The sequence below is a fragment of the Dendropsophus ebraccatus genome, chromosome 5 (assembly GCF_027789765.1).
Source record: "Dendropsophus ebraccatus isolate aDenEbr1 chromosome 5, aDenEbr1.pat, whole genome shotgun sequence".
Classification (NCBI taxonomy): domain Eukaryota; kingdom Metazoa; phylum Chordata; class Amphibia; order Anura; family Hylidae; genus Dendropsophus; species Dendropsophus ebraccatus.
Window position 1 is genome coordinate 156881811 of NC_091458.1, and position 144179 is coordinate 157025989.

Genomic DNA, 144179 nt, shown 5'->3' on the forward strand with positions numbered 1-144179 from the left:
GCATCATATCTGGGCTGATTTTGTTGAATAAATTCTTTTAATTTAATCTAAGTTTTTGACACCTCTCTCTATGTGGACAGCACTGACCTAGAGTACCATATAGGAGCGACCTTTCTACACAGTGGAGGGACCACACAATTTATTAACTGACTTTACTGTTTGAAACACCAAGAAGGGGGGGCATTACTATTACTAAATTACTATTTGGGGCACTACATGTTGAGAAAGGTAAGGAGGGAGTTAGAAGAATGTGAAGCCTAAGATGTTTGTCTGCCGAGATAAATTATTGCTGCAAGAAATTGTCTGGGCTGGATGGAGTAAATAACATTAATCAGGGAGCACGCCCCCTGTGAGTCACTAGATGTAACTGCACTGAAAAATCTTAAAGGGGCCTGTGTGGTCTGTAATGGCAATGATGGTAATAGCATTTGTGGTGTTGTGCTTAGATATTGGAGGTTTTTCCTATTGGGACATAGATGAAAATTCTCGCTGCTGCTGAAAAAAGTAATGTATGTGCATTTTAATGGATTTCAGGGAAAATTGTGTGTATGAGAATACATTTCAGGGGACACAATGTGTACTGTAAATGAATTTTGAGGGTATGCTGTACACTATAATAAATTTCAGGTGGTCAAATGTGTATTATAACAGATTTCAGGACTTCTGGGAGCTGTAGTTTTACCTTTAATAGTGTGTTAATGTGATGTAATTGATTATAGGACGAAACAAAACTGGCACTCACCAAAGCAGGATCTATGGAGTTTATTCAAAGTTCAACATTGCAGGGAGAGAAAAGATAAACAGGTGGACTCACTTCTGACTCAGGAATGAGTCCACCAGTTTATCCTTCCTCTCCCTGCAACACTGAACTTTAAATAAACTCCATTAATCCTGCTTTGGTGAGTGCCAGTTTTGCTTCTTCTCACGATTATATTGACTGCTTGTCTCCATACTGTGCACTCCATATGGATTATTATGATATAATCTCCGTATATATGTGTGATTCATGCTAAGCTGGTGCTGATACATTCATACTTGTTCACACTATGCAATTTGCACACTGTTACTGTTAGCCATGGCTGTGTGCAAATTGCATAGTGTGAACAAGTATGAATGTGCAGGCTTTAATTGTTTTGTTATGTTTCACATGTGGGGGGGGGGGGGGGTTGTTCCCTCTTTATAGCCGTATACTTCTTCCAGCTCCTGCTGGTGTTTTCCACAGAGTTATGTTACCCCTATATGCCCAGATATGTAGACTTAGGGTATGAACCCACTTTCCGGATCCGCAGCAAGCAACTTGCAGCAAGACTCGCTGTGGATCCTGGCCCTATACTTTCAATGGCAGACAAACACGCAGCCCGCCCCGTTAACCCCCCGACCACCGGAGCTGATACTTTACCTGATCCCGGCCCCGGCTTCCTCCGGCTTGCTTCGGCGGCTCCCGGTGTCTTCTTGTCCCGCTCAGCCAATTAGTACGCTACAACGGGGCAGCACACTGATTGGCCGAGCGGGACGTGCCGGGATCCGCCGAAGCAACCCGGAGGAAGCCGGGCCGGGATCAGGTGAAGTATCAGCTCCGGCGACTGGGGGGGTTAACGGGGCGGGCTGCGGAAAACTCACAGCAAGGATGTACATCCCTGCTGCGTGTTTGTCTGCCATTGAAAGTATAGGGCCGGGATCCACAGCGAGCCTCGCTGCAAATACGCAGCGATCCAGCAAGTGAGTTTGTACTTTATAGTCCGAGAGAGGCCATTGTTAGTGTAGGTCCAACTCTCTGAGGGCACCTTAACGTGGTGAGTTGGTACATTCAGTTTGATCAAACTGTCTACTAAGAACCTCATTTTTTTCAAAAGATTTTTCAAAAAGATTTTTCTAAAGACTTTTCAAATTTTTTTTTCTAAAAAACCTAAAATGTTATATGGCACTTGCTCTTTGCTGCAGCATTTTCTGTTTTGTAAGCTGGTGCTGATAGGCTGTCTTCTCCTACCTGTGTATATTGATGTGATTACTATAGCATAAATATTTGATCTACATTGATGTAGTTACCATATTTTCCGACGTATAAGACGATTTTTTAACCCCGAAAAATCGTCATCTTATACGCCGGGTGGCCAGGAGGCGCAATTAAGGATGGGAACGGGAATGGGAACTGTTTGTTTTTTATATAGGGGTCGCCCCATACAGTGGGGATGCAGCCATTTTTTAGCTCCCCCACCGCATGGGGCGACCCCTATATAAAAAACAAACAGTTAACTCACCTGGGGCCTGTTCCCAGCCTTAATTGCGCCTCCTGGCATGTTCTCGGCACAGGAAGTGTGACGTACACTGACTGCGCCAGGGATCCCCGAAGCTCTCATCAGAGAAGCTCGGAGACGCTCGGCTGCCGGGAGAGCTTCGGCGATCTCCGGCGCAATAAGTGTAAATCACACTGCCTGCTACGGGAATGGGCCAGGAGGCGCATGGAGGCCGGAAATGGGCCCCAGGTGAGTTAACTGTTTTTTTTTTTTTTAATTTAGCTGCAGTTAACCCCTGCCTGACCACAGGAGGGCTGCGGTCAGGCAGGTGTTAACATTTTCCGGCGTATAAGGCGAACCCCTGAAAATCTTCTTGAAAGTCAGGGGTTGTCTTTTACGCCCAGTCGCCTTATATGCCAGAAAATACTGTACATAACATTATTATTATTATTATTATTACTATCCTAAATATGTGAACAAATGTCACAAATAGAAAAAGTTTTGCGACTTTCAATGGCAGTAACGTATATTGTAAGATATTTAACCAATATAGTAGGCTTAGATCTTAATATTGGCTTGAATAACCCCATTTTTAGGAGGATATGAACACTATTATTTTCCCCCAATTTGTGAGTAGCTAGCCATTAGGGTCCATTGGACGAATTTATTTACCCCACAAATTGGTGAATCAGCCAAAACAATAAACTCATTTCTACTCCCAAGTTCAACCATTTGATTCTTAACGGCCTAATAGTTATTATGTCCAAAAGTGCATGATAACAATGTTATAATTTATGGGCACAAACAGATGGGTCTATTAGGAAAGGAAAAGGCCTGCAGCCATTGCTTTCACCTAGTCCTCCTTAAGAGAAGAATGCATTAAATGCGATCTGAATGCTAAACTAACTCAAGGATTGTATTTGCTACTTGATGACACTGAATGGCATGAGGTATTTGTGACCTCAAAGGTAAAGCACCTGCTAAGTGCAGTACAAGGTCAGGTGCCTGTGTAGTACCCTATAAAATGCTGAACAATATTTCTATGCTGTAAGTACCCTTACAATTTTGAGTTTTCATAGAGCAGGCGAGCCAGGAGGGCAAGCTCCTGAATTTAATAAACAATGAGATATAGACAGCATTGACCTTGCAAACAAAACAAAGGACAATACAAGGTGAGAGCAGAAACAGTTAGGAACATCCTGAAGAATTTTTTATTTTTTTTTCATATCCTGGTGGGAATTTCAAACAATAAAGATAAATCCTAACTTCTTATTTCCTGATTGTGCATACTGTATGTGCAGCAGGTCGTAATCCTTTCTATCCCTTTTCTTTGAATAGTGTAATCGCATTGCATTCAAATATGATTATTTATATTTCTTTATAACATTTTTCTTGAATTTAGAAAACACAATACAGTAACAGTAACAATTGTCTGGGACACAATCCAGAAAGTGCACAGAGTTCTATTTCCAAGTACAGTGGCACCTTGGTTTAAGAGTAACTTGGTTTAAGAGCGTTTTGGTTTAAGAGCTCAGAGTTTTTCAAAATTGTGACTTGGTTTAAGAGCATTGCTTTGGTTTAAGAGCTCCCTGTACTAGGTGGGAGGGGCAGTGGGGGAGGGGTATGGTCTGCATAGTGGGGTCTACAGCCCTGTATTCTGACCCAGGAAGTCTCCCTCACCTTCCAAATCATAGCAGATCCACTTCAGGCTGGGTCTTACATCAGGGGACAGGACTGTGGAGCTAATCTCTCCATAGCTGTAACCCCTCTCTCCCCGGACAGAGAGCGCTGCATGTATGTGCCCACATCTGTCCTGCTCATTCCTCCCTGCTCCCTGCAGTCTCTGTCCGCCCTTGTGTTTCCCATCCTCTCCATTACTGTACAGTACCTTATAATATCACAGATTCTGCTGTTTCTGAATGTTTTTTTCATCTGTTTTACATGTTATTCAGAATAATAAATCAATATTTATTTGGGGAGTGGAACCAATTGTCTGCATTTCTATGATTTCTTATGGGAAAATTTGCTTTGCGGATTTGGATTACAAGCACGGTCCAGGAACGAATTATGCTCGTAATCCAAGGCACCACTGTAATCAGAATTTATAGTGTAATGGATGTTATATTGTGAGCCAGACGAAACACAAGACAATTGTAGTAAGTGATATAGTACGGCAGAGATAGCGCTTTTGGCCATGATTCCGTGTGCATGTTTCCTAGCAGTCTGTCTGATTCCAGCACTTGCTCTGTGGTGATTGACAGGTTCCATCACACCCATCTGACTTCATCTGCTAGTCTTAGTGATGTTCAGTTGCCTTCTAAACCTATCTCCCTTCCCTGCCAGTCTGTGTTCTGTGGGGTCTAGATGTCAGAGGACCAGTCCAATCATTCTCTGGACCAGGACTTTGGCATCTCATAAGAAGTCCACTTGTTTTCTTGTACACTGCTTGTAATAGCAGGAATGGAGAGGATGGGAAACACAAGGGCGGACAGAGACTGCAGGGGGCATGAAGGAATGAGCAGGACAGATGTGGGCACAGTATAGCAGCACTCTCTGTCCGGGGAGAGAGGGGTTACAGCTATGGAGAGATTACCTCCACAGTCCTGTCCCCTGATGTGAGCCCCAGCCTGAAGTGGACCTGCTATTTGGAAGGTAAGGGAGACTTCCTGGGTCAGAGTACAGGGCTGTAGACCCCGCTATGCAGACCATACCCCTCCCCCACTCCCCTCCCACCCAGTACAGGGAGCTCTTACACCAAAGCAATGCTCTTAAACCAAGTCACAATTTTGAAAAACTGTGAGCTCTTAAACCAAAACGCTCTTAAACCAAGTTACTCTTAAACCAAGGTACCACTGTATATGGATATGTTATATATGGAATAGATAGGGAATATATGGATATGTTATATATGGAAAAGATAAAAATAAATGATCCTTGAGAGCTGATGAGCAATAAAAGGTGTTATCTTCTGAGGAGGAATCTCTGTTTTTAACTTCAATATCTTCTGGTTATCTAGTATAACTATATTAGTTCCTTTTGCATATATGGTATCCTGCACAGTTGTTGTATTATTTACACAGTTGTTCATTGGGGATAAAAAGGCGACGTCCGCGCAGTCCATCACTGGCGGCAGTAGTGACTAGTTGAGCGGTGATTGGCCTAAGGGGTCACTCCTCTTCACCAGAGCCCACTGCAAGGTGGGTTGGCCTAGCTGTGGCAGGTGACCCGCAGGTCGCTACCCCAGGCTTAGCTTGCTAGCGGCGGCAGGTGAGGTGCAGCTGGAGACACATAGATGGCTGCCAAGGCCACAGCAGGACTAGAACTGGGACAGTAGTCACGGACAGCAGTAAGGGGAACCATGGGCAGGAAAGCTGGGACCAACTCTAAGGCTAAATGTGCAGAGGCTCCAGCAGGAGAGCCAGGGAGGGGGTGATGGCCGTGCATCAGCCAGTTAGGGGCACTCTGGCACTTTTAATGTAAGTGATCCGGCACACACGGGCCTCAGGAGATGGGGATGCATGCACCAGCCAAAAGATGGAATGGAGTCGGCACCGACAATGGAAGGGAGCTGGGGACCGGTGACACGTCTGACGATGGCCGGAGATGACAGCGGACAGCTGTAACATATGTAGTCTTGCAGATCAGTTCCATTGAAGTGAATGGAGTTGAACTGCAATACCACACACAACCTGAGGACAGGGTGGTGCTGTTTTTGCAAGAAAGTAGTTGTGCTTTTTGTGAATCCTTTAGGACACTTTACAGTTTGATGGCCTATACTACGGTATTATACTCGTGTGATTTTACCTAAAATGTCAGCGTACCAACATTTGCCATTGAGTCACTCTCTTTCTTCCTCCTCCTCCGTGTTGTCGGATTCCTACACGTTCTTTCAGCCTTCTCGTGTGGACGTTACAGTTTCTATGTTTATAATATGACTGGTTTCTAAAAGACGTTGTTTGCTTAAACAGATGGAGGTTATTCCCTTTACAAAGCGAGCTCGCTGGCTGACATATTTCATGCACTAAGCTCAAACATGATACAAACAGTATTTGCATCACTGCTACATAATATAGAAATAGGGAGAAAAAAAGATATATTTTGGATAAAAACATTGCTATTTTTTGGGTGGGAACTAGAGACGAGTGAATCTACAGTAGAAACAAAGCAAATTGCTTTGTTCTTATCGCCATTACGCTCAACCGGCTGCTCCGTGCTGCTGCTACCTGGGTGCTGGGAAAAAATGATGCTGAAAGGGTTAATCTAAAGTCAAGTTGCTGACGAGCTCACTGAGATTAATCCTCCCAGCATTTTAAAGTTGCAGATAGGGACTTGTTTACATCAGCCGTCTCAGAAGGAAGGCGGAGACGGAGAGAAAAGCTCACACACAGTTTTTTGTGTCTTCAGCAGAAAGCAGCAGCTGAGAACTGGAGGAAGGAGACTGAATAGATCATAACAAGTAGGGAAGGAATTGTTAGTCTCACCATTGGCAGCAACATATGAAAACTTGTTTAATCTCCAGGTAGAGGCAGTGCCTCCTTTGTCTTTTGAGGAGGTTTTACCTGAAACATCTTTTCACTATGATTTTTGTACAGGCCATTTATATACTTAAAGTTACTCTCTACCCACAATCTGCTTTTAATCCAAGATCTGTCCTGGGGTCCGTTCAGCAGGTGATGCCGTTATTGTCCTAAAAAACAACTTTTAAACTGGCAGCCCTGTGTCAAACTGCCGTGGCCTAGATTGTGTATGCAATAGGCTGGCACACCCTCTCTGTCCCTCCTGCCCGCCCTCCTCATTAGGAATGCTCCTGGCAGAATTTCTACTATTCATCACCTGTGTCAGCACGGCACATGGGCTGGATTGTTAAGGCACCTGTGCAATGTTCAGACAGGAGAAAATGTTTTAGGGGCCTAATGATGAGAAGGGCAGGGAGGAGGGACGGAGAGGTGGTGCAAAGTTGGGCACAGATATTCTAGGCCACCGCCGTAGGGCACGGGGCTGCCAGTTAAAAAGTTGTTTTTTAGGACAATAACTGCATCACCTGCCGAACGGACCCCAGGACAGATCTTGGATTAAAAGCAGCTATCTGACGGTACAAGCGGTTTTGAGGGGGACAGATTGTGGGTACAGAGTCACTTCAAATAAGTTGATCACGTCTCCCTTTAAATGTCTCTTCTCAAGACGAAACAAATTTAAAGTAAGAATTGACAGCATGTATATGCACATATCAGAGCTGCCAGTTTCCAGATGTCCTTAGCAATGCTGTGCGATCCGTCATCTTTGGGATAATCACTCTGTGACACTGTCAGTCCAAAAAAAAAAAAAATGAATGTTTTCACCAAAGATGCCAGATCACACAGCATTGCTTAAGGCAGGGGTAGGGAACCTTTGGCTCTGCAGAGGTTGCAAAACTACAACTCCCATCATGCCGTGGCAGCCAAAGCTAAAGTTTTACCTCTTCAGGTATGATGGGGGTTGTAGTTTTGCAACCGCAGGAGAGCCAAAGGTTCCCTACCCCTGGCTTAAGGTATGTATGTGATGCTTGTGTGATCTGGAAGCTGTTTCTGGGGAGCATCATACAACGTGTATACTATTCTTGCCCTGTGTAATGATGTTTTGTTCACCTGACTTTAGTATGGAGGAGTCAAGAATAATAATAATAATAATAATAATAATAATAATAATAATAATAATAATCATCATCATCATCATCATCATCATCATCATCATCATCAGTGAATGTAGCATTATCTATCGGAAGTCCATGGTAGGGTAGAAGTCCTTACCTGGTTTATTATGAAATTTACTGTCTATCTCCTGACATTCTCAGACATCCGCTCTGTTCCTCCCCTATGCTTTACACTGCAGTTCTGGATCAAATTCATGCAAGCTAATATACATTAAAGGGGTACTTGGGCAAAAATCTCCCCCTCCCCCTCTTTCAAATCAACTGGTTTCAGACAGTCATATTGTAATTTATTTCTATTTAAAAATCTCCAGCCTTCTAGTACTTATCAGCTGCTGTATGCCTTGCAGGAAGTGGTGTATTCTTTCCAATCTGACACAGTGCTCTCTGCTGCCACCTTTGTCCATGTTCGGAACGGTCAAAAACAGGAGAGGTTTTCTATGGGGATTTGCTGCTGCTCTGGACAGTTCCTGATCTGGACAGAGGTGGCAGCAGAGAGCACTGTGTCAGACCGGAGAGAATACACCACTTCCTGCAGGGCATACAGCAGCTGATAAGTACTGGAAGGCTGGAGATTTTTACACAGAAGTAAATTATAACTTTCAAATGATCTTGTGCTTAAAATGTTCAGGTTTTTCCTAATTTGTCTTCATACAAAAATTTTCCAGCCACAATATTCCCGGCCAGTAGGCTGTGACCCTTGTATTACTCCCCAGTCTTCAGACTAAAGCCCACTTGTTTCTTATATCAGTTTTATTATATTATTACGGTACAGTAAACGACTGGAGTGGAATAACGCTCGGCATTATTTTGTTTGTGGTCTAATCTGGCTCCCACCCCCTCCTCATAATATCCTGATCCAGACTGTGCTAAACCCTTCCAACCCCCCCTCCCCCCTCACTGCCTCCTGCTGTTTTTTTCTTTGCCCCCCAGTATTCCCGTTCAGATTTGCAGACATTCCAACTCTCAAATGGCAGCTGGGAGCTGGGCTATTTTCCCATGAGATGTGCAGGTGAAGGGTGGGAGAGGGTCAGACCCTCGGAAGGATGCCATCTGTCCCCCTCTCACTTGGTGTCTGCTAGGGAGGGGGAATTTCACAGCATCACCCTCCATAGTGCCAGTCCAAGCGTGGCAAATCAACAAGAACTGTCATCCGAAAGCAAATTCATTTGTCAGCATTGCACACCCCCAGTGTGGACCCTTTCAGTGCCGGACAGCTTTTTGCAGAACACAACGCCCATTAGTTTCATTGATCCTTCTCAAAGTCCTGATGCTCCTTGAGTCTTGATATCCTGGATAACACTTGTGTCCATGGAATATTCTTTTTTTACAGAGCATTATTTATTTTATTACCTACCTATATAGATTTGATTATAATAGTCTGTCTCCCCTCCCCCCTTTCCAAAGCATAGCCATGATAGACCTATTGGGCAAGGGGCACCATAGTGTTAGGGGGATCTGGGAACAGGTTACAGGGATCTGGGAACTATTATCGGACGTATTCGGCCGATATTGGCCGTTACGGTCGATAATTGTCCCGTGGAATTGGAGGCAAGGATCAGCCAACATCGTTCATGTCAGCTGATCGTTAAAGTCGTTTGTCTTTCAACATGTTGAAAGACAAATGACTTATATAGCAATGAGTAGGAGAGTGGAGTAGGAGTGGCGGCAGCAGACCACCACTATTTGCTATGGGCTGTCTGGACGATCAGCGATCACGCGGGCAGCCCCCCCGCAGCTCCCACCGGCCCTCCCCGGACTCACCCACTCACTGCAGGGAAAGAGGAGCAAACAAGCTCTCACAGCTCCTCATTGTCGGCCCGTGGAATAAGTAGTGGGCCTTAAGTAGTAGAAGTTGGAGCCTTTCCGAGACATCTAAAACTCTGTGTTTTATCAGAAAAACCATTAAAAACCATTAAAAATTGTAGGGGATATTTATCAAACATGGAGTAAAGTTACACTGGCTGAGTTGCCCCTAGCAACCAATCAGATTCCACCTCTCATTTTCCAAAGAGTCTGTGAGGAATGAAAGGTGAATCTGATTGGTTGCCGGGGGCAACTGAGCCAGTCTCACTTTACACCATGTTGGATAAATCTCCCCCTGTAAGTTCTGAAGATCATTTATGTGCTTGCATCCACTTCAAGGCTGGTGGGCCAGCACTGATGTCCTCTGAGAATACTTTAAAGGAGAACTCCGTCGAAAATTTTTATTAAAATATTGTATTGCCCCCCCCCCTCCAAAAAAAAAAAAAGTTATACAAATGACCAATATAAACTTATTACAGGAAATGCTTATGAAGCATGTTTTCCAGGAAGTGGCATCACCTTGTTATCCAGGAAGTGACATCACCATGTTATCCAGGAAGTGACATCACCATGTTATCCAGGAAGTGACATCACCATGTTATCCAGGAAGTGACATCCCCATGTTATCCAGGAAGTGACATCACCATGTTATCCAGGAAGTGACATCACCATGTTATCCAGGAAGTGACATCACCATGCTATCCAGGAAGTGACATCACCATGTTATCCAGGAAGTGACGTTATCCAGGAAGTGACATCACCATGCTATCCAGGAAGTGACATTACCATGTTATCCAGGAAGTGAAGCATGATGCAGTAGTAAGTGCAGGGAAAAAACACTTTATAAGCATTTCCCGTAATAAGTGTATATTGGTGATTTGTATAACCTTTCGGGGGCAATACAATACTTTAATAAAAATTTTCGTCTGACTTCTTTAAGTGGAGAGTCCCTTTAACAAGTATTCGGAGAAGATACAATGACCCAGAATTATTAATATGTCTGATTTTAATCTCAAATCAATCCCAGCTCGTTTTGAGAGATGAAAGCTAAGCTGTGATTGGATGCTATCTGTCTGAGATAAACAGACAGGTGTGATATACATGGGACCATAGGTTTAGTTTAACTTTCTTTCTCTTTCTTCCTTGTTTAAATTTTACATCTTATTGGAAAAAAAAGAAACTTTTTTTGCACTGTTTACTGGAACAAAAAAGAGAAGAAAGAAAATGTGTAATACCGCAGAGGGAAATAAAATATATGTAAATGGGAATGTAAAATCTAATGCTACAAATTGGTACCGCCCACCTTTGGCGGGTGTGCTATGAGCACGGCACCGCTAACAACACAGGAGAATTTTAGGAGCTTCCTTCTGCCTTTCATCCGAGTCAGGAAAACTGGAGAGACAGTAGAAGACAGATGTCATGGGTGGAGATCCACTCATACAGGGCGACCGGGAAGTACACCGGCTCTGATCGGCAGGGAATGACACCACCGTTCTAAGGATGACGTGAGTCGTAGTGATAGTTAAGACCGGTCCGATTGATTCGAATAAGGCTCGTCTTAAACTGTCAATAAATCTTGCATCATCCTTAGAACGGTGGTGCCATTCCTTGCCGATCAGAGCCGGTGTACTTCCCGGTCATTCTGTTTGAGTGGACCTCCACCCATGAAATCTGTCTTCTATTTTTTTGCACTGTGCTACATACATCTTTGCTGCTGTTTATCTCACACAAAGTCTAATTTCCGCAGATCTCTAAAAATGGGGAACACAATAAGAAATGGAAGAAAAGATTAAGGGTCTGGATTTCGGACATTGCTCTGGAGTGTTTGGGGTAATGGAGTAAGGCTACATTTACAGTCTGCAACGGACTTTGAAGTTTCGGGCATTATCATTCATAATGATGCCAGGTGCTCTGAATCTATTTAAAGCTTTGTGGTCAGGGCAGCACGGTGAAGATCTAAACTGATTTGAAGCTTCCGGCATCATTATGAATGATGATGCCGGGAACTTCAAAGTCCGTACCATTGCACGTTGTCGGTAGTTACGGAGTTGGCATGGAACATGTAAATGTAGCCTAAGGCAGCGGAAAGAATCGGAGCTCCTTACTGCCCTCTTACTGGTAATGTTGGTGGAATACAGGAGCCATTTATAGCGGCCTGTGTTCTGTGAATGGTTGGCTTTATGGTTTGTGTACGCTGCCGCTATGGACATATAACCGGTGGTATAACAATACACAAAATGATATATTTCTACCATGTATAGAAAACAAGGAAAACCATTCTCAGAACTCGTGCTCCGTTAGGGGTTTCGAAGCTTTGTCTTGGAGCTTAGTGCACGTTACTTTACTCTTTGTATATTCACATCGTGTTTAGGTTAAGAAGTGTTTAGGATCAGAAGTCAAGAGTCATGTAGATTTGAAGACATATAGGAGAGCTAGAAATAGCAATGCTATGTGTGTTACTATACAATTCACAAAGAATTCCCGAGAGCAGTATCCTTGCTTTCCCGGAATCCTTAGGGTTGCATCCAACTTCTTCAAACGATGAACGATAGGACTCAAGTGCTCATCTCTAGAAGCTGAAAAAATGAACCAAATAAAAAGATGTACATTGCCCCCCCCCCACACACACACACGTAAATTAACCAGTATACATCTTTCAGATGTATGTAGCCACCCTAACCCATACACAAAAAATATTGTGTTTTTTTTGTTTTGTTTTTACTGACCTTTGCTGGCTCTGTCCGTTCTTGCTATGCTTGTTCTGGGGCACTATAGAGTTTGGTAGATTTAAACAATTTGCACATAATTGCCATAGTTGGAGAATTCACCAGTCATTGGAGTGTTCAGAGCAGAACATATAGAAAGCTAATTTAATATAGAAAAATAATTTCTGCAAATGGCGACCACTGGTCATGAGAGGGTTAAGTGTAAGCCAACACAAGTCCCTGGAGAGCCCAATTCTAAACATTAGTGGAAGCAGGGAGCGGCGGTTCCAGGGTAGTGAAGCTGATCTGAATGCAGCAGCCCTCCTCTAACAATATTCCTGATTAGCTGCGATATACTCATTTATCGTTTAGAGTTTCAGGCAGTCCCATTGATCTCCATGTTCTGACCAAATCAAGAATTGATCTGCTGAGCAGGTAAATCTTTTTAATGATATGGAGGGAAAAGTTTTACGGCCGTTCAGTAAGAAACACTATAGGGCTGAACAAATAGATATTTGATAAAGGGCGTGATAACAATAGGGGACGGCGGCCGGGATTACAGAGTGTGATAAAATGGTTGTGCTTCAGATTTGCACTTAGAATGTTCCTTCCACTGTCGGCCACATTCCGCATCACATTCTGAGAGGATATTGAGGATGCAGGCTTGGCCCCATGCGGGTATTCATTTAAAGCGACTCTGTACCCACAATCTGACCCCCCCCCCCCCCCCCAAACCACTTGTACCTTCGGATAGCTGCTTTTAATCCAAGATCTGTCCTGGGGTCCGTTCAGCAGGTGATGCAGTTATTGTCCTAAAAAACAACTTTTAAACTTGCAGCCCCCTGTCCAACGGCCGGGGCTTAGAGTGTCTGTGCCCTAACTTTGCACCAGCCCTCCATTCCTCCTCCTCACCCTCTTCACCATTAGGAATGCCACTGGAACATTTTCTCCTTTCTGAACACTGCACAGGTGCTTAACGATCCAGCCCATGTTCAGTATTCACACAGCTGATGAATTGGAGACAATCTGCCTGGAGCATTCCTAATGATGAGGAGAGTGAGGAGGAGGGACAGAGAGGGTGTGCCAGCCTAATGCATACACAATCTAGGCCACGGACGTTGGGCACGGAGCTGGCAGTTTAAAAGTTGTTTTTATGACAATAACTGCATCACCTGCCAAACGGACCCCAGGACAGATCTTGGATTAAAAGCAGCTATCCGAAGGTACAAGTGGTTTGGGGGGGGGGGGGGTCAGATTGTGGGTACAGAGTCACTTTAATAGTGTTATCACTGTAGGAATGGGATGTTTTTTCTGCAGGGTTAGGTTTTTTTTTGTTTTTTTTTAGAGGGGGTGATAGGCGTAAAAAAAAAAGAGAGAGAAAGGCGTTTTTTTTTTTTTCTTGTTGTTAAATAACGTCCAATATTGTTGATTTTTATTCTTGAAGTCAATGGAATTGCGGTCAACCAATGAACAGAGTGTATAAGATAATGGACGTTGTTTGCACGGGAGTCAAAATAATGATCATGTTAATTATTCACGGACGGTATTTTTTAGTTGTTCACACACATTTTTTTACTTTTTTCACCATCTTTACTAAAAAATTCTATGGACTTTTCAATTAAAGAAACAGCCAAAGGGCAATCAGTCCACCTTATGGTCCGTTTAACGGAGATTTTAAAATACAAGTACTTTATGATTTACTTCTATTATAAAAAAAAAATATAAGTTTTCGCCGGAGTACCCCTTTAAAGGGACAAAGGCCTTTTCGCAAGTGCCAAAGCTCCTTCGATCAGCTGATCGTCAAGGGTGCAAGAAGTGGATTAATATATTAATATTAAAGAGCTTGAAAACTCCTTTAAGCCTGCATTGTTTAATATATATGGTATTTATGATGCTGAAAGAGTTATTAGTATACATAGTATATACCACCAAGCTTGGCATGCAGAGTAGCTCTGTGATATCAATATGAATAAATAAATACGTAAACTAGTAGTCACCAAGACCAAATGTGGCTGAGAACACAAACTAACATCTACTAACCATTTCCATATTTATTTAGATACGGGATCCAGTATGAACATTTGAATTTCTCCCTGGTAAGTATTGGCGGCAGTCCAGTATTCCATCTTGGAAACAGACCCATAAGGGAGCATGGCATCCGATAAGTAGATGTGTAATTGCTCTGTTTGATCCCAATAGCAAATCTGCTGCTTATAGTCACAGGATTTCCCGCTGCATTGTACTTTAAGGAGGATTACAGGGTATTTGGGTTTTCTCCCTGTCACCTCAGCAGGCAGGTAGGTAAGAACATTTTCATGGCTAGGCGCATATTTATATTCTTTTCCAATGTGCAAGACTTTGATGAATGAGCTCTCCCTATACATTGCCTGTGAATACATAGTCACATTGTCATCGAGGCTGAAAAACGATACAAGTTCAACCATTTACGTACTGATCACCCCCATTGTGTTGAATCAAAAGAAGGTGAATAGGAAGTACATTTCATTTGACTCCAAAATTACAATTTAAATTTTTACTAAACCAGCACACAATATCCTGGTATATTACAATTTGTAAAAAAAAAAATGATGTCAGATATTCAGCGGGTCTTCAATTCATCCCCCCGTCTAGGGTGGCCCTTAAATATTATGCTCATCCAAACCACTTTTTATTGTCTAGATCAGGGCTTCCTTAAACGTCCTCCTCATCCGACATAACAAAGTGATGTCTGTGCTTCACGGGGCAGACCAAGAGGATGCCGGGGCCTCGCCATCTGCGGTGGAAGACCATGCAAAAGTAAAAACTCTACCTTTCATATTATTACTAGAGATGTGTGAACAGAGAAATATTCAAAAATTCGAAATTTGATTTGAATAGCCCCGGATATTCATATATTCAATCAAATATCGAATCCCATTATAGTAAGGGAGAAAAATACTCTGGACTTTGAAATCAATATTCGACCACTTGGAAGTCACCAAGTGCCCAATGACACCTCAGGAAATGATGCCAACACCTCTGGATGCATCTGGGACACCAGGGGAAGCATGCCTGGGTGCATCTAACTTTTGGGGGTCTCTTCCTACCCAAGGGCCCTAGTTTGCTAATAGTTTGCTAACTATTGTTAATTGTTATTGTTTATTAGTTAATCGTTCGCTGTAATTCCACATTCGTTCGCTCAATTTCCACATTTGTTCATTACTCGTTCAGTGTAATTGCACATTGTTCATTGTTTTGCTGGGATCAGATGGAGTAAACGATCGTAGCAATGTTCGCAATTACGGAACTAACGACTATAGTTCTGTGTAATATGATGAATGATTTCAGGTTAACAATAAACAATCTTGTTTACAATCGTTTATGATTTGTCGGTAAACGTTAAAAATCGCTTATTCTAGTACGACCCTGGACACACTGTCTCACAACAACTTCTAATTCTCTGCTTTCTATACTTTTAGCCCTAACAAGGGCTTTTGGGGGTCCTTTCCTACCTAACTTTACCTAAAAGCTTTCTATCCCTGGTATACAGTCTCTCCCTCTCTAGCTCCAACCAGCAAGTGAAACAAATCTGAAATCCCCTATTCTTATATTCAGGAGGTGACGTAGTTTAGCCAGCCAATCACAGTTAGTCCTGCCTATTCCTAGTTCCTGTCCCTTCCCCCCTGCATGTTTGATGGCTGGAAAAAGCGCCGGGGGGGTGGCAGGGCGAATAAAATAAAAGCTTGTTGGTTGCAGTTGTGTTAGGTCAACACTATCATAGGAATACTGGTGTCATAGACAGGGCACACAGACCTCTATGTCTTGTTGGCAATGCATAACTCAGAAGTTCTTTTACCTTTAGTATTAAAACACAAGTAAATCATCCATATGTAAGTGTTGATGAAACTACTACTATAGGATAAACCGATGCTGTGTAGGGCAATACACATTTTAAATAAAACTTATCTGAATTGCCAACATTTTTTTTTCAATGGCTTAACCCATTACCAGCTAAACTGCGCACTGGTGCATGAGCGCCCCCTCAATCGTTTAGGCAGAATAAGGCTATGGTCACACGTAGTATGAGACCGGCCGTTCTGTGACCTGGCCGGGTTTTGGAATGGCCGGTCTCAGAAAAGATCATCCCTGCAGTACCGGACGGATGATCTTTAGCGCCGCTGATTTCTGATGCAGATGCATCAGTGCGCTCCTGCATCAGAACTCCCCACAGCACACAATGGAGCGTGCGGCCGGAGCAGCTTGCTCCATTGTGTGAACTGACTGGGTTTTCTGCGGCTACTATTCACTGAATAGCGGCCGCAGAAAACTGACACGTCAGTTTTCTACGGCGCCGCTAGGGATCCCGAACGGAGTGTATACTATGTGTATGTATATATGTTCTATGTGTATACACTTCGTCCGGGATTCGTAAGTACCGCAGAAATCACAACAGTTGTAACAACGGCCATGATTTCTGCAGAACTTAGGTAGTGTGAACATAGCCTAAGAGTGCTACCAGAATTCTGGATGAAGAAGGGTTAAATCATTTCCTAACTATGGAACAAACAACAGGGACCACTGGGACGTTGTGGAGATGCTGATTTGAGGGGATTTGACAGATAATGGGGGTGATCTCTACATGTTTAATGTTGTCACTGCTGGAGGTAGACCCTGAGTGTCTGATGACCGAAGCACAGCTCGTTCCATTGCATTCAAGTCAGAGAGATCTCGTAGTAAATCTATATAAAATGCCTTGTATTTCCGAGAACTGAGAAGATATAAAACATTTCAAACTGTCTCTAAAAAAGTGAGCGCCTTTGCGTGGCAAAATAAACGATTTAAAGACGAGAAAAACTGCAAGAAGCTTCCAGCCATCTCGGCTGTTGTGTCATCTGTAAACGGAAACAACGCTTAGCGGCAAATACAGACGCCGGAGATTCTTTACAACTTCTTCACAGTGTCAGGTAAAATGTTCCGTGAGATTCCAGAAAGCTTTTTGCCAACAACAGGGTTTCCCTTCTAATATACAGATCAGTTCGGAGCCAAGTTAGAAGATTTGATGCATTCTCTTTGTTCACTATCAGAATGCCACAGGCTCATATATTTGTTTTTCCGAAAGATTTGTTCTCGCACAAGAAACTGAAGCCTCGTCTAGCTGTACCTGCTGTACGACTGTAGATGGAGAATAATCCGGCATTGGAGTCGGGCAAAAATGGTGGATGTGGTTTGTGACGGCTAGTCTGAAGGTCAGATTGGGGATGGAGAACTATTGAGGGATTTTCGGGAACTTTAAGGGGGAATCCCAAGATTAAAATTTACATCCTGTATAGAGTTGACGAACCTCAGGAAATCCTAGGTTCGATCGAACTCGAACATTCACGAACCTGCCGCATTTGATTGCTGAAGCCTTCCCGGTCCGTGGATTTCCCAAGGTTCGATCAACTCTAATCCTGTACACAGAAAAGGGGATGACTAGCTGATCAGTGGGGATATATGAGAAAGGAGGCCATTTCCCCCCCAGGTTAAAGAGATATCTGAGATTAAATTTTAACTAGCCCATTGGAGGGGGTCTGACTGCTGAGACCTGCACTGATCACATTGGGGCAAATTGGCAATGTTTGCGAGTCCCACCGAGAATAAAGTGGCAGTCACTGATGTGTGTCCATTAAAGAGGTAGTCTGGTGTTGGCAAATATTTTCGTCATATAGGAAATAATTGCTAACGCCAGACTACCCCTTTAATGGACACACATGAGTGACTGCCACTTCATCCTACCATGCCTCCCCGATATCCTGCTAGCGGTGTCTCTGGTGTTCCCCACTGACTGCAGAAACTTCACTTCCGAGAAGGTCTCATCTCGGGAAAGGCAGCCCCGCTCAGCTGATCTCTGAGATAGGACAGCATTGCATCCTTTGATTGGCTGAGCGGGCTGTCACTGGGAGCCACCACCAGCAAGACACCGGGGGAGCACGGACAGGTGAGTATAAGATGTTTGTTATTTTCTATATGACCGCAGCTATATAGGGAACATTTGCAAACATTGAACAACCCCTTTAATGGAGTGGCAGCACACACACCAGCGACTACCGCTTTATTCTTGGTGGAACTGGCAAACATTGCCACAATGTGATCAATGGGGGTCTCAGCAGCCAGACCCTCTACGATAAGCTAGATAGTTATCCTCTAACTGCTACTATTGTGGAACAAATAGATTGTTTGTAGCATGACTGCAGTCAGGCAGCTGGGGGAAGTCTACCACCAAAAAGTTCAGGCATGGAAAAAGCTGACTGCAGGGTTACTCACGGGAGGTCCAGATCTCTGCCAATATGATCACTGTATCCTCTTTGGCATTTACTTGTCCTTAAGAAAAATGGAGAAAGAAGCTATGAAGGCCCTAGCCATGAGGCCATGGGGCTAATGAGGGAGGCTGGAGGAGGCAGAGGACAGAGAATGAAGGAGGAGTCATGGTGGCCACCAGGAAAGTCACAGGTAAACTTGACAACTATAGAAATGCTTTTTTTTTTTTTTTAACATAATAATTACATATATTTTGGGGTTTCCCATAACTGGAAACACAAGGCAGACTTGTTTATGGACTTTCCACTAGTGCTTCTATGGCTTGCCCAGCGGAAAGTGCATAAACATGTCTGCCTTATGTTCTTTTTCTCTAACCTGCTAATAAATACCAATAGGGGACATTACAAAGAGGTGAATGGTACCTTTACTATGGCACTCTGATGCACTGTTAGTCCATTTGGTACATTGGTAGGGTAGTATCGTAACCCTCAGAGCACTAACAGGCCAACCTGTCTGCTCCTTGAGCAATGCCCCCTAATAAATATTGCCCCCCCCCCTTGCAGTGGCAATTACTGAGCTCAGCATTCATTCGGGTTAGAAAAGGCAAGAGGGCGGCCATTCTAGCACACTGAGAGATAAACTACCGTCCTTGGGCCAAAAACAGGCTAAAATAAAAATAAAACTGTTATTACACAGAATGCACGGGAGCCGTAGAAAATGATAAGAATAAGACGTCAATCGGTCGTTCACAGTATTGACAAACGCAATAGCGGCGACAAGATGACCGCAAGAACGATCACAAGTAACAATCATCGTTCCGTTTAAGTGGGCAAACGATTTCAGGTCATTCGCCATAGCCGTCGTTTGAGATTGTTTATGGTAATAGTGTAATAGTACCCTTAGAATGAAGCCTTCTTATGCTCTGACTTGTTATACCTCTGTGGTCTCCAAATACCCTAATAAGACCTACAGAAAGGGTCGTCTAGGGGAGACTGCCCATTTAAAATAACTATTAGCTTTAGTATAGGTGTGTCGGGGTCTGGTGGAAGTCATTACCACTATGGGAAAGTCATCACGCACCTTCAGAATTGGGGCCGATCACCGACCACCTCCCGGTATACACGTCTATGCCTACGGTTACAATAGCAGCTTCTTCTGCATCTCTACCTGCCCTAATAAACTTAATAACTTACATTTCTTGCTGTTACGGGAACATAATACTATCAGTCCTAGCAGGAGTTAAAAAAAAAAAAAAAAGAGGAGAGAGAGGTTTGAGAGTGGAAGTGGTGGTATTCCTTCTTCTCCATAACTGTGGCCCTCTTCTCTGCGTGGTTAGTATGTAAAATTGTGCTGCTTTCTGCTTGTTCAGAGGGCTCGGAATATGCATGTCTGTGCGATAGATGCAGGGTACAGTCTGTATCTTGATTGCGCTCAGCAGGGATCCCTCCTCGGTGATGAGAGAAGAAGGGAGGGGGGGGGGGGAGCACAAACACACAGATACAAGCTGTCTATTCCTCTCATTGTTTTTTGCTTGGCCATATGCAGGCAGTGGGAGGGAGATATGAAGAATCCCAGAATGCTCCCAAATTTGTAAAAGCTTCGTACAGAGCAATACACAGAACAGCGGGAAAGTTACTGCGATGAGATGAGAAAGCCTTGATTATAAAAGTGTGATTTCTTCTTCTCTTCTACCGCAGTATGTATGGAAACGTATACTGTACATATACACTATAGAGAGGGTAACAAAGAAATGACACATGATATTGAGGTCTATACTGTATTTAAAAAAAAATAAAAAAAAAAACAAATATTTTTGATGGAAAAGTGACCAAGAAACCCATTACTGCGCAGGGAGAAGCCAGCAGAATGTCCGGATTATAAGGTGACATTCCCAAAGTACGGAGGGATAGCCGGATGTAGCCTTCACATTCTGTGGTCATCGCAACGTTTAACAGAAAATCATTCGCATTATTTAAAGCTTCCGCTTCTCCGTCCTCAGAATAGATGTTGGTTTTCCCGGCAGCAATAAGCTACAGAAATGCGATAACTTTAGGCTGCGGGATCCCAATGTCCGACAACCGACGGGGCTCATATCCTTAGTTTTATATATGTCTGTGCAAACGTTCCGTGCGTGCAATTATTTTTGTATATCCAGACAAGACTGTAATAGGTTAAGCATGTCTAGCCTTAGTACACACATAGTAGTAGTAGTTCATGCAAATACTTGACCTTTTTCAGGGTTTTTTTTGCATGCACTTGTCCCTTTTGGCCGGTATCTAACCAATTTACCGTCTCTTCAAATTGACACCTGACCTTCATGTGACATTTTAGCCTTAGCTTCTTCTGTTCTAGATTATCTGACACTTTATCCAATGATTATTGGAGGTTGTGTAAACATAAGTAGTATTGGGTGGGAAGGGGGGGGCTTATATATAGTCAGTGCAATGGTGGACAACTGGCCTCCTTAGATAAGGGATCATATGATTGGTCACTGACTAATCATACAGACTTTAAGATAAGAGGGGGGGGGAGGGTTATGGTAGCTTTAAAAATCTAGTAGAGGTTGCACCCCCCCCCCCCAAAAAAAAAAAAAAAAAAAAAAGAAATACTCACCTCAAAATGGTGTCCTTAGCCCGAAATGCTGTGTTGACATCCTGTGGCCTTAGTGCTTATTTCCTATATGTTCAGTACAGGATGACTGAGGCCGGTGACTGGCTGTCGTATCACGTGAACAATGTACATGTGTCAAATTCTGGTTCAGGACATTGGAGCAGCTGCGCATGTAGGAGTCATTTTTATTTTTATTTTTTTTACATATATGACTACTAGAATACCCTTTAAGGAAGGAGCCTCACTGATATAATTTCTTGTATTGCTTCTAAGTTTGATTGAATCCTAATTATTCCCTATGATAGGTAAGCTGACAGCACATCCTACACAACAGACATGCAGTAAACTGCTTACTTGGATTTGCAACACTGAGTATCCCAGATGATTTCATCAGAGATCTTTTCTTAATATTCTAATGGCAATGATGAAGACTGATCTTAGTAGGGATGTCCACTTCTTTCAAGAGATATATATATATATATATATATATATATATATATATATATATATATATAAATATATATATATAGAGAGAGAGAGAGCAGAAAAGGGGTAATATATATATATATGTATATATATATATATATATATATATATATATTACCCCTTTTCTGCTCTCTCTCTATCTCTCTCATATATGTGTGTGTGTGTGTATATATATATATATATATATATATATATATACATATATATATTTATATATATACAATTTTTTTGCTATATATATATATATATATATATATATATATATATATATATATATATATATATAAACTTCCACAACGGAGTGCACTCTGTAGATGTTAAGTTCGGGTGCCAGCGGCTGGAGACGGAATCCACGTCTCCCCACTAGATAAACCAAGAAATGGTTGTGCTGTGGATTTCTTGGTATATATATATATATATATATATATATATATATATATATACATAATTTATATTTTTTACAAATTTATATACTAATTAATTATATATGTATTTATATATACTATATATATATATATATATATATATATATATATGTACTAAACAATATAAAACAAAAAAAATATCATTTTATTAGCCTATTCCTTTTTATTTAGTACTAGCTACATTTTGCATTGGCTTGATACAATACAGACTATCCTCGGAGGCAGCTGAGTTGCAGCAGACACATCTCTGCATAAGTGACATAATCACCAGTCAGTATTGCAGCTTATACAATCCATGTGTCTGATCTCAATAGCAGAACAGGCAAAGAATGATATCCCGGCCACCTCCATTCAGCCCGGCCACTACTCCTGTGTGACGGCTAATAGGTCATTAGCGGCTGAGAACCTCAGCCTGTGCCCACTTGGCTTAAGACGATGAAGGTTTTCTCCAGGAATATAGAAGTAGAGATCGTCTGTCATTAATCTGATTAACATAAGCTCCAAGTAGGCGAGCAGCCATGATGAACTCTGCTCTCCAGAGGGCAGTCAAGGTCACGCTGACCACTTAATCCCCACCAAGTCCAGCCCGGCTCTCCAATAAAACAATTGATTCGACAACGGTCTGAAGGCGACCTTTTTAACCCCATCACAGCTATGGTCTCCCAAGGAAAGGTCTCCGGCAATGGAAAGGTTAAAGGAATGATTGCTTGGTCGTATCGCTTACGATTTTGTGATGGATTATTTTTTTTCCTTGTATAATGTATAATATTGTAATTGTGTTTCTACGTTCCCCAGGGTCATTTATCATACACTCCTTAATCTGGGACCATCGCTGTTTGATCGGTATTATACAACCAGGCTTTTCTGGGGCTTCTGAGTTTGGAAAAAAAAAAAAAAAAAAAAAAACCACAAGATCTACTATATAACAGGCTGGTTTTTAAACGCTCAGCGGTTTTTGAAATGCAATCAAGCCTCGGTTCTCCATATTTTATGTATGAAAGACTGATGCAACGCTTGGAATTGTTTATTTAAATGGTCTTCAAATAAAACACATTACATCATAGGGAAAGAAAGGTCTGAGGTCCAGGTAACGCCGCACGATTCTAGAAACTTCTATATATTAACCAAATGTATAAGCCATCCAATAATAAGCAATTGATCGTCGATGTAACCGGGCTATGGAAGCTCATTAGCTATACAATGGGGGTGATCTATGTGTTAGGATATACCCCGTTCTGTAAATTATAACCAGCGCAGTCACTAAAAGCTGCATTAATGCCGCTCACACAACTCCAAGGTGACTTCTTACACTTTTATAATTTATTGGATGATATAATGTTCCTTATAGTGCACTTGCCAGCTGCGACATAACTTCTTATATATATATATATATATATATATAGGACTCTGAAATGAAAATACAGAAGGAGTGTTTTCTTGAATAGCATTTAGGAAACCTGTAATTAAGCAGATGAAATGGCGCTACTGCTCACCTTATTCTTCTCTGTTAAAGGGAAAGTCTAGAAATAAAATTTAAAAAAAATTGTTCATAAATCAAATAGTGTTAGAAAATTATATAGATTTGTAATTCACTTCTATTTAAAAATCTCAAGTCTTTCAGTACTTATCAGCTACTGTATGTCCTGCAGGAAGTGGTGTATTCTCCCCAGTCTGACACAGTGCTCTCTGCTGCCACCTCTGTCCATGTCAGGAACTGTCCAGAGCAGCAGCAAATCCCCATAGAAAACCTCTTCTGCTCTGGACAGTTTCTGACATGGACAGAGGTGGCAGCAGAGAGCACTGTGTCAGACCACTTCCTGCAGGACATACAGCAGCTGATAAGTACTGGAAGATTTTTAAATACCAGTACTTTGCAAATTCATATAACTTTTTGACACCAGTTGATTTGAAAGGAAGAAAAAAAAAATCTGTGAAGTGCCCTTGTAAAGATTTCAGAGCTCCCCAGGTGAACGCTCCCAGTGCTAGGCCTGTGGGAGCTGCAGCCAAGAAGTCTTGGTGAGACCAGTGGAGCTGGTAATGTTGATTATGAGGCTATGTTCCTCACTTCGCAAAAGTACGGCCGTTGTTGCCATCGCCAACAACGGCCACACTTTATGCAAAGTGGAACATTGCCTTATCTGCTATGGGATCCCGGCCTATACTATGACTATGTGTATACGCTCCGGTCGGGATCCCATGCAGACCCGCAAATAACTGACACGTCAGTTTTCTGCGACCGCAATTCAGTAAATTGCAGCCCCAGAAAGACCTGTCAGTTCACACAGGCCGCTTGCTTCATTGTGTGCTGTATGAAGTTCTGATGCGGGCGCACGCTGATGGGCCCGCATCAGAACACTACCGCCGGAAAGATCCTACTTCAGTACCGGATGATCTGGGCAGAGAGCGGCCGTTCCATGACCCGGCCGGGTCACGGAATGGCTGGTCTCTTTACGTAGTGTGAACATAGCCTTAAGCTTAGAAACAACAGCTAGGGAATCTATATGGGGTAGTCAGTGGCCAGCCGTCCTAGGATTTATTTTGTATATGTGCAAGGGGTTGGCTATACGGTATATAGGTTTTGCCGTGGCCAATATACCTGAGCATGCAACTTTTGATTACGAACGGCTGAAGAAGTTGGATGCAGCCCTAAGGCTTCCTGGAAAATGTGGATATAGTCATAGACCATAGGCTGTATCCATGTTTTCTAGGACTACCTAGGGCCGCATGCAACTTCTTCATCAGCCACCGCTAATCAAAAGTCTCACGCTCGGGTTAGGACGGACCCATGAGGGGTATCTCATCTGTAATAACAAGACAACAATAGGTTTGTAGTGATCGGCATCCAAGTAATGTGGTACGGTAACATATATGCAAAAGGGGAACCCTCTTATTCCAGCATAGGATTAGTAAAGAGACTGTCTATACTAAAGGTGACTGTCTATACTGAAGGTGACTGTCTATACTAAAGGTGACTGTCTATGCTGAAGGTGACTGTCTATACTGAAGGTGACTGTCTATACTGAGGGTGACTGTCTATACTGAGGGTGACTGTCTGTACTGAAGGTGCCATGAGGCATCCCATTGCCATGGTGGTGGTAGAGATGCACATTGTGGCGGTGGCTGTGTGATCGGAGGACTTACTAACTGCACCGCACCATTCTATCTCATGGTAACATACTTGCACATTCTAACCATGTATAATATCATTGCTGATTGCCATCTTGTTGCTATGGTGGTGCTGATGTAATGGCACATGGGCATAGGCACCAGGGAAGTGAACTGTGACAGACGTCTCCTGCAAGAAGAGATATGTAGCACCAGAATAGCTCCATTTATCTCTATAAGGCTCCGACATCAGATTGCAGTGTATATACACATATTATTACCACAGTGTTTCCTCAGCTTCTCCCGAGATGTTGGAAGCCTTACAGTCTATGGGAAACTAATGGCACCAGGGATAGAGTAACAGTACTGGAACATGGCACCAGGGATATAGTAACAGTACTGGGACATGGCACCAGGGATATAGTAACAGTACTGGGACATGGCACCAGGGATGCAGAAACAGTACTGGAGCATGGCACCAGGGATATAGTAACAGTACTGGGACATGGCACCAGGGATATAGTAACAGTACTGGGACATGGCACCAGGGATATAGTAACAGTACTGGAACATGGCACCAGGGATATAGTAACAGTACTGGAGCATGGCACCAGGGATATAGTAATAGTACTGGAGCATGGCACCAGGGATATAGTAACAGTACTGGAGCATGGCACCAGGGATATAGTAACAGTACTGGAACATGGCACCAGGGATATAGTAACATTACTGGAGCATGGCACCAGGGATATAGTAACAGTACTGGAACATGGCACCAGGGATATAGTAACAGTACATGAACATGGCACCAGGGATATAGTAACAGTACTGGAGCATGGCACCAGGGATATAGTAACAGTACTGGAGCATGGCACCAGGGATATAGTAACAGTACTGGAGCATGGCACCAGGGATATAGTAACAGTACTGGAACATGGCACCAGGGATGTAGTAACAGTACTGGAACATGGCACCAGGGATATACAGGTAGTAACAGTACTGGAACATGGCACCAGGGATATAGTAACAGTACTGGAGCATGGCACCAGGGATATAGTAACAGTACTGGAACATGGCACCAGGGTAGAATAACAGTACTGGAACATGGCACCAGGGATATAGTAACAGTACTGGGACATGGCATCAGGGATATAGTAACAGTACTGGAGCATGGCACCAGGGATATAGTAACAGTACTGGAACATGGCACCAGGGTAGAATAACAGTACTGGAACATGGCACCAGGGATATAGTAACAGTACTGGGACATGGCACCAGGGATATAGTAACAGTACTGGGACATGGCACCAGGGATATAGTAACAGTACTGGGACATGGCATCAGGGATATAGTAACAGTACTGGAGCATGGCACCAGGGATATAGTAACAGTACTGGGACATGGCACCAGGGTAGAATAACAGTACTGGAACATGGCACCAGGGATATAGTAACAGTACTGGGACATGGCACCAGGGATATAGTAACAGTACTGGGACATGGCACCAGGGATATAGTAACAGTACTGGAACATGGCACCAGAATCAAAACTACATCACTTAATGTTTAAGGGACAGTGTAATCAGACAGTGACTTATTGTATAAATTATGATTTTAAAACAGATTTTTCCAAAATTTTTGGCGATTTTTTTTTCTTTTCAAATTTTCCATATTTTTTTTTTTTAAATCTATATTATAAAATAATCCTGAGATCTTGCAGTTTTCATTCTCGCCACTGGGGCTAAAACTAAGCTGAGACTTCCTGTTGTGTCTGGGGTGATAAGAGGAGGCTGCAGTAAAGTGATCTGTACATTGCAGCGTCATATGACACCAGTAGATAGAGGAGACAATAGCAGCTCCCTGTGGAATGACCTCTTCACGGGTCACAGAGCGCGCTTAGTAATGTCTCACATTCATCTCAGGGGGACAGACTCTGTCTATTGTTGTCTATGTCCATGAGTCTTGCTGTAAAACAGGTCACTAAATGCCATTACAGCTTAGGCAATATGGCCGCCCCCATAACAATGTACAAATAGTGAAATTACAGTCGGAGAATAGAAACAGATTAGAAGAAAAGAACAAGTTTTAGTGACGTTAATCAGTAAAATAAAATTTAGGTGACACATTCCCTTTAAGACATTTATACCAACCAATCACAACTTTTATAGACATTTTCCCTTTTAATATTCAATGTGGCTCAACACCAACTATTTGCGATAGGCTTTTTTTTTTGGTCGCTTTTTGTAAAGCCGCTACATGGTTTCTTCCACAACTTTATCCATAATGAATTGTGCAAAGCAGAATAGAGAATCCTCTCCCACACGTTCGCACTCCGAAAGACAAATGTTTTTCCTAGTCGCTCTGTCAAACTCCGGCATGTGGAGGAGCGCACATCAAACTCCTGGCATTGTGATCCTGCAGACTACCCGCCATGCTGCAAAGTGTCCAACAGCCTGAGCATTGTGAGGAGTAAGTGATAGTCTCCGAGCAGCGGATGTAAAGCTGAGACGGAAAAGATTTTATCTTCCGAATAGGAACATCTCACATATGTGATACACCAAGGGGCTGAGGAATACCCCCAGTGCACCAAAGATACTAATTTGCATATTTATTTAGGAACAAATAAATGAGGAGCCAGAACGAGGAGATCAGAAGGTTGGTATGGACAAACCTGCTGATTGTTTCCCTTTAAGTTACCTTGAAATATAGGTTAGGCTTATATAATAAGATGTCATAAAAACATGTCAGAGTCATGTCTAGGCTTTCGTTTACTTGGCATAAAGATTCGGGCTGTGGTGATCTTTGGTAGGGTGCCGGGGAGGGGGAGGATGAAACATGCTCTCTTCTTCTTTGCTCCAGCACTGGTGTCGGTACAACGCAGCTCTGGTCCCAGCCGCTTCTGGGTAGGGACCTGGGATGTGATGTGTGAGGCCGAGGCAGAACCCCACTACGGCCATTGACTGTCTGAGTGGGCCTGGCACATCACGTCCCAAGTCCCCAGACCCAGAAGCATCCAGGACTGGGGGATCGGAGCTCTGAGATGCTGTCATCAGCGCTGGAGTGGGGAACGTGAGTCCATGGTACTTCTTTCATCCTCCTCCTCCCCGGCACTTTCCAAAAAATCACCCCAGCTCGGTGTTTTCCTTTAATACTCTGGTTAGGGCCCAGTGGCTCATTAGGAAAGATGGTGGGCAACCCGGCTAGTACTGCAGTAACAACGACAGTGATTTCTGTGGTACTTACGTAGTGTGAACATAGCTTAAAGCTTTTAATTAGGGATGGTCCGAAACTGACGAGGTTCAGGTTCGTATGAACCCGAACGCTCGACATCAGATTCCTGCTGTCTGCCCGCTCCGTGCAGCGGGTGGATACAGCGGGAGGACTGCCTGGAAAACTGGGATACAGCCTATGGCTATGGCTGTATCCCAGTTTTCCAGGCAGTCCTCCCGCTGTATCCACCCTCTCCACGGAGCAGGCAGACAGCGGGAATCATTGCAGAGAGTTCGGGTTCGTACGAACCCGAACCGAACTCGGTTCGGACCATCCCTACTTTTAATAACCTAATAGATCAATATCCTGTTCTTGATCCCATTCCTAGGCCAGCTGTTATATTAGGCCAAAGAAGTTGACTCAAGTTCAAAGTAAACAAAGCAAACAATAGATACAATGTAACACTTACCGACTATAGCTGCAATAATTACTGATACAAATTGCAGAATACAAAGATATAGTGTCCCATGCTGTTTATTAGAAATCATTTTATTTAGTCAATTAAGTGTCATTCATTTTTTTTTTTTGCAGAAATCTATAGTACAGGCAATTTTAAGAAACTTTGTAATTGGGTTTATTAGCCGAAAAATGCATTTTTATAATGAGAAAGCAGTTAGAAGCTCTCCCCCCTGTCTTCATGGTTTTCTATGGAGAGGGGAGGGGTGGAGGGAGATGAGGCACCAAAACAGGACAACAAAGAGTTAATTTATAGCTACATCACCGGGCTATCTCCTCTGAAGTCAGCACTGACCTCTCTGACTTTCACACAGGTCCCTCTCTGTAGTGCCTTCTAATCTCTGCTCTCTGCTGGCGACTAATCTCCCTCCTCCTCCTCCCCTCTCCATAAAACAGACAGGGCTCGACTGATGTAAAATAATGGAGATTTTTCTGATAATGAGCAGTGAATGAGAGAGAAGAGGAAGAGGAGGGGACCTGGGGAAAGTCTTTTTGAATGCAGATAATGGCAGATTTGCCTAATAAACCCAATTACAAAGTTTCTTAAAATCGCCTGGACTATTGATTTCTGCAACAAAAGAAAAATGACAATGACACTTTAACTTGTAATTTCTCTGACAAACCAGTGAGACCTGCCAGTCACTACCTGGAAGATGAGCACGTCTGCTCCTTGCTATGTGTGCACTGTAATAAAATCATTCTGACCCCAGGAACAGTCATTGATCAGGTGCCATATCAGCGTTCCTGCTCGCACATTCATCATGTCTTGTTCATCACAGCGCACCACTGAGTTTCTGCTACTGTTTGCAATGAGCTGCAGCCAGTGATCATTGTGTTATTCACTCATCTCTTCTGCAAAAAATTAGAGCTCAGGACGTAGATGAAACATCTGGAGTGATCCCACCCATCCTAATGGAACGAGCTGCTAATCGGTAATACCTGACAGCTGTCTTTAAAAAAAGAAAAAAAACTGGAAATAAGCTCCAAAAACCCAGGGGTTTTCTTCCTAGATGTAATAGCCCAGTTATGTATATCCCACTGTTTGTCTGTGCTCACTTCTATTAGCCTCCAGCTGCTTTATTTAAATCCACAAGGCTTTACCTACCGAGGGCTAAGCTTCCTAGCAGCCTCAATGAGGTGGCAATGCAGGCAAGCACTGATATTTTAATAGCTGGTCTTTTTCATCCAGGGGAACACCCCCTAAGCTTTTGGAGCTTATTTTTATTTCCAGCCATTTCCAGTGCCAAAGCACTGTTTATATTGTGGCGAATTTCTGTGGTCCATGTTAAGTTATTATTTCCATATTACATGTATTTCACTTGATTCAATATATACACAGAAATTTTAGCAATTTCATCTGAATAGTCATGGTAATATTAAAACTCCATAGAGGGTTGTCTTACCTGAAACAACACCTGTGTCTGAGAATATCACACCCTCTATGTTCCTGAAGCAAGTAAAGTAGGTCAAGGTAGCATGTTAATTGCACAGCAAAAACAGATTGATGTCTTGGGTTAGAAAATAAATTGCAAACAATTACTTCATGATGGAGTTGATGGTTGACTACTATGTTTCTTTTCACATGGAGTACAATATATTTAATGGTTACCCTTATTTTCTGTGATGCCATCTCGTACATATGTAGTACCACCCTGTATATAGCCAATTAGTGCAGTTATTGCGGGTATCTGTATGCTTTCGGCAGCTAGGCACATATGCAAAACACAACCCTGAACTTGATGTGATGATAAAAAAGATTACACCCCCCAAAGGCTAAATGTATTAAGTGTGAAAAATTAATTCTGAAACTATCTTAATTTATCAAGAGTGAGAAAAAGTACCCAAATGCTATTTAAGGTCCAACCCCTCCAGCCAAGTTGATCTATTAAGCTTCATTTGGGGTTGAAGAGCAATTTTTTTTTTGCATTAGTTTGTGTCATTTCACACAAATACTTGAAACGTGTTGATGGATATATGTAGTATTATATTTCAATAAATAGAATAAATTCTGTAAATTTCAGTTGTTTTCCTTCGCATTTTGTTTATCTATGTATTAGCTTAAAGGGGTTTTCCTAGATTTTATATGAATGGTCTACCTAGATCCTATGTAGTTACACAAAGTTTATTTCAAAAATATAAATCTTTATTGTTTAAGAATCTGTGATGACTGGTCTAGCTCTAGGATAGACCATCATTGTATGATTAGTAAAGGTCTTCAGTACTTCCTCTCATTAATAATGCCCCTTGTGTCCTCACGTAATAGTGTCTTCTGTGCTCCAATGTAATAATGCCCCCCCAATGCCTCCACAAACTAATAATGCCTTTTGTACCCCCATGTAGTAAAAACACCCTCTTTGACGCCATACAAAAATAATACCCCCTGTGCTCCATTGTACTCATAATGCCCCCTGTGCCTCCATACATAAACAATGCCTTATACAAAAATAATGCCTCATTGTGGTTAAAGGGAATCTGTCACTAGGTTTATTCCAGCTTAAATGAGGGCGGCATAACATCATTCTGTTCAGCCGTTCTCCTAATATGCAGGAGAATAGGATTCTTGCCCCACCCCTCCCACCAGCTTCAGATAAAGCTGACAGGTGACTGCCTATACACAGCATAGATAGATAACTGCCAATCAGACGCTGGTGGGCGGAGTTTTCTGCTTCTTATGAATATCCAGGATTACTGGGCTCATGCACATAATGGAGAGAACTACTTATTGTCCATGTTATTCAGGAGGAGATCTCTGAATTGGCAGCACAGATCAATGTAAGTGATACATCATTTTGCTCAGCTCCTCTGTCACTAGTTTATGCTTAGATAGGACAGAATAAACCTGCTGACAGAGTCTCTTTAACTCTCTGTGATGCCATCACTGTCTAGGCCCCGCCCTCTCAGCGTCCATTGGAATGGGTTGACCTAGAAGGGTGGGGCCTATACAGTAATGCCATGATGGGGCGGGGCCTATAGAGCCTATGTGGGCAGGGACAAGTGGCATTTCCCCATTGAAGCCCCGTCCAGGTGGCACGATCCACCAACAATAAAAAGCATTTTTCACTGGACCAAGCACCAAGAAATCTATAATAAAGTAAGGTATGAAATTTAGGCTTTACAGCTGTGTAGAGAAGTCCTCACACAGAAAGGGGGGGACAGTGTCACTTTAAGGGTCTATTAAATTGAGTGATAATTTGCCAAGTCAGGTTAATAGGGTAGAATGTCGCTATCGCTTCATGCAATAAAGACAACGATCAGCCGAAGAGCTAATCATCAGCTGATCGTTCTCTATCAACATGTTCAGAATCTCCAGGCGCCAACCACATATCACTGACGGTGCCTTTTCCCCCATGCTCCCTGCAGCCGCCTCTCACACTTCTGGCCCTGTACCTGTGCTGACAGGCCACTCAGCCAATCACTGGCTGCAGGGCTTTCCTGTCTCAGACAGTGATTGGCAGAGCGTCCGGTCACTGAAGACACTGGGCAAGAAGTGTCAGAGCCGGCTGCGGGGAGCTGATCGGCGCTCACTTACACTGCTCATTGGGTCGTGTAATGCCCTTAGACTGTTTCTCAGCCACCTGAAACTTTCCTCCATTGCCCCCTCCCTCTTCCTCACAGACTATACTTCTTTTATAATAATGACATGTCAGATGTTTTTTTTTTTCTATTACAGGTACACTTTAATATTTACTCAGCTGTACGGGATCCCTGGAGGGAACACAAAGACAGACAAGCAATGTCCAAGAGGACAAGAGATTCATGAGAGTCCTGGTCCAGGGCGTGATTGGACCAGCCCTCCGACTGACATCCAGACCACACAGGACAGACTGACAGAGAAGGGAGACAAGTGGAAAATCAACTCTCCATCACTACTGAGTCCTCACTAAGGCGAGCAAAAACCCCAATGGGTGTGATGGAACCTGCCAATAACCACACAGCAAGTGCTGGAATAAGACTGGTCAGAAACGTGCACATTGAATCATGGCCAAAAGCGCAGGCTCAGCTGTACTTTCTAGGCAGAGGACAGCACTGAGGTCTGAACAGGTGCAGAGGTAACATCAACCATGGAAACCAATGGTCCTTAATTTGATGACGTTCGGTTTGTCCGTTCAGAGGCATCTTTTTCCATAGGATCTTTTCCTCATTTTAGTTCCACCTTTGAAAATAAGTCCTTTCTCCTCCTTTCCCAATCCATGCCTGACACTGACGCACCCAATTAGACTTAATGTTCCGCCGCCTTGTTCTACATCAAAACATCTCTGCCACCATCCTCCTCTCCATGTTACATCCCGTCACCTCCTTTTCTCTTTATATTAAAATAGTGGTCCACATATAACTGTATCCTTTATCTTTAGGGGTCCACCTTTGAGCAGTTTAGCTACCCCGACTTCATCTCATTCCCTTATTTCTTAAGAATTTTTATTTTTTTTTTAAAATCCACTAAAAATAAAAAAAAGGTTAATAATAGATACAAAGTAACGTTCAATACTGGAAATGTTAAAAATTATTAACCGTATTGATTCCCATTGACATAAGAGGAATTGTTGAATGACATCACATATATATGTATTCCTGCGCTGTTTCTCAAGTCTGTCTGATAGTGGCAAGTTCTAGTCATTAATCTGTGCTCCCCGGCTATTTACCTCTGTGGCAGGAACATTTCCTTTGGGATCCATGAGAAAATGTGCCATCTGAATATACTGCTCCCCTCTCCGAGCTCAGCCGCAGCCCTCTCTGTCCTCAGAGGTTGTAGTCAGTGTAATTAGTAATTGTGCAAACGTTGAGTCCTATACGCGGGGCACGCCGAAATAATCTCATTGTACAGAATGCTGACAAGCTCTCCGTACAATTATTTTTATTTAGTCTACCTAAGAGTATTTCCGTATTCTTCAGCATCACACACAGGGCAAGTCACTTTTACATTGTAAACATGGAGGACAGGAACACGTGGAGACCACCGATATATTTTATGCACAATAAAAAGATCTGCACACTTTTACATAAACCCACATTATACTATGTTTTATTATTATTATTATTATTATTATTATTATTATTCCTTATAATTCATAGTTATACAGTGATAACTCGGTATTTCGATGTCATGGTATAATGTTCGAATAATGTTCTATATGTATGTGTACTGGCAGCTCTCTAGGATGCAGAAGCAGACTTCATATATAGCAGCCACCTTCGGGCTCAGGTTCTATTTATGAATCCCTGTACTGAGATGCATGTAAGTTTTAAATTGTGGTTATCACTTTCAAAATTTAAATCAGCAGGGGATGTCATATAAAGCATGTTTGCAATTTACATTATTATTATTTTCTTTTTAATAATGCATTAAACCAAAGCTATACTTACTTGTTTCCAGGTCCAGTCTCCTGAAGGCAGCTATATAACAGCTATAATTACTGTATCCAGGTCCAGTCTCCTGGAGGCTGCTATATAACAGCTATACTTACTGTATCCACGTCCAGTCTCCTGAAGGCTGCTATATAACAGCTATACTTACTGTATCCTGGTCTAGTCTCCTGAATGCAGCTATATATCTCCTATACTTACTGTATCCAGGTCCAGTCTCCTGAAAGCAGCTATATAACAGATATACTTACTTGTATCCAGGTCATGGTATCCGCCATGACTTTGTGGTGGGACTAAAGAGGTAAAATTTCTGAATGTGTCATCCAGGAGCGGACACAGACTGCATATGGACCCTGTGCAGAAAATTTGCCTTGCCCCCCCCCCCCCCCCATAAACAAGCCATGCCAGCACATTCCTGATTTCCCGCATCCCCACACACTACCTATTCTGGCTGACCCCCATCCCCACACACAATACCCCACCTGACCCCCCCCCCCCCCCCCCAGTGGTCCTCCAGGTCATCAGGTTGCCCAATGCTGCGATTGCCAATGTACAACCACTAGGTGACATCACTGGGGTCCGCTAGGCTGAGTCTCAGAGTCCTAACCTGGGCCCCTGTGCAGCTGAACAGGCTGCAAAAGTGATATGTCCGCCACTGGTGTCATCAGAAAATGACTTATTGTTTAAATAAAATTTTTATGTTAAACAGATTTTTTAAGGCTTTTTGGTGGCATTTTTTTTTCTAATTTTCCATTTTTCTATCTAAATCATAAAATAATCCTGAGATCTTGCAGTTTTCAATCTCACCCAGTAGCGGTCTTGGGCACCACGCATCCCACGCAATTGCGTGGGGCCCCCGACATCCCGGGGGGCCCCGCTCTGGTGCCCAAGACCGCTGCGGCTAACTATGTGCGCTCGTAACGAGCGCACATAGTTACAGGCAGCAGCGGCACTGACAGGGCAGGAGCCATTGGCTCCCTCCCTGTCAGTCACTCTTGTGGCCGCAGGAAGTGTTTTCCCTGCGGTCACAAGAGGCTGCTCTGTGTCTCTGGTGACGGCGCTCGAGGCGTCACTGGAGCGCCGGTGCCAACGGGAGAGCGGCCTTTTGTGACCGCAGGGGAAACACTTCCCGCGGCCACAAGAGGGAAGAGAAGAGACGAGAAGAGAAGAGAAGAGAAGAGAAGAGGAGATGCCGGTCCCAGGTGAGTAAAAATGTTTTTTTTTTTTTGTGTTGTATACTATATAGGAAGTAGAGCACACAGTGGGGGCCTATATAAAACGGGAGGAGCGCACAGGGGGGCTATATAAACGGGGGAGCACACAGGGGGCTATATAAACGGGGGGGGAGCGCACAGGGGGCTATATAAACGGGGGGAGCGCACTGGGGGCTATGTAAACGGGGGGAGCGCACAGGGCGGCTATATAAATGGGGGAGCGCACAGGGGGCTATATAAACGGGGGGAGCGCACAGGGGGGCCTATATAAAATGGGGGGAGCGCACAGGGGGGCTATATAAACGGGGGGAGCGCACAGGGGGGCTTTATAAAACGGGAGGAGCGCACAGGGGGGCTATATAAACGGGGGAAGCGCACAGGGGGGCTATATAAACGGGGGGAGCACACAGGGGGCTATATAAACGGGGGGAGCGCACAGGGGGGCTATATAAACGGGGGGAGCGCACAGGGGGGCTATATAAACGGGGGGAGCGCACAGGGGGCTATATAAACGGGGGAGCGCACAGGGGGGCTATATAAACGGGGGAGCGCACAGGGGGCTATATAAACGGGGGAGAGCACAGGGGGCTATATAAACGGGGGGAGCGCACAGGGGGGCTATATAAACGGGAGCACACAGGGGGCTATATACAAGTGGGGGAGCTCACAGGGGGCTATATACAAGTGGGGGAGCTTACAGGGGGCTATATACAAGTGGGGGAGCTCACAGGGGGGCTATATAAACGGGGGGAGCTCACAGGGGGGCTATATAAACGGGGGGAGCGCACAGGGGGGCTATATAAACGGGGGGAGCGCACAGGGGGCTATATAAACGGGGGAGCGCACAGGGGGGCTATATAAACGGGGGGAGCGCACAGGGGGGCTATATAAACGGGGGAGAACACAGGGGGCTATATAAACGGGGGGAGCGCACAGGGGGGCTATATAAACGGGAGCACACAGGGGGCTATATACAAGTGGGGGAGCTCACAGGGGGCTATATACAAGTGGGGGAGCTTACAGTGGGCTATATACAAGTGGGGGAGCTCACAGGGGGGCTATATAAGGGGGGAGCACACAGGTGGGCTACATACAAGTGGGGGAGCTCACAGGGAGGCTATATACAAGTGGGGGAGCACACAGGGGGTATATAAAACTGGGGGCAGCACACGGGGGGTATATACAACTGGGGGGAGCACACGGGGTATATACGACTGGGAGCAGCACACAGGGGGTCTATATAGTATACTGGGGGAGCACACAGGGGGGCTATGTATAACTGGGTGATAACACAGGTCTATATATAACTGAAGGAGGGCTACTTTTTATATGACCTACGTGTGGACACAGAACACAGAACGCAGCCCTCAGAAACCAAACTGAACCTACAATGTCTGGGCGACCAGATTAACCTTGACGTAAATGAACCTGGGCGACCAGATTAACCTTGACGCACATGAGGCCGCGCCCAAAGCTAGTGGTCTTCTGCACCAGGGGAGTGTTATCTGAGCCATAGGTCAGCAGAAATCTAAATCACAGTTCTGGGTTCTTTGCAGGAATCCACCTCCGGCAGGGCACCACATTACCTTAAAGTGTCACTGTAGTCAAATTCTTTTTTGCAGAAATCAGTAGTCCAGGCGATTTTAAAAAGCTTTGTAATTGGGTTTATTAGGCAAATCTGCCATTATCTGCATTCAAAAAGCCTTCCCACTATCCCCCCCCCCCCCTCTCTCTCATCAACTGCTCATTATCAGGAAATCTCAACTGTTTTACATCAGTCGGATCCTATCTTTTCTATGGAGAGGGGAGGGGGGAGGAGGGAGATTAGTGCCAGCAGGGAGCAGATAACAAAGGATTACACAGCGGGAGCTGCATAAAAGCCGGTATTCAGAGGTCAGAGAGGTCAGTGCTGACGTCAGAGGTGATGTAGCTGTAAATTAACTCTTTGTTGTCCTGTATTGGTGCCTCATCTCCCTCCAGCCCCCCTCTCCATAGAGAACCATAAAGACAGGGGGGAGAGCTTCAAACTGCTTTTTCATGATAAAAATGAATTTTTGAGCTAATAAAGACAATTTACAAAGTTTCTTAAGATCGTATGTACTATTGATTTTTGCAAAAAAAAAAAAAAAATTTTTTTTTTTACAACAGTGACACTTTAAGGTAGGGGTAGGGAACCATGGCTCTCCAGCTGATGCAAAACTACAACTCCCATCATGCCTGGACAGACAACCCTTTAGCTGGAGAGCCAAGGTTCCCTACCCCTGCCTCAATGCATATTAGGCTGAACGCTGACTCTCCATAGCAATGGAAAGTGTAGATACAATTTGGGATGTGGGAGTATGTACAGCAGATGGGACACCTGTGGATCTTGTTTCAAATACATTTTTAGTTTCTTTTTCTTTTTTCTAGTTTTTAAGTTACAAATTGCTTGTCCGTGAATAAACAAGAAGACGTTGTGCTGCATTTTAAAACAGAACTATAAGGGGATACTCTGCATCAATCCAGAACCTTTGACTTGCATGGGTCTTATAACCAGTGTCTAATGCTAAGTTTACACGAGGCGATTATTGGCCCGATCGCACGATTAACGATTTCGAAGTAACGATTTTTTTTAATAACGATCAGCGTTTCGACGGTACGATATATCGTACGGAAAAATCGTTTTGCTATCGTTTTGCGATCGCGCGCTTGCAGCCCGGCCCGCCCGCAGCCCGCCCCCCCCGCTCAACCGCAGGCCCCCTGCGCCGCCCCGATCGCCACCCCGCCGCCGCTGCTCTGATCGTCACCCCTGCCACCGCTCCGAGCGCCCCCCCCCCGCCACTCCGATCGCCTCCCCGCCGCCGCTACGATTGGTCCCCCCCCCTGCTCCGATCGCCACCGCCAATGCACGGCAGCACTGATTGGCTGAAGAGGGGAGCCGGGAAATTGAAACGGCTCCTCTTCAGCCAATCAGTGCTGCCTTGCGGCGGCGACGGCGGGGATGGCGATCGGAGCGGCGGCGGGGGTGGCGATTGGAGCGACGGGGGTGGCGATCGGAGCGGCTGCGGCGGGGGTGGCGATCAGAGTGGCGGCGGGGGCGATCGGAGCGCGGCGGGGCGTGCGGGGGGTGGCGATCGTAGCGGCGGCGATGGCGGGGGTGGCGATCGGAGCGGCGGCAGGGGTGGCGATCGGAGCGGCGGGGGTGGCGATCGGAGCGGCGGGGGTGGCGATCGGAGCAGCTGCGGTGGGGGTGGCGATCAGAGCGGCGGGGGTGGCGATCGGGGCGGCGGAGGTGGCGATCGAGCTGGCGCAGGGGGCTGCGGATGAGCGGGGGGCTGGGCTGCGGATGAGCGGGGGGCCGGGCTGCGAGCGGGGGGCCGGACTGTGGGCGGCGGGACTTTCGCGCGACAACTGTTTACACGGAACGATCGGCGAATTTTTTGCGAACGACGAACGACGATTTAAGAACCTGTTAAAAGATCAAAATGAACGATTTCTCATTCGATCGTTCGCTGCGTTTACACGTACGATTATCGTTCGAATTCGATCGTTATCGTGCAAATTCGCACGATAATCGTTCCGTGTAAACCCAGCATAAGGGTCCTTTTACACAGAAAGATTATGTGACAGATTATCTGCCAAAGATTTGAAGCCAAAGCCAGGAATGGATTTGAAAAGAGGAGAAATCTCAGGCTTTCCTTTATGACCTGATCTCTGTTTATAGTCTGTTCCTGGTTTGGGCTTCAAATCTTTGGCAGATAATCTGTCTGTGTAAAAGGACCCTTAGTTCTATTTGTATTTTCAAGATGGGCACGCTCCGGACTCTAAGAAGTTTCTGTGACTCCTATGAATTGATGTGAATACAGACTGTGCACATCCAAATGGATATAGGGAACCATTACCCTCTAGGTTGTGGGCGTCTCAGGTGCTAGATCTCTACTATTATGATTATCTGACAGATTATCTGCCAAAGATTTGAAGCCAAAGCCAGAAACAGACTATAAACAGAGATCAGGTCATAAAGGAAAGCCTGAGATTTCTCCTCTTGTCAAATCCATTCCTGGCTTTGGCTTCAAATCTTTGGTAGATAATCTTTCTGTGTAAATGAACCCTTATGCTGCATTTACACAGAACGGTTATCGTTCAAATTTTCGCAACAACGATCGCATTTGAGCGATAATCGTTCCATGTAAACACAGCGAACGATCAAGCGACGATTGAGAAATCGTTCATGTTCTCAAATAGTCGTTCGTCGTTCGCTAAAAATTCGCAGATTGCTTCGTGTAAACAGTCTTTCAAAGATTCACCCTATGTAAAAGATGGGCTTAAGTGATCTTAAAAACGATCGCAATACCAATATTTCTCGCAAATGTTTGAACGATTTTCCTAACGATTTATTCGTCTAAACGCTGATCGTTATAAAAACCAAATTGTTGCTTCAAAATCGTTAACAATCGATTGGGCGAATTATCGCTTCATGTAAACGCAGCATTGTGATATTTGATTGGCACCTTAAAGGGAACCCTTGAGGGAAAAATCAAATCAACTGATGACAGAAAGTTATACAGATGTGTAAATTAGGTCTATTAAAATAACTCGCCTTCCAGTACTCATCAGCTGCTGTATGTCCTGCAGGAAGTGGTGTATTCTCTCCAGTCTGACACAGTGCTCTCTGCTGCCACCTCTGTCCATGTCAGGATCTGTCCAGAACAGCAGCAAATCACCATAGAAAACCTCTCTTACTTTGGACAGTTCTTGTCACAGACAGAGGAGGCAGCAGAGAACACCATTTTAACGCTCTGGAGTACCCCTTTAAGTGTCAATTCTTTGAAAGCACTTCATCTGATAAACTCTTTTACCATTATAAATACAGAATATAAAATAGAAAACCAAGAGAATAGGATTAAAGTGGTACTCTGGTGAGTTATTTTCAGTCTTTTTTCCCCCAGAAAGTTACAGATTTGTAAATTATCTCTGTTTAATCTCAAGTTTTCCAGTATTTATTAGCTACTGCATGTCCTGTAGGAAGTGGTGTATTCTTTCCAGTCTGGCACAGTGCTCTCTGCTGCCACCTCTGTCCATGTCAGGAACTGTCCAGAGCAGGAGAGGTTTTCTATGGGGATTTGCTGCTGCTCTGGACAGTTCCTGACATGGACAGAGGTGGCAGCAGAGAGCACTGTGTCAGACTGGAAGGAATACACCAATTCCTGCAGGACATACAGCAGCTGATAAGTACTAAAAATCTTGAAATTTTGAAATAGAAGTAAATTACAAATCTATTTAACTTTCTGACACCGGTTGCAGGGGTAGGAAGCTTTGGCTCTCCAGCTGTTGCAAAACTACATCTCCCATCATGCCTGGACAGCTACAGCTAAAGCTTTACCTATCCAGGCATGATGGGAGTTGTAGTTTTCCAATAGCTGGAGAATTTTGACGGAGTTCCCCTTTAACATTTGCTGCGAAAATTACAGCATTTAAAGTAGCAGCAAAGTGGGTCCCATCCGCATGGTTATGTGAACCCTAATACTCCGATTGGACTAAATACCGGCAACAATTTACAGCAAATATACAGTTGTATTTTTCTCCTCTCTGTACTTCATAGAGCGCAGAAAATATAAAGACTTTACATAAAATCTAATTATTCATGTTGCTAGCTGGATTATTTTCCCAGAAATCAATGGGAGCTGCAGTGTTTAATGATATTTGTTATTGCACTTTTACAACTACTATAAAATCAAGCACTTGAACGAGCCCAACTGTACATGGATCGGCAGCCGAAAGTGCCCGTCGTATCGGAAAACCCGCTGCTTCCACAAGCTGCAATCCCCTCTGCGGAGAAGCCGCTCAGATAATGTTACAAATCAGGTGCATTTACTTCTCCGATCAATAATAATCCTATTTGAATAAATCTCACTGTGGCGGCGATGCGCCTTTTCGCTTCTCAGCGTTAGTGTACGCAGCCGTAATAACCGAGCCTTTTCTTTCATTGTCGGCCTTGCATCATTTACATGTAATTATGTTTTTAATTAGAAGCTGGTAACCCAGACACAAGGACCTGAAATTACCTGCCGTGACGAAAGGGACGTTGTTGAAAAAACATTTAATTGATTTTTATTTTTGGAAGAAAAGCGCTTTAATTGGCAATCAATCTCACAGTAGATTGGAATGAACAGTCAAAACAATTCTGTGTCCTCTGAAGAGGAGGGTATTACTCTGCAAAGGTGGTGCCGTCCCAGTGAATTAATGCTCGATACTGGTTACATTAAAAACTATTTTAATAACAAACAAAAAAAAAATTGTGACTAGAGATGAGCAAATCACAGTAAGTTTGGGTTCCTGTGAATCCAAACGGTCAGTTCTTGAATCCTGGTGTGTTCATGTTTTTCAGGCAGCCCTAGGGCGGCATCAAAGCTCTGCAGCCACTGGAATTCAAATACCGTCTCTCTCCTGCCCCGCCCAGCCAGTCCCCCACTGAACCTTCAGGTATATACACCTGGGTCGTGACATCACATTTAAATTAAAACCTACCTGATCTACTAAATTGAGGGAAATAGCACTATATGTGCATTCCCTATAATTAGTGTATATTAAGAATTTGTCTAACTTTGCCCAATGTAATTAAAAAATAGATTTTGGCTGGAGTTCTCCTTTAATTTCTAAATTTACTTCAACACCAGTACTCTATCCATGTTGCATGGTATAATAATTCTATTACAGTGGTCCCTCAACTTCCAATGGCCTCAGGATACAATATTTTAACATACAATGGTCCTTTCTTGAGACTAGACTCCGCATACAAGGTTATGGACAGTCAGGATCTGCAGGACACATGAATAACTAGATGATCAACCAATGAAACTGGCCATTTTACTGGTAAAACCCCCAGTATTAGTAAAGTGCAGGCAGTGATTGGCTGTCTAGTAGTGTCTCTATAGTACAGTGTGAGGCTATGTTGTATGAGATTGGCCGTTCTGTGACCAGGCCGGGTCACGGAACGGCCAGTCTCTGAAAAGATCATCCCGGTCGGTACTGCAGTCAGAACTCCCCACAGCACATTATGGAGTGTATGGCCGGATCCGCTTGCTCCATAGTGTGCACTGACATGGTTAGTTGTTTGCGGCGCCGCTAGGGATCCCGGCTGGAGCGTATACTATGTGCCGGGATCCTATAGAAGAGCATGCGGCATTCCTAGGCATACAAAGTACTGACGTTCTTGCCGATTGCAACAACGTCCGTACTTTTACACTGTGTGAACATAGCCTGATACTACATGTCCTGTGCGGCTGTGTGTGTTTAGTTTCTCCTCTCTACAGTATAGTGTGATACTACATGTCCTGTACTGCTGTGTGTGTCTAGTATCTCCTCTCTACAGTATAGTGTGATACTACATGTCCTGTACTGCTGTGTGTCTAGTATCAACTCTCTATAGTATAGTGTGATACTACATGTCCTGTACTGCTGTGTGTGTCTGGTATCTCCTCTACAGTATAGTGTGATACTACATGTCATGTACTGCTGTGTGTCTAGTATCTCCTCTCTACAGTATAGTGTGATACTACATGTCCTGTACTGCTGTGTGTGTCTAGTATCTCCACTCTACAGTATAGTGTGATACTACATGTCCTGTACTGCTGTGTGTCTAGTATCTCCTCTCTACAGCATAGTGTCATACTACATGTCCTGTACTGCTGTGTGTTTCTGGTATCTCCTCTATAGTATAGTGTCATACTACATGTCCTGTAGGGAGGGGGAAGGTGTTACAGGTGCAGGGGCGTCCCAACACACCAGTGCCACCCTAGTATGACCAACCCAGACATGGTGCTCTAAGTTGTAGAAATAGCTTGGGAAATACACCTGTGATATGGCTGGTCCTTGTGGTGCGGCAAGGCCCCCGCTGTGAAACTAAAAAAAAAGGTGAACATTTTTGTTAAAGTTTATAGAGGTACTCCAGGCTGGGGTCATTTTTATTGTACAACCGGGAGGGGGTGGATATAGAAGCCGCCGGTCACTTACCTCCCCGGTTTCAGCACCGGATCCCATCCGGCTGCAGCTTCCTGGTCTGAGCTGCGGCTTGAGACGTGACATCTCAAGGCAGCTCAGCCATTTAGCGGCAAAGGTGGGACTCCGCCACAACTGCTAAATGGCTGATCTGCCTCGAGACTTTAAAAAAATAACCTTACCCCACTTGCTCCGGACCCGGTGCCAACATTTTGGACGCTTCCCGGTATTGCGACGAAATTTGGGACGTCACATTGGAACGCACCAGAGGTGCCACAGTATTCCGGGAAACAAGATGGCACCCTAGGAAGCCTGTACTTTAGCACCACCACCGGAGTCCTTGTGTGTCCCCAGCTTTGATCTCTTCTAGGCCGTAAAGTGATGAAGGTGACTTTTTTTTTTTATCTTGGTGATGGAGTACTACCTACAAGGGGAAAACTACTTAGAGATGGTCCATATAGACATATAGAGGAAAACTACCTTGCGGTGGGGGGATCCTACCTACAGGGGGCAAGCTAAATTAAGTGGGATCTTACCTACATGGGGCAAACAAGGGTCTTACCTACAGGAGGAAAACTATCTAAAGGAGTTACTACTTACAGGGGGCCCAACTACATATAGGGGAGTTCTACCTACACAGGGCAAACTACTTACATGGTCTTATCTACAGGAAAGACTACCTTAGGGTCCTAACTACAAGGGACAAACCACCTATGGGGGGAGGGGTTCTACCTATGGAGGCATTCCACCTTCGGGAGGGGCAGACTACTCAGAAGGGGTGCTATCTACGGGGGACAAATTATCTACAAATTACCTATATGTACGCCAGAGCTAGGTAAAATAATTACCACATTTAGGAATTATCATCCTTCCTAGAGTCCTAACCAATGTGTTTTATAGGGCAATGATACCTATAGAGCCTACGTATCTACCACTGATTTAATATGAAGCTTTTTTTTTTTTAGGTTTTCTTTACAGTTTTCCCATGCATTTGTATTGCTGTTATTTATTTATTTATTATGACATTTTGTATCAGCATTTTTTTTTTAGGCCAGATGGATGCCACACCTACAGCAATGTTGCAAAAAAAGGACAAATTGTGTCAAAAAGATGTGTATCCTAGCCTATTAAGGTTACATAAAAGTGGCTTCTTGGTGCCCTCCTGGCTCCTAACACCCAGGACACATGCCCTGCAAGTCGCCCCTAGCTATGCCTTAGCATACGGAGTATCTACTGTCACCGGATGCATAAGGGCTTAGAAAGATATGAACAAATATACAGTTTATTATATATATATATATATATATATATATATATATATATATATATATAATGACTTAGTAAAACCTTATGATAAAAAGTAAGAAAAAAAAAAAATAAAAAAAATAAAAAAATATATATATATATATATATATATATATATAATTCTTACATAATTAATATAATAGACATGTTAAAAAGAAAAGCAAAATCTTTCTGCTACAAAAAAGAAACGTTACAGAGCAGGATAAAACATTGTAATGTCCTTTCAACATAATAAGTTGGGTAGGTTCAATATTTCTCTCCTCTAGCAGACTCCGATCTTCCTCTGTTTCCATGTATTGATTGCTTTCTGTAATCGAGCCGAACAAATATAAAATTCCCCAATTGAATCCTCCGACGCCGCTGATATAAACCTAAACCTTGTTAAATTTATTGACAGAACAGTGAAATAAATTATGATAGGTCCAGAGGGAATGTTTCAGGTCATTGATTTCTTTAAGGAAATAATAAAATGGTGGACGAGCAGTACAAGCCCTTCTCCTCCACCCGCCTCCCCATACTCCGGGAATAATAGGAAAATATGCTCACTGTCTGCTGTGTGCACCATGGAAATGTGTCATTTCTTTCCCCAGAGGAAGAGCAAGCTGGAGCATTAATAAGTAGTGTCGGTTACAGCGCAGCCTTCCAGTGGAGGTGGTAGACTTGGTTTACGAATGTTGAAGATGCTCTGTGCTTTATAGGATATTCTAAAGAATTGCTAAGTTGATTAATTAATATGTGATAATTTGATATATAATCTGTAAAATTTGAAGAATTTAAGTGTTAACAGGAATACAGAGAAATAATAGAAAAAAAAATTAGGCTGGGTTCACACTTTTGTTTTTATAGTCCGTTTAACATATTTAAAAAAAAAAATGTGGTCAACCACATTTTTGTGTACTCAAAAAAAAAATAAAAAAGAATGAAAGAGAAAGCATCTGTTTTGATCCTTTTTATTTTAAATTTTTTAGGCTATGTTTACTCAATGTATAAACAATGGCTGTTATTTGGCACTCAATAGATTTTGACCTTAAATGAGAAGTCCGGCCCTGGCTGAAATCTGAAAGGTGGCAGGGGCAAACATAACAACCAATCCTTACTTACCTCTCCCTGTTACCGCTCCCGGACCCCGCTGGAAGGCATTTTCCCCGAGTTGTGATGAAAACCTGGATGATGGATTGCCAACTCAGCCAATGGGCAACCAACGCTGGAGAGGCAAAGGCAGAGGTAAATTGTGATAGTTTTTTTATGTTCCCCCACGGGTCTGCATTTTAAAAAAAATTCATTACATGACCGGACTTCTCTTTTAAGGACCAGGCCAATTTTCATTGTTGTGTTTTATTTTATTTTTTTTTTTTTCATCTACAGGGCCATGCAAGGTGTACTTTCTAATCATGTCTTTCAATCTACCACAATCTGCTATAAATGTAAACGAAAATACATACCATAAAAATAAATTTATGATGAAACCAAATTATTATTTATGGGTTGAAATGGAAAAAAATGCAATTTCCCAAATTTTGCGTTATTCAGTGTTTACCCATCGATACCCATGGTTATATCGTTTTTCTAATGTTTTTTTATTTATTAATAGTAAAACTCATAATAACAGTAAAACAGTTTTCTTTTTTCACTTACAAGGCTGTTTAGAGTGTCAGTTTTTAATGTTTTTATTAGTATCATATTTGTGTAGATGGGAGATTTTGATTGCTTTTTATTAATATTTTTCTTATTTTTCTAATAGATAATGTGACAAATTTATTATTATTTTTTAAACAGTAATCCTGGCGCTTTTTTCTTTGTTTATGTCGTTCACCATTTGGTAATAATATTATTATATCCTAATCGATCGGACAATTTATTTTAACATGTTTTATTTGTAAACCGGTAATGGGAGGTGATTTCAACTTGTATTGGGGGAGTAATAGGGAGTGATTGTAATAGTCCCCCTAGGGCACTATTACATGCAATCACTTGATTGCTTACACTGGTCAATGCTACGCCGTTGCATAGCATTGATCAGTGTTATCGGCAATCTTCCTTTAGAGTCTTCCTGAGAAATACTCTATGAGAAGATCGCCGATTGGACTGCACAGAGATAAGTATTTTACCTCCAGAAGTCAGGGAAAATGTTTAGAACCCTCATAGTCCCAATAAGACAGTGACGGGAGCTGCTACTGTAACTGACAGTAAAACGCAGGAATCAGCCTGGCCGTTAAACTCTGGACGTTTTGAAAAGCTGACAGCCAGCAGGGGCGGAGGGGATTTGATTACAAGTATGAACTTACCTGTTCCCTGTGCCCACCTCAGGCCCCCCACCGGGCTTCAGGATCTCAGGCGCAGACACATCACAACCCAGCTAATGGACTGACCAATCAGCCAGTCAGTGACGGGGGCGGGACACCACTCAAGTCACGGATTGGCTGGGCAGACAGTCTGTCAGTCAGGATGTCATTAGAACTTTAGAAAAAAATGCCTTCCCGAGGCCGGTTCTGTCACAGGCTCCTATGTGGTACTGGTACATCATGGGTCCCTGAGGGGTTAAGATCATGATAAGTCAGACCTTATAGTGTTCTATTGGGGAATAATTATTGATATATGAGCCTGGCAGAGACGTCAGTGAGCAAAGTTGCTGCGTTGATGGGTGTGTTAAAGGGGTTATCTAGAGAAAATCTTTTCTTTCAAATCAACTGGTTTTTAAAAGTTATAAAGATTTGTAATTTACTTCTATTTAAAAATCTCAAGTTTTCCCATATTTATCAGCTGCTGTATGTCCTGCAGGAAGTGTTCTTTTCTTTTCAGTCTGACACAGTGCTCTCTGCTGCCATCTCTGTGACATAGGAGACTGTGGGATTATTGGATATTTGCTGAAGATCTTTTCAGTGAAGTTTTTAGTTTCACAGAATCCTAGTGTCAGAAATCAATCACCTGCACTTTGCATCACTGAGACAACTTGTTGAATTTAGATCGCAGCATAAGATACGTAATACTATATCCTCCACGTGACATATACAATGCATTGCTGCGCCCAGCTAGCCCTGCACAACATAACACCAGGTACTTCCCTAACCAGTTCATTACACTACCTGAATATTCAGCATTCTGTAAATTTGGGTCCTTTAATCAGCCCTTCTATAGGTCTATTGCTGGCTACCTTTACCCACCCACACCCCTTTCTCTTGTTAAAGGGGTTGTCTGGCGGTCTGCCTTTTTTTTAATATATCGCTGCTGGTATATATAAAACAACAAACATGTTATACTTACCCATCTACGTTGTGCTGAAGGCTGAGGGAATCCCGGCCGGAGGGTATACACATAGTATATACTTCAGCCGGGATCACTAGCGGCACTGTGAGAAACTGTCATGTCAGTCAATGAATTCATTGAATAGCGGCTGCAGAAAACCCTGTCAGTTCACACAATGGAGCGTGCGGGTCCGGCCGCTCACTCCATTGTGTGCAGTGGGGAGTTCTGATACTGGCACACACTAATGCACCCGCATCAGAACTCAGCGGCGCTACCTGCAGTACTGGCCGGGATGATCTTTTCTGAGACCGGCCGTTCTGTGACTGGGCCGGGTCACGAAACGGCCAGTGTCATACAATGTGTGAACATAGCCTTATACTTATAGTGGTAGTATACGGATAATCTTTATACCTACAGATAGACATCAAGGACGTAGAGAAGGAAAGACTTTTTAGCTGCACGCTCTTCCCCCGTTCTTCCGTTAGGACGTTCTACTTCTGCAGTTTATTAAGTAGAGTAAATCACACTTAATGTTCACATAGTTGCTTGGGTATTAAAGTAGTAATCAAATCACACAGTTCTGAAACCAGAATGAAAATGTTATATTTATTGAACATATGCTTTTAGTATAGTTTCCATTTCTCGAGTTTATACATTGCAGGCGACACTTGTTTTAAGGAGCCCAGATTAAATCTGTTTTGGCTGGTGATCTGATTTCTTGCTGAGACCTATTTCACCCGAGATGCCTCTTTTTCTCTCCAGAGCAATGCACAGCAATTTCACGACGAACCCTCGCCTGGAAATAATTAAGAGTGTCGAATTTGGAAAAGTCGTGCTCAATTTCCATTATGGGATGAGCCTCAGAGAGCAGGAAAGCTCATGCAGGGAGTATCACAGCTTTAAGGTTTGCAAGATGCTGCGTTGTTGGATGGAAACGTACACAACAAGTTGTAAAGTCGCGCAAAGACGAGAAATGATGGGGACTGCTTGAAACTTTGAAACAGCTGGAATGGCAAAGTGTGGAGCTCAGCAATGCAATTACTTCACTAATAATACTATAAAGCAACAGGCTTAGTGCGTTATATGTGCAGCCAGTCTGGAAACTGTAATGTGTGGCACTTCAAGGAAGCTTTTAGAGAATGTTTTCATCTCTACTGGCATCTGATGTCTCCAGCTAATGGACCTCCTGCAAAGTGCACCGACTTAAAACCCCCCTGTTCTCTGGTGTTCTGTTCTTAAAAGATAACACAGGCGAGTGGGTAATGCAAAGAGCGGGATTCTCAGTGTCCGTGTATGCCGCACTGTACGTCCGTCGCTGCTCGTGATCTCATTCTTTTCTATTAATTTGGGAGCATGCACACGTCAGATGAAATAAAACAGTATGGTCGGTTCTTTCTGGTGAAATTTCCCGTAAACATTCTTTGAGCTTTTAATTTTTGATCATTTTATTAAGTTGTGATAATACCGGAGCGCATCAGGAGTCTGGACATGTGAGCAGTATAAAGGGGGGAACTAATGGGCTGTGTACAACAACCTGGGGCTCTCCAGGTCTAAAGGGGAACTGTCAGCAGCTTGGACGAAGCTAACCTGCTGATAGTCTACTATTGCACATGGGGAGCAGAGGAGGACGCTATGTTTCTTACCTTCATCCTCGGCAGTGTTCCCATGCTGTTAGCAGTTTACTCCTCGGTCCGGATCACCGAGTACTCCCCCACCCCCAGAGTGTGAGCCGGCCCGCTATTACTACTGATAATCAATGGAACTGACATGCCAGGTTGGCACTCTGGTAGTGCGGCTTCTAACGGTGCTCCGGACTGAGGATTACACTGCTAACAGCATGGGAGCGTTGCTGAGTGTGAAAGTAGGACACATACCTTCCTCCTCGGCGCCCCATGCGCAATAGGGAACTATCAAAAGGTCCCTCTCAAAAATCTTTTAACATGTTATAGAGACATATACAAATGTCTTGATCGCCCGGGTCTGAACACTGAGTACCAATCAGAACAACGAGCAGGGAGAGGACTGTGCTGCAGGGCGTCCACTCTCCGCTCTGAGTTGGACTTATAATGGAGTTCTATAGAGCCCGACTCTTTTTTCTTACTAAGAGCGGGAAGAGGCTGATCTGCAGTGTGGTCCTTCCCCCGCTCATTCACCCAATCAATAAAGGTCTGAACACTCAGACCCAGACTGATCAAAACTTTTGACATGTCTCTATGGCATGTCAAACGTTTTTTGTAATGACAGTGACATTTTAAGAACTACAATCAACATTACATATAGCTGAAAGTTAAGCTAAGCCTTAAGCAGGGGCAAATACCAGAACCGGAGATTACACCTGCCTACGTCTAGAAGGACTGAACAAGTATCTATACAGGAAATCCTAAAGTTCAAAGGAAAGTCCCCAGTGGATGGAAATACAGCAAGTAGCCGAGTTGCCCCACTGAAGTTCGCTCTACCCGGCTGAACAACCCCCGAGCCCATGTTCCTGGATCTGGCACTCTGTGATCTCTTCCAGCAAGAGGCGGTATTGAAAAGCCATGAGTTATGGTGTCTTCTCAAGTCTTCACTGTCCCCTGAGAGAGTTCTGTACTTTATAGACAGGTCCCCATGGTAGCCCCCTCATCCTCTATACAAGTTAAGCCAACTTTATCTAAAAGACTGTTCTATTCAAGTCACCAGATTACAGTTTCTTCGAGTATCCTATTATCGCTGGCAATCACAAAACAATTATCGTCCGGAACTGTCGGTAAATCGTCCAAGTATGGCCGATAATTGCTTTGTATAAAATTCTAATAAATTGAATTCTTCTCGGAAACAAAGTTGATACATGGGACGTGGGTTATACTATATATTTTTCACCCTGTTGTGAACCTTATGGAACCACCGTACCTCATATTAATAACTGAAATTGATGCAAGAGAATATAATTCACTGACTTTACCGCATAATAAGAGGATGCTGTCTTAGTACATAACTATATATATAACAATGGAGGAGATGGTCATATTTATGAAATATTTACAGACATAAGAGGGCACTTGAAGGAAAGCAATTTGCCCATCTTAGTGATATCTAACCTTCAAGTAGCCAGTGGCACTGCTACAAACAATCGGGAGTATAAATATTACACATACTATAGAGTTTATTAGTAAACACTTCAGATATAAGTAGCATTGTCGGCTCTTAGCATAAGGATGACATTGCTTACACTGGTGTTTAAATAAATAGCTCAACAATGCAGATGCATGGACTTAGGTCATCGAGATTTATAATGAGATGAATTATTATAGGAAGTCGCACAACTGATGATCACTATATCCAGACAAAGGTGAAGACAATGGACCATATTTATTCAAGTCATACAATATGTGTGTAACCCCCTAATTCTAAGACTGTATATTTGTACCTACACTACATGACCACCGATGAATTATAGGACGTGGCTTCCAGTAGGGTACAAAAGGGAGCTCAGAGATGTACAATAAATATAGCAGTAATGCCGTATAAAATGCTCAAAATAATCAATATCCACATATCTTATTGTGCTGCTGTAAGTTTTGTGTAATTGCATGTACAATTTTTTTTTAATTATTATTATTATTTGTTTTTAAAGCGCCCTTTATTCTGTAGCGCTGTAAAAATGATAAAGGTTGACACTTAAACCATCTCTTTCACTTTGTTTGTAGGTGCTGACTTTATAATCAGTTTTGTGTAGCCACTATTCAACGAATAGTGGCCGCACAAAACTGACATGTCAGTTTTCGGTGTCGCCGCATGAAATCGCGGCCACAGTGCATACAGAGTGTATAAACTGCTGCCGGGATTCCATAGTAAGTAAACTGATCACCCACGGTTATTAAATAACTGACGTTGTTGCAAACCTACAACAGCGGCCATTGTTTAATCAAATTTTACATTGTGTGAATGTGGCCTTAAAATCATTGCCTAGGTTCACACATAGCATTTCTGCCAGTTTTTGCTCATTCTTATTTCAAACAAAAACAATAGTGGATTGAAAACACAGAATCTGTGCAAATATTTTCATTATAATTTAGGTTCCACTCCTTGTTTTGGTTGAAAAAGACTGATGGAAATACTGTGTGTGAACATAGCCAGAGAAGAAAAATTCCCTCCTCCAGGCTGTGCTGTCCTGCTCTATTTTGTTTCTATCCATTAAGTGGCTGACATGGAGAAGCATGTGACATATACAGGCTCAGTGATGGACACTGGGGGGCGGGGGCATGGTCACATGCTTCTCCATGTCGGCCATCTTATGGACAGGAACACCACAGAGCAGGGCAACACAGTCTGGAGGAAGGGAGTACTGGGATACAGCCTATGGCTATAACTGTATCATAGTTTTCCAGGCGGTCCTCCCGCTGTATCCACCCTCTCCCCGGAGCAGGCAGACAGCGGCAGTCAGAAGCCGAGAGTTCAGGTTCATTACGAACCCGGACCTCGGCAGGTTCGCTCATCTCTGCTGTCAGTATATTCAGTAAGTACACAGGGAGCTGTTGTCAGTATATACAGTGAGTACACAGGAAGCTGCTGTCAGTATATACAGTGAGTATACAGGGAGCTGCTGTCAGTATATACAGTGAGTATACAGGGAGCTGCTGTTAGTATATACAGTGAGTACACAGGGAGCTGCTGTCAGTATATACAGTGAGTACACAGGGAGCTGCTGTCAGTATATACAGTGAGTAAAGGGGCTGCTGTTAGTATAAACAGTGAGTACAGGGATCTGCTGTCAGTATATACAGTGAGTACACAGGGAGCTACTGTCAGTATATACAGTGAGTACAGGGAGCTGCTGTCAGTATATACAGTGAGTACACAGGGAGCTGCTGTCAGTATATACAGTGAATACACAGGGAGCTGCTGTCAGTATATATAGTGAGTACAGGGATCTGCTGTCAGTATATACAGTGAGTACACAGGGAGCTACTGTCAGTATATACAGTGAGTACACAGGGAGCTGCTGTCAGTATATACAGTGAGTACACAGGGAGCTGCTGTCAGTATATACAATGAGTAAAGGGGCTGCTGTCAGTATATACAGTGAGTACACAGGGAGCTGCTGTCAGTATATACAGTCAGTACAGGGAGCTGCTGTCAGTATATACAGTGAGTACACAGGGAGCTGCTGTCAGTATATACAGTGAGTACACAGGGAGCTGCTGTCAGTATATACAATGAGTAAAGGGGCTGCTGTCAGTATATACAGTGAGTACACAGGGAGCTGCTGTCAGTATATACAATGAGTAAAGGGGCTGCTGTCAGTATATACAGTGAGTACACAGGGAGCTGCTGTCAGTATATACAGTAAGTAAAGGGGCTGCTGTCAGTATAAACAGTGAGTACAGGGATCTGCTGTCAGTATATACAGTGAGTACAGGAAGCTGCTGTCAGTATATATAGTGAGTACACAGGGAGCTGCTGTCAGTATATACAGTGAGTACTGGGAGCTGCTGTCAGTATATACCGGGAGTACACAGGGAGCTGCTGTCAGTATATACAGTGAGTACACAGGAAGCTGCTGTCAGTATATACAGTGAGTACACAGGGAGCTGCTGTCAGTATATACAGTGAGAACACAGGGAGCTGCTGTCAGTATATACAAAGAGTACAGGGAGCTGCTGTCAGTATATACAGTGAGTACACAGGGAGCTGCTGTCAGTATATACAGTGAGTACAGGGAGCTGCTGTCAGTATATACAGTGAGTATACAGGGAGCTGCTGTCAGTATATACAGTGAGTACACAGGGAGCTGCTGTCAGTATATATAGTGAGTACAGGGAGCTGCTGTCAGTATATACAGTGAGTACACAGGGAGCTGCTGTCAGTATATACAGTGAGTACAGGGAGCTGCTGTCAGTATATACAGTGAGTACACAGGGAGCTGCTGTCAGTATATACAGTGAGTACACAGGGAGCTGCTGTCAGTATATACAATGAGTAAAGGGAGCTGCTGTCAGTATATATAGTGAGTACACAGGGGGCTGCTGTCAGTATATACAGTGAGTAAAGGGGTTGCTGTCAGTATAAACAGTGAGTACAGGGATATGCTGTCAGTATATACAGTGAGTACAGGGAGCTGCTGTCAGTATACACAGTGAGTACACAGGGAGCTACTGTCAGTATATACAGTGAGTACTGGGAGCTGCTGTCAGTATATACAGTGAGTACACAGGGAGCTGCTGTCAGTATATACAGAGAGTACACAGGGAGCTACTGTCAGTATATATAGTACAGTGAGTATAGGGAGCTGCTGTCAGTATATACAGTGAGTACAGGGAGCTGCTGTCAGTATATAGAGGGAGTATACAGGGAGCTGCTGTCAGTATATACAGTGAGTACACAGGGAGCTGCTGTCAGTATATATAGTGAGTACAGGGAGCTGCTGTCAGTATATACAGTGAGTACACAGGGAGCTGCTGTCAGTATATACAGTGAGTACAGGGAGCTGCTGTCAGTATATACAGTGAGTACCAGGGCCGGATTAAGGTCGGTGGAGGCCCTGGGCGACAACCCCCCAATAAATAAATTAACTATGCCACGATCTATACAGATGGCAGCTTACTGTAGGCGACTTAGCACAGGCCCTCCTTGCTCCTGGCTGTATTGCTTAGCATCCTCCTCTGTTGCGCACATGATGGTCACTAGAGGCTGCAGTGCAGAGGAAGATGCCAGATCCTAGAGACAGGAGCGGGGAGGGCTAAGTATCAGAGTTTATTCCCACATTGTGTTTGTGTTAATAACGCAATGTGAGAACACAGAACTTTCTGTGCGCTGTTGCACACCGATCTACTAGGGTTCCTGCTGGTGGGGGCCCCTAAGTGGTGGAGGCCATGAGGCACGTGCCCCTGGTGCCCTCCCTTTAATCCGGCCCTGGTGAGTACACAGGGAGCTGCTGTCAGTATATACAATGAGTAAAGGGTCTGCTGTCAGTATGTACAGTGAGTACACAGGGGGCTGCTGTCAGTATATACAGTGAGTAAAGGGGCTGCTGTCAGTATAAACAGTGAGTACAGGGATCTGCTGTCAGTATATACAGTGGGTACAGGGAGCTGCTGTCAGTGTACACAGTGAGTACACAGGGAGCTACTGTCAGTATATACAGTGAGTACTGGGAGCTGCTGTCAGTATATACAGTGAGTACACAGGGAGCTGCTGTCAGTATATACAGTGAGAACACAGGGAGCTGCTGTCAGTATATACAGTACAGTGAGTATAGGGAGCTGCTGTCAGTATATTCAGTGAGTACAGGGAGCTGCTGTCAGTATATACAGTGAGTACAGGGAGCTGCTGTCAGTATATACATTGAGTACAGGGAGCTGCTGTCAGTATATACATTGAGTACACAGGGAGCTGCTGTCAGTATATACAGTGAGTACACAGGGAGCTGCTGTCAGTATATACAGTGAGTACACAGGGAGCTGCTGTCAGTATATACAGTGAGTACACAGGGAGCTGCTGTCAGTATATACAGTGAGTACACAGGAAGCTGCTGTCAGTATATACAGTGAGTACACAGGGAGCTGCTGTCAGTATATGCAGTGAGTACACAGGGAGCTGCTGTCAGTATATACAGTGAGTACAGAAAGCTGCTGTCAGTATATACAGTGAGTACACAGGGAGCTGCTGTCAGTATATACAGTGAGTACAGGGAGCTGCTGTCAGTATATACAGTGAGTATACAGGGAGCTGCTGTCAGTATATACAGTGAGTACACAGGGTGCTGCTGTCAGTATATACAGTGAGTAAAGGGAGCTGCTGTCAGTATATACAGTGAGTACACAGGGAGCTGCTGTCAGTATATACAGTGAGTACACAGGGAGCTGCTGTCAGTATATACAATGAGTAAAGGGGCTGCTGTCAGTATATACAGTGAGTACACAGGGAGCTGCTGTCAGTATATACAGTGAGTAAAGGGGCTGCTGTCAGTATAAACAGTGAGTACAGGGATCTGCTGTCAGTATATACAGTGAGTACAGGGAGCTGCTGTCAGTGTACACAGTGAGTACACAGGGAGCTACTGTCAGTATATACAGTGAGTACTGGGAGCTGCTGTCAGTATATACAGTGAGTACACAGGGAGCTGCTGTCAGTACATACAGTGAGTACACAGGGAGCTGCTGTCAGTATATACAGTGAGTACACAGGGAGCTGCTGTCAGTATATACAGTGAGTACACAGGGAGCTGCTGTCAGTATATACAGTGTGTACAGGGATCTGCTGTCAGTATATACAGTGAGTACACAGGGAGCTGCTGTCAGTATATACAGTGAGTACAGGGAGCTGCTGTCAGTATATACAGTGAGTACACAGGGAGCTGCTGTCAGTAAGTGCAGGGAGTACACAGGGAGCTGCTGTCAGTATATACAGTGAGTCCAGGGAGCTGCTGTCAGTATATAGAGTGAGTACACAGGGAGCTGCTGTCAGTATATACAGTGAGTACACAGGGAGCTGCTGTCAGTATATACAGTGAGTACACAGGGAGCTGCTGTCAGTTTAAACAGTGAGAACACAGGGAGCTGCTGTCAGTATATACAGTGAGTACAGGGAGCTGCTGTCAGTATATACAGTGAGTACACAGGGAGCTGCTGTCAGTATATACAGTGAGTACACAGGGAGCTGCTGTCAGTATATACAGTGAGTACACAGGGAGCTGCTGTCAGTATATACAGTGTGTACAGGGATCTGCTGTCAGTATATACAGTGAGTACACAGGGAGCTGCTGTCAGTATATACAGTGAGTACAGGGAGCTGCTGTCAGTATATACAGTGAGTACACAGGGAGCTGCTGTCAGTAAGTGCAGGGAGTACACAGCGAGCTGCTGTCAGTATATACAGTGAGTCCAGGGAGCTGCTGTCAGTATATAGAGTGAGTACACAGGGAGCTGCTGTCAGTATATACAGTGAGTACACAGGGAGCTGCTGTCAGTATATACAGTAAGTACACAGGGAGCTGCTGTCAGTATATACAGTGAGTACAGGGAGCTGCTGTCAGTATATACAGTGAGTATACAGGGAGCTGCTGTCAGTATATACAGTGAGAACACAGGGAGCTGCTGTCAGTATATACAGTGAGAACACAGGGAGCTGCTGTCAGTATATACAGTGAGTACACAGGGAGCTGTATATACAGTGAGTACACAGGGAGCTGCTGTCAGTATATACAGTAAGTACACAGGGAGCTGCTGTCAGTATATACAGTGAGTACAGGGAGCTGGTGTCAGTATATACAGAGAGTATACAGGGAGCTGCTGTCAGTATATACAGTGAGTACACAGGGACCTGCTGTCAGTATATACAGTGAGTACAGGGAGCTGCTGTCAGTATATACAGTGAGTACACAGGGAGCTGCTGTCAGTATATACAGTGAGTACAGGGAGCTGCTGTCAGTATATACAGTGAGTACACAGGGAGCTGCTGTCAGTATATACAGTGAGTACACAGGGAGCTGCTGTCAGTATATACAATGAGTAAAGGGGCTGCTGTCAGTATATACAGTGAGTACACAGGGAGCTGCTGTCAGTATATACAGTCAGTACAGGGAGCTGCTGTCAGTATATACAGTGAGTACACAGGGAGCTGCTGTCAGTATATACAGTGAGTACACAGGGAGCTGCTGTCAGTATATACAATGAGTAAAGGGGCTGCTGTCAGTATATACAGTGAGTACACAGGGAGCTGCTGTCAGTATATACAATGAGTAAAGGGGCTGCTGTCAGTATATACAGTGAGTACACAGGGAGCTGCTGTCAGTATATACAGTAAGTAAAGGGGCTGCTGTCAGTATAAACAGTGAGTACAGGGATCTGCTGTCAGTATATACAGTGAGTACAGGAAGCTGCTGTCAGTATATATAGTGAGTACACAGGGAGCTACTGTCAGTATATACAGTGAGTACTGGGAGCTGCTGTCAGTATATACCGGGAGTACACAGGGAGCTGCTGTCAGTATATACAGTGAGTACACAGGAAGCTGCTGTCAGTATATACAGTGAGTACACAGGGAGCTGCTGTCAGTATATACAGTGAGAACACAGGGAGCTGCTGTCAGTATATACAAAGAGTACAGGGAGCTGCTGTCAGTATATACAGTGAGTACACAGGGAGCTGCTGTCAGTATATACAGTGAGTACAGGGAGCTGCTGTCAGTATATACAGTGAGTATACAGGGAGCTGCTGTCAGTATATACAGTGAGTACACAGGGAGCTGCTGTCAGTATATATAGTGAGTACAGGGAGCTGCTGTCAGTATATACAGTGAGTACACAGGGAGCTGCTGTCAGTATATACAGTGAGTACAGGGAGCTGCTGTCAGTATATACAGTGAGTACACAGGGAGCTGCTGTCAGTATATACAGTGAGTACACAGGGAGCTGCTGTCAGTATATACAATGAGTAAAGGGAGCTGCTGTCAGTATATATAGTGAGTACACAGGGGGCTGCTGTCAGTATATACAGTGAGTAAAGGGGTTGCTGTCAGTATAAACAGTGAGTACAGGGATATGCTGTCAGTATATACAGTGAGTACAGGGAGCTGCTGTCAGTATACACAGTGAGTACACAGGGAGCTACTGTCAGTATATACAGTGAGTACTGGGAGCTGCTGTCAGTATATACAGTGAGTACACAGGGAGCTGCTGTCAGTATATACAGAGAGTACACAGGGAGCTACTGTCAGTATATATAGTACAGTGAGTATAGGGAGCTGCTGTCAGTATATACAGTGAGTACAGGGAGCTGCTGTCAGTATATAGAGGGAGTATACAGGGAGCTGCTGTCAGTATATACAGTGAGTACACAGGGAGCTGCTGTCAGTATATATAGTGAGTACAGGGAGCTGCTGTCAGTATATACAGTGAGTACACAGGGAGCTGCTGTCAGTATATACAGTGAGTACAGGGAGCTGCTGTCAGTATATACAGTGAGTACCAGGGCCGGATTAAGGTCGGTGGAGGCCCTGGGCGACAACCCCCCAATAAATAAATTAACTATGCCACGATCTATACAGATGGCAGCTTACTGTAGGCGACTTAGCACAGGCCCTCCTTGCTCCTGGCTGTATTGCTTAGCATCCTCCTCTGTTGCGCACATGATGGTCACTAGAGGCTGCAGTGCAGAGGAAGATGCCAGATCCTAGAGACAGGAGCGGGGAGGGCTAAGTATCAGAGTTTATTCCCACATTGTGTTTGTGTTAATAACGCAATGTGAGAACACAGAACTTTCTGTGCGCTGTTGCACACCGATCTACTAGGGTTCCTGCTGGTGGGGGCCCCTAAGTGGTGGAGGCCATGAGGCACGTGCCCCTGGTGCCCTCCCTTTAATCCGGCCCTGGTGAGTACACAGGGAGCTGCTGTCAGTATATACAATGAGTAAAGGGTCTGCTGTCAGTATGTACAGTGAGTACACAGGGGGCTGCTGTCAGTATATACAGTGAGTAAAGGGGCTGCTGTCAGTATAAACAGTGAGTACAGGGATCTGCTGTCAGTATATACAGTGGGTACAGGGAGCTGCTGTCAGTGTACACAGTGAGTACACAGGGAGCTACTGTCAGTATATACAGTGAGTACTGGGAGCTGCTGTCAGTATATACAGTGAGTACACAGGGAGCTGCTGTCAGTATATACAGTGAGAACACAGGGAGCTGCTGTCAGTATATACAGTACAGTGAGTATAGGGAGCTGCTGTCAGTATATTCAGTGAGTACAGGGAGCTGCTGTCAGTATATACAGTGAGTACAGGGAGCTGCTGTCAGTATATACATTGAGTACAGGGAGCTGCTGTCAGTATATACATTGAGTACACAGGGAGCTGCTGTCAGTATATACAGTGAGTACACAGGGAGCTGCTGTCAGTATATACAGTGAGTACACAGGGAGCTGCTGTCAGTATATACAGTGAGTACACAGGGAGCTGCTGTCAGTATATACAGTGAGTACACAGGAAGCTGCTGTCAGTATATACAGTGAGTACACAGGGAGCTGCTGTCAGTATATGCAGTGAGTACACAGGGAGCTGCTGTCAGTATATACAGTGAGTACAGAAAGCTGCTGTCAGTATATACAGTGAGTACACAGGGAGCTGCTGTCAGTATATACAGTGAGTACAGGGAGCTGCTGTCAGTATATACAGTGAGTATACAGGGAGCTGCTGTCAGTATATACAGTGAGTACACAGGGTGCTGCTGTCAGTATATACAGTGAGTAAAGGGAGCTGCTGTCAGTATATACAGTGAGTACACAGGGAGCTGCTGTCAGTATATACAGTGAGTACACAGGGAGCTGCTGTCAGTATATACAATGAGTAAAGGGGCTGCTGTCAGTATATACAGTGAGTACACAGGGAGCTGCTGTCAGTATATACAGTGAGTAAAGGGGCTGCTGTCAGTATAAACAGTGAGTACAGGGATCTGCTGTCAGTATATACAGTGAGTACAGGGAGCTGCTGTCAGTGTACACAGTGAGTACACAGGGAGCTACTGTCAGTATATACAGTGAGTACTGGGAGCTGCTGTCAGTATATACAGTGAGTACACAGGGAGCTGCTGTCAGTACATACAGTGAGTACACAGGGAGCTGCTGTCAGTATATACAGTGAGTACACAGGGAGCTGCTGTCAGTATATACAGTGAGTACACAGGGAGCTGCTGTCAGTATATACAGTGTGTACAGGGATCTGCTGTCAGTATATACAGTGAGTACACAGGGAGCTGCTGTCAGTATATACAGTGAGTACAGGGAGCTGCTGTCAGTATATACAGTGAGTACACAGGGAGCTGCTGTCAGTAAGTGCAGGGAGTACACAGGGAGCTGCTGTCAGTATATACAGTGAGTCCAGGGAGCTGCTGTCAGTATATAGAGTGAGTACACAGGGAGCTGCTGTCAGTATATACAGTGAGTACACAGGGAGCTGCTGTCAGTATATACAGTGAGTACACAGGGAGCTGCTGTCAGTTTAAACAGTGAGAACACAGGGAGCTGCTGTCAGTATATACAGTGAGTACAGGGAGCTGCTGTCAGTATATACAGTGAGTACACAGGGAGCTGCTGTCAGTATATACAGTGAGTACACAGGGAGCTGCTGTCAGTATATACAGTGAGTACACAGGGAGCTGCTGTCAGTATATACAGTGTGTACAGGGATCTGCTGTCAGTATATACAGTGAGTACACAGGGAGCTGCTGTCAGTATATACAGTGAGTACAGGGAGCTGCTGTCAGTATATACAGTGAGTACACAGGGAGCTGCTGTCAGTAAGTGCAGGGAGTACACAGCGAGCTGCTGTCAGTATATACAGTGAGTCCAGGGAGCTGCTGTCAGTATATAGAGTGAGTACACAGGGAGCTGCTGTCAGTATATACAGTGAGTACACAGGGAGCTGCTGTCAGTATATACAGTGAGTACACAGGGAGCTGCTGTCAGTATATACAGTGAGTACAGGGAGCTGCTGTCAGTATATACAGTGAGTATACAGGGAGCTGCTGTCAGTATATACAGTGAGAACACAGGGAGCTGCTGTCAGTATATACAGTGAGTACAGGGAGCTGCTGTCAGTATATACAGTGAGTATACAGGGAGCTGCTGTCAGTATATACAGTGAGTACACAGGGAGCTGCTGTTAGTATATACAGTGAGTACACAGGGAGCTGCTGTCAGTATATACAGTGAGTACACAGGAAGCTGCTGTCAGTATATACAGTGAGTACAGGGAGCTGCTGTCAGTATATACAGTGAGTATACAGGGAGCTGCTGTCAGTATATACAGTGAGTACACAGGGAGCTGCTGTCAGTATATACAGTGAGTATACAGGGAGCTGCTGTCAGTATATACAGTGAGTACAGGGAGCTGCTGTCAGTATATACAGTGAGTACACAGGGAGCTGCTGTCAGTTTATACAGTGAGTACACAGGGAGCTGCTGTCAGTATATACAGTGAGTACACAGGGAGCTGCTGTCAGTGTATACAGTGAGTACACAGGGAGCTGCTGTCAGTATATACAGTGAGTATACAGGGAGCTGCTGTCAGTATATACAGTGAGTACACAGGGAGCTGCTGTCAGTATATACAGTGAGTACAGGGAGCTGCTGTCAGTATATACAGTGAGTACACAGGGAGCTGCGGTCAGTATATACAGTGAGTACAGAGGGAGCTGCTGTCAGTATATACAGTGAGTACACAGGGAGCTGCTGTCAGTATACACAGTGAGTACACAGGGAGCTGCTGTCAGTATGTACAGTGAGTACAGGGAGCTGCTGTCAGTATATACAGTGAGTACACAGGGAGCTGCTGTCAGTATATACAGTGAGTACAGGGAGCTGCTGTCAGTATATACAGTGAGTACACAGGGAGCTGCTGTCAGTATATACAGTGAGTACACAGGGAGCTGCTGTCAGTATATACAGTGAGTACACAGGGAGCTGCTGTCAGTATATACAGTGAGTGCACCCTCTAATACTATCACTGAAATATTTTACTTTAAAGCACTACTTTGTTATTTCCCGTTTTTTCATTCGGATACTATTGTTATATACTATATATATTTAGTGTACTTTATCCCCTCAGACGTGGCGCTATTTTGCTTTGACGTCTTTGATTGTATAAACTGAAACCTTTGACAATAAAAAAAACAAAACATAAGTCATAAAAAAATAAAAAAAAACTGCCCGTGCGATTCCAGCCTTGCCGACATTTCTCTAGATGGTCAGGCTTCAGAGTTCTTTTCGTGTTGTAAAAGCGATAACTCGGGACTGAAGCCTTTAGTAAAAATCGTCTTTAATTTCACAAAGAAATCGGGGAGAAGTGAATGACTGAAAAGCGTCCGTCCTGATTTGTATTTGATAGTACCTGACACTTAGTTTCAATCCTTCTCTCCCAATGCTGAATGGATAGAAATAAAATAAAAAAAAAAGAGGAGAGAAAGGAATACATTTTTAAACATGACCCACAGGCAAATATAATATTTATACTTATTTATTATCCCAGCTCAGTCATCAGACCCAAAACATGTCTAATGAGCTCAAATTGCCAAACGCCTCTCTGGGTTGTGTTGTGTTCTATACTGGTTTCACTACAGACCTGTTTGCCTCTGGTGTTCTACACTGGGACTGCTGCAGGCAAGAATGGTAAGGAGAGGACTCGGGGAACTGTGTACAGAACAGTCCCTGCAGGATTGCACTGCAAAACTGCCAAGCAATGGAAAACATGCCACATGCGAGCGCCTGCTGATGGAAAGTCGGGAAAGACACTGTAATCTTTTCTAGGAAATGGGAAAACTTTTATCGAGTCGCTATATAACATGCACCAAAGACGGATGGTAATCTGATATCATGTAACCAGCCCTAGTGATGAGCGAGTACTAAAATGCTCGGCTGCTCGATACTCGAGACAACTATTTCCCGATGCTCGGGTGCTTATTTAGAGTAACAAACCCCATTGAAGTCAATGGGAAACTCAGGCATTTTTGCAGGGGACCAAAGCTCTGCACGGGGAAGGTTGCCTGAAAAACCTGGAAACCTTAGAAAATGATGGAAACAACACGGAAATGGACAGGAAACAGCAGGGGTGGTATGTATGGATGCTAGGGATGGTACGAACCCGAACCCTCGGTAATGATTCCCGCTGTCTGCCTGCTCCGTGCAGCGGGTGGATCCAGCGGGAGGACCACCTGGAAAACTGTGATACAGCCATAGCCATAGGCTGTATCCCAGTTTTCCAGGCGGTCCTCCCACTGTATCCACCCAATGCACGGAGCTGGCAGACAGCGGAAATCCGATGCCGAGCGTTCGGGTTCATCCGAACCCGAACCTCGGCGGGTTTGGACCATCCCTAATGGATGCCTCTGGGGCTGACACAGCACAGTGAGGATAGGTATAGCTGAACTACAGATCCCAGCCAGCCAAGGTAATGTCAGCAACAGGACAAACTGACTACTGACAGCTGCACTACAAGTCCAAGTCAGCAGCCAAGAGTAGCAAAAAAATCTATAAAAATGTACCGCGGGACCTGATTCTTATATGCCCAGGTCATCTGATCTGGCCAAACGTGCAGGAAGAGGAAGATGCCATTGTCTCGAGTATCACAAGATGCTCTTCTGAGTAACAAGCACCATCGAGATCCCTAATACTCGAACGAGTACCAAGCTGGGGCGAGCATGCTCGCTCATCACTAACCAGCACTTATTGCTAATACAATGAGAATACCTGCAGATTGTTGAGCATGAAATCTGCAGCAAGAACTTTATGCATGGACATACTCTAATGGTGGAGGCTGCGGATTTTTATGCTGTTTTCATTCATTTATTTACATCCCTCAGCCTCAGACAGTATACATGGTAAGTGTGACTGTATCCTAATCCTTGTACGTAATAGAAACACGCACACACAGCGAAATGCAACAGCCTGCTGCAAGTGCAAAAACTTATGAAAGAATATAAGAAGAGGGAGGTGATGGTTAAATAATTGGGACCGTTTTTTTTTTTTTTAGTACTTTTTCTAACTTGCAGATGTTATGAAAGTTTCTTCTGTAAAATTACAGATTTGCAACGATTATGAAGGCTCCCGCAGACTTCAATCCATACAGTAATTTTTTGCGGCATCAATTTTTACGGATTAAGGATCTGTAAAACTACAGACAGTATGAACAAGCCAATTAGAATCAATGCGCCCTAAAGGAACATATGGAGTACCTCCCGGAATGCTGAGATTCAGCCGATACCGGACGTGACGCATTAAAGCCTCTGCTTCTATGCACTGGGTGATATTTTGTTGCTTTTTATAAATGTATGGTGGAATGTGCCATGTAAAGTTTGAAAAAGTACAAAAAAAAACGCTAAATTTGAGACACTTTCGTGTCTCCTTGATTATCCATGATTGATGTACAGGCGTGGAGCAGCCTATGGTTTGACACACCCTACAAACCCAGTAGCATATGTTTGCAAAACAGTCTACACTATTTGTGTCTAGTCCCTAAGTTTGTCCGCCATTCAGGATCCACAATTAGGGACAAAACTATGGTGTGAATAGAGCCTAGCACCATTACTTATGACTGCCATTAGAGATGAGTGAATTTACAGCACAAACAAAGTGAATTGCTTCATTAGCTCGGCAATCTGCTTATCAGCCTGCTGCCTTTGAAGTCCGTCCTGCTCGCCCCGGATGGCTGGGAAAGCTGGTGAATGGATCCAGCTTTTCCAGCCACCCGAGCTGTAGTGGCACGGAGCAGCACAGACTTGAAAAGCAGCAGGCCGATAAGCAGATTGCCGAGCTAACGAGGCAATTCCCTTCATTTAACTGTAAATTTGCTCATCTCTAAAGCCCCTATTACACGGGGCGATCAGCTGGAGCAAGTGTGGTGGTGGAGGGGGAGGGGGAGGGGGAAGATCGCCTAGGACAGCAGATCATTGCTATCCTAATCATTGTCTTTCAACATGTTGAAAGACAACAAAAGACAACGATCATGTCGGCTGATCATTGTCTTTTATTACACTAAGTGATTATTGGTCGAATTGGCTAGATACGTCCAGTAATCGCCATGTGTAATAGGGCCTTAAAGTAACTCTGTACCCACAATCTGACTCCCCCCCCCCCCCAAACCACTTGTACCTTCAGATAGCTGCTTTTATTCCAAGATCTGTCCTGGGGTCCGTTCAGCAGGTGATGCAGTTATTGCCCTAAAAAGCAACTTTTAAACTGGCAGCCCCGCGCCCAAAGCCGGAGCTTAGATTGTGTATGCATTAGGCTGGCACACCCTCTCTGTCCCTCCTCCCCGCCCTCCTCATCATTAGGAATGCCCCTAGAACATTTTCTCCTGCCTGAACATTGCACAGGTGCCTTAACGATCCAGCCCATGTGCCGGGCTAACACAGCTGAGGAATAGTAGAAAATCTGCCTGGGGCATTCCTAATGATGAGGAGGGCGGGGAGGAGGGACAGAGAGGGTGTCCCAGCCTAATACATACACAATCTAAGCCCCGGCTGTTAGACACAGCGCTGCCAGTTTAAAAGTTGTTTTTTAGGACAATAACTGCATTTCCTGCCGAACGGATCCCCAGGACAGATCTTGGATTAAAAGCAGCTATCCGAAGGTACAAGTGGTTTGGGGGGGTCAGATTGTGGATACAGAGTTGCTTTAACTGTCATCCTTTGCTACCTAGTGAATCACCGTTACTATCAGAACAAGCAGTGCAAGTGACCCAATACTCCCAGCATACACGGGCGTTGTAGTCCTACTTCCAACTCATCAATGCTTTATTCACAGAATTCATTTTTTTTTGCATCCACCCAGTTTGCATGTGCAGCGTCTACTAATGTCGGAGTATTGGGTAAATGTTTTTTTATTATTGCACACATCATTTCTCAGTATTATTGTCCTGCAGTGATGTGTTAAAACACAATGTGAATAGCCCAGGATTCATTTCAAATGACACGAGCATATTATTTATTTCATTTAATATTTACCACGGTCTAGACTTTTAATGTTATTGCATCTAAGAATTTCACTGTCAAAATAAAATAGCTGGCACTTCTGGCTTCACAGAGGTTAATTCATATGTCTGACACAGATGCAAGGAATTAAAAAAGAAAAAAAAAAGTATATCTATAAATTCACATACAATAGCGCATAATAATAAAAAATCTGAATGTTAAATAATTAAGTGCAATTTAAATATTCATATGTTTTCAGGGGGCAAGGCCTTTTCATCTCCTGTCTGCAGATACATTACTTTAACATTGAGAATCGTTCCTGGTTCATTTGGTAGAAGACAGAAAGATGGAGAGACAGGTGGTTAATATATATCTACAATATCCTGTCTTGATAAAGTACAATATTCTAAAGATCGGATGTATATGAGCCAGCTTAAGGCAATATTAGAAACATTAATTCCATTTGACTAATCTTAATATATATTTCATACGCCTCTGTCCCTCAGAGTAACCATATGGGATCCTGTCCTCATTTTAGGTGTCCTTTTTTTTTTTTTTTTTGCTGGTGCCGGAAAATAAGACTTAAACTTTACAGAGAGAACTTAAAATTGCGTATTATGGATATGACCTAAGCTGAGTTTGATGTAGGGACAAAAAATAATCTTAGATTATAAAAATTGGTATATAATTAAAGGGCCTTTTTGTGGGACCAAAGCAGTTTAAGCCGGATGACTTTCCAGGTCAGAACAGCATTAAACAAAAATCTGTAGAGTGCAGTGGTAGCAATTATCCTGTCTCCCCCGTACCTTGAGGCATACAATATACAATGCATATTTTATGGACTACTGAACCTGGTTTGGTCGTAGCCACTGAAAGTCGAGAAGTTGCGCAGAACTCCACTCTCCAGGGGAATTACATTGTTAGCAAACAGTAGGGTGGTAAGCTGACCTTGGGGTCATGAACAGGGCGAAAACGTAAAAACAAACACTATACCATTCTGTTGTGGGTAGAAAATCTATTACATGGAGCAATTATCTGACAAACTGGGCCGATTCAGGCAGATATTGCTCAGTATAATAAGACAACGATCAACTGAGGAGCAGATAATTGGCTGATCATTGTCTTTCAGCAAGCTGATAAATCATTGGCCAACGGCTGTTCACAGTGTAGAGAGAAAAAAATGTATACTTACCTGTCCAGGCTCTTTCAGTGCCCTGCAGCCTTTTCTATGCATACCCAAGCTCACAACAGCCACCACTGAGGCTTCTGAGGCTGCCTCTGAAGTGACAGGCTGCTCAGTTTATCACTGGCCTTTCAATGCACAGACAAGTTCAGAGGAGTCAACAGGAAGCGGGAAGAAGGCAGGAGGGAGCGGGGAGAGGTAAGTATATATTTTATTATTTTCTATATACAACAAGGGCTGCACAAACATCAAGCCGTTTAATAGGCTCTGTAAATGAGTGCTGATCTAGCAGATCGGACGGGCTAATATGGCCCTTAATTGGGATGCTGGGGGGCTCACATCTATGGTGAATGTTTATGGGAAAAACTAAAACTTTTGCTTAGTCTACCCTTCATTTGTTTCCTAGATGCTGTAGAACATTAAAACAAGTACAAAATAAGTCAGCAATGTTCCTAAACCAGCGATTGTTGCAGTCAGGGAAAAGACTGTGCAGCTTATAGTCACGTTTGTGAAGATCCTCTCCTCAGCGCTCCTCAACCCGGCCTAACAGTTTGAGAAGCACTGATATAGAGAATGCAGTGTGGGTGCTATTCTTCTGCATAAGACCATGATGAGTGGTGTAAATGTTGAGCATGGGGTTCACTGGTGGTTGTTGTTCTACTCGTACCAGAGTGGATAAAGTAATGGTTAGAGTCAACGTTGTCAAAAGTAGCTAGAGTTGTAATGAACCCAATGTGGTCGGAGACTCTCCAATGAAAACTGTACCTGTGGTCGATGGTGACAGATGATAAATAGCAATGTAGAGGTGTTGAGTTTCTGAATTCCTTAAAAAAGTCAAAAATTTGCCAGAGGGTCCTTACTCAGCCAGGTTCTCTCCTCAGACATGTTAAAAAAGTTTAAAAAGTGAAGAAGTAAGAATGTGCACTGGAGCTGACGGGGACCGTAGGACGGGCGGGAAATTCAAACAGCGATCGAGTCAGGAGGGATTTTTTCAGTGCGGGAGTTCTCCTTTAAAACTGTGGACCTCTCGGCGGGTAGAGAGAGAGAGAGAGATAGCACATAGGAAATAATATATTTTGGTTTTCCCCTTTTCAGAATCTCCTTGCAGTTCTCGCTCAAAAAATCCCAAATATTCTTCCCACTTCCCTCAAGCAGTTAAGCCCGGCAGCCATTTCTTTCCTTTACACTTATGAATATACCCAACCTCAACCTCTCCTCCGACATGGTGATGAAGTCATGTCACTTCCCGCCACATTGCCTAATAAGCACAGAAATGGTCTTAACTATTCATTTAGGGAGTTTCTATTGTGTATTCACACTGGGAAGTTCCATTGTTTTTGCTTTACCTGAGGTTTTTAGGTGAACGGTGTGTGAGCGTGATTGACAGCCGGAGATGGCGCAGTGAGAAATGTATCTACTGTACTACTAAGCTACTGTCAGTTACGTTCCTGAGTGATGGAATGATTAAATACGCAGTGATTTGTTACTGTCACATTGTAGGCATTGGGAAGGCAGGATCACAAAACATTTCTTAACAAGCATTACTCATTGCAGTTCTGGAAAGAAAAGGTTAAATTAAATTCATATATAATAGGGGAAAAAAATATATCAACAGAAAATGTAGGGTGTGACCTACCATGGTGCTTTTAATGTTCTAGAGGTGATATTATTACTGGTACTTCATGCTTCAGTAGAAAGTAGGTGGTCTATTTAGGTAAAAAAAAAAAACTTACTAGAGGATCCATTGTGCTAGGGGAATGTCCTTCTTGTGCCACTCTGACCCCAGCACATTTCTAGTTACGACCAGTAGAAGCCTCTGCAGGGAGCCCAATGCTACTGGGGTGATAACAGGCTATGTGTCCAATGGATGTGGGTACTGTTTAAGGTGGCAAAGTACAGAGGAGGGTGTTGAGCGAGCATGCTTGGGGTGTATGATCAAGCTCGATGTTCAACCAATCAAAATATGGTGCTCAGGCAGAGGTGGTCATACACCTTCAATAAATGATGGCCGAACGATTCAGCGATTGCCTCCATATTGCTGGAGTTCTTATGTGTTTTGCACTAACCGATTCCTTTTTTTTTGTTTTAATCTTTGTATATTCTGTTTGAACATCCTTACAGGGACAAAATATAGAAGAATTAAATTGAAACAAAGTAAAAGGTTAACCAGGCACTCTTCCCTCTGCCGAGCAGGAGGCCCCTGGTTAAATGCTCAAGTCTCCCATTGATTTCAATGAGGTATATCTGAGGTTTTCACCAAGTAGATACACTGCAGCCTATTCCTCACAGTGAATACACTCCAGCTGCCTATCTGATACGCTGATGTGCTGCTAGCTAATAATTTTTGCCCTTACAAGGGCTTTTGGGGGTCCCTCCTGCTTAAATCACCTAACATCTGACTGTCCCCGCTACACACTGTCTCCCTGTCTAACACCTTATTGTCCCTGCTATCCACTGTCTCCCTGTCTAACACCTGACTGTCCCTGCTACACATTGTCTCCCTGTCTAACATCTGACTGTCCCTGCTACACACTGTCTCCCTGTCTAACACTTAACTGTCCCTGATACACATTGTCTCTCTGTCTAACACCTGACTGTCCCTGCTATACACTGTCACCCTGTCTAACACCTGACTGTCCCTGCTACACATTGTCTCCCTGTCTAACATCTGACTGTTCCTGCTACACACTATCTCCCTGTCTAACACCTGACTGTCCCTGCTACACACTGCCTCCCTAACACCTGACTGTTCCTGCTACACACTGTCTCCCTGTCTAACACCTGACTATCCCTGCTACACACTGTCTCCCTCTCTAGCTCTAAGTAGCATCTCATAATGAATCTCAAATCCACTATTGTATTACTGTAAAGGTCACATGGTTTAGCCGGCAAATAAATGCAGATGCTTTTTTTTTTTTACTTCCCGTGTGCTCCTAGTGCTACACCCCCCTCCTTGCATAGTTATTGGTAAAAAAAAAAAAACACCAGGAGGGTGGGAGGGGGTTCAAATTTTAACTGCATTTTGGGTCGAATGCTCAAAATCGAAAAGGGTACTACTTGATCGAAAACCTACTCCATCTAGCAGTACTCGCTCATCTCTAACAAGCACTAAAGCATTTAAGTGCTTGCTGAACACTACCTGACACCATTAAACTCCTGACCCCCTTAGGTGTAGTGTAACAAATGACAGAATTCTCACTATAATGGTCTCCATACTGTGATTCTGAGAATGGATCCATACACATTAGTTGCCTGGACCCCTGGACATACTTTGCCAAGGGTAAACTTTGAAGTGTCCTATTTTTTTTTATTTTGAGTAAATTTTTTATATTTTTAATATTTCATCCCTTTCAGTTATGTGTCAATGAAATATACAAAATTAGAATGAAAAAAATGCCATATGTTACTGCAAGACACATTTGAACTCCGGTGGTATGCCATAAATTGACAGCATACCGACAGAATTCTAATGTGTCTTGCAATAACCTATTGCATTTTTTGTTTGAATTTGCTCACTCAACACTAGTGTTTAGCTCTTCCCCTAATATCCTTGCCAGGGTAGAGTATCCTATTATGCTTGACTCCCTACCCCCAATAGCCCCTTCCCCAGCTGGCAAATTGGGGAGGGGGGTATTCCTACATAGTCTGACAGTCCAATCAGTGTTAACAGTGCCAGGCAAACACTCTCAGGTGGTATAATAGAGGAATGGTTCAATGAAGAGTGCTATAATAGAGGCTTTAGAAGTATTTCTATTTTTGCCACCATTTTAGTTATTGTAGTAAATCTATTAGTATCTATCGATGGTGTTAATCTATTATTATCTAGTGTAAGTGGTATCTAGTGTGGGTGGGGAATTTTTTACGTCTTTGTGAAATTATGTTTAGATGATGTAAGGCAAAGAACAAACAACCTGTAGCGAAAATGCAGAATAATATAATTATACAGGAAAATTGTTTTTGTGTTTTTTTTTTTTTTATCTGTATTCTAAAAAGATTAAAAGATTTCCAGATCAGATCTTTTCAAAATTCTAGTTTTCTTTCTTCTATCTTGTGGTGTTCTTGTGATATCCAATGACCATCAGATGAGCTCTTGGGATCTAGCTGCAAGAGCTGCAATGCATAATAATGGCACCCTCTTATTGATTCTAAAAACATACCGGCCGTGTGGTCTGCACCTCTGACCTCCTCTAGAACTTGCTGGATTAAAGCTGTACAGGGATTTGCTGACCCTGGAAGACTGTCAGGTCACCAAAATTCTCACAGTCCAATTAAAACTCACTTATTTCCAATGTCTTTAAATCTTTGAATCTAAGAATCATGTTTTTTCAGCTACATACTTTGTATGGGGGGTCTCGGAAGGCCAAGAGATGACTCCATTCCATACAAGCTTATGAATCCATTTAAATTTCATGTGCACAAGACTAATATTTTAAAAAATCCCCTAAGTTGGCAATGTATGTAGCTGCCCTCTTTTGTCATGATATATTCTCTTTGTCATTGTGTTGGTTGTGGATAGTAATGTTTTATGAACAATCTCTCTATGTGCACTGCTGACCCCTGACCACTTGGGGTCTCATCATGGAGTAGGAGAGTATGACAATGGATTCTTGGGATTATCATAGAAGTGGTGGTGCTATCTCTCACACAACAATGCATTGTATTGCTTAGTTTCCACAATGTATAGATTGCTTCTTTCGTGTCTATCCACTTTTAGTATTTGGAAGTTGTTTAAAGGAGAAGTCCAGCCAAGTACTTATTTTCTTAAAGGCAGGAATGGGGCGGAGTGGAGGGGGGCACATAATAATCAGCCTTAACTTATTTCTCCCCATGCCTGCCATTTGCTGTGTGACCGGACCCAGGATCCCCATCGGAAGGCATTTTCCCTCCATTTGTGATGACAATGCCCTCCTGGCTGATGGACTGGCGCTCTGTCTCAGTCACTGATTGGCTGAGCGGGCTGTCAATCAACTGGGTTGTAACGTTGGCTTTGGTTAAGATGCCTGAGCCTGACAGGGGTCCCACAGACCATCGCCGAAGAGGCACGGGAAGAGGTGAGTTGTAGAGATGAGCGAACCTGCCGAGCTTCGGGTTCGTATGAACCTGAACTCTCGGCTTCTTATTCCCGCTGTCTGCCGACATCCGTGGAGAGGGTGGATACAGCCGGAGGACCGCCTGGAAAACTGGGATACAGCCTATGGTTATGGCTGTATCCTAGTTTTCCAGGCGGTCCTACGGCTGTATCCACCCTCTCCACGGAGCCGGCAGACAGCGGCAGTCAGAAGCAGAGAGTTCAGGTTCATACGAACCCGAACTTTGGCAGGTTCGCTCATCTCTAGTGAGTTGGGATTGTTCTCCACGAGAGAACAATCAGGTTCCGACATAGCAGTGGTAAATATCTCTAACCATACCTTGTCTCCTGATGAACTGTCTATATTGAATAGAGGTCTCTCTTTTTGTCCTGTTGAACCATTTAATTGGTTCCAGGTCGAACTTGATTTGCAGGAATTGTTTAGAAGTGTAAAACTTAAAATTTGGTTTGACGAACACGAGAATGTCAGAGAGTCTTATGTGCCTAGTGAGCTATCTTTGAAGGAAACAGGTCTTTATAAAAAAAGTGGTTTCTCACCTCCTGTACATAATTCTGTCATAGATGCTTTTGAGTTTACTGTGAAGCGCCAAATGATGACATTAAAAAATGACACCACTTACACTAAACCTCCTAACATATCTCATTCTGAGGTGGAGGCCCTCAACAGGTTAACTAAAAACACTGCACTCACCATCAAACCCGCCGACAAAGGCGGTGCGGTGGTAGTCATGAATACTACTGACTACATTGCCGAACTACAGAGACAGGTGAATGACAGGGATGTATATGAGAAGCTCGATGGGGATCCAAAATTCAGGATCAAATCCATGATTGACACACTAGTAGACGAAGCACACTCCATCAACATCATAGACAAATCTCTCAAGGACTTTCTACATACCAAATTTCCTGTCACTCCAGTTATATATGGCTTACCCAAGATACACAAAACCTTAATAGATCCACCTGCAAGGCCCATCATTTCAGGTACAGACTCTATTTTCAGCCCAGTTGCACAGTTTTTAGACAAAATCCTCAGGACACATGCCACATCTGCAAGGTCATACATTCAAGACACCACTGACTTTCTTAATAAACTATCTGAAGTTACGGTTCCCACCAATTGTATTCTAGTCTCCTTTGATGTGAAAGATCTTTACACCTCAATCAACCATGAGAGGGGTCTCAGGGTCATACAGGAAATACTTAACAACACTAACTATTCCACACATGTCAATTCATTCTTGTTGAGATTACTTGAGATTGTCCTCACTGAGAATTATTTTTTGTTTCAGGATAGCTATTATGCTCAGAGAAGGGGTACCGCTATGGGCTCCAATGTGGCGCCGACATATGCTAACATCTTTATGTCGGCGCTCGAGGAGTCATGTATACATACCTCCTTCCACTTCCGCCAAGTGCTGAGGTGGTGGAGGTATATTGATGACGTGTTTGCCATCTGGACAGGGACCGAACAAGACTTGGATGAATTTTTCAACTTCCTCAATCAGATGGATGAGGACATAAAATTCACCCGTGAAGTCTCTACAGAATCCATACATTTTTTAGATACCCTGGTGTACAGAGAGGGTGACAGATTGATGACTGACTTATACCGTAAGCCTACGGATCGCAATACTCTATTACGATACAAGAGTTTCCATCCTCGACCTATGGTAGAATCCCTACCATATAGTCAATTACTACGAGTGAAGCGCATAGTGCAGGACTCCTCTCGGTGTGATAGGCAGTTGGACATTATGTGCAATAATTTTTTGGCAAGGGGGTTTCCTGGTCGCATTATTGATGAGAAACGAGCTAGGGTGACGAATTTGAGTAGACAGGACCTTTTGTCACCTAAGACATCTAGTAGCAAATCTCCCAGAATTGCATTTGTTTCTACTTATGGCACTGCCAGTCCAGGTATAGCTAGGACCATACGCAGAGAGTGGAACACATTATCTCGGGCCTTCCCACACATTCCTGAGTTTAGATCCCCTCCAATCATGGCATACCGACGACCTAGAAATCTTAAAGACCGACTGGTCAAGGCAGATCTAGGAGCCTCGACATTACCCAGACCTACTTTCTTTGGCAGTCCACGTACCGGCAGTTTCCCCTGTCTGAGCTGCGGAAATTGCAACCAGATGGTTAAAGGTGAGGAGTTTGTACATCCAGGGACAGGGCGGAGCTACAGAATCAGAGAACATTTAACATGTCGATCTGATTTTGTGGTCTATGTTCTACAATGTCCTTGCAAGCTTCTCTATGTTGGAGAGACTACTGGACAATGTCGACTACGTATTAATCAGCACAAGTCGACTATAAGGACAGGTAAATGTGAGCTCCCTGTGCCAAAACACTTTTCTGACAAACATCATTCTGTCAATGATCTTAGGTTCACGGTAATTGATACAGTATCTAGACACAGGAGAGGGGGTGACCGTATTGCCAAACTCAAACGTTGTGAACTGGAATGGATTTACAGACTTAACACGTTGACTCCACATGGCTTGAATATTGACTTTAAAATTGGTCCAGCTAGGGGCACCTGACCAGTTGCTTTTTCCTTCTTTCTTTTTTCTTTTTTTCTCTCTCTTTCTTTTTCTTTCCCCTTTTCCTTTTTCCTTTTCTTCATGTTGTCTTGTCTTTTTTATTTCTTATCTTTTCCTTCCCCCCCCCCCCCTCCCCCCCTCCTTCTCCCTCTCCCCTCTTCTTCCTTCTCTTCTTTTTTCCTCTCCTTTCTATCCCGCCCCTTTGGAATTCTGTAAGAGGATGATACAATACCTAGTGCACAATTTATTACATTTTTATGGTATTGAATATAACAGTATCTGTTATCTGCTATGTAAAAAATATATTTTTTCCTATAATCTAAACGTCTGTTTTTGCCTTTTTCAGATTCAGCAGTCTTTTTTTGGAGGATGAAAACATCACATACCGGGATTATTTGACGGGAAACCTTTTTTTATTCCTTTTGCCATTTATTCTACCAATGTGATTTATTCTGATTTTTCATAATACTAGTCTGGGATTTGACACTACATGAACTGATCAATAAAATTTCTTCCTTTATGTATTATGTTATTCTTTGATTACTAGGGATTATGGCTACTCTTAAGGGGGAGCGGGTTAGTGTTGACAAACCACGTGGACTGAGGGGTGGATCCTTGAGACCATTTTACCCCCCCTGATAGCACTTTATTGGGCTTTTGGGGTTGGGTACCCCAGTTAGGGGCGACCATATTGTCTATGACGGAGTGGTCTGTCCCAGTACTGGGTGTTGGACTCGGCTCCATATACCCCCTTGATATAGCCCACGGTCATCACATAGTTGACCCATGCACAATCTCCTCCAGCCCATCCCAAGCCCTTATTTATTTGTATAAGCCCTTATTTATTTGTAGAACACTCTGACTATCCCCATTCTTTTTATATCATTAGTTCATTTATTTATTTTGTCATCGGACCACTTCATTAATTTCATTTGCTATTTGGTAGCTCCAGTACAGTCTTCGTATATTTTTGATCAGTTTTTGTATATTTTCCCCTTTTGGGCATTTTTTGCCCATTTCCAATATGGCTACTTTGAGCTTGGGTGATGCTTGATGTGTATCCAGCTCCGGCGGGTTCTCGCATATGCGCACTCGCGGGTCTGGCTGTCGCGATCACGTGATGTGGGCGTGTGTCACGTGACGCGTTCGCCGACCTGTCACTCGGGTCACGTGAGGCAGGTTGGGTCACGTGATTCGGTTTGAGTCGCGCTGTTGTGATGCCATGTCGGCGCTGCTTCCGCATTCGGCGCACTGACCCGGGATCCCGCCACCTGGTATGTTGATGGGCTTTTGCTCCTCCTTTTTGTTTATTCATTATGTGGGCTATTCCGCACACCTGTAGTTATCACGCTGAACAATATTGTTACACTAGTTGATCCTTATTTTTTTCATGATCAACTTCATGTGCTATATGTATGGATATTCACTTAACACTGTTGAGTGTGTATTTATGAATTTTTTATTCACGATTGTATTGAATTTGCACATTTTACCATGATTGTATGACACTAATTACCTGATTGATATTCACTTCACTTGTGTATAAATACTACCTGACTTACATTGTATTGTATCACTGCTTGAGAAAGGCTGATTCAGCCGAAACGTCGCGCACTGGTGTGTCATTAAACACGTTTTTTCAACTTTATCTACGGACGTGCTGTCTCCTACTTCATTGCTGGACTTTCAACCACCCTGGGCCAGGGTGGAGAGACGGGCACCCACCTTTACTACAGTAGGTTTGTGCTGCTGTGCAACAATTTGTTTCTTAGTGAGTTGGGATGTTACCTCAAAGGTGAGTTTGATCTGTTGATTAGGTAATTAGAGCTTGGCTCTAGTACAGCAACCATGTATCCTATAGATCTACAGCAATCATAGATATAATAGGAAAATTCAAAATTTTTTTACTATATACAAAGGGGGAATTTATCAAGGCTTACAAACCGTAGCAGTTTCTACGATTTTTTTTGTGTGCCATTTTGTCTGGCTTGTGTGGAGCTTATTCCAACCCAGTGTGAACAGATACCAATGAATGGAAAACAGCTGATTTTGAAGATAAAAGACTTTTACAGCTTTATTTCAAATCTTCATAAAAACAATATAGTAAAATGAAGACACGCTATATCGTCTAAGAGATTAGGTGCAGCATTCATTGGGTGCATGAGGACATTAGCAAATTGAGATTTAAACATGCTTCAGTTAGGCTGGGTTCACACTGGGTTTTTGCAATCCATTTTTCCCCCACATCCGTTTTATGGATGAAAAACAATGAAAAAAACGAATGCATTTGTGTGCCTCAGTTTTTATTTATTAACTTCCGTTACATAAAAAAAGGATAAAAAAAAGAGTGAAAACACATCGTTTTGTTTTGTTTTTTAGCGCACACAAAAATGTGGTCAACCAAGTTTTTTGTATGCTAAAAAAAGGATGTGTTTTGATGCGTTTTTGATCTTGAAGTCAATGGAAAAATGGATAATAATGGATGCCTCTGTTTTTTCCCTTTTTTGGCATAAAACGGATTGCAAAAACACAGTGTGAACCCAGCCTAAGTGTGTGGTAACACACCAGAAACGCTTAGGTCTATGCACTAAGAAGATTGTCCATAATTTGTCACTATATTTTAGGTTTAGGTTTTATGAAGATCTGAAAAGTTGGCAAAGACATTTATTTGCTAAATCTGATGTCAAAGAGGCATGGTCTAAGTGCAGCAAGTTTTTTTTCTTTTTTTTTTTTTAAATCTATTATATTCTTATCTTCTTCTTAAAAGGTCACAGCAATTTTGTGCAACTGCACTCCATGTATGTGGCAGGAAAAAGAGCATTTCGCGGAATTATGCCCCCTCTTCATAGGAGTCACAATTCTTCGAAAGGCATCACAATAAAGCTTTTTCCTGCTACATATGTGGCGTTTGTGTCAGGTGATCCTTAAGTGAAAAAATAGGTTTGTTCCTCAGTAATATTAAAGGTTAAGGGCAAAAAAGCACTCATCTACTGTATCCAAATCTTAGCTCTGCAAGAGACGTCGGGAAGTGGAAGGCTTGTAACTTCCAATACACGTGCCCATCAATACGACCCAACCAGGTGAGCGTGCATTGCTGGATATAATCCCACACTGCTCTCCAGGTATAATCCTTCTGCACATGTTTATTTCCACATACATACTGATACAATTTAATCAATTGAAAGTATAAGATAGAAAAGTGGAGTTAAAAACACCACAAATGATAAATTGCTCCCACTGTCTATTAAAGAATATTAAAACACATCCCTGACACAACTATAGGCTCTTAAAGCCAATATACCACCAGGTACATGACTTTGTGTTTTTTACATGAAGAGACCGGCCCCAGCATGAGGATGCCGAAACCGCGGTCCATTTTTGAGCCATCGCCATTGAGCAGTGGCCTGGCGTGAAGCACTGGAGACCCACCAGCCTCCAGTGTGAGCCGCGTCACAGAGGGGATGGGGTTTCGTCACACTGGGGGCTGGTGGTTCATGGTTGCCGCTAGGGAATAGACCAGCACTGTGCATGGGAACCAGGTGGCGGTTAAAAAAAAGACTGCGGTTCCGGCATCCCCATGCTGGCACCAGTCTGTTCATGTAAAAAAACATAAAGCAATGTATCTAGTGGTATATTCGCTGTAACTAGTAACCAAAACTAACAAACACGTTGCGGTATGTTTGGGTTAAGCTATGATACAGCGTAACAATTTAGTCATTTTTATTTCCCTAATATAATACACCTAAATAATACTGATGGCATTGTTACAGGACGGGAGCCCAGATGCAGCAATTATCCTCCCGGCCGTGCTCTTCGTGACCTTAATTATTGATTTCCTCGCCTTGTCTTAACGGTCGCAGAAAATTTTGTGTTGGAAACAATGGTGAAGCTTTAAATTAAAACAAGTCTTTATAGATTCACCTGGTCAATGTATTAGACCCTTTTTGGGGGGATAAGATGACGGCGGCATTGTTATATACAGATGGTATAGTTAGTTGATTTGCAGGTATAGATGGTGAGCGTGAATTTGTGAAGATAAAAAAGGAATTTCCTTAATTGGAGCCTATAAATAGAAGTTATACTTAGACGTACTATACGGAATAGAGCGTATGGCCGGTGTCACACAGCAGTGTTTGGTTCGATATTTTCCATCAGTATCTGTACGCCTATAGGGCTGTAGTGTTTGACCAGTCCTTTTCTCGTGCACCTTATAGGAATATGGAGGTTAAACTAAGAAACTATCCAAAGAGAGACACCCAAAGAGCTTAGCTCAACCAAACCATGGATCTGCATTCACACCATCTGAATGTTCACCATGTAATAAATCTTTTCCCAGCAAGGGACACTATGGTGTTTCCTCTGTAGTGTATGTAATAGACTATTACCTTGGCTGTATCCCTGTTTTCCAGGTGGTACTCAGGCTGTCTCCACCTTGGAACGAGAAGGCATCGGGAATCAAATGACGAAGGTTCGAGAAGGTTCGAGTTCAAACTAACCTGAAAATTCCCGATGTTTGATCATCTCTACTGCTTATGTCTTTGTATCCATGGCCTTCTGGATTAGCAGAATATCTTGCTGCTGATCCAGAAGGGCCGATCATCACAGGTACATTTTAAGGCTATGTTCACACTACGTAAATCTACGGCCGTAGTTCTCGCCGCAGATTACAGCCGTAGATTTGCGGGGTGGAACATAGCATTATTTGCTATGGGATCCCGGCCGGAGCGTACACACGTCGTGTGCACTCCAGCCGGTTCCCATACGGCGCTGCAAACAACTGACAGGTCCATTATTTGCTGACAGAATTCAATGAATTCCGCCCGCAGAAGGACCTGTCAGTTCACACAGTGAAGCGAGCGGCTCCGGCCGCTTGCTTCACTCTGTGCTATGGGAAGCTCTGATGCGGGCGCGCGCTGATGCGCCCGCATCAGAGCTCCACGGGGGAAAGATCATCCGGCCGGTACTTAAGTACTTAATGTTCTGGGCTGACACCGGCCGTTCCGTGACCCGGCCGGAGACACGGAACGCCCGGTCAAATACGTAGTGTGAACATAGCCTAAGGCTCTAAAAATGCATTATGATCAACAACCTTTTAACAGTAGCCAGCATCCAGCTCTCCTGTCCTCCGGTCACTGCTGTAACATCAGGCCGCTGCCTCCTCCAGAATGATTGACAATCGGGGAACTGGGGAGCCAGATGCCAGATCACAAGCAGAGTGGCTGGTAAGTATACACTTCTGCATGTGATCTGGAAACTGACAGCAGGAACATACACATTTCCTATCTGTACCGTCGGTTTCCATGGCTGCTGTAAAGGCACTGCAAACAAGCTCTGATCTTGCGGATCAACGCTCATTTGCGCCCGCAGAAGACGACAAATCTTCAATCGTAAATGGACCCTTACTTAGACTCCCCCACCACTACCAGTTTCTCTGCTGCAGTTCTTTTCTTCACTAATTTGGACAGTAAATGCCTGCTCAGCATTTGATTTCTATAATGTCTATGCTGACTTAACATGGCACATCAGCAGATGTCTGTCAATGCTCGATGCTCATGCAGTTCTCCTGAAATTGAAACTAAATAGAAAATAGAAGTTACTAACCAATTAGAAAGTGGGATATGCATAAAACAAAAATTTTAGTATAAAATATTAAAATACACCAAAATTGTCATTCCTGCACCCAACAAAAAAAAAACAACAGCATTAAATAAGATTCTCAACAAAACATAGTACATATGAATATGCACACTATATGTATGTATATACACCCACCGAACTCTCAATGACTCCTGGAAACTGTTATATTTCCTACACATTGATTAGCATTCAACCAGCACCATCTAACAGAGTGCACGGACATAATACCCGACTCCTGGAAACGTGATATGAATGTTCAACTCAACCATGTTAACCTCAGAAGTATCTGTATATTATTAAGCAGTAGGTCTCCCTACGTGTTTTTGTCACTGGTATGGTGACATCATCAGGGGAGTATATACAGTGCTCAATACAACCAAAGACCCCAAAACAAGCAGAATGGAGCTGGAGAGAAAAGTGCATATATTCGTGTAGAGAGGTACGTGCAGTCCGCCATGGCCTATGTTGCCTTGATATGGCTACTCACTGCTCCTGGAGAGATGCTGCTTACTAAATCCAGTATTGGTGCGCCTGTTTATGTGGACGTGTCTATCTACTCAGTAGCATTGGAGACAGCAGCAATCTCTCCTATTGGGCATTGAGTGTAACAATGGAGACTGCGCCCTTGGGAAAACAGCAGCAACAGGGGAGCAGGCCAGGTAAGTATACAACATATTAAAACAATGCTCTTGACTACACAACCTCTATAAATGTCTATATCCATACACAGAAGTAGTCAAGATGAATTTGTCAGTGTACTCAGGAGGTGTACTTGCACCTGTACAGCAGGTAACACATTGTGATGCCTTGGCAATCTCCACTCCACTACCTCTGTACTCACCAGTAACTTGCACGTTGGGGATGTTTTGCACCGCATACTCTGTTTACATCCGCCAGGAAGAGAACACCAAGTGCAGAAATTAAATATGCTTCTGCTTGATGACTGACTGTCCTGTGGACACATGGGAATAAATTATGTTTTGCAGCCTTGTCTCCCATATGACTTATTTTCCCTGTGTGATCCGAATAGCTTTTACATATTTCATTTATGAAGAAAGTAGTTTCACCACTGGTTTGCAGTACACTCACAAAGGCAAATGTTACTAAAGCTAACCCAGGAGCGCAGTGTATATTCGGAACCACAACCTGAAAGTATTCATTAAAATAACTTACAATTAACTTAAAAAATAAATTAAAGCGACTGTACCACTAGTACATTGCTTATTTCTTTTTTTCATGAATAGATCGTCGTAGGGATGCCGGTTCTGCAGTCTATTTTTTGAACCGCCACCCGGTACCACAGCACCGGTCTATTCCCGAGCACTGGTTGAGCATGAAGCACTGGAGACGGGCCCGCTGGTGACCATTCTAATGGAGCTGTGTCACAGAGGGGAGGCGAGATCATCACACTGGGGGCCCGCCTTCAGTGCTTCATGCCCAGCCAGTGCTTGGTAATAGACCAGCACTGATCTTTTCCCGAGCACTGGCTGAACATGAAGGACTGGATGCGGCCTGCTGGTGACCATTCTAATGGAGCTGTGTCACAGAGGGGAGGAGAGATCATCACGCTGGGGGGTGGCGGGCCCGCCCCCAGTGCTTCATGCCCAGCCAGTGCTTGGTAATAGACCAGCACTGGTCTATTCCCAAGCACCGGCCGTGCATGAAGCACTGGGTGTGGGCCTGCCGGACCCCAGTGTGACGATCTACCCTCCCCTCTCCGTTGATTGTAATGGAGCCATGTCCAAAGGGGCCGGTGAGCCCAACAGCCGGTGCTAAGAAATAGACCGACGCCATGCGCAGGACTCGGGCAGCGGTTCAAAAAATAGGACTGCAGCACCTCCATCCACGCTCCGGCACTGGTCTATTCATGTAAAAAACAACAAAAAGCGATATACTAGCTGTACATTCACTTTTCATTTTACCAGCCAAACTAATGGCAGGCTACAATGCCCATGGGATAATTATTTTGGTCTTTGTTTGCCTAATCTTTGGGAGATATCCCCAGCGTTTGCATTTTTTAGTGCATGTCGATAGTAACCAGTACCACCGCCACCGGCCCGATAAGCAATATAACCCTTCTATATAATTATCTCTATCAGTAATAGCTTGGAAAAATAACCGCTTGAATGTCATAAACAGCGAGAAGTGATTTTTTCGTTCCTGTGTCCCCCCCACCACACTCCGAGCTTTCCCCCTCCTCTTAGATTGACGTATTACACCCTGTATATATATGTAAACCGATACTTTACACAAAGTGTAATTGTGGACACTCAAAATGTTTCCAATGTTCTGAGAAGCAAATATTACAAAGATGACTTTGCCTCTTTCTTGTGTATCAAGCCGTCTCTTCTCTGCTTAGATAGAGTAAGTGTATGTCCTATGGTAATTACTAGGAAGAAACCAGCTAGGTATAAATCTAACAGGCTTTTTGGCCTTGTCAGATTAAAACTTACCTATCAACCCGCTCCAGTCCTTTACATCTTCCTAAATCCGCGGTGGTGGCAGAATTTACGACCAGGAATTGCATTTTGCAAAATGATTAAACTTCCCAAACATCCATAAAAAAGTTGCAAGCGGTTGTTCTATGGGTTTTATTTATTTTATTTTTTCCCCTCACAGGCTGCTTAATTTATAAGGTTGGGGGGAGGGGGATGCATCAGGGGAGGATGGCATTAATGGTTCACAGAGAAGCAGAAATTCTGCATTTCCCTCTCTCGATTTCTCAGTATTGTATATGGTTGTGTTGTCATGTGCAATAATGGATTGGCTATGATAAAATACTTCTGGAGACATGGCACGCAGGGAATTAACCCTTTCCATGTACCAAGAGATGTAAATATCCCAGATAAGACGGCTTTTGCTCTATGGTGAATTTGCACTATATTCCGATGGCAGTCTGGAGACAAGAGGAGAAAAATGTGTTGGAGGGGGAAAATGATGGTAAAACAGCGGGAAACAAGAGTAATATTATTTAGGCTGGCTGCAGATTTGTTCTAATCTATCATTTTCACACCTATCTAGTTCTTTTTTGGCCAGGGCTCAGGAATAGTTAGCTAATTAGAGATGGGAGAAGAAAGAAGCGCTGCTCGTGGACAGTGTCATTGGCATCTTGCTGCCGGTACTGTATGCGCTCTTTGTATAATTTTAGATGTTATGCATGCAGAATCCATCCTCCTACTGCTCCCTTTGCAAATCAATTATAAATAGTTTGGGCAGAGTGCCAGATGTCTCGCTGTAGCACCTTCCTGGTTTCGACACATGGATTAAAGAACAAACCATCTACTCGTTTGCTTTAGCAGATGGTAATTGAAAAACCTTGCCCCAGCTCGCATGTTCTGGGATCTGCACGGGAACAGGAGCCAAAAAGGATGCTACAATGGCCCGAGCAAACCTGTGATATGGGGCCACATTAACTGCTAAACATTTTCTAAGTGACACTTCAATATTCAACACCCAGCTGATGGAGGTTCATATCGCCAATGCTCTAGTGAAGCCCCCTTTCCTATGAGGTCCCTGAACAAATAAGTACCCTTGAAAAATTTGCTAATAATTTTTTCGTGACAGATATAGGCCTAAACCGGAGATATTTCACCTCGGTTGTGTTCAGAGTTGACCACCCAGGATACCAAAGGGTTCTCATTAGAGATGAGCGAAACCAAGTTCGGGTTCGAGTCGATCCGAACCTGATCGTTCGGCATTTGATTAGCGGGGGCTGCTGAACTTGGATAAAGCTCTAAGGTTGTCTGGAAAACATGAATACAGCCAATGACTATATCCATGATTTCCACATAGCCTTAGGGCTTTATCCAACTTCAGCAGCCACCGCTAATCAAATGCCGAAAGTTCGGGTTCAGATCGACTCAAGCATGCTCCAGGTTCGCTCATGTCTAGTTCTCATATAAGCTCATGCTCTGACACGATAATCTGACCTAAATAGAAGACAACCTTATTTGAAGCTGACTTTTTGGCACTGGTGTCTATTTCTTATGGGATGTTTTACATGCAAGCTATGAGACCTGAGGGTATATGCACACTGAGCAATTCTCACAAAATTTGGAGCGGATTCCATGTCAAAATGCATGGTGAATCCGCTCAAAATTCCACCCGTAAAAAATGAGCAGTCTTGGCTCCCATAGGTTTCTATTGGATTTCCGAAAATTAGTGCACACAGTGGAATTTCGTTTCGCACAAAGAATTGACATGTTAATTCTTTGGGCGGATTCCGCTTGAGGAATACTATAGAAGTCTATGGGGCTTAAATTCTGCTAGTATTCTGCTCAAATGCCACTCGAGTTCTGCTCCTATTCGGCTCTTATTCTGCCAGAGCTGAAAAGGAGAGGGATCTCAAGCAGAAATCTTTCCTCTTCAATTCATTACGGAATCCTCTAGAATTGCTCAGTGTGCATCTACCTTGCTGGTGATAAACCCTGTGTGTACAATGATACAACGTTTATAATGCAGTTTAACATGAGCATGCATGTTCTTTAAACAAAGGAAAACTCGGGTGAAAAAAATGCAATCTGGAAAGGCTGTGGGGGAACATGATAAAGAATGTATACTTACCCATCGCCATGCCTCCGCACGTCTCAGCTCCTGGAGCCCAGTTGGAGTCCTCCTGCTCCCCCTCCTGAAGCTGTGACCAGGATGAGACACTGCTTCCGTCACTGATTGGCTAAGAGGATACTTTCCCCAGGTCGGGATATATCAGGAAGCTGGAAGAAAATTATGTCCAGAGAGGGATCCTACTGACCTGGCACTGCTGGGGATCGAGGACTGGTAAGTATACATCACTTACTATGTTCTCCCACCCCCTGCACTGTATTTTAATTTATTTATTTATTTATTTATTTTGCTGAAGTTCTCCTATTAATGAAGTATTCGACCTTCCCATTAATTTTCAAGTGGACCAATGAAAACCCAGTGTGCCACTTTTTGTGCCCAATATAATAGATGGCCATCTCCCTATACCTCCAGATGAAATTGGTTCAGAACAGTGCTGTATTATGTCCATATACACAAACTCTAAAAGAATTAAAATGGAGAAAGTCAGTGGTATCCCAGTTTGCCCACACTTTATCGCATTTGCTGATGTCTGTTAAATTGCCCTAGAAAAAAAGAGCAAAATTGTAATGAAAGGTAGGTTGACTTCTCTAGTGATAAAGAAAATTAGTATTTTACTGTGCTAATAATCTGGAATTCTTCATCCTCAATCTTTAAAGGGAAAGCTATAGGGGAGCTATGTGTTTGAGCATAAAGAAATCTATGCAAACCCGCTAAGACATATCAACCCATAATGGAAAGAGGCTTGAAGCTTCACTAGTTTAAGGCTGATTTGGTGAAATGAAATACCCCTAAAGAAAAGGCAAACCAATTTGTTGAGTTCCTCAAAAATAGTACTGAGGCAGCCAGATAGTAGGATTTCTAAATAGATGTCTACATGTTTTCAAGAATGTAATTGTTATGAGATTAACCTTGTGCTTCTGAGATAAGGGAACTTTTGACCAGAAGGCAAGTTTATCTGCAATGGACTGGAGGATGGCTTGAGGATTAATGGAACTATATTTGTACAATGTACGGTAATAAACCTTTCCACACTTCGTCGAGAACTGGTTGGATTGTAACAAATTGGCAGAATAATCTTTAGAGCAGAGCCGTAGTCCAAGATTGTTTGTATTTGAGCATTTCGACACTGGTCACAAAGAACAGTTCACGTCACTCCAATAACTTTAATTCATTTCATATTTAGATCTTTTGTAATATTGTGGTATTTTTTCTATAAACCCTCTTCCTTTGGATTGCCATGAGGTTCAACTATATCTTTCTAGCTGATTTTTCCTTTTACCGCTAAAGGCCCTATTCCGCGGAACGATTATCGTCCATATTCGGCCGATATCAGCCGTTACGGCCGATAATCATCCCGTGGGATAGGAGGAAATGATTAGCCAACATCGTTCATGTCGGCTGATCTTTGAAGTCGTTTGTCTTTCAACATGTTGAAAGACAAACAACTTATATAGCAGCGATCTGCTGCCACCACTCCGTGACCGCCGCTATATCCTAAGGGCTGCCCGAACGATCAGCGATCACCCGGGCAGCCCCCCTGTAGCTCCCACAGCCCTCTCTGGACTCACCCGCTTACTGCTGTCGTGTGGAATAGCGGCAGCAGCGAGCGGGGAATGAGGAGAAAACGAGTGCTCACAGCACTCGTTTGCTCCTCACTGTTGGCCCGTGGAATAGGGCCTTAATGGATGATACTCACTGCTGGCTGCCCAGTCCAGGTTCTTCACCTGATCACCACCTCTGTTGTACTTAATTTTCATTCTGGGGCTGTTTGTATCTTCTGGCATCTTCTTCCTCTTTCTGGATTTATAGGGGCAGCCTGTCTCCAACTACTACTGTTGTATACCAATCTAGAGCCATCTGTACCTATTTAAACTAGCTCCACCTACTCCACCTTGCCTGAGCATTATAGCATTGCTGCATTCCAAGTGAAGGTGAGTTTCTGCTATTCTGCTGACTCACCATGTATCTTGACCTGTTCCTGTTCTTTGGATTAAGCCTCCTGGCTGAGTCCTGTCTGTACCATGTGCTTCTCCTGTTGCTAACTCAGATTGTCTATCTAGGCAGCTTCTATGGTGCCACAGGGGGGCCCGGGGATGTACAGGGAAGGTAAGAACAGTCCTGTATTCTTCTGCTTAACCCCTTATGTACTGCAGTGTATAAGTGAACCAAAGTTCACTTACATGCTGCGACACAAAAAAGGGTTAAAAAACAGAAGGCAAGGAGATCTCTGCTTCACTGCTCTGATAACCCCTGACCTCTGTTCTCCAATTGCAAGCTTGGAGGTCAGGGGTTATAAGTGCATGGGCAGTGGAGCAGAAAGTTTCTTGTCTTATGCAATTTAACCCTTTTTTGTATTGCAGCATGTAAGTGAACTTTGTGTCACTTACACACTGGAGTACATAAGGGGTAAAGCAGAAAATAGTCTGCTCCTGCACCTATGTATATAACTATAAGGTCTCCTAATAGGCTTTTATCATTAATTACAGTGGACTGACAAAGCAGGCAACCATTGGCCCTCTGCTCTGCCAGTCACTCTTGTGGCTGCAGGCAGGATTCTGCCTCTGGCCACAAGAGATTTTATTTTTTTGCCACATCACCAAGCCTATGTATATATATATAGGGGAGGGGGGCCCTGTACAGTTTTTTTTTGGCATGGGGCCCCATGAATCCAAGCTACGCCCCTAACCCTTCACCTGTTTGACTACAATACCTGTCTAATGCTCATCCCCTGCTTACTACGATTATCCAACCAGTTCCCCAATGCCAAGCACGTGACCTGGTATCCACTAGCTGCAGAGGTCAAGATTCCACATCCGGGAGCAATATAAAAGGTGAAGATCTACACGTTTATGGCCTATACTTAGACCCCCAAAATGGAATGTGACATTGCAGCTGGAGGCATTAAAGGGATTATGCAGGATTAGAAAAAAAACGCAGTTACTTTCTTGCAAAACCAGCACCACTGATCCTCAGGTTGTGAAATGTGGTTGTTGTATTGAACTGAACTGCAAACCTTTCTGGAAGAAAGCAGTCATATTTTTCTAAGCCTGGGTAAGCCTAAGGGGCAGTTAGGCACAAGGAGGCCGGCCCTTTGAGTTGATTTCCAGTAACTTCTTCTGTACTGCACCAAGGGGGCCCGGGTGGTCAAAGGTGGACAGATCCCCTTTAAGGCTTGATACTGGAGTGATATCTCACATCTCAGAGGCCGAATTTTGAGGTGGTGTTAGGGCCACAGGTTGGTAGGTTCCTTGTAGGACAAAGGTCTGTATTACGTTTCAGGGCAATGGGCAATGTCAGAAACATCTCACTTTTAAGGACACAGTATGGGTGGTCATATCCAGGTGTAGTGGACAGTTACATTAGAAGGTGCGAGAACATCATAAACTGACCAAAAATGAACACACTGAAATGCTCGCCCAGCCAAAAGACATGATAATGACCACTGTCACTCTGATAATGACCACTGTCACTCTGATAATAACCACTGTCACTCTGATAATGACCACTGTCACTCTGATAATGACCACTGTCACTCTGATAATAACCACTGTCACTCTGATAATGACCACTGTCACTCTGACTTGGAGACCAGAAAATGCATAAAAGATTCTGTGAGAAGGGCTAATTTGTTAATCACACTTTGAACACTGTTGACCGGCATTATTTATTCCTTGGATATCAGAACAAAGTGATGGTTCTGGAGTGGCCATCTCAGTCTCCTGACCTCAACATCATTGAGCAACTCTGGGGAGATCTCAAGTGCCCAGTTCATGCAAGAAAGCCTCGGAATTTACAGGAACTTGAAGAAGTGCCAAGAAGAATGGGCGGCTTTACCATCTGAGAAAGTAGCCTCATCCACAACTACCACAAAATACTTCAAGCTGTCATTGATGTTAGAGGGGGCAATACATGGTATTAAGAACTGGGGTATGTAAATTTTTGATGAGGGTCATTGGATGTTTTTGGTTGTCATTATGATTCAAAAAGAGAAAACACAGGAGTTTGACAATAAATGGTGTCACCCGAACACTAACCATGAGGGGGAAAAAAGTTGTTGTGTTATCATTCCTATTCTTAGGAAAAAGGACAAAAAATAAAAAAATTCTGCTGGGGTATGTAAACTTTTGAGCACAACTGTATTTTTGGTATTTTTAAGCATTGCCAAATGGATTGGATAAAAGTCCCCTTTCCTCTACTTGTCAATCACTTTTTTTTTTAAGTGATTGTACTTTTGGGCTATGTTCACACTGCGTATGAGTCCGGCCGCATTTCGTACGCCGCCGTACATGTGCGGCTGAAACTACGGGCCTTGGGAAAAATCGATATGTGGCCGGATGCGTACGAACCGCGAACATACGCCCATAGTAGAGTTATCCATCCCTAGCTTGTTTCGAAGCGATCTGAAACAGGTCATTTACTTGGAAATCTTCGCCCAGCCCAATAAAACTCACAGAACCTTTTGGATCGAAAAATCAAGTTCAATTTGGCTGAAATAAGTTCTCCGTACGGGACCGCATGGAAATCCACGGCCGTGAGTTGGAACATTTCCATCCTCAAACAATGGTCTTGTTCATTTTTCACGGCGCCGCATACGATCCGGCCGTAAGCTCATACCTAGTGTGCATTGTATACTTTCAAGCGAACGCATCAACCTCAAAACTAAATGCGTATATTCGCAGTTCGCACTACGTCTCGTAGTGTGAACATAGCCTTAGGACGCAAAGTCAAAGCATATATATTACACACAGCATATTCTGGTATTATTATTATTATTTGCAATCCCTTTATAATTTTATCATAATTTCCAGGCATCATAAGCATGGCAGAACCCACTCTCTGCACTGCATTGCCTTATAGCGCTGTATTATAGTAATATTCTTATGCTTATAGACACAAACAACGCTTTACTATTATATCCTATGGAACATGGTGCGATTTACTATGATTTACTAAAAACTTCTATATTATGGCTCCCTAAATCTTGGATGTTGTACTGTGTGGAAGCTTTAAACCTCTTTTACCACAACAAAACCATAAAATGTAAGTAAAAATGCTTGTGGAGACAAAGTACAATGAGGGAACACAATGGATTGTATCCAGTACAGATATGGTCCCGGCAGATACGGATTATTTTTTATCAGTTAGCATCCCATCTCTCCTTTATATTTTTTCGATCTTTTCTGGGGGAACAAAAAATGTTCAACTCAGCACCCAAGTGAAAACTGCCTCATTTCTGGCTGCACCGATATGAAACAAAGTATGATGCTGAGCCATAGGCCCTATGTATCTGTATTCTGGATATAACACCCAGACCCATTATCAGTGGCGTAGCTACCATAGAGGCAGGGTAGCCAGTTGCTATGGGGCCCGTGCAGGAGGGGGGCCCGGGGGAGACGGTAAGAGCATGTGTCCTTCTGCTTAACCCCTTAATTACTGCAGTATGTAAGTGACCCAATTTTTACTTACATGCTGCAACAAAAAAAAAAAGGGTTAACAAGCAGAAGACAGAGATCTCCGCTTCAATGCACTGATAACCTCTGACTTCTGTTCTCCAGCTGGCAATCAAGTAGGAAAGGAAAATGTGCAGTGCTCCGTGCAGAGGTCAGGGTTATCAGTGCAGCAGCAGTAAAGCAAAATATATACAGTATACAGTATATATATATATATATATATATATATATATATATATACGTATATATAGTGCAGTGCTTTGCTATGGAGCCTGGTGAATCCTAGCTACGCCCCTGCCCATTATGCTAAATCAAACTTACAACCCAATAGTGCTGTATGTGTGGTTTGTGCATGATTACCTTCCCCTGCGGCTAGTCTGTCTTACCTCCATAAATATATTTTTATGAATTATGTAGTTTCTCGTTTTCATTGTAATATGTTTTTATGCAATTAAATACAGATCGGTATCTTATCATTAATATATGTTATGGGCCATCTGTTTTGGATTTTGGCCTGCATATGTATGGTTCTGAACTATGAGGGTAACAAATCTAGAATACAGTTAAAAATAAGGACAATATTTAATTCATGCAAATCGACAATGAAGTCGGCACTCACCAGTTACGTTGCAGTAGTTAAGTCCAATTATTCAAAGCAATTCACAAACATTGGGTTGGGAGGTGAATGCAGATGCACCCAGGCAATAGCTGTTTTTACTTAGCATACTTCTTTCGGACAAAGGACCCTTCTTCCGGCCAGGGATGTTGCAACGTTACTGTGCCGACTTCTTTGTCTATATGCATGAACTTTCCTTGGATTATGTCTGAGCACCCCAGAGTTGCTGTCTGATGGCCTTTTTGTCTGATATAGACTGTCTATCCATTCGTTAAAGGATAAGTCCAGCGAAAATTTTTATTAAAGTATTGCCCCCCAAAAGTTATACAAATTACCAATATACACTTATTTCAGGAAATGGTTATAAAGTGCTTTTTTTCCCCCTGCACTTACTACTGCATCAAGGCTTCACTTCCTGGATAACATGGTGATGTCACTTCCTGGATAACATGGTGATGTCACTTCCTGGATAAACATGATGATGTCACTTCCTGGATAACATGGTGATATCACTTCCTTGGTAAACATGGTGATGTCACTCCCTCGATAACATGGTGATGTCACTTCCTGGATAAACATGGTGATGTCACTTCCTGGATAACATGGTTATGTCACTTCCTGGATAACATGGTGATGTCACTTCCTGGATAACATGGTGTTACGACCTGACTCCCAGAGCTGTGTGGGCTGTGGCTGCTGGAGAGGATGATGGCAGAGGAAACTCAGGGACACAGGGCACTGGAGGGACACTGAGCATCCCCCTGCCATCATCCTCTCCAGCAGCCACAGCTCGCACAGCTCTGGGAGTCATGACATCACCATGTTATCCAGGAAGTGACATCACCATGTTATCCAGGAAGTGAAATCACCATGTTATCCAGGAAGTGGCATCACCATGTTATCCAGGAAGTGACATCGCCATGTTATCCAGGAAGTGACATCACCATGTTATCCAGGAAGTGACATCACCATGTTATCCAGGAAATGACATCACCATTTTATCCAGGAAATGACATCACCATGTTATTCAGGAAGTGACATCCCCATGTTATCTAGGAAGTGACATCACCATGTTATCCTGGAAGTGACATCACCATGTTATCCAGGAAGTGACATCACCATTTTTATCCAGGAAGAGAAGCCTTGATGCAGTAGTAAGTGCAGGGATAAAACACTTTATAAGCATTTCCTGTAATAAGTGTGTATTGTGATTTGTATAACTTTTGGAGGGAAATACAATACTTTAATAAAAATTGTCGCCGGACTTCTCCTTTAAGCATCTACAGTGTTATTCCTTTGCTGCAATCTCTCTCCAGTACATGTATATGTACAACACTCACCTCTGATTTAGATATTATAGTGTCATCTGTTTATATTTTTCTAATCCCCAGTTCCCTGATCATCCACTATTCCGCCTGAACCAGTAACAGAAGCCTTCCCTTGAAGCTAGGGCATGCCCCTTTAAATTTGACTCTAATATTCTAAAACGATTATGTAACAATCATGTGTGAATCTCAACAAGATTCCAAATCCCAATCCTCAGTAAATTGTTGTCATTAACCTAATAACCACAGTGTTTCATTCTTCTCTCTTTTTTTTCTTCTCTCTTTCGTTTTTAAGACACAAAGCTGACGTTCTTTTTTTTTTTTTTTCACTCCTGGACTAATTAAAGCCATGCTGATTTATCCTTGAATGAAATCCAACATTTTCTCCCTGGAGCATAATATTTTTGCTTCTAGTTAATTGAATTCAATGTGCTGTTTATGATGTATTTTTAAGAACCTCTTAAATACAAACTTGGATTGCTCTGTTCATTAATTTTGAATTTCATCTAGTTGGAAACACAGTTTTATCTGTGGGGAAGGATGGTGGATATCAATTGGTAATTTTAATAAAAATCCAACTGCTTTTTAATAACTGAAGTTAAAAGACAGCAGTTATTATCGCCGGCTAATTAAAACAATACATAGTTAAATTAGCGGTTGCCAAAATGCAACATATTTCTGCTCCATTATTTCCCTTTTATTTCTAGAACCAATAAACTGTATCTGTTAAAAAGTTCCTATTATTATATGGTGACTGCTGTGTTATCAAAGGATCATTTGGTTAGTGTGGGGAGAGTATAACGTCATGATAGGGGGACATTATTATTATTATTATTATTATTATTATTATTATTATTTAGTTAATTTTTATACATTTTAAATGTATACATATAATTACTATACATTTTGAAATGAAAATGAAAAAGAGAGAATTGTGTTCACTACCCTACCAGAACATTGTAAATGGGGGCAATATCACTCACTAAAGGCGTGTCATTTGCTTGGGTTGTTTTACCCCAACACCAACACTTTTTCCTTAGTTATTATTAACAATACTGTGGTGTCTGCAGTTTACTCCCACTGGTATACTTTACTTTTCTACAGGTATTGCTGCTGGATTACCTTTGCTGTCTGTGCTCCCTACCATGCCGTAACCTGCTATCATGCTGCTGCTGCTACTATGACCTTAAAGGGATTGTTCAGCGAAAATCTTTTTCTTTAAAATCAACTGGTGTCAGAAAGTTATACAGATTTGTAATTTACTTCTATTAAAAAATTTCAAGTCTTCCCATACTTATTAGCTGCTGTATGTCCTGCAGGAAATGTTCTTTTATTTTCAGTCTGACACAGTGCTCTCTGCTGACATCTCTGGCCGAGACTGGAACTGTCTAGAGCGGGAGAGGTTTTCTATGGGGATTCATAGAGAACTGAGATAGAGTTCCTGTCTTGGCCAGAGATGTCAGCAGAGAGCACTGTGTCAGACTGAAAATAAAGCATTTCCTGCAGGTTATATAGTAGCTAATAAGTATGGGAAGACTTGAAATTTTTTAATACAAGTAAATTACACATCTATATAACTTTCTGATCACAGTTGATTTAAAAGAAAAAGATTTTCACTGGACAACCCCTTTAATTGCTTCTTTTTAAGGGAGTAATGTAACATAGGAGATGGAGAGGATCTACCCACAAGTGTCAAACTCAGGCCCTGAATCTGCTGCAAAACTACAATTCCCATCATGCCTGGACAGCTAAAGCTTTCTCATCTCTCTCTCTCTCCCTCACTCTCTCTCTCTCTCAACATCCTGGCATGCTACTCAATGCCCAACTAGATCCAGATCTTGGCTCCTAAAACAGTTATTAGTTTCCATTATGTGCTCACAATGACATAATGCCCAAAGGCACCAAATATATGCACACAGCTCAGCCCCCAAGAGTTACACTACCCAAAAGTAGCCTTTTAGAATCTTTTCATAGGGCAGTGAGGGGAAGCACTTTCACGCCCTCTTGAGGCAAAACCCAGCGTCTAATCCGATCACAAAGGTAATTATTTACATAACTGCATGCCAGATTTTACAGCAATCTGACACTTCTGGGTAAATTTTTTGGTCAATGAGTGTGTGTCTAAGTATATATATATATATATATATATGTTTAACAAAACAACTTCATTAAAACAAATGTTGTTCAGCTGCAGTACTTGTCCTGTGCACATACAAAAGCTAGCCTGTTACATACAAGGCTAGGAGAAATGTATTTTCACATCTATTGTTCCTGAAGGACTTTTTTTTTTTTTTTTTTTTTTTTAAATCACAAACTTAAAAAAAAAAGTTATATAGTTATTAGTTGTTCAAACTGTTGTTAGGGGAATAAATACATTGTTACAAACCTTTCTAGGTTATTTATAACATATAAGCATTTGTGTGGAGCATCACCAAAGCGAAGTTACTGATAGTCGCCAGCAGCTGAATTCCCTGTCCATGGTGCTGAAAGGACTCATGAGGAGGCAGCTTCCTTAATATTATATCGCTAGCTGAAAAGCACTGTACTTTTCAATGAAGATAACTTTAAACTAGTCCTAACTTTAAACAAATACACTCTATACATTGCTAATGTGGTAAATGACTATTCTAGCTGCAAATGTCTAGTTTTTGGTGCAATATCTACATAGGTGTATAGAGGCCCATTTCCAGCAACTATCACTCCAGTCTTCTAATGGTACAATGTGTTTGCTTATTGGCTCAGAAGGCTAATTGATGATTAGAAAACCCTTGTGCAATCATGTTCACACATCTGGAAACAGTCTAGCTCGTTACAGAAGCTACAAAACTGACCTTCCTTTGAGCAGATTTTGTTTCTGGAGCATCACATTTGTGAGGTCAATTAAACGCTCAAAATGGCGAGAAAAAGAAAACTTTCATCTGAAACTCGACAGTCTATTCTTGTTCTTAGAAATGAAGGCTATTCCATGCGAGAAATTGCTAAGAAATTGAGGATTTCCTACAACGGTGTGTACTACTCCCTTCAGAGGACAACACAAACAGGCTCTAACCAGAGTAGAAAAAGAAGTGGGAGGCCGTGTTGCACAAGATAAGCAAGAAGCAAGAAGATAAGCACATTAGAGTCTCTAGTTTGAGAAACAGATGCCTCACAGGTCCCCAACTGGCATCTTCATTACATAGTAGCCGCAAAACACCAGTGTCACCATCTACAATGAAGAGGCGGCTGCAGGATTTTGGCCTCCAGGGCAGAGTGGCAAAGAAAAAGCCATATCTGAGACTGGCCAATAAAAGAAAAAGATTAAGATGGGCAAAAGAACACAGACATTGGACAGAGGAAGACTGGAAAAAAGTGTTGTGGACGGATGAATCCAAGTTTGAGGTGTTTGGATGACAAAGAAGAACGTTTGTGAGATGCAGAACAAAGGAAAAGATGCTGGAAGAATGCCTGACGCCATCTGTTAGCATGGTGGAGGTCATGTGATGGTCTGGGGTTGGTGCTGGTAAGGTGGGAGATTTGTACAGGGTCAAAGGGATTGTGAATAAGGAAGGCCATCACTCTGCACCGCCATACCATACCCAGTGGGCAGCGCTTGGTTGGAGCCAATTTCATCCTACAACAGGACAATGACCCTAAACACCTCCAAATTGTGCAAGAACTATTTACAGCAGAAGCAGCAGCTGGTATTCTATCATAGGTAATGGAGTGGCCAGCGCAGTCACCAGATCACCACCCCATTGAGCTGTTGTGGGAGCAGCTGGACCGTATGGTACACCAGAAGTGCCCATCCAACCAATCACACTTGTGGGAGCTGCTTCTAGAAGCGTGGGGGGCAATTTCTCCAGCTTACCCCAACAGATTAATAGCTAGAATGCCAAAGGTGTGCAATGCTGGAATTGCTGCAAAAGGAGGATTCTGGGACGGAAGCAAAGTGTGATGGAAGAACAATGTTATTTCACATACAAATCATTATTTCTAACCTTGTCAATGTCTTGACTCTATTTTCTATTCATTTCACAACGTATGGTGGTGAATAAGTGTGACTTTTCATGGAAAACACAAAATTGTTTGGGTGACCCCAAACTTTTGAACGGTAGTGTATATGCCCTTCCTTATTATCAGTAGAAACTATCACTATAGTAGGAAAAGAGTGTGTGTGTGTGTGTGTGTGTGTTTAGGGGGGTGCAATTTGTTGGGTCTCCTCCTGACCCTCTCTGAGTCCCTCCTGATGAAGCTGCCGTGTGCAGCAAAATGTGTTGGGTCTCCTCCAGACCCTCTGTGAGTTACTGCTGATGAAGCTGCCATGTACAGCGCAATGCATTGGGTCCCCTTCTGACCCTCTGTGAGTCACTCCTGATGAAGCTGCCATGTACAGCGCAATGCATTGGGTCTCCTTCTGACCCTCTGTCAGTCACTCCTGATGAAGCTGCTATGTACAGTGCAATGTGTTGGGTCTCCACCTGACCCTCTTGTTTTTAATCTGGTTTGTCATCAATACAGTATTTTTATATTTTTTTTTTGTACATTTTAGTGTGCTCAATTATCTAGTGCTATCCTTTTTTTCTAGTGATGAGCGAATAGTGAAATATTCGACATTCGTACGAATATCTACCAAATATTCAAATATCCGATCAAATATTCGATCACATTAAAGTCTATGGGAACAAGTATTCGATTATTGAAAAACATCTTTTCGACCACTTGGAGGTAAAAACCGGAAGCTGGGAGATTTGAAAGCATATCGAATATTTATCGAATATTCGGCGAACTATTCGATAATATTCGATAGATCGAATACCTTACTATTTGATCGAATATCAATTCGATTTAACAGTATTCGCTCATCAATATTTTATTCTTTATGTATATTCTATGACTATAATAAACACCCAAAATATTCTAGAAATACTGAGACTTATCCGTCAGTCTTCTCCTGCACAGTACACCAGCTATGGAAGAACATACTGTATACTATAGCTATGGTTTAATTTCATGACTGATCTTTCCTCTTCTGCTGGTGTTTGAGTTTTCATTGGCTTCACATAGTTCTAGAATTGGTAAAAAGGGAGAAAAGTAAATTTTTGATTTCGAATAGGTATTCTGGGCTCATTTATATATACTATACAAAGGAGACTCCATTCAAGGCTCTTATGTCCACGCTGTGATAATCCTCTTTCTATGTATTTTTTAGACTTGTTCCCTCTCCAAAGACGTCTTGTACTTTCCAGACTTCTCGGGGCAGAAAGGTGCACCATTTCTTTGTGGTCTCATAACAAATCAATGCACTCCGGGCTAAGTGGCCGGTATTTATTTGCCTTTAGTATTGTTTAATTCCAGCCATCAATTAAAGATGTTGTAATGCCAACGCTGGTCCCAGGTTTCTTGTAGACTTTACCTTATTGGTTTATATCCCCGATCTTTTGTCTACTAATATAATTCAAGGACATTAAAACAGAAGGGAGGAAGACTTTAAGCACATTTTCTCTGAGGGGCTCATTACACTACCTGTTTGCATTGTGCACAATAATCAATGATCCTCCATATATACATAAAGTAAGTTCATTAATCGATGGGCTTCATAGTAAATGGCTTTTGAGATGCTGGAACTTTAAATTATTTGCTCCAACAACGATCAACCAATGTTTTGCAGGTATAACCTTCCTTTTATATTCTGTTCAGGTGTCTTTACTGGCAGAAATTATATACTAGTACATGCTGCATATAATTTTCAATACAGTGGCATTACCCTAAGAATGTGTATAACGAGAGAAAATATTCGGCACCACAAAAACACAGTCCAGCAATGCACAAAAAACTGAGATGGATAGGATTTTTTAGCCACGTGGGGAGCTACACTAAGAGCAGACCATGGAAGAATAAAAATGAAGAAAAAGTTGGTGCACTCACCACATGCAGTAGCTACTTTATTGCTTCATATACGGTGGATAGCTTGGGAACGAGGACGGATGGTGCAAAGGAGCACGCACTCTCCGGAGAGTGCGCGCCCCTTTGCACCATCCGTCCTCTTTCCCAAGCTATCCATCGTGTATGAAGCAATGAAGTAGCTAATGCATGTGGTGAGTGCACCCACTTTTTCTTTATTTTTATTAGTACCTTAAGAATACCATCATAAACTAATCACAATAATAGTGATATCCAGCACCTACATGATAAATACTATCAGACACTGTCCAAAAGCTAAACTTCTTCATAACCAAATTAAACTGAGTCACAATTTCCTAATTATAATGAGAATTCCCCCTTTTCACCACTACCACCATTTTACTTCTGCTCTGTGTGGTGTTGGTCCCATTCATTTGGTGTGGGGTTGGTGTGGCCTAGAGCCCAGGGAGGGCAATGTCTAGCAGCATTGGGGCTGGTGGACTACTGGGTTGCTCCCCCTTCTGGAGTTGTTGCGGTGGTGGTCACCACTTGGGGCTGCACTATTTTATTCAGTGCCCAAAGAGGTAATTAAAAATAAATATCAATTACTAAAAGACAGCTTCACCCCAGCTAACAAAATGTCTCCTTGGTTATTGGCCAAAGTGAGGGTAAAACGGTCATTTAACCCTTTAGGAGCCAGCCATAATGAAATGGGACCTGCCATCTGCTACTGATTGTAGTTATTGCATTGCAACATGGAGAAACATACCTTCATTGCTGCCACAATCGTCTGCCAGCACCCCTGATTGAGCATAAACTCTTAGGCCCCCTTAACACCACAATGTCCATTTTTATGGTCAGGAAACACTTAACAGGAATCCCTTAGGAAGCTTTAGGAAACCATCAGTTTCTCCAGACTGTAAAAATGAAGTTGAAGAAAAAAATACCAGCTAGGGATGGTCTGAACCGAGTTCGGTTCGGATTCGTACGAACCCGAACTCTTGGTAATGATTCCCGCTGTCTGCCCGCTCCGTGCAGCTGGAGGATCCAGCGGGAGGACAGCCTGGAAAACTGGGATACAGCTATAGCCATAGGCTGTATCCCAGTTTTCCAGGCGGTCCTCCTCCGGTATCCACCCGCTTCACGGAGCAGGCAGACAGCGGGAATCTGATGCCGAGCATTCGGGACAATCCCTAATACCAGCTTCATGGCTGCAGCAATGACCCCAGATGGCTTTCCCCTGTGTCTTCTGGCTCTGACATTACTTGTGCACCACAGGGCTGGGGATGAGAGAGCGGCCTCTTGTGACTGGATGCATAATGCTGCCTCCAACCAGAAGATTGATTGACAGGCCCAGGAGCCAATGGCTCTCAGCCCTGTCAAACAAAGCTATGCATTTAACTGTATGCAGTTCTGTTTAGGAGTGTGTACAATTAAAGGGCTGTAGTGCATCCAGAATTCCGGACAGTTTCTAGATGAGCATCCGGAGCTGTCCAGAATAGGGCATTGGGTTTTATGGGGCATCTGTGCTGGAATTCTGGTCAATTATAGGATAGGTCCTAAAACTTGTGGGCCTATTTACCAGCACAGACACCCTTCAAGAAAAATCTTGAAGGGTATCTGTGGTTGATAGAACCTTATGGGTCAGAGAATCTATTTGGGTTTCCTGAAAAGAAAGTGTTAAAGGGACCCTCAAAGAGAACTTGTCAGCATGGATTAGAGCCCACATGCTGATAGGTCACATAACTAAGATCTATGCATCCTTTTTTTTTATTAATTGTCCCTGTGAATCTCAGAAATGGCCATTAATATGCAAATGAGTTTGGAGTGCCCAGGTAAGAGGTAAGCATTCCCCAGGCCATAAGAGCCGAGCTCTTTGGTCCAGTCCTTCAGCTCCAAATGCGCCCCTTCTAAGCTCTTATAACTGTCTGTCAAACAGAAATGGGCAGTTATAAGGGCTGAAAGAGATGGGCTTGGGGACAGGTGGGCCATACTAAGCTGGGCTCTTGTGGCCTGGGGAGTGCCTACCCAGTCACTTCTAGACAATTTGCATATGAATAGTTCACGCTGGAGGGTCATAAATCCTGGTTATGTGACAATTATTGGTTAAACAGTCCAGGTTAATTGTAATCTAACAAATGTTGCAGAGGTGTCACTAGCACCAAGTATCTAGGGTGAATGCCCCAGATTTTTTGACTAGTGACATACTGTAGATTTCCAGATGGCTTCTTCCTTCAACTGCATCTGCATTCTGGTAAGTTAATATCTTGGGGGATATTTACGAAGCATTCGCCTTGCCCCTTCTCCCTGGCGTACGCTGGGCAAGCTGGGGGAGCTTGGGGGGGGGGGGGGCGTGATAAGGCAGGGAGGAGGCGTGGTCTCCTCCTGCACCTCATTTATCATGATTTACGCCAGGCATAAATCATGATCCAAATCTACACCTGCTTGGAAGCCGGTGTAGATTTCGTATGCTAGGCCCGGGTGGCTGGATTCACTAAGAAGCATGCAGGAAAAGGGAGCGGGGCCTAATATAAAACCGGCGAACTTGTATGCCGGTTTTCATAAATCCCCCCATTGTGTCTAGCCTTGGGGTTTGCCTGGACATAGTTACACCAAGTAAATCATTTCTCTACCTTCTAAGGCTGGGTTCACACCATTTTTGCATCTGTATTTTTCATCCGTTTTAGGCAAAAAAAAAAGAAGAAAAAAAACTGATTAAAAATAAATTAAAATGTATAAATCTGTGGCCCTGTAATGATAGATCTGCACGGCTATGTCATTATAGTCCCGCGGAGATTCAAACAAGTTCCCCGTTATTGATACATGATGCTGAGCGAAGAAACCAACCCGGACAGGCATTTACCATCCGTATTAAAGTATTATTAATATTTTAATTCCAACTCTGTCCTACATGTGTGTCAGATCCCACCTCTAGCTGTGGAGACCGGACAGAGCTACTTTAATGTAGTTGTCTCATGCAGTCAACTCCTTTTCAGATTGAGACCAAGGTAGGAAGCAGCTGGCTGGATAAAGGATCTGTAACAAGCGAAGCATTTCCCCCGTAGCTACAGTTACAGATATTTGTCAGATGACAGACCTCTTTAATATAGAGAATCTATACGATATAATATTAAAATAGTCAGGGCACTGAGCAGAGTAACAATTAATAGAAATGACCCTTAAACAGCTTAAGGGCTTTAATGGCAGCGTACAGGGTCCCTAAGGGTCCACAATGTAAGCCTATAGGTCCTATGTGAGTTACTGCTTATGAAAACAATGCTTTGTCATAGAATCCATCAGAAATATCTCCGTATGTCTGGTTAAATCTACACCGATCCTTCGTACACAAGCCCTTAGGGTCGACAAAGCAAAGTGAACTAGTGTTACACCTATCGAAAGTTATTGATATATTATAGATATGTACATAAGTTGTAACTACACAAAGAATTCGATAGGTACAAGATGTTAAATGGCAAAATGGCGTGGGGTAAAGGTGGAAGCAGCTTGGTGGTCCATCAGTGTCAGGTATCCTATGTCTTGCTTTATGTGAATTCAAGGAGTTAAACAGTTGGCCACCTTTGTCCTATTACTGGAACCCCCAGCAATCATGTTAAATCTTTAAGATACTGTGTTAGGCTATAAGAACCAAAAATAAGCAGGTGAATCAGTTTGGAATCAAGTGAATTGCTAATAATCTAATGGCTAGGACAGAGCTCCTCAGATGGTATACAACATGCAAGCTGCTACAATGCAACATCCAGGCTAAGGGGCAAACCTGATTCCTGGGGGATTCGACTGGATATCAGTGTGTAGAGATTGTGGAGCACAGAGGCAAGCAATGGTTAGTAGAGATGAGTGAATTTCTCCCAGTTTCCCAGGACTGGATCCAGCTTTTCCAGAAACCCAGAACGGATCGGCATAGACTTTAACCCCTTAGCGACCCATGACGTATCTGATACGTCATGGTGGCGCAGGGGGTGTTCAGGGCGGGACCCCGCTCTGAACGGCGCTGATCCCGGCTGACATGTGCAGTCGGGCAGTGCCTCTAAAAGCCGCCGCAGGTCCCGTTGCCGCGCCGGCTAATTAAGCCTCTAAGTACAGCTGTCAAACCTGACAGCTGCACTTAGATGCTGTGCTCTCCCTGTCCCTGGTGTCTAGTGGGACGGATCTCTTCTTCTGCCCGTGCCGGGCCTCAGCGTCGGAATGACGCTGATCCTGGCTCGGCAATAGATTGCTATGGCCTGCAGCAGGCCATAGCAATCTATGACCGATCTGATGGATCTTTGCTGTGTATATACACAGCATTGATCTTTATGAGAGATCAATGCTGTTTATATACAAGTCCCCCAGGGGGGCTTCTAGTTAAAGTAAAAATAAAAGTAAAAATGTTTTTTTATTAATTAAAAATCCCCTCCCCTAATAAAAGTCCAAATCACCCCCCTTTTCCCATTTTATAAATATAAATAAATAAATAAAGTAATTTATAAGTAAAGTAGTTTATAAGCAAATAAACATATTTAGTATCGCCGCGCACGTAATCGCCCCAACTATTAATTAATCACATTCCTGATCTCGCACGGTAAACGGCGTAAGCGCAAAAAAATTTCAAAGTGCAAAATTGCGCATTTTTGGTCTCATCAAATCCAGAAAAAATGTAATAAAAAGTGATCAAAAAGTCATATATGCGCAATCAAGGTACCGATAGAAAGAACACATCATGGCGCAAAAAATGACACCTGACACAGCCCCATAGATTAAAGGATAAAAGCGTTATAAGCCTGGAAATAGAGAGATTTTAAGGAACATATATTTGTTAACAATGGTTTGAATTTTTTTACAAGCCATCAGATAATATAAAAGTTATACATGTTATATATCATAGTAATCGTAACGACTTGAGGAACATGCATAACAAGTCATTTTTACCATAGGGCGAATGGCGTAAATGCAAAACTCCCCAAAATAAAAACAAATTCCTTTTTGAAAAAATGCAAGTGCTATGGACTTTTAAACATAAAGTGGAAAAAGCAAAAGTGCAAAAACGGAAATTGGCTTTGACCTTAAGGGGTTAAAGGCAGCCGACTGCTGAGCTAATGAAGCAATTTGCTTCATTTTTATTGTAAATTCACTCATGTCTAATGATAAGTGTAGAACAATTTTTTCATCTCATGGACATTTTTTTTTTTCATGGACAACGCATTTCTAGGTAAATAAAACCTCTTCTTCAAGCAGAGGAAATGTAGAAGTTAATCTATATATATATAGCAGCCATTTTTATGTGTCTAGGAGATCGCACCAAGAATGTTTTGCATTGTAATAAACATGATAAAAGATGATAGAAGATGTTGGACACACGAGACTAAACTTGGTTCAACTTGGTTCAACTTGATCACTCGATAGAAACATAGTCATATCTAAAAATTGCAAGATTGCTTCCCATTGCTACCCATCGAGCTCTAGGTCTCTATCCCCCTTCCTTACGCAGAGGTGCAGGCCAGAACCCTATGGGAAGGAGCAGGAACCCATGCAAATACTTACCGAAACATTACAGATTTATTCTTCTTCATGCCAGATCCAGGATTCACCATGCAGTTACTTCTGAATTGCCGTAGCCCAAAGCTGTGTATGTTACATTGTATGAGTGGCAAGTTTTACTCACCCCCCTCATATATTTTAGCTATATTAGTCAGCATCTACCGTCCCCGTCATGTGATCAGGCTGTTCGCGTGACCACACATGAATGTCTTTTATCTTAGAGATTAGTTTTATATAATGGAACTATGCCAGTCATTATTTTACTGTTTTACCTTTCTACAATACCTAATGGGAAGCAATTTTGTAGTTTTTATATATGACTAGGTTCCAATAGTGATTGGGTTAAACCAGTTAACCTGCTTACATGACTTTTGCTGGACAAAATTTTATTTTATGATGACTTATATTGACTTATTGGATGGGTTTAGTTGATATGTACAAGATCTTTTATTATCTTTTATTGGTGTTTATTACACTGTAAACCATTTTCTTGTGTGACGGGAGGAAGTTTTGACGCAATCTCGCGGACACATACAAATGGCTGATACATATATGTTAAAGGAGAGATCCGGCGGGGGGACGGAGGGGGGGGAGGTAAAAAATCTTTACGGGCAGGGGGTGAGGGGAAGATAAGAAAGACACTATGCTTACCGCTCCCAATGCCGCTCTGCACAGCATCATGAAGCTCCCGGACCCCACCGGCTGTCTTCTCCTCCCTGGTTCTGGTCTGTCACGACCCGGGTTTCACATCTCGGAATGGCAAGATTTAGCGCGCTTAGCAGATCAATGACTGCAGCAATATGAATTCTGTATTTTTTTTTAATTAAATGGGCTGCATGTGTAATGCAGGGACGTGATGGATCCTCCAGAGAGAGAGAGAGAGCTCCTTTATGTAAAGGTATACAAAAAATTGTTTCTTCTAAACCAGATAACCCTGTTTGTAGACGGTTAGTTGCTACAGATTAGCAGCTAAGTCTTTGCCATGCTATTTTATCCTGATTATCCCCTTTAACATTACCATACAAGCAGGGACAGAAGAGAACGGTAATCTGATATGGGCTTTGAAGATTAAATCCTGATTAAGGTTGTAACAGAATAAGAAGCTGTAACTACATAAATTATTATGATTTCCTAATTCACCTTTAGACGTGGTTTCATTGGAACAAAACAATGTGACTGGTATAACTAACATTATGGGAATTCTATTTTAGCATTTTTACCTTTGTGGTGATTGGCCTTGACAAAACAATGCCTCTAAAACTCGCAGAAATAAATTATAAACTTGGCAGGTACTCGGATGGCCTTAGAGCCTTGGAAGGCAGCCAAGCTTATGCAAAGTAATCTACTTTTGATATTCATACCATAAAGAAAGGATTGATGAGGAAAATAAGTATCATTTGTTCATGCCTTAACAGAGTCAGCATCTGGTCAAAGAGGATGCTTTACTAATAGGTTTCTGGTGGTCAGTAAATTTTCTTCAATATGGAACCAATGCCTTAAGATTAGGTTGGTATTTTTCTGTATGGATAGAACCTGATGTGCCACCCAACTGTTTTCCCTTTGGACCACTTCTAAGGGTTTTGTCTAAGTATCCTCCTTATTTTACCCCTTTAACCTTCTCCCATGAGGATCTGATGATTTATTGCAAGGGGCTACCAAGTATCTAATTTCTGGGATGAGTCTTAGGGCCCTATTACATGGGACGATTATTGTGCGATAATTTGTTGCATCGTTCAAACTTAATTGATAATTGTTCTGTGTAATTGCAGGCAACGATCGAAAAATCATTCGTATATCGTTAATCGCACATTTAGATCTGAACTTAAAATTATCGTTGATCATTCTCTAATCGTTCGCAAATCATATGCTGTAATTGCACGTTCATTCGCTCAAGTTCCGCATTTGTTTCACTAATCGTTCAGTGTGAGAGCACATTGTTCATTGTTTTGCTGAGATCAGTAGGAATAAACGGTTATCGTTCTGTGTAATATGGTAAACGATTTCAGGTTAACGATAAACAATCTTGTTTGCGATAGTTTTTTGTTAGTCGTTAATCGTTAAAAATTGCTCTGTGTAATAGGACCCTTAGGGTGGGGAGTGACTGGCCCAGTGGGCCAAGAGGCACTGGAGCCGTCATTCTCTATGGGCTTCGGACTCTCTGATGAGCGCGCGGCTTTGGACTGGGATTTCTCGGTGGCTAGATGGGCTCCGGGACCGGGACTTCATGAAAGCGGTAAGTATATGGGTCTGCACCGGGGAGTCGGCCGGGCTCTGCCCTGGCACGGGGGGTGACAGGTTCCCTTTAAGTAAATGTAACTTAAATGCAAACCACACCTGTCCTGGAGACAAGAGCGGTGCTGTCTCTGGAAGAAAGGGGCCATGTTTTTGTAATCCTGGATAACCCCTTTAATGGAACCCTTGAATGATCGAGGGATTGTTGGTGTGGCCCACTCACATGATTATTGAGCCTTGTGAAAGCTCAGTGAACAAGCGACATAGTTGCTTATCACCCACCCCCTACTGGCCTGTGTATAAAGGCCCTTAGAAAAATATATATATGTACAGTATATATATATATATATATATATATATATTATGTAAATATATATATATATATATATATATATGTTTTCAAAAAAATTTGACCAGGGGGAAAGGATGAGGATAGAAAAAGGAAAGGAGTAGATAAGGGGGCAATATGATGTGGTTACAGATTCCGCAGATAATCAAACCAGTTCTCCCCATGGAATGATTCTCATCTCCCTATATTGCTTGGATTATCTTACTGTTTGTCTCATACATGTTCTTGCTGTGTCATATGTAAACTTGAATAATTCCTTTTTCCTGGAACCTTCTAAATTTCTCAATGGCATTTCTCGAACATTCCCATGAATAGGGATCCTAATAACTATATTTAATCCATTATACAGTGCCCTGTTCTCTAAGTTAGTGGAAGAGGACACAAATACTGTAAACTGCATGCAAATGAAACCAAATCCCATACTCCCCTGCAGCATGCATATTCCCAGGTATTCTAGGAATTAATTTCCTCCTGTAGCACCCTGGAGTAAGCATTCTCCAACTGATCGCTGGCTTTTGTCTCATTATCATGCAACAGAGAAGATGGCGCTTAGAAAACATAATTCTTTACCCACTTTGATATCGTCTTAGGCCTTTTACTCATTTGCACTACTCTATGGGGGGGGGGGGGGTGCAAAATGTCATCTGGTTTCAACGAAGAATTGTCACTTATTTTTATAATCTACACCATGCTTGCTGTATGGGCACAGGGGGGGGGGGGGGGAGGTGACGGATCCTTGTGCCTCTTAGTAAACTGGGCCAGAAAAAAGGGGGAAGGGCTTTATTTAAAGGGAACCTGTCACCAGAGAAGAGAGGGAAGAGCCCGCCCGACCCCTAGTGGCGCCCAGCAGTCTGTGAGCGTAATATGTAAATGAGAAGAGATGAGTCCAACGTCCATAGGAATTCACTGCTCTTCCCTCCTTCTCTGGTGACAGATTCCCTTTGAGACTGGTGTCGGTCTTCATAAACGTCACCTTAGATGTTGTGTTCCGTCAATTAGTTACATAAATATAAGCAGCTACAAATCTGCAGCATATCCTGTATGTATGAATGTACCCTGAAGCCAACAGTTTCTACCTGATTATTCTTTATTATGTTTGTCTAGTGCCTCACACTTTCTGTCTGTGCCTGTCTTCCATCAAGGTCCCGGATTCTTTTACATTGGTCCATCATTTAGGGATTAATAGAAACAAACAACAAAGCCAATATTTAGACTGGGCTGCTTTCTTACAGCGGGGTTGTAATATTGCAGGAGGGGGAGCTGGTGGAGGCCGGTGAGGGTCTGGGAATGCGGCACTGCCGGGGCACAGGGATGGATAAGTATAGACTCTTTATTATCTTCCTGCACCCCCTACCTGCACTGTAGTTTTTATTTTGGCCTGACATCTTTAAATTTACAGGCATTGTTTGAATAAGCCGTTGATGGCATCGGCCCGGCCCGTCCAGGTGAGGTAGGCCGCTGTAGCAGTTGTATTGTTGTAATGTTATAGTTTATCTTATAGCTAAGCTGTTTGCGCACGTTAGTTCTTTCGGCGGATAGCGGAATCGGCCCGCCCATAGAATGTTGTTTATGTAGCAGGCCACGGAATCCGCCTGAACTTTTCCAAGCAGATTTCATACTGTGAACCCACCCTTACAGCTGAATGAATGAAATTTTAAAGATAGAAGTCTTACACTGCAAGCGTCAGCCCTTTAGCCTTTGCACTACGAATAACATACTGTTGTTACTAGAGAATTTCTTTAAAGCAAATCTGTATCACCTGGACATCCCTCCCAAACTGCTGATACCATATTGATGTCCCACTCCTCATCAAGTCATGTCTGGTCCCGAGGCCTGCTTCTCTCTTGGTTCCAGTAAATTTTTTTTATTCTGGCTGCATGGCAGGGAGTCAGTGAGGCAGGACCTAGAGCATCCGTGCCCTAAGACTTCAGCGTCTTTCTCTCCACCTTTCCTTTTTTCAGCACGCCCCTGGGCTGGATAAGGACAGGGAGAGAGGCACTTCACGTCTAGAGTACAGATGCTCTAGACCGTAATTCATTGAAAACCCGCCGCGTCACAAGAATAAAAGCTGTCTTTACCCTGAATTCCATCCTCAAGTGGCAGACCACCGGACCACACGTGCCTTGACTAGAACATCAAAACGTATTCGGCGGCTGGAGGGGGAGGGGCTGTCTGGGCAGTACAGATTTCCTTAGTTAAAGGGTTTATCCAGTGCTACAAAAACATTCGTCCAACAACAGCACCGCTTTTGTCTTCAGTTTGGGTGCATGTTTTGTAACTCAGTTCCATTGAGGTGAATGGAGATGGTGCAAACGACATCTTACCTGGAGACAAGAGCGGTGCTGTGGCCATGTTTTTGTAGCATTGGATAACCCCTTTAAAAGCAGCATCTTATTGATGTTAAAACAAACGATAATATTTTAGTTACATTGATATAATTTTAATATTGATATTGATATAATTTTAATAATTATAATTTTTATGAACACAATGCCATTTAAAGGCGCAACAAAAAAGTAGAGATGAGCGAGCACTACTCTAACGAGTAGGTCTTCAATTGAATAGTACACTATTGGAAATACTCGATTTCGATCGAGTATTCAATCAAAAGTTCAGTAAAAATTTTAAACCTCTCCCACCTTCCCTGGTGTTTTTTCTTAAACCAATAACTATGCAGGGGGGAGGGGTGGACAGGCACTAGGAGCACACAGGCAGTTATAGAAAAGCATCTGCATTCATTGGCTGGCTAAACCATTTGACCTTTACGGTAATAGAATAGTGGATTTGAGATTCGGATTCAGATGCGACTTGGAGCTAGACAGGGAGATAGTGTGTAGCAGGGACAGTGAGGTATTAGTCAGGGAGACAGTGTGTAGCAGGGACAGTCAGGTGTTAGACAGGGAGACAGTGTGTAGCAGGGGCAGTCAGGTGTTAGACAGGGAGACAGTGTGTAGCAGGGGCTGTCAGGTGTTAGAGAGGGAGACAGTGTGTAGCAGGGACAGTCCGGTGTTAGACAGGGAGACAGTGTGTAGAAGGGACAGCCAGATGTTAGACAGGGAGACAGTGTGTAGCAAGGACATTCAGGTGTCCCTTTTAAGGGCTAAAATTATAGAAAAAACTCATTAACCCAAAGATACACAGCTATTAACTTTCCACAGTTGTCATTGTGGACTTGGTGACCTCCGAGTGGTCGAATTTTGATTTCCAAGTGGAATTTTGATTTCCAATGGGATTGGGTATTCGATTGAATAGTCGAGTAGCGGGATCTACCCGAATCGATATTGGAAAATTCAAATATTTCACTACTCGCTAATCTTTACAAAAGAATGGTCTTTTTGTAAATAATACTGGGGAACTTTATAAATATTACTGGGGAACTTTAAAGATATTACTGGGGAACTTTATAAATATTATTGGGGAACTTTATAAATATTACTGGGGAACTTTAAAGATATTACTGGGGAACTTTATAAATATTATTGGGGAACTTTATAAATATTACTGGGGAACTTTAAAGATATTACTGGGGAACTTTATAAATATTACTGGGGAACTTTAAAGATATTACTGGGGAACTTTATAAATATTATTGGGGAACTTTATAAATATTACTGGGGAACTTTAAAGATATTACTGGGGAACTTTATAAATATTATTGGGGAACTTTATAAATATTACTGGGGAACTTTATAAATATTACTGGGGAACTTTAAAAATATTACTGGGGAACTTTAAAAAATATTACTGGGGAACTTTATAAATATTATTGGGGAGCTTTATAAATATTACTGGGGAACGTTATAAATATTACTGGGGAACTTTATAAATATTATTGGGGAACTTTATAAATATTACTGGGGAACTTTATAAATATTACTGGGGAACTTTAAAAAATATTACTGGGGAACTTTATAAATATTATTGGGGAACTTTATAAATATTATTGGGGAACTTTATAAATATTACTGGGGAACTTTATAAATATTACTGGGGAACTTTAAAAAATATTACTGGGGAACTTTATAAATATTACTGGGGAACGTTATAAATATTATTGGGGAACTTTATAAATATTACTGGGGAACTTTATAAATATTATTGGGGAACTTTATAAATATTACCGGGGATTTTTATAAATATTACTGGGGAACTTTAAAAAATATTACTGGGGAACTTTATTAGAAGAATTGCTTTGTTTTGAAGAGCGAACCCCATTTCCGAGGCATCAAAATCATTATGTTGTTGTCGGTCAGTAAATTTACAGTTTGCCTTTAAGAGAGAGAAATTATGAGGATCCATGGCTGATTTTTTTTTGTTGTGCGCACTGATGAGCTTGAAGGAGACGTGGGCCGGATATGCTAAATGTTATTCTTTGAAAAGATGACCCTGGCTTACAGAGTTCTTACAATCCATAGACCGAATTTTTGTAAGATGTTTTACAGCACCGTAGGGAGTCTTGAGGCAAGAAGCTGCTTGGATAAGCATTAAATTATATTCCCTTACACTCCAGCACCATGTACAGTGTAAGGGTTATTAAAGTGTACAGTGCATTCATTTATTTCACTAAGTCTAATCATCCTTAAACATTCTTCTTCCACCTGTGAAAAATGACTGCTTTTCTATTCAAACACTGCAATGCCAGCGTCGCTCTTATTAGCTCCACACTGTTCTCTGATAATAATATTACATTACTGGAAACAGTAAGGAGCGCCATTTGTGCACCTACAATGCAAGATTTATAGCAGTTTACATAAAGAATGACTTTTACTAGAGATCGCAACGGCGCAGAGTCCTCGGAACGTCGTGAACAAATGAGATCAGCCAGGACCATGTTTATATTAGTGGGGACAGTGCTTATTTTTACATACAACATCTGCTGATAATTTGTAGACATCGTTGGGGGGAATTTATTGACGTCCAGCAATTTTTTATACCAGCAATAAGAGAAAATATAGTGGAGTAAGATGCCCCAAATTTATTAAGAATCTCAGGCCTCGAAATTAAATCTCCAAACATAACATTTTATATGTTGCTGCCCATGGTGAGATAATCAATTCCTTCCATACTTGTTATTATCTATTCAGTCTCCTTCCCCCAGTTGTCAGCTGCTGCTTTCTGCTGAAGACACAAAAAACTGTGTGAGAGCTTTTCTCCATCTCCTCCCCTTCTGAGGCGGCTGTTTTAAACAAGTCCCTGGCAGGCTTTATCTGCAACTTTTTAGTTTCTTTGTATTGCTTAGAGGGTTAATCTGAGGTCAAGTTATTGATGAACTGCGATTAATCCATTATAAAGTTGTTACAAAAGTGCAGGTAGGGACTTGTTTATTTCAGCAGGGAAGGGGGGGGGGGCGAGAGGGAGACAGAGAGAAGGAAGGAGACTAGATAGATAATAACAAGCATGGAAGGAAGTGTTCATATAAAAATGGACAGCAACATATGAAGAGTTAAGTTTGAGCAGAATACCCCTTTAATAAATTAGAAATGCTATAATCAGACAATCCATTTAATTTGTTTCTGCATAAATGCTGCCAGCTCGCTATTATACTACTGGTATCCAAAAAGCAAATAGTGACATAAAGCGTACCTGTCGTTTTAGGATAAGCCGTCCTGTGTGGGTACCTGAGGAGTATAACTATAACTGACCTGTATTATTCTTGTATATGGCATTTTTCTGTAGATTTCTGCTGTGCACTCCGACTCCCATCTTCCTCCTCCCTCCAACTTATGGATAGCTCAGGGATCAGGTTATAGAGTGCTCTATTAATCTATGCAAGGTTTGATGCAATGATTTAAAGGGGAATGTTTTTTGCTGAATATGGATTAAAGCTCAAATCAAGTTTTTATGTTTAAAGTGTCACTGTCATTTACATCTTTTTTTGCAGAAATCGATAGTACGGGCGATTTTAAGAAACTTTGTAATTGGGTTTATGGGCCGAAAAATGCATTTTTATCATGAAAAAGCAGTTTGAAGCTCTCCCCTCTCTCTTCATGATTTTTTATGGAGAGGGGAGGGGTAGAGGGAGATGAGGCACCGAAACAGTACAACAAAGAGTTAATTTACAGCTACATGACAGGCTATCTCCTCTGACAGTCAGCACTGACCTCTCTGACCTCTAAATACCGGATTTCCCACAGTTTTGCTGTGTAATCCTTTGTTCTCTGCTTTCTGCTGCAGACTAATCTCCCTCCTTCCTCCTCCCCTCTCCATAGGTTACACAGGGCCCGACTGATGTAAAAGAGTTGAGATTTCTTGATAGTGAGCAGTGAATAAGAAAAAGGAGGGAGGGGGGAACCTGGGGAAAGTCTTTTTGAATGCAGATAATGGCATATTTGCCTCATAAACCCCATTACACAGTTTCTTAAAATCGCTCGGACTATTGATTTCTGCAAAAATAAAAAAATAAAACTACAGTGACACTTAAAGGGAACCAATCCACACGATTATGCCCATATGGTTCCCTGCAGCATAGTATACATGTACTGTGCAGATCGAGGAGCATACCAGATGGGACACAGGGAGAATCAACTTACAGGGACTTTTTACAAGGAAGAACTCTCACTGGGTCTATCTACAGGGGTAAACTACCTTCTGGGAACTACAGTATGCACAAGGAAAACTGTATAGAGGAGCCTTCATATTGGAGAAACTTCCTACTGTGGTCTAGCTACAAGGGGGGAAGTTCCTACTGGAGAATCTACCTTCTGGAGCAACTATATACGGGGGAAACTTCCTACTGGTGGCACCTATCTAGTTAGGGAAGCTACATACTGGGAGACCTACTGTATCTATCTACTGGAGTGTTCCACCAACCTATAGTGGAGACAAACCTCCTCCCCCTTCCCCCTAACTCTTATCTACCTACTTTACTGCTTGGGGCAGCACAGGAAATTATAACTAGCACTCTGGAATTAATAATAATAATAATAATAATAATTACTGTATGAGACATTATAGATAGAGAAAAGTAAGGATGGTGCTGGAAAAGTGCGGAGCCTAAGATGTTTGTCTGTCAAACATGAGTTTTGTCTCAAAGAAATTGTCATCGTGGACATGCAAAAGGGAAAGTGACTGACTCCCATTAGAGAAGACATGTCCTGTGAGTCGCTGATAGAGATGATCTAACATGTAGAAAGGTAATAGGCTGTATCCCTGTTTTCCTGGCAATACTCGGGCAGTGTCCACCTTCCCCACGGAACGGGAAGGCATTGGGATACAAATGCTGAAGCTTCGAGAAGGTTCAAATTGGATCAAACCTAAGATTTCCCGATGTTCGATCATCTCTAGTCGCTGGGTGGAACTGTAAGGGCAGTATTAAATGGTCCGATATTTCGGATATGTGAGCCCCGATTTGCTCGATCGGCGCACGCTTACTGAGCCTATTACATGACTCGACTATCATGCAGTAAGATCTGCATGGATATTGTTAGTGATGTTGGTGCAGCCCTTGCTGTACATAGAAAATAAAATGCGCAGTCGGCAGCTGATGATTTTCAACATGTTAAAGGACATATATCAAATTATTAATACAATACAATAAATACAAAAAACATCAATCCCATAACAACAATTATTATTCTCCGGCTGATCATTGGGCAGATTATGGCTCCAGTTAAAGCTGGTGTGTTCTATAATATGGGCACTGTATGAGGAGGTATTGGTTTGTGTATAGTCTTTTTTTATTTTTAGTTTCAGTATGGTGATTATTTGTAGTCATGGCGTGGAAGAAATTTTTTTTATTTTTCTCCCTTGAGAAAATTCTGCGTAAATTATTTACCTTCCATAAACTATTACACAGGTTTAAATTCAGCAACGATTGTTGTTATTTCCTTTGTCAAGGATTCAGTTACTAGAACAAAGGGGTTTGGAAGAAAATATCTGTATTTCCACATGAACTCCTTCATATTATACCACTTTTATACATAGAACACTGAAAAATTAATTCAGGTATTAGCTATTAGTTATTGGCAGCAGGAAAAATGTGTAGGTGTACGTATCTGGGAGACTATGAAAATGGTCAATTTGGGATTGCTAAAAAAGTGGATCAAAGCATCTAAAAAACAAAACAAAAAAAAAACAAGAACAAGAACAACAAAAACAAAAGGTCTTGCAGTGGCCTTTTTTTAAAATAAAAAAACTGTATACCCTTCCCAGTACTATTACACAAATCGATTATCGGTAGTGATGAGCGAGCATGCTGGCCTCATACTTATTGGCTGATAATTGTTTTGTGTAATAGCTCATAAGGAAAGGCAATGATCCGCCGACATGCACGATGTTGGCTGATCGTTGCCTTTCTGCAAGAACCAAATCCTGATGACTATAGCGATGGGCTGCTGGCTGTCGCCCCGTGTAACAGACTCTGGCTATGTTCTATTGGCCACCCGAACGATATAAATATCCTCAGGGCCACCCCTCCGACCACTCCTCCCCTCTCACTATCGGTGCTTGTAATACTACAGACAGTGAGCGGGAAACATGCAAGGATATGCAAAACAGCTCTCACATCTCTCAGGCAAAGAGATGTCCCTTCAAGTCAAGTCTTACTCTAAGAGTCTTAGAAGATTGACTGGATATTATGCCAAGCCAAACTATTTCTCTAAAAGGAAAGACTTCTCATTTGCAGACAGCTGTTTTGGGGTTGTTACCCCTCTTCAGTACAGAGCATGGTGTTTGGCTGACTAGTGAGAGGCCTATTGATGTGGGTCCAAGGGGTACTAATCCTCCTTAAGGAGAGTCCGATAGTGATTCCTTGCCATCATTCCCTTCTCTCTCTCTCTCTCTCTCTCTCAATCATCCAAAAAGTCACATTATTAAACGTCTTACCTACTAGCTCTTCCACAATCAGCTGTGAATTATATTCTCGAAAACTGAAAGCCTCAGCGACAGCCACAACCACAAAGTAGAGACCATGTAAAGTTGTAAAGTGGGGTTGCCGAGGTGTATAGTGCAAAGAAAATGGCAGCCTCAAGTGGCGATAAAATTAGCACAAAAACTTTGTGCCAGGGGCTTCATTACTTGGGTTTCAATGACTGAGCAACTGCATTTAAGTCCTCAACACCAGGCACAAAGCCAAATGTCAGATGGACTGGTTTAAAGCATGTCCCCACTGGACATGGAGACAGGAATCACACTTCTCTCTGTTTTGTGGATGGTGGTTAATGCTGTGGTTTTTTTTAGGGCTTTGCATAGGCACCATTGAAGAGAAATCTCCAATAAATTTGGGCAATTGTATTCTTGCAACATCATAGGAACAGTTTGGGGAAGACCCTTTTGTGACTTTTCCCCAGTACATAAGGCGAGGTCCATTAGATATGGGTGGGTGAGTTTGGTGGAAAAAATTTTGACTGACCTGCACAGAGCCCTGATCTAAACCCCACCAGACACCTCTGGGAAGATTTGAGATCATAACCAGGTTCTCTTATCCAACATCAGTGCCTGATGTGACAAATGCTCTTCTGGATGAATAAGTAAAAATGTTCAAAGACACATTCTAAAATCTTGTAGACAGTCTTCCAAAAAGAGTCTTTGTTAAGTGAAGAAGTTCCCAGTCCAATAATATGCGGTAGCAGGTAATAGACAAAACCAGAACAATGAACTCGGAAGTGTTCCATTCATTCTGAGCTGATTGTATCCTTGTTTATGGGATTGATAAGCAATAAGCTTGTTATTCCCCATCTCTTGGATAAGGGATAACAAGCTCAAATATGGAGTACCCCTTTAATGTTCTTCTATAGATAAAGCTGCAGATGTATTAGGCTTGGACAGTAGTTTAACCAAAACACAGAAAACAGTGACATTTTTTCCTTTCTGTGTTTATCTCTACGTCAGTTCTACTCCTAAAAATTTTTTTATGAAGGTTTGCTCTGGCTTAATAATGTAACAAAAATAAGCAATACTCACCTGCTGATCCCCCACTCCTGGTCACAGCTGATCCGCACTTCTTGGAGGAGTGCGTCCACAGATAACTTGTTGGGAAGCATATAGATGACCAAATCTCACCTAACACTCAGTGGGATATCCTGATGGGGGATGGTGCACAGGTAACTGATCCCGAATCAGGATAAACAGAGACATAAGCAGAGCCTCCAGAACCAGCATCCACAGAAAAATATGAAAACTTCACATTTATACCCAATCCATTAAAAAACTATGTAAACAAAAATTACATGTTTCCCAATCAGACGTCGCGAAGTTAGCATATTTTTAGTTGCGTCTCCCCTACATTTTTTTTTTTTTTAATATCCGTAAGGATGTAAAATATTGTAGATCATTGCTGTGTGCAACGTCTTGACTGGATAACAGCACTAACAACAGTAGAACAATAGAAAAGCCATAAATCCTTTAATATTCAAAAGCTCCCTTTTTGTTTTCCCTTTCCCCCTTGACGTGAATGGGCACATGCTTTAATTACAATAATCTTTTCCGATATACTGGACGTTCCATCATGTTGAAAGGATTTACATGCCTCTCGTATTAAATATTTACATACAAAAGGTTCTGGAAGGTGTGTAGAAATGATAAATTATGTAGAGCGGCATTGGTCTAGGCTACAGCTAAGAGACCCAAATTGTATCATTATAATACATTATTCACATATAATGCATCTATGCTCTGCCATTAATGTTGCCCACATGGAATTTAAGTGAGCGGAGGAATAGATGCGAGATATAAACAAACAGGGATGGCGTCTTGCAGCTGGAGAAGTGTCAATTAAATTTCAGCTGCTACCTGGGCTTAACAAGACTTGACAAAGTGAGCAAGCTGTAGAACAGGGCACGCTAAGGACAAGGGGCCAGCAACACACCAGAATGCCTGTGCCCCGGGGAGATAAAACAGTAGGGGCTGACGGCAAAGCATGCAAGAGTTTTGTTGTGTCTGGAAAAATTTCAAGAAATTGCACAAGGTTCTACGTCTACAGGATCTGCCAGCATCAAACCTTGTGGTTATAAGAAGAAAACAGAGCGAACAACCCAAAGAAGAGGTGGCTGCACTGTAATGAGGGATTGTCGCCACCACATGTTGAGATACATTCATGTATGTTTTTGGATTTTCAAAGATTAAGACTTGACCATGACTTTTTGTAAAAATCTTTTTTTTTTTTTTTTTTTTGCCTGGAGACAACGCAAGTAAAATATGAGCTCATTACTAGAGATGATCGAACCTTCAAGACTTTTGGGTTTGTCTGAATCCGAGTGTGTGGCATTTGATTCCCGGCTGATGCAAAAGTTAGATGGAGCCCTAAAACTGCCTGGAAAACATTGTTTGTCTGACTACTGCCACAGCTGGTCTGTCCCGGACAGGGAACCTGGCAGAACCAGGCCCTGACTAAGTACAGCAGGGATGCCTGTTCTGTGTCTGTCCTGCTCCTCAGAGAATCAGAGGGAAACTGACGCTACATTTCCTCTCCCCAAATGACTACTTCCTACAGGGTATGTTAAAGTCCCTGTGAGTGGTGGAGAAGAGAGTGTGCAGAGAATGGAGAATAGAGATAGGTAAAAAGGAAAGAAGCATCTCCATTGGTTCACAGAGTCATTAACCAAAAATTGTAACCCTTAAGTGACTACAGCTGTGCAACATGCATATAAAGTTATACATAGAACACTGACATCTGGTGGTAAAACTCATATACAACCTCATCATCACCTTACTTTGGAGTATAAGGCTTTAGTGACAGGTGTCAGACAAGAAACACTCGTGGTGTCACACCGCAACAGCCCCACTCTTGTCTCCAGTTTGGGTGCAGGTTTTGCAACTCAGTTCCATTGAAGTGAATGGAGCTTAATAGCAAACCCCACCTGACATGGAGACAAGAGTGGTGCTGTCTGTGGATGAATAAGACCTTTAGCTGTTTAACTTGAATGAAGACAGTAGATAAAAGACTGGTAGGCCCCATAGGTGTGTGTATGTATATATGGAACTTTCATTGTTAACAAGTAGAATTAAAGGCATATAATAGGTAGATTATTTCTGAGTCACTTTTTCACTTTTATAAGAAGCTTATATAACACTTGACATTTAGACAAAACCCAGAAGCACTGATCACTAAACACCAGTCATTTTCTAGATTCAAGTCCAGGTGAGTAAGTGACAATTCGGGCCATATTATGACTTGCCAGCATTTTTTACAACTCGGATCATGGCCCCAACCTATATCCATAGCAAGTACCAATGTATGCATGGGGCCATAGATATTAATGGGTACAATACTGCCCACAATTATGGATCCAGATAGTATTTTGCTGATGTGTGAAATAGGCCTAAGACTTCTTGTAAATTGGCACATAGTTGTTAAATACAAGAGTCAAGTGACTGTGTACAAGTCAATAAGTGTTAGATAAAAGGAGCCTTTGCATGGCCCAATTATTGAGAGTGAGGCCACGTTCACGCGCTGTATTTTTGCAGTAAACAACGGCCGTTGTTTATTGACAGCAATCGATTACATTAGGGTATATGGAACAACGGCTGTGGTGTATACACAGTGTATACACTCCGCCGCTGTTCACAAAATAATTTAGAGGTCTATTTTGTACGGCTGTTGTTCACCGTTGTTCACAAAATAGCCTGTACTCACAGTGTAAAGTATGGTTCCCGGCCATACTTTACATTGTGGTCTATAGTAAATTGGAGTGCGGGCACACCCGAATGTACACCCGAATGTGCCTGCATTTCAATCAAAATCAAGTGATGTTCATCCGGCCGATACTGCAGTACTGGCCAGGTGACCATATTAGACATCATCCGTTGTTTGACATGGCCGTGTCAAACAATGGCTTATGTTCTCACAGTGTGTGAACATGGGCTGAAAATGGATCATTTGTGCGGCCATTCACTTCCACAACTGTGAGCAGCACATCCCTTGTTTGTGTGGGGAGATGTAGAAAATTAGGGTTGCAAGAAAGATGTAATCAGCAGGTGAAAGGATAGCCGACTGCACAGTGCAATGATCAGCCAGTTCATCTGCTAATCACCCTGTGTATAAAGCCCTGAGTCACCTGTATTGCGGTACTATATGCTTCATTACACATTGATCTTCGTGCTCCGAAAATGTTTTGTTTCTTTTCCTAGCTTTTCCTAGGTCTTCCCCGTGGAAAGAGCTTCTGCCTTTCAATGAGGGGCAGAGGTAGCCAGTCTGTCTTGGCACACAGAGAACATAAGCCATCTGTTAGTCTGGCACCTTGTGTCCTCTAGTGTGATGTAAGTCATAAACGTGCTGAAGAGCGAGCTATAGGGGCCGTGACCTTGAGTCTTTCTGGGCTTGAGCAGGCGGCCCCCAGAGCAAGCGGCACATTCACATCCTACCAGCAGAAGAGAAACAGATTTGCTTTCATACACAAATAAGCGGTAGGACTAGTTAGCATGAAAGCGACATATCCAGCTGCAATATAAGCCGCCACTAATTATACTAAAGTAGCTACTTTATTTATCATAAAATATAGTTTACTTTTTACTAAAAAAACTTTACTTAAAATTTAACTTTAACTTTAATATGCTTTACAGTGGTACCTTGGTTTAAGAGTAACTTGGATTGAGAGCGTTTTTCAGGAAGAGCTCACAGTTTTTCAAAATTGTAACTTGGTTTAAGAGCATTTCTTTGGTTTAAGAGCTCCCTGTACTGGGAGGGAGGGGGAGTGGGGGAGGGGCATGGTCTGCATAGCGGCGTCTACAGCCCTGTACTCTGACCCAGGAAGTCTTCCTCACCTTACAAATCATAGCAGATCCACTTCAGACTGGGGCTTGCATCAGGGGACACGACTGTGGGGGTAATCTCTTTATAGCTGTAACCCCTCTCTCCCCGGACAGAGAGTGCTGCATGTATGTATTACTTTATGCTCCCCTCAGTCTCTATCAGCCCTTGAGTTTCATGTCCTCCCAATCCTGATATAATATGCCTGCACTTACACTCAGCTATGCACACTGCTGCTATATTGTACCTGCACTCACACTCAGCCATTCACACTGCTGTATAGAGGAGTCTCTGTTACTGTTCTCCTGCACAGCTCTGTGATTCTAACTTCCTGATTGGTGCATGCTGAACACACGCCCCTTCCCCATTGCTGTCATGTGACCACACAGACCTCTGACAGCAGCCCTGCTTCTCTATTCTAGCCTGTTGTACTACGCTACTGCATTATGGGGATCTTCAGCTCCATCCTGTATCTACAAACTGCTGCAGTGTTATCAGGGTTATACAGTTACTATACATTATACACAACATGCTGATATGCTGATTGCTATACCGTACAGTAACTAATATATCACATATCCAGCTGCTGTGTTATCAGGGTTATACAGTTACTATACATTATACACAACATGCTGATATGCTGATTGCTATACCGTACAGTAACTAATATATCACATATCCAGCTGCTGTGCTATCAGGGTTATACAGTTACTATACATTATATACCACATGCTGGTTGCTATAATGTACAGTAACTTATATATCACATATCCAGCTGCTGCTGTGTTATCAGGGTTATACAGTTACTATACATTATATACCACATGCTGATTGCTATACTGTACAGTAATTTATATATCACATATCCAGCTGCAGTGTTATCAGGGTTATACAGTTACTATACATTATATACCACATGCTGATTGCTATACTGTATAGTAACTTATATATCACATATCCAGCTGCTGTGTTATCAGGGTTATACAGTTACTATACATTATACACCACATGCTGATTGCTATACTGTACAGTAACTTATATATCACATATCCAGCTACTGTGTTATCAGGGTTATACAGTTACTATTAGAGATGAGCGAAGGTGCTCTTCCGAGCTTGGTACTTGATCGAGTATTAGGGTATTCGATGGTACTCGTTACTCAGACAAGCATCTCACGATACTCGAGGAAATCTCGTCATCCGTTTCCTGTAAGTTTGGGCGCTATTTCTCAGCCAATAAACATGCAGGAGACTCTTTGGTAGATCTTTCGATGACGTGGGACCCATAAATGTCGATAGCAGCGATTGGTTGGCCAAATCAGATGACCCTACCATATAAAACTCGGCGCCGGCAGTGCTCGCTTCAGACGCATGCTGTGAGAGATCAGGGAGAGAGCTGCTGCTGGTCAGGGAGAGCGTCAGTGTAGGATATAGCGTTCCAGTAGGCAGGGTATATACTAGCAATACAAACAAGCAGACCTTTTCAGGGCTTAAAAGCTTTTATGAATACTATTACTACAGACTGCTGGCTGGGAGTTGCAGTGCTGCCACCGCGATTTAACCAGCACACTGTGGTGACCTGGCAGAAAGAGGGCATTAGGTGTTGCATACACACCCCTAAGAAGTGCTCAGTGTACTCCTTTTCAATTTTGGGGCTGGTGGTCCTGGTGTACTGCACTGTGTAGCTGGGAGTTGTAGTGCATCCTGCATAGAACTTCACTGCTCATTGTATTGGGGTGACAGAAAGTGTGTACAGTTGGTGCCCATACCAGATAGCACCGTCAAGCACCCCCTAAACTAGTGTGTACTGCACTGTTTTGCTGGCATTTGTAGTGCATCCTGCATAGAACTTCACTGCTCATTGTAAAGGGGTGACAGAGAGTGTGTATCGTTCCGACCACTACCAGATTGTACCGTACAGCCCCCCCTAAACTAGTGGGTACTACACTGTATTGCTGGGATTTGTGGTACATCCTGCATAGAACTTCACTGCTCATTGTAAGGGGGTGTCACAGCGTGTGTGTGTATAGTTCTGGCCAATGCCAGATTGTACCGTACAGCCCCCCCTAAACTAGTGGGTACTACACTGTATTGCTGGGATTTGTAGTACACTACCCCTCAAGTGATGATCCCTTTGCATGAGACAATTGCCAGATCCTCAAGGATGAAAGTCAAATTCAAAATCAAAACAGCGGTGGGGGGAGAGGTGGTGAGTCACATTATGCAGGGAATGCAGTCAAATTGAAAATCGAAAGGGTGGTGGCGGGGGTAGAAGTGAGTAGTTACATTATGCAGGGAATGTTACCCCAACTGCTGCAGTCAAATTGAAAATCAAACGGGTGCTGAGGGTAGAAGGCTACTTGTTGGCTACTGCTGGGCCTTAACTGGCATTTATGTTGACTACTGCTGGGCCTTTACTGGCATCCATGTTGACTACTGCTGTGCCTGCCCTTGCCTCCATGTTGGCTACTGCTGGGCCTTAACTGGCATCCATGTTGACTACTGCTGGGCCTTAACTGGAATCCATGTTGACTACTGCTGACTACTGCTGTGCCTGCCCTTGCCTCCATGTTGGCTACTGCTGGGCCTTTACTGGCATCCATGTTGACTACTGCTGTGCCTGCCCTTGCCTCCATGTTGGCTACTGCTGGGCCTTAACTGGGATCCATGTAGACTACTGCTGGGCCTTTACTGGCATCCATGTTGACTACTGCTGTGCCTGCCCTTACCTCCATGTTGGCAACTGCTTGGCCTTAACTGGCATCCATGTTGATTACTGCTGGGCCTTTACTGGCATCCATGTTGACTACTGGTGTGCCTGCCCTTGCCTCCATGTTGGCAACTGCTTGGCCTTAACTGACATCCATGTTGACTGCTGCTGACTGCCCTTGTGTCCATGTTGGCTACTGCTGGGTCTTAACTGGCATCCATGTTGACTACTGGTGGGCCTTTACTGGCATCCATGTTGACTACTGGTGTGCCTGCCCTTGCCTCCATGTTGGCAACTGCTTGGCCTTAACTGACATCCATGTTGACTGCTGCTGACTGCCCTTGCCTCCATGTTGGCTACTGCTGATCCTGACTGGCCTCCATGTTAACTACTGTTGCTCCTTCCTGGCCTCCATGTTGGTTACTGTTGCTCCTGCCAGGCCTCCATGTTGGCTACTGCTGATCCCGGCAGTTCTCTGTGTGCTCAATGCCATGCAGTGTTTGGCCTAATTTTGGGGAGGCTCACTTTCTTCCTCACTCACTTTTAATGGTTCTCTGTGACCTCACTGCCATGCTAGGTTTGGTATAATTTTTGGAAGGCTGACTGGCTACCGCTTCTACCTTGTTCACTACCTTGTTTAGGTGGTTCATGATAAGCTACATCTGTTTTAATGGTTCCCTGTGTTCTTACTGCCATGCTGTGTCAGACTGAATTTTTGGGTGGCCCCTATGCCTACCTCTGTTTTAACCAGGCTGTTGCACAGAATTGGGCATAATGGTGCCATTAGGCAGCCTCAGAGGCATCCATACATGCTGCCCCTGCTGTTTCCGGTTCATTTCCGTTGTGTTTCCATCAATTTCTGAGGTTGACAGGTTTTCACACGACCTTCTCTCTACCGAACTTGAGTCCCCTCAAAAAATGCTTGAGTCTCCCATTGACTTTAATGGGGTTCGTTACTCGAAACGAGCACTCGAGTATCGGGAAATACTCGTCTCGAGTAACGAGCACCCGAGTATTTTAGTACTCTCTCATCACTAGTTACTTTAAATTATACACCACATGCTGATTGCTGTACTGTACAGTAACTTATACATCCCATATCCAGCTGCTGTGTTATCAGAGTTATACAGTTACTATACATTATACACCACATGCTGATTGCTGTACTGTACAGTAACTTATACATCCCATATCCAGCTGCTGTGTTATCAGAGTTATACAGTTACTATACATTATACACCACATGCTGATTGCTATACTGTACAGTAACTTATACATCCCATATCCAGCTGCTGTGTTATCAGAGTTATACAGTTACTATACATTATACACCACATGCTGATTGCTATACTGTATAGTAACTTATATATCACATATCCAGCTGCTGTGTTATCAGGGTTATACAGTTACTATACATTATACACCACATGCTGCTATACTGTACAGTAAATTATATATCACATATCCAGCTGCTGTGTTATCAGGGTTATGCAGTTACTATACATTATACACCACATGCTGATTGCTATACTGTACAGTAACTTATATATCCCATATCCAGCTGCGGTGTTATCAGAGTTATACAGTTACTATACATTATACACCACATGCTGATTGCTATACTGTACAGTAACTTATATATCACATATCCAGCTGCTGTGTTATCAGGGTTATACAGTTACTATACATTATACACCACATGCTGCTATACTGTACAGTAACTTATATATCACATATCCAGCTGCTGTGTTATCAGGGTTATACAGTTACTATACATTATACACCACATGCTGCTATACTTTACAGTAACTTATATATCACATATCCAGCTGCTCTGTTATCAGGGTTATACAGTTACTATACATTATACACCACATGCTGATTGCTATACTGTACAGTAACTTATACATCACATATCCAGCTGCTGTGTTATCAGGGTTATACAGTTACTATACATTATATACCACATGCTGCTATACTGTACAGTAACTTATATATCACATATCCAGCTGCTGTGTTATCAGGGTTATACAGTTACTATACATTATACACCACATGCTGCTATACTGTACAGTAACTTATATATCACATATCCAGCTGCAGTGTTATCAGGGTTATACAGTTACTATACATTATACACCACATGCTGCTATACTGTACAGAAAATTATATATCACATATCCAGCTGCTGTGTTATCAGGGTTATGCAGTTACTATACATTATATACCACATGCTGATTGCTATACTGTACAGTAACTTATATATCACATATCCAGCTGCTGTGTTATCAGGGTTATACAGTTACTATACATTATACTCCACATGCTGCTATACTGTACAGTAACTTATATATCACATATCCAGCTGCTGTGTTATCAGGGTTATACAGTTACTATACATTATATACCACATGCTGATTGCTATACTGTACAGTAACTTATATATCACATATCCAGCTGCTGTGTTATCAGGGTTATACAGTTACTATACATTATATACCACATGCTGATTGCTATACTGTACAGTAACTTATATATCACATATCCAGCTGCTGCTGTGTTATCAGGGTTATGCAGTTACTATACATTATATACCACATGCTGATTGCTATACTGTACAGTAACTTATATATCACATATCCAGCTGCTGCTGTGTTATCAGGGTTATACAGTTACTATACATTATATACCACATGCTGATTGCTATACTGTACAGTAATTTATAATATCACATATTCAGTTGTTTCTCATTGTTGTTTTTCTTTTTTTCTCATTTTTTTTACACACTATTCATAATTTGAGGTGTGGAACCAATTGTGTGTATTTCTATAATTTCTTATGGGAAAATTTGCTTTGGTTTAAGAGTGGATTTGGATTACAAGCGCCGTCCTGGAATGAATTATACTCCTAATCCAATTCACCACTGTATATAAATAAAAGCACATCGGTTTTTAATATTGTAAAACCGTCCTGGAAATATTGCTAAAAATAAGACAATGACTTCTAAATGTAAAGTATCGTGAAGATCTCTGGTGTTCTAATATCTCGTCCCAGATTTGAAGGCTGGAGGGCGAAATTGCTTTGAAAAACAGTTACAAACTGCCACAGAAATAACATTTTGCTTGGCGTGTTCTCCTGCTTTCATAACGCTACCAATAATCCCTTTGGCTATCCCATCCAGGTGTCTTACAACGCCCTCGGCCCTTTTTTTTTTAAGTGCTGAGTCACCCACTTTTCTCACCCCTTTTTGCTTTGCTGGCCTGAATAGCATCTATGTAAACAAAGTCTTCGTGTCAGCGCTTGTTCCATCGCTTCTCGTTTCCAAAGTACAGACAATGTTTTCACTTCTTTTTTTGTATAAATACCATGAAGTACAACCTATTTGCATTTTTTTGCAGCTTTTTTTTTTATTGTACTCTTATATCAACATATATTACACATGTTTCTCTTACTACTATTTGCATTGATTAGAGAGTTTTGCTTGTAAGCTACCTATATCCGTTTGCAAGCAGTGCGTTCGAATTTCACTTAATTTGAAGGACGTAAAATGCAGCGAGGCATTACAAATATTAAAATACAGATAGATAGATGAATAGTTAGATAATACAGAACTCAACATAGGCCCATTCTAGGGGGCCCTATTATGCTGCGTTTATCGATTATCGTTCAAATTTCCGTGATAATGATCACATTTGAGCGATAATCGTTCCGTGTAAACACAGCAAACGATCAAGCGACGAGCGAAAAATCGTTCATTGTGATCTTTAAGCATTCGCTGATCGCTTCGTGTAAACAGTCTTTGTGAAAGATGGCCTTAAGCGATCCTAAAAACAATTTTTCTCCGTCTTAACGCTGATCGTTATAAAAAAACAAATTGCTGCTTCAAAATCGTTAAAGGATCAATTGGGCGAATCATCGCTCCGAGTAAACCCAGCATTACACACGAGGATTATCGTGCAGAAAATCGTTATATCATTCGAATAACAATAATCGTTCTGTGTAATTGCAGGCAAGGACTGATAAAATTGTTTGTGTTTTATTGATCGTTGATTTAGATCTGACCCTAAAATCATCATCGGTCACTAATTGTTCAATGTAACGGTCCGTTTACATGAAGCGATAATTGATCGTTCAACGATTTAGAATTTTTAGCGAAGACCAACGACGATTTGAGAACATGTTGAAAGATCACAATAAACGATTTCTCGCTCGTCGCTTGATCGTTCGCTGTGTTTACACAAGCTGATTATTGCCGAAATGCGATTGTTATCGCGAAAATTCGAACGATTATCGTTCCGTGTAAACGCAGCATAATTGCACATCGTTCATTCATTTGTTGGAATCAGATGGAGTAAACGATCATAGTAACGACAATCGACTATTGTTCTGTGTAATGCTGCATATACACAGAGAGATTTTTGAAGCCAAAGCCAGAAACAGACTCTAACAGAGAACAGGTCATAAAGGAAGGACTGAGATTTCTCCTCTTTTCAAATGTATTGGCTTTGGCTTCAAAAATCTGTCAGATATCTGTGTGTATAATATGATGAACTATTTCAGGTTAACGATAGACGATCTTGTTTGCGATTGTTTATCGTTAATCATTAAATATTGCTTTGTCTAATAGGATCCTAAGGGTCCTATTACATGAAGAGATCTTTAACGATTGACGATAAATTATTGCATACACGATTGCTTATCATTAACCTGAGATCATTCACCATATTACACAGAACAATGGTCGTTACTTACGATTGTTACTACTGATCCCAGCAATGTAGGAATGATGTTGAATCACACCGAACGATTGATGAGCGATTAGTAAATAAACGCAGAATTACAGTGAACGATTAACGAGCGATTAACAATGATTTTGGTGTCAGTACCAAACGAATGATGAACGATTTCTCGTAGGTCGTTTGATGGTTTCCTGCATTTACACAAAACGATTATTGTTTGAATTTGAACAATATAAGGATAATCAATAATCAATAAACAATAATCCTCCCATGTCATAGATGCCTAAGTTATAGGGTCCATTTACACAGAAAGATTATCTGACAGATTTGAAGCCAAAGCCAGGAATGGACTATAAACAGAGATCAAGTCATAAAGGAAAGCCTGAGATTTCTCCACTTTTCAAATCCCTTCCTGGCTTTGGCTTTAAATCTTTGACAGGCAATCTGTCAGATAATCTTTCTGTGTTAATGGACCCTTGAGGTGCTATTACACGGGCCGATGGAGGTCCGATAATAACTTTAAACGAGCGCCGATGTGCTAGATCGGCGCTCATATACTGGGCCTATTACACTGCCTTATAATCGTTTAAAGAGGATGTACCACCAGGTACATCCTCTTTAACCTGAAGCCACTGATTGAACGGCGCCGGCACAGGGAGGCCGTTGCCGCGGTCCATTTTTCGGACCGGGGCCCGGTTCCCGTGCACGGCGACGTTCTATGCACCAGAACCGGCAGAGCCGCCCCAGTGGGAGGGAATTCCCTCCCCTGTATGACGCGGCTCTGTTAGAATGAATGGAACCGTGTCATATAGGGGAGGTAATTCCCTCCCACTGGGGGCGGCTCGGCCGGCCTCCAGTGCTTGAGCACTGGCCGGTTCCGGTGCATAGAACGGCGCCGTGCACGGGAACCGGGCCTCGGTCCGACAAATGGACCGCGGCACCGGCTTCCCTGTGGCGGCGCCGTTCAATCAGTGGCTTCAGGTTAAAGAGGATGTACCTGGTGGTACATCCTCTTTAACAAGGTCTGCATGGACATCGTTACCAATGTCCTTGGAGCCCTTGCTTAAACTCTATACATTATCTATCCATGCTGCAGGGCTCCTCTTGCGCTCTGCTTCTCACTGGGTCCTGCAAGCGCAGCTTTAGAGCGGCCTGTCTCAACTGACAGGCCGCTCAGGCAATTATTGGCCGCGGCGGCCTGTCAGCTTATCCCCATAAACATCCCTATTAAATAAGACCTAGTAGACGTTTTGCTGAATTGTTGAATTGCTAAATATAAGGCCTGTCCTGATAGTAAGACCTAGCAAAGTTAAGTTTTGTTTGGAAGCATGCCCGGGGCATTCAGCTGGGATTCCTCTAAGCCCACAGCTCTTGTCCTCTGCCTTCACCGTCCCTAGCAGAGCACCTGCATGCAGGACATAAAGACCATCACCTGACGCCAACCCTGATGTTCTCTTCAATGGCCGTCACTTTTAAATAAAAATTAATAATAATTTTATTTGTATAGTGTCAACCGATTCCGCAGCACTTTTAAATGTGCAGGCAAGGCATCAAGAGGCCCCTCACCTGCTGCCATCCTCGTTGTCCCCAACACCAGATGTATAGGTGCACACAGTCTGCCGTTATCCCATCGCCTGCTGCTATACTGTACGCTGTCCCTGCTGTGCTGTACAAGTGTGCTGTGGTCAGCATCCCCGGTGGCCAGAAGCCGCCATACCTTACGCTGTCCTTACTGTGCTGTATGAGTGTGATGTGATTAGCTCCCTCTGGTGGCCAGAAGAAACCTTACTGTATGCTCTGTCCCTGCTGTGCTGTACGTGTGTGCTGTAGTGAGCTCCCCCTGGTGGCTGGAAGCCGACATAAAGTAAACTCTGTCCCTGCTTAGCATGTGACATAAATTCTTCTTCATGGAAATATAAGACATCCCTGAAAATAAGACCTGGTGCATCTTTGGGATTAATAAAATTAATATAAGACGCTCTTGTTTCTATAGACGTCAGTGGAAATCGCTGAAGGCTGAAAATAACAGCTGTATTTTGAGCATCAAATAACGGCCGTTATCTTACTAAAAAAGGACAGTGTGTGAACATAGCCTAGAGTAGCAGTGGCCCTCGTTTCCAGAAGTTGTATAGGTTACGCACACGCCATGTCTTTCCCAGTTGCGATGGCGGCAGGTCACACCTGGTAGGAGTAAAATATTTTATTATCATGGTGAGACAGGAGCTATAAACATGTTTGTCGATTTCTCAGCACATTCAGCCAAACTGTTAATGTTGATTTGTTCCTCCTTTAATCTCAGCCCAAATCTTGGGGAGTAAATCATCTGCCGACACCTATAGCTCACCTCGGCTGAGGACAGGGCTGAGCGCACGATCTGTGGCAAGTTCTCCAGCCGGATTCTTAATTAACATCTCGAGTGCGTTTCTCCCTCTGAGCAAATTAAATATTGGCTTTATTCCCTTGATCATTCCTCCGGAATCCTCAGGTCAGCACTTGTTCAGTCAGCTTGGATTGACATGAATCAAGCCCTATATTTCCAATCTTCAAAATAACAATGTCTTCTCGGAAAAATCATTTCAACGTTGGCTGCAAGAAGAATGATACGAATTAGGAAGCTTTCGGGAAAAAAAAAAAAAAAAGAGGATGAAAACAGGATTTGACTTTCCTGACAACGATGTAGATCAAATCAAGAAGTAGTCTACAAGGAAAATACAATAGTAACTTGCTTGGACTTAAATAGTGTTTATTCCAATGAATTGGTTATTAGGGCAAGGGGAGACTGACTGGGACCTGAACCCATGGACACTCATGCTGGAAGGCCCCATAACCAACCACTACAGATATTATACATGGCTGTTTATGGCAGTCCCTGAACCTTAAAGTGTACATGTCATTTAATTTTTTTTATTTTTTTTTTTGCACAAATATCAATATCAATATTAAAGGCGATTTTAAGAAACTTTGTCATTAGGTTTATTAGCCGAAAAATGCATTTTTAGTATGGAAAAAAAAAAACAGTTTGAAGCTCTCCCCCCTGTCTTCATGGTTCTCTTATGGAGAGGGGAGGGGTTGAGGGAGATGAGGCACCAAAACAGGACAACAAAGAGTTAATTTACAGCTACATCACCTGTCTATCTCCTCTGAAGTTAGCACTGACCTTTCTGACCTCTGAATACTAAACAAAAATATACATATATATATATATATATATATATATATACAATGACACTTTAAGGGGTTTTGTGATTTAGGAAAAATCTCCTATTGGCTGGGACCAGTGCTAAAAATACTGTATCTTCCTGTGCATTAGACTACTTTTTAACCCTGGAAAACCATAATTCAGCGGTTGTCTTATACGCCGGACATCGTCTTATAGGGCGGGTGCTGAAAAACTTCGTAACTGGACTGGAGAATCTGTGGTCGCCACATACGGTGTGGGGGGGGGGGAGCTAAAAAACTACCGTATGCGGAGAATGTATGAAGGGCGGAGCTAACTGGAGGCATCCGGGGTATGGTAAAAAGAGATACGGTAGAATGGCGCTGTGCCCAGAAAAACACCCCCCTCTATCACCCGTCTGGCGGCCCTTGTATCCTACCAGGATTACTATGCCTCCTTCTTTGCATCTCAGATCTCGCTGCTGTCTGATGCTTTTTATAAATTCTAATTTGGTGTGCGTTGGGGAGTTGAATTGAGGAGTCGTCTTATATGGAGAGCATATCCCAAACTTTATATTTATCTGGAAAAGTTGGGGGTCGTCTTATACAGCGGTATATAAATAATTGACACTCTAGTGCCCCCCCACAGAAGGGATGCATTGACTTTCCATAGACTGCCATGTAATGCTGCTGATCGCTGATCTCTCTTCCTGCACATTGTACAGGACTTCTGGTAAAGGATATCAGAAGAATTTGATGGAAATGAGCTCAGGAACTCAGGAACAGCTACTGGAAAACCCCTTTAAATTTGAAGTGTCCCTATCACTTTTAAAGGTCACTGGTATTATATGCAACCCAATCCCCCAAGCTGCATTTCTCCATGCTGAACTAGAGGGGAGCGCATGACAACAGTAGGTCTTAAAAAAAAAAAAAAAATCACGTCATTTTGAAACATCAAGGTTTTAATCTTTTGGGTTCAGTTGTTAAGAGTCCCACCAAGTCAAAAGAAGCATGCATCTCAGAGATTAAAAAAAAAAAAAAAAATCCCCCAGTATTTATCAGCTGCTGTATGTCCTGCAGGAAGTGGAGTATCCTCTCCAGTCTAACACAGTGCTCTCTGCTGCCACCTCTGTCCATGTCAGGAACTGTCCAGAGCAGGAGAGGTTTTCTATGGGGATTTGCTGCTGCTCTGGACAGTTCCTGACATGGACAGAGGTGGCAGCAGAGAGCACTGTGTTAGACTGGAGAGGATACTCCACTTCCTGCAGGACATACAGCAGCTGATAACTACTTAAAGGACTGATATTTTTTACTGTAAGTAATTTACAAATTTGTATAACTTTCTGACAACAGTTGAATTTCCCTGCTCACCCTACTGCAGCTGCAGGTGGACAGATCCACAAGGAAAGTGGTACCTGACTAAGGCTGGGTTCACACTACGTTTTTGCAATCCGTTTTTGCAAAATACTTTTTGCAAAAAAAAACTGATGAAAACAAACGAATGCAACTGTGTGCATCTGTTTTAATCTGTTTTTCCATTGACTTCCATTATGAAAAAAAAAAAACAGATCAAAACGGATTTGTTTTTTTGACAGACACAAAAAATGAGGTCGACCACATTTTTGTGTCCGTAAAAAAAAAAAAGGATCCGTTTTTTTTTTTTTTTTATAATGGAAGTCCCACAACTGCATCTGTTTTTTCCATCCATTTTTCATCCGTTTTTTTTTTTTTGCACATTCTGATCATGTGTGGAAATGGATAGATGAAATGCTAACTGAATGGATTGGTGTATATAATGAAAAATAGTCACGTCGCCGATTCCCAGCCGACTGTGGCATCGTAGCTCAAGACCATTGATAGATACAGAGATGACCAGATTCTTGAAAGAAAAAGTAAAGACAGAGGTGACCTAAAAAGTCTCCTTAGACAGGGTGATTGGGTTCCTGCGCTTTGTTATAGTGCAATAGACAGGGCTTATTTTTCATGTAGAGGCTTTTCTGTACATTATCGCCAGATCTGCTATTGAAGGATTGCTGTTACAATTTTTTTGCATCGTTTTATGCATCAAAAAGGCAGAATTCATTGGGTTTGTCCTAGGTTACAGAGTCCTTGTCACAGGAGTCAGATACTAGTGACATGAAGTTCTACTATACAACAACTGCTGCAATCGGAGATTTATCAGGGTGTCTAAGCTTGGGCTTTACTATCTAAGATCTAAGATGAAGTAATCGGACGTGGGTATCAATTAATAGAAATCCTCATCGGTTTTTCTACATAGAATTTGATTGCAAAGTGATGATGACAATTAGAAAAGTGACACCAGATTGTGATGCCGCAAATGCATCTTCTTGTGTAAATTATACATCCATCTTCCATTGGTTCAGGTAGTAGAAACCAAATGAAAACTGGAAAATGGAAATGGATACTCGCCCTATAGCAAAAACAAAAGGACTCCACAATAGAGTCATCAAATGCTCCTTTCTCTGTAACCCCATAGAAAGAGGGCAATCCACAGGGCCCCCATAGCAGAGACAGCCACAGCACCCCTATAACAGAGACAGCCACAGCGCCCCCATAACAGAGACAGCCACAGCGCCCCTATAAGAGAGCAAGTGCTATAATGGTAACAACGGAAACAGAAAGAACTTTATGTAGAAAATAGAGGCACTCACCCATCCATAAGCATATGTTTACTTTATTGTAATACCTTCATAGGAACACAGGAGGCGGTCAAGTGAGTGAAGGGGCGATAGCCTGTTTCGCATGCTGACGTACACGCTTCCTCTCGGCCCTCACACGCTGACGTCTGCCACTATCAGAGTAGTGCCGAGGTGTGACTGTCTTCAGAGATTTTCTTTACAGAAACAGAAAGGCTACAATCCCTCAAAGCTTTAATTAATCTATTATTCTAATTTTTTTTTTATTAGCCATGTTTTTTTTTGTCTTTAGCTGTTTTTTGGGCTACAAACAAAACCTGTACTCCAATAAATTGCTCCATTTTTGTACATGCAAAAAAGAGCCCGTGGATACTTATTTAAGAGTCTCAAGACACAGAACTAACCAGACATCCCTCCGGGAAGGACCCAGCCAAGGGGCGGCTCCTGTAAGGAAACCACCAAAACCACCATATTAAGTGGCCCTATAAGTCAATGTAATGACAAGGGAAAAACCAAGGCCAGGTATCCATCCACAGACAGCTGTTTCGGGTGTTGCCCCTCATCAGTGTGGGGCAGGATTCTGGCTAGGTGGGAGCAATGCCTGTGCAACAGCTGTATGTGGATGATTACCTGGCCTTGTTTTCCCCTTGACTTATAGGGCCACTTAATATGGTGGTTTTGTTGGTCTCTGTACAGAAGCCAACTCTTGCATGTCCCCTTCGTGAAGAGAGATCTGGCTAGTCCTGTGTTTTGAGACTCTTAAATGAGGCTCCACTGGCTCTCTTTTGCATTTTTTGCATTTCCCAGGGAGCAATGCACGTAGGATTTCACTGCATTGAGCGCTTTAACCGGCAGCCAACAGTATTTTCTTTAGCTGGTCTCCTTTTTGGGACAATTATATCACCAAAATAGGTGCCACAACACAGATGTAAAGAAAATCATGGTACTTAAAGAGTACCTGCCAGCAGGGCCACTGCTTAAGCAGTGGCACAGTCGACTCTTAATCTGGAACTTTGGTTATCCTTGGTTACGGACAATGCATGACGGCAATGCGATTGACCTTCATTCTGATCCAATGGAGGTTGTGCACAAGGTTCCGGATTAAAAGTCTACATCACCACTGTTTCGGCAGCGGCCGTGCTGACAGGTACGCTTTAAAGGGGTTGTTCAGCATTATTGCTGTTCTTATGTAGAAAGCAGTTCTTTGTGTAAAGTGAGTTTCTAGCAACACCATATTTATCAAGACTTACCGTATGTTTCAGAGGTAGCATAAATTGTAGCTACAATCTAGGCTAGTTTGGAGATAGCGTACTGTACATTTTAGAAGCTCGGGGCCAGATTCACTACCTGGTTGATTGATTGATTGATAAATCAATGAAGCACAAAACTCCTTTATGTGAACATAGCCTAATAGTCACAGAACCCCACAACAGTGATAACCACAGTGCTGCGCAATAATCACAGCCAATGTACTCTCATATGATACCGACTTCTCTACTACCAAAAAGTTGTTTTAAATGTTAGCCATAAACTGTAGCCACCTTCATAAATGCCAGCTGCAGTGCCCTTATTAATACCATGTCTATGCCTCGTTGACTCCTCATTGGTGCCATTTTCCACCCCCAACATTTTTGCTTCCAGTATACAACTCGCCCGATTTTCTCAGTGCCGACCATTCGTGTCCTCATGATGAGTCAAAATAAAAGACTATAAAATAAAGCATACAAAGCACCGTGACGGTCCCGTCATCAGGCCAGGAACATGCATTGTTGTTACCATTTTATCAGCCATCTCCTATTACAGTTTCTTGGTGTTGCATCCATGAGAACCAGCGATCAAGATTGTTTCATAAACTCGATGTAAGATCCTCCATACGCATTAGGTCATTGACCTTCATAATCCAGAGGGTAATTGGAGGTGGGTCTTGTTTTTCCAAAATAGGTGACAAAAAGCACAAGCCGCCATCACCAAAAATCTAAGTAATGAGTGCTTGTAAGCTTTTTAGGGTTATCTCCCAGTGCTGAAGAAGGTCGAGCTCAGGTCTCATATGCACTGTAAAGCCAGTGACCTCCTCGATGACTCTTGTCACTTCTGAAGAGAAAAGGTTTAGTGCTCGCTTGCTCTTTGTTCTCCGTTTCCTGTGGGTAAGTGGTGGGGAAGGGGGGGAGGGCACGGGGAGGTCCCCAGATGATCTATAGATTGTCTGGAGAGCCCATAGGAAATATCGATGGTCTGCTTCCGCTGCTTCTATGAGTGAGGACAGTAGATTGTTGCCATTGTTGTTGTCTGTCTTTCAACATATTGAAAGACACTGGAAGACAACGGTCAGCTGACATCGTGCATGTTGGCTGATCGTTGCCGTTCATTACACAAAGCAATTATTGGCCATAATGGACCATAATCGGCAAAATAAGGTCGATAAACGCTTTGTATAATAAGGCCTTATGGCTTGGACACTCCCAGAACAAATGGAGCAAAGTGCCTTGACTTTTACCACATCTCCAACAGGTAGGGTCTACCCATGGGATGAGCGCATGAAGCTTAGAGGGTACCCTGTATAATTATTGATTATTTATCATAACATATATGACGCTGTGTGATGTAAATTATATTTATCCAGCAATACATGAGATATGGACAAAGAGATAGAAAGCCATTCCTTAGCTGTAATTATAAACTCATTTCCTATGTAATGACATAATCCGAAGGAGAAGCAGCTTCAGAGCCCTTGTGGCCGCGGCCTATGGGCCTATGTGCAAACTTCTGTTCTCTTATTTTCTACTACATATAATCTCAACTTGTGCAACTTATTGTTATGACATTTTACCCTGAAATCTCCGTATTACTTCCGATTTACAGATGCATTTCACATCATGACTATTTGATCATTTTAGGGATTCCTCCGAAGTAGTCTCAAATAAGACGCGGAGGAATTTACCGGGAGACACACAGCAAATCGAATGTGACAGATAAATACTACGTCCCTGTAATGTTTAATGTTCCTCTTCTTTCCTATCAGCTCTTGTGAAAGGTTATTCTGTGAAATGAAGTCTTTATTGTGAAGCAGTGATCCCTTTATAGCTTCATTTTCTAGCATGAAACCAGAAATCTATGTTTTGATCTAGTTTTTGAGGACTTCATTGAATAAAAGTAGCAACGTGCGGCTGGAGATCCTAAAGATGTTACTTAACTACATCGTATAGATGAAAAAAGAGGGACACATGTCCATCAAATACAACCGGCGGAAAGGGAAGTTGATGTGAAAGGAAAAATGGAATCCTAATTTACCCTTGTGGATCCAGAGAAGTGAAAATCTTTTATAAGACTGGAATGCAAATAGGTTCTCCAGGATTCAGATTTTTTTTTTTTTTTTGTCAGAAATAGTCCCCACTCCCGTCCTCATTTTGTGTGTGGGATTGCAGCTCAGTTCTAGGTAAAGGAATGGGGACGGAGTTGTAAAACCACACACAACCTAAGGTGAGATGATGTTTTTGAAGAAAGCAGCCATGTTTTTTTTTTTTTAATCCTGGATAACCCCTTTAAGACAACTGATTGGGTTAGAGCTGTACCAGTTGATTCATGCATTGCTTTTTTTGGCATTGTACTTAAAAAATTTCCATTTTTTTCGTGTGTGATTGTCCCTTCAGATTATGACTTGTGCCCTGATTTCCATACCATATCGGCATTAAAAGTGTACAGAGGAGTAGAGATGATCAAACAGTGGAAAATCTTAGGTTCTATAGAACTCGAACCTTCCGCATTTGATACCCGATGCCTTCCCGGTCCATGGGGAAAGAGGAGACAGCCCGGGGACCGCCTGGATTTAGCCTATTACTTAAGCTAAATCCCAGAATTCCAGGCGGTACTTGGGCTGTCTCCTACTTCCCCACGGACCGAGAAGGCATCGCGAATCAAATGCAGAAGGTTCAACAAGGTTCGAGTTCTATAGAACCTAAACATTTTCCGATGTTCGGTCATCTCTAAAGAGGAGTGGGGGGTTCTCCTAAATACAAGCAGGGAGATCAGGGAACTGAACTTCCTGAACTTTGCAAAAAGTTCAGTTCAGTACCAAACTGCACAAGGTTTGGAACAAGCTTAGAAAGATAGTGGCCGCATATGTAAAAGAAAAAAAAAACTTTTCTCACCTATCTGCACTCCCCCGATGCCTCCAACCTGTTCAGTCAATCACTGACTAAGAAAAAATAGCTCCGCATCCAATCACTGGCCACAGTGCTGTCCCATCTCAGTCAGTCAGTGATTGGCTGGGCCGGCTGCCACTCTCGTCTTGACAGCCCGCACAGCCAGGCACTGGTATATTTCGGAATAAATCTTGATTCGTAAGATTCGGCAAGTTCATCTCTAGATGGAATCTTTTGCCAAAATAATTTGCTCACTTACAGTTAAAGGGGTTATCCAGCACTACAAAAAGATGGCGACTTTTGCCCCACTCTTCTCTCCAGGTCAGGTGTGGTTTGCAATTAAACTCCATTTACTTCAATGGATCTTTGGAGTTTCAAACCCCACCCAATCTGAAGACAAGAGCGGGGCAAAAGTGGCCATGTTTTTGAAGCGCTGGATAACCCTTTTAATTTGAGGGTTTACTGTCCAGAAGGACTTTTCCCACACGTCTAGTTAAATTGTAGGTAATGCAAGTCTTTGAGCACCTTAGACATTGAGGTTTGGTGAGTATACACCTTTTTTCTGTAACCTAGTGAGTTGAAAACATGATATCCGCAGCAGTCCAGGGGTAATATTAAGTGGAGGACTGACCCTATGAGGAATGGAATCTTTTTGTTTTTTGTATAGTGATTTTTTATGGATAGGGTAGGACAACCATAAATGATATAATCCTTTTCTAACACAGAGGAAAGGGAGATAACCTTAAAGTGGATGTGCGGATAGAGAAAATATGACTGGCATTGTATGGGTGAGTTGACACTGGATTTCCTTCTTCTCACCTTGCTGTTTGTAAGGCTATGGCAGAGTCACAAAAAAGATTGAGATACAAGATTTAGGAACCAGAGGAGTAACCAAGAAACCCCAGGGTAATTATCTCAAGTAATGAGACTTTTTTAATACAAAAATCAATACTTGTTATAATGGAAATAGATTTCTCTGCTCCTTGAGGGCTAAACTTGCAAATCTTTCTTCGGGTTTTAAAATACAACTGTCTGACTTCTGCCCTTCCCCCAAAGTCCCTTCATTAATAGTGGTACTTAGATTAATTTACCATGCTACACAGTATCATGGCTTCCCCAGTCTAGAAGTTTACGCTGAAAGTTGTGGAAGGCAAACGTTCCTTTCTCTTGGAAAAACAGTTGTTAAGATCTATGTGAGATATGTGAGCAAAAGCAGAATGGATGGTAATGGCACTCACCAAGAAAGTATGAGATTTCCTGATTTGTTAAATGGCTACATTGTATTCTTGGTCGGATATGTTCCTGATGGCATTCGGACTCATTGACTGAGTGGCAGTGCTGCTAATTAGAGATGAGCGACCCTGGAGCAGCTGGAGTCGATCCGAACCCGAACTTTCGGCATGTGATTAGCGGTGGCTGCTGAATTTGGATAAAGCCCTAAGGATATGTGGAAAACATGGATATAGTCATTGGCTGTGTCTGTTTTCCAGACAACCTTAGGGCTTTATCCAAGTTCAGCAGCCCCAGCTAATCAAATGCTGAACGTTCTGGTTCGGATCGGCTAGAACCCGAACCTGGTTCGCTCATCTCTACTGCTAATATTCTGTTGGACTATCTATCTATCTATCTATCTATCTACCTATCTATCTATCTATCTATCTATCTATCTCCTATCTACCTATCTATCTATCTATCTCCTATCTATCTATCTATCTATCTATCTACCTATCTATCTATCTATCTATCTATCTACCTATCTATCTATCTCCTATCTACCTATCTATCTATCTCCTATCTATCTATCTATCTATCTATCTATCTATCTACCTATCTATCTATCTCCTATCTACCTATCTATCTATCTCCTATCTATCTATCTATCTATCTATCTATCTATCTATCTCCTATCTATCTATCTATCTATCTATCTCCTATCTATCTGTCTATCTATCTATCTATCTATCTATCTATCTATCTATCTACCTATCTATCTATCTCCTATCTACCTATCTATCTATCTATCTATCTATCTATCTATCTATCTATCTCCTATCTATCTGTCTATCTATCTATCTATCTATCTATCTATCTATCTATCTACCTATCTATCTATCTCCTATCTACCTATCTATCTGTCTATCTATCTATCTATCTATCTATCTATCTATCTATCTATCATCTATCTATCTCCTATCTATCTATCTCCTATCTATCTATCTATCTATCTATCTATCTATCTATCTCCTATCTATCTATCTATCTATCTATCTATCTATCTATCTATCTATCTACCTATCTATCTATCTATCTCCTATCTACCTATCTATCTATCTCCTATCTATCTATCTATCTATCTATCTATCTATCTATCTATCTCCTATCTATCTATCTATCTATCTATCTATCTATCTCCTATCTATCTGTCTATCTATCTATCTATCTATCTATCTATCTATCTTCAATAAATCTCAAAGCGGCACTACCTCAGTCTTGCGGGTGCCCGTAGATAGGTCCCGACCACGGACCAAACTAATACAGTCCAACAAATACTCCACGGCAACTCCAATGCGTGTCAAACGTGTTTCAAATTTTATTCCATTCCAAGATGTGTCAAATCAAAAAAGTGCAGCACAGCAGTATGCGACGTTTCGACAGTCTCTCACTGTCGTTTTCAAGCACAAATACGTGAATAACATCATTTCCTTTTATAACAGGTGTACAAATTAGTGTCCAGCAGTGATAGGTTCTTGAAAGTGTCCATCAGTGTTACGAGTTTGTAATCACACAAACATTATACATAAACAATTTTATACTCGTGATATAAGTGTCACCTCATGTGCAGTGTGAGTAAACTGCTTGAGAATCGGTAAGTGAGATTAAATAGTATTCATTGAAAATATACAGTCGGGGAAATTCACTAGGCAAGTCGCGGACTCCAGACCTGAGACCAGTGTGTAAAGCAAAGAGAGTTCATTCACAAAGATGCACAATGACATCATAGGGGGTGTACCCCTGGTGACGTATCACCCAATCAGGGAACGTCCGCGGCTGTTTGAAACATATTGCGGAGTTACTCCATAGTTTGGTGTTTTAAGCCCACTCAGGTTCGTTTGGTGATCTAGGTGTTCAGTTTGTGCAGCAGAAACTGCCGCACTCACTTTACACCCCGATCCATTCACCCGGCCTCTCCAGACCACTCTGACCATTCTGGACTTCACCTTTAGAAAACCGCAGTGTGCCGCTCAGTGTGTAAGGCGTCAATAAACTTAGTTGTCTACAGGTCTATCTTGGTACCGCTGCTTGCTTGAATCCCCTCCTGCTTACAACGATCATTACTAAAGAAATAGAGAAAGAAAAAAGGTAAGTAAATTTATATTATAAGATTTCATATAGTTGAATAAATAACCGTTATTCACATTCCATAGTGATCAGATACATTATCAAGGGCACTAGTTTACCTAAGGTAGAAACCGCCACCTAGATGTGTTTGGACACTTTATATTCTACATTTAGTCCCCCAGGACTTAAAGCTCCAGTTCTAAATATCCACTGTAGTTCACGTTTTTTGAGGAGTAATTGTCTATCTCCCCCTCTTTTTGGACATAGTACTCTGTCTACAACCATAAACCGTAGGTCTCTCTCTGTATGCCCAGCCTCTAAAAAATGTTTAGAGACTGGCAAGTCCATCTTCCGTTTCCTTATGGTATACCTATGTTGTGCCATGCGTGTTTTAAGGTCATATGTTGTCTCACCTACGTAAATCTTATTGCATGGACACCACAATATATATATGACAAAATCAGAGTCACATGTTAAAAAATGATGTATTTTAAATGTTTCTCCCGTCATCGGGTGTATAAAAGCTGGACCTTTTACCATCTGCTTGCAATTAATGCATGACAAACATGGATATGATCCTAACTTTTTTGTAGTGAGGTATGTTTGTTTACTACCAGTCCTCTGGGAAATATCAGCCTTCACAACCTTGTCACGTATGTTTTGTCCTCGTCTGTATGACATAAGTGGGGTCACTTGAAATTCTGGTATGTTTGTATGACTATTTTTTACAATATTCCAATGTTTATTGATGATAGAAGAAATACGTGGAGAAAAATGTGTATACGTACTCACAAAGGGTATCCGTATTGTTTTATCAGTACTCTCATGTTTTCTTAAAAGAGATCGTCTATCAGTGTCTCTAATCTCATTCTTACATTCATGGAGTAAATTGTGTGGATAACCCCTCTGTACAAATTGTCTGGTCATCCGATTTCTTTCTCTATTTCTTTCTTTCTCTATTTCTTTAGTAATGATCGTTGTAAGCAGGAGGGGATTCAAGCAAGCAGCGGTACCAAGATAGACCTGTAGACAACTAAGTTTATTGACGCCTTACACACTGAGCGGCACACTGCGGTTTTCTAAAGGTGAAGTCCAGAATGGTCAGAGTGGTCTGGAGAGGCCGGGTGAATGGATCGGGGTGTAAAGTGAGTGCGGCAGTTTCTGCTGCACAAACTGAACACCTAGATCACCAAACGAACCTGAGTGGGCTTAAAACACCAAACTATGGAGTAACTCCGCAATATGTTTCAAACAGCCGCGGACGTTCCCTGATTGGGTGATACGTCACCAGGGGTACACCCCCTATGATGTCATTGTGCATCTTTGTGAATGAACTCTCTTTGCTTTACACACTGGTCTCAGGTCTGGAGTCCGCGACTTGCCTAGTGAATTTCCCCGACTGTATATTTTCAATGAATACTATTTAATCTCACTTACCGATTCTCAAGCAGTTTACTCACACTGCACATGAGGTGACACTTATATCACGAGTATAAAATTGTTTATGTATAATGTTTGTGTGATTACAAACTCGTAACACTGATGGACACTTTCAAGAACCTATCACTGCTGGACACTAATTTGTACACCTGTTATAAAAGGAAATGATGTTATTCACGTATTTGTGCTTGAAAACGACAGTGAGAGACTGTCGAAACGTCGCATACTGCTGTGCTGCACTTTTTTGATTTGACACATCTTGGAATGGAATAAAATTTGAAACACGTTTGACACGCATTGGAGTTGCCGTGGAGTATTTGTTGGACTGTATTAGTTTGGTCCGTGGTCGGGACCTATCTACGGGCACCCGCAAGACTGAGGTAGTGCCGCTTTGAGATTTATTGAAGATATATAAGGACTGGGAAGCTGGCACACTGCAATCATATTGCTTGAATTGAATATGCAATCTACACAAGTGGAAGAGACGCATCAAAACCGCAATGAGTCTGAACCTATTGCAGCACAGGCTTATTTCTATAGTGATGGAGACATGTCAAGGATACTGGGAGACATTGAGGATGACTCGGCATACCTAGATTCACCATCTGTATTGGACCTGCAACGTAATTTGGAATTTTTTTCTAAAAAGAAAGTAAACTTGCAACTGCATATAGGAGCTCTGGGAAAATATCACCGTAACCAACGCATACCACGTGGAATTCGTGCTAGACTCAAACCGTATATGACTTTGGAAGATGCTGAGTCCAGACATAAATTTGAACAAATGACAAACCGCTATGCTTTAGATCTGATTTTGTTACAAATTGAAAATATGCAAAAACAACTGCGAAAAACTAATGAAAAACTGGACTTGGCAGATCGAGCACTAAGAGAGAGTCTAACACCAGATGAATATGAACGTTTGCAAAGTAAACAGACTAACTTTCTCGACAAATATAAAAAAGACATACAAGAGTCCAAAAAACATAAATGGTTTCGTGATACACAGGACTATTTAGACGGCAAAATTTATACCTGGCCATCAGTTGGTGAGAATAATTCCAATCAACGCAGAACAAAGAAAAAAGACAGCGTGAAACCTGTTCAACTACAACAATTGGATAGTGAAGTTTTTTTAGAGAAAACTCCCAACCCAAGAAAAGAACAAGAAGAGGAGGAAAGAAAAGAACAAGAGGCCGTAAAAACAAGGACTCAGAGAAACAGCCGTACAACTACACCGAGGACGAACCCAAGAAAGAAATAAATGTGGTAAATATCTCTTCCTCTACCTTAACTACAGCTCAACTAG